Source organism: Trachinotus anak, unplaced genomic scaffold (assembly GCF_046630095.1).
Source record: "Trachinotus anak isolate AG129_WGS33_773 ecotype Australia unplaced genomic scaffold, CSIRO_AGI_Tana_v1 ptg000019l, whole genome shotgun sequence".
In the NCBI taxonomy this organism is placed as follows: Eukaryota; Metazoa; Chordata; class Actinopteri; order Carangiformes; family Carangidae; genus Trachinotus; species Trachinotus anak.
Window position 1 is genome coordinate 22,570,691 of NW_027273870.1, and position 127,506 is coordinate 22,698,196.

The 127,506-nt window shown below is 40.5% G+C and overlaps 1 protein-coding gene across 5 annotated transcripts; it reads left to right on the plus strand.

Moving 5' to 3' along the window:
- Positions 1-44,978: 44,978 nt before the first annotated feature.
- On the plus strand, positions 44,979-120,311 carry fat1a (FAT atypical cadherin 1a). Of its 5 annotated transcripts, XR_011694430.1 has the most exons (30): positions 47,062-47,218; positions 48,781-52,070; positions 64,050-64,364; positions 76,224-76,285; positions 81,510-81,839; positions 82,561-82,777; positions 84,691-84,830; positions 91,365-91,640; positions 91,876-92,086; positions 93,272-97,345; positions 97,987-98,183; positions 98,317-98,470; positions 99,821-100,054; positions 103,885-104,271; positions 105,046-105,260; positions 106,584-106,721; positions 106,916-107,059; positions 108,514-108,711; positions 109,418-110,023; positions 110,386-110,608; positions 110,705-110,836; positions 110,930-111,087; positions 111,853-112,321; positions 112,868-113,021; positions 113,461-113,571; positions 113,697-114,340; positions 115,397-115,534; positions 115,830-115,892; positions 117,398-117,433; positions 118,624-118,720. XR_011694430.1 is itself a non-coding variant. In XM_071504805.1 (29 exons), the coding sequence occupies exons 2-29, from the start codon at positions 48,809-48,811 to the stop codon at positions 119,301-119,303; spliced, it is 13,905 nt and encodes a 4,634-aa protein (XP_071360906.1). In that variant the 5' UTR covers positions 44,979-45,375; positions 48,781-48,808; the 3' UTR covers positions 119,304-120,311. The 5 variants fall into 5 exon arrangements, 4 of the variants coding, with proteins under 4 accessions (XP_071360906.1, XP_071360904.1, XP_071360908.1 ...); XM_071504805.1 differs by lacking the exons at positions 47,062-47,218; positions 115,830-115,892 and adding an exon at positions 44,979-45,375 and having other exon boundaries at positions 118,624-120,311; XM_071504803.1 differs by lacking the exon at positions 115,830-115,892 and having other exon boundaries at positions 118,624-120,311.
- The last annotated feature ends 7,195 nt before the right edge of the window (positions 120,312-127,506 follow it).

Below are 127,506 nucleotides of genomic sequence, written 5' to 3' on the forward strand. Positions count from 1 at the left end.
GACACTGTTAAGATCCAGGAAAGATTGTGGTGGTTAGATATCAGGAGCAATGACTCGACTGCCGACCTGGACTGTTCTCTGGACGGGCTGATTTAGTAAACTATTATATCCGGAGCTTGAGCCAAAGGTCGACCTTTTTTAATAACACCATTCAGTCTTCAGTGCCACAGACTTCCCTTGTGAGTTTCACTTACCTTTTTAGAGATGGATGTTTAGAGCAGCATATTCATCCTCACTGAATAAATCCTTCAGATGTCAACACACTCAAGGACAGGGATTCCCTGAAGTTATGACCCATCTGTCTTCTGAAGTAATGTTTGTAGCTCTCCTGAGATTAACTGCCAGCGTTTTCCCAATACACAGCAGACTTGTAATTTAGACATAAAAAAAAAAAAAAATCTGTACATTGTGTGGAGAAAAAGCCATTAAAGATTTGTTTGAAAATTTTCCTCTACTGACAGGCACTGAAGTGACACTTAAAGTGTGAATGTTTGAGATAAATGTCTCTAGGTAATAGATACATTAGATCTTTTTATGCTGCAATAAAATGTAGTTGTTAACTCTTCATTTTATAAGGGATGCAAAAAGTTTATATTTAGACGATAGATTTATATATTTTAGGTTGAACCCCTTTACACACACACACACACACACACACACACACACAAAATAAATTAAAAGCTACTTTACTGTAACCCTTCCAGCTCCAATTACCTTTTAGGAAACAATCTGTCTCTGAAGAGAAACACAACTTAGAAAATTATTGTAGTGATGAAAAATGAGTGAGATAACCTGTTAGCAGTTACTCTAAATGTGTGAGCTACAAATAATGTTTTAATACCTGATTTTCCTCCATTTTAATTTCAAAATAGATGGCTTTTTTTTTTTCAATGAGATCAATGTGTCCTAACTGGAAACAGGTCCGTGGTTGACTCAGACACATTTATTACCAAAAGCTGTTTGTTCCTGAGTCCTGTTGCCTTTTTCACATCTATGCTGGTGAGCTGTGGTAGTTGCCTGCAGACAGAACATAATCCAGGTCAAACAAACACAGGAGGAAAACAAAATGAATCACTGCTGCAGTCACACAGCTGAGGATGGTGGAGTGCGATCTTTTCTTCACAATGTAACTACCACCCATGAGGGTGCAGGTCGTTGAAATGTTGAGTTCATTCGATGGACTGCTGCTGAGAGGTGTTTTCATTGGCAAGATTCCTGTTACCTTACATGCACATTGTCCTGCAGACAATTTGTCGGGGAATTCTTTTTAATCTGCACTGCCATGTAAACATAGTATGAATGTGATTTAAGACTTTGTAATGACGTGGTATGTAGGCAACTCATTATCAACATCGTGTGGCACATGTAGCTAAGTTGTTTATGTAGAGTTCTGATTAAATCGTTCAAGATTATATCGTCTTCTTGTTCAAACTACGGAGCTTTTGCAGGACTGATGGCATTTGCTGTGTGATAGTCAGCCCTTGAATAAGAAAGCCACCTGTCTGTCTTTCTGACCTTGACTGAGCTGAGCAGTCTTCTTGAATCCCTCTGGGCTTTACGGCCTCCATAATGCGAGGTGATGATGACACTCACAGACTTTATTGCACCATAAACAACTTCCACTTCTAACATGTCTCCCCAAAGGATGACAGTGTCTTAATCTGAGAACATAAAATGGCTCCAAATTTAGTCAACAAGATCTCACAAACTTTAGAACCTTTAAGTTAATAAAAGTTGTGACATTCAGGAAACACATTCAAAAATCATAAAAGCTTGCCAACTTAGAGTTTGATAGCAGTCAAAGACATAGCACCCTGTCAAAGTTTTAGTTGTGATTTTGCTGTCTGAAGTGACTCTCTGAAGTGACAAGGGCCTGAACTAAGCTGAATAAGTTCATCACAAATAACCAATTAAAGACTGTAGTGTTATCAAAAGTGCTGAGCGCAATACACAGACGGATCAATGTCTGATCCTGGGGTAGCTTGTAAGTGAACATCCCACGCTTCAGGTTGAATAACACCATTTTATTAGTCACTCAAGTAGTAAGTCATTCAAAATTTTATTGAACTGGTCTCAATGTCAATGACGATGTCAGTGTGACTTTAGTGGGTCACCAACCTTATCATAGCTACTTCCTTGCATTATCTTTGGAAAACTTGATTTAGAAAGTGTTTGGTAAGTTTTGGCACGTCAATTATTAGTACCCCTGAAAAAAGTTTGTAGTTAAATCCTATGCAAAAGAAAAAATCAGGTAAAATAAGTAATGTGATGGGAATTTTTTTATATTGTTGTGTTTATATTGTATTGCCTTGGGTCTTTTGAAAGAATATGTCATATAAAAAATAAAACACTTGTCTTGTGGTTTTCTTTTATCCAACAAGTCATTGAACTTGAACAACCATACTGAACAATTGTCCCCACCATCTGATTCAGCTATAGTGTCTCTTTGTTGTCATGGGTACAATAATAAATACAGAGTTAAGCTTCTGAAACAGAAAAAAATTGTTTAGGTTCACACACAAAAACTATTTAGATTTAGGAAAATCCTTTACATTTTAGTTGTAGTTTTGATGACCTTCGTCATGGTTACAATGATAAACAGACACTACAGGCTGAACAGTCATAGATAAAAGACATGATGTTGACAACTGGTTTCAAACAGGAAACAAACTGTGCTCTCTTGCATCAAAGCCCTGTGTTTTATTGACCCAACCATTTACCCCCTCTGCTTCTTTACATGGACTTTGTCACTTGATATACTACATCAGCTGACTTCTTCCTTTGTTCCTGTCATAATTGCCACACAATTACAGCAAGGTTGCATAACAATAAAACATAACTATGGGTGGTAACATGCTGCTGGCATCTGTGATTTAAAGGCTCACTTTTTATAGAAGGACAGTCTTGTTTTATCCTTGTTAAAAACTTCAGAGATGATCATGTATTTATCCTCCTCCGTCTTTGATCAAGTATGTTCCATGAAAGCTTAAATGTTTTTGGAGTGAACACTTGTGATCAGATGGATTTGTTTATATGTGAGGATGTTAATGGGGAAGTGCAGAATGGCCAATTACAAGAGTGATTAAAATATCTCCTTACTTATCAGGACTGTGTTTTTTAACTCTGTAATTTATGTGGAGAAAAAAAAGGTAAATTTAATTAAATTTGACTTAACTCTGTGTCTTGGCATATTTTCAAAGGGATATTTAAATTTTTCTTGTTCTTTTCTTACTCTTTCCCAATGGAAAATTGAATTCTGTCAAACACATTTTTCTTCCATTCACAGTCCCATCACACCTGGTTGGCCAAAGGCCCCCTACAAAAAGCCAGAATGCTGAATTCATTCTTAAGTGGCTCTATATCTGAACCATTATGTTGACCATAATACACTTCTTGGATGAGGGCTCTGTACTCGGGAATGGATGGATGGCCAGAGCAGAAGCCAAATGGACACAGAGCCAAATTGTCTCTGGTGCTTTGGAGAGAGAAAGGCAGCATTGTTGTTCACTCTCGCCTCTCCCGGTGTGAGGCTCTGGGCTTGTTCCACGGGTAGATGCTGTGCTTTTCTCCTCACACTCAGCTATGGTGGAGAGCTTAAATAAAGAAATACAAGCAGGAATTTTTTTCCTTAAGAAAAAAAAATCCTTTCCTGCATCTAGATTTTGCATTGAAGAAAATTAAACCTTCCAGAGGGGTTACTGCAACCATTCCCCATTATTTGAACATGAATGAGCTTCATCTCCTGTTATACAGCCATGTCAACAATTTTTGAAAGGTTTATGTTGAAGGTTAAGAATACTCCAATACTAGTATGAATGTTAATTGTATTTAATAAAATCCTATTTTTATATTATGCTACACGACTATACTCACCATTTTGATCTCAAGGCAGAAAGTACTTAAGCAACAAACCTTGTGTTATCACAGACAAAATTCAATACCTCTGTAACCTTGTGCTGAAAATTTGTAGACAATTTACATCCATTCAAGTAACTGAAATGACATCACTTGAACCAAAATTGCAAAGGCGTGAATAGAGGTAACCTCTGATATAATCTGGACAGTGCAGTGCATTCAAATAATGCACTTATAAATCCCCCTGTCAGGGAAAGACAAGGTCATTTGAATAGTACCTTTCAAACACAGGCAGCTGACAGTCCTATACATAAGGAATGCACTAGAACAGCGTTTAAAAACACAAAATCATTAATTGAAATAAAAAAGTCTAAATATGATATCGTAGCAGGAGGGCTGCCAGCATTAATCTGTTCAAAGTTCTTCTGATAATGATGATGATGCCGAGATTGTTTGCTAACCAGCAGGTAAATCATTCCCTTAACTACAGCAGCAGCACAGTGGCAAATGAGGACTGTGAGATGTTGGCAACCACTCATTTGCAACTGAAGGGCAGAATAATACTTATAGCTCAAATAATTCAGGTTGTAGTGGATGTGTTTGCTTTACCTGTTACTCTATAAGGTCAAGAGTGAACTTAAGATGTCAGCTTTTAATCAAACCATCTTTAATCCATAAAGTGGTACAAGGAAGAAAACTAAGAAATCTTAACATCTGCAGTCCCTTGACTACTGGGCAAATTCCAGTAACTGAATGAGCCTTATCAGTTTTTATTAGCCAAGTACGCAAGCACACAAACAATGTGTCTTGGTGTTTGCTCCATAAATTGAGGAATAAGAAACAGGGCTGCCATCTGCGGTGCCATCTTCTTATGGTGAGATTGTTGTAAACTGCTGTTTCCAAGGTCAACGATGAATTTTGTCTCATTATGTAACATCTGACATGTGATATGTCAGGTGATCGAAAGCTCTTTGTGGTGAGATTGTTCTTGCTAATTTTTAATTGATCAAAGAAAAATGATGAGATGAACGAATATGATAAATGAAAATCTGTTGCATAACATAATTGTGATTGGGCTGGTGCAAATGTTTTTCATGTCATTTGCATTTATAGAATTCACCATTCATCATGAATGACACAGCGCTGCAACATATGAGAGGTGACAATTAAGTTGCTATACATTTAAATCCCTCCATAAACAGAGAAACTTATACTCACCCATTAGCCTTCACTCAGCAAAGTCATTAACAACACTGTTCAAGTCCAAGTTCTTGCCTCAGTGCTTCTTTATTGAGAGTGTAGCCAATCCAGCTAACGTTAGCCTCCTGCTGTACGTCAAGATTGTTAGCATTCAATGAACTTGAAGCATGCTGAGTAAAAACTAATCTAATGTTGCGAGTTCAGCAGTAAACTCCCCCTGTTCTCTTCTATCCTTCCTCTTCTGAGCGCCACTTTTTTGTTTGGATTTGCTAAACATTTTGCTGCTAACTATATCGTCCATTAGCTTAAGATGGTCGCTTCTTGCTTAAAGGTTGAGAAAAAAACAGACATCCACTCACATAAGTTACATTGACAGGAAGCGAGCTCATTGGTCAAATTAGGATTTCCCAGCAGGCCTTACATCATAACTTTTGGGAAGATGGTCACGAAATGAAATAAGTGGTGGGTGGAAATGATAATGATTGTGGAAATAATGAATAGTAAAAGTGGAAACAATTTTTAATGAAACATTCAGTTTGGGAAAAGTTCAATAAGGGCAATAAAAATATAAAAGACTCAAAACCCTGAGTTTGATGGGCCCCTGACAGCCACTGGGCCCTTGTGCGGAGAGCCTGCTCCACCGTGGTTTTGTCACTGATGAAAATATCTGTTCAGCTAATTAAATCTTCTCAATCAATTAGTACCAGAGATCAAGAAAATCAATCTGACCATATCCTTGGACCAAGTCGCTCTAATTACTGACCACATGTGGCCCATGTGCCGCCAGTTGAAGACCCTGGGACAGGCTCTAGCCTCCTCTCACTGACCTAGGCCAGATGGTAAAATAATGTTGGTAAATAATTCTTGATTTATCAACATTTGCTAATTAGCACTTACTGGGGGGGTTAGCAGGTATTGATCACAAAACAAAGTATTAGACAAAATAAAATGTTGACCTGATGACGGTGCCAGTGCATCACAAAAGTTACTGAAGTTCATGCAGAAGAGAATGAATTCATCTTTAAAGGCAATCCATGCAATAGTTGTTGAGGCATTTTACTCAAAACAACAAATGTCAATATCATGGTTGTGCTAGAGGAAAAGTCAGGGAACATCAAAGTGAGTAGGATTCATCCTCTGGTTGCCATGGATGTCTGAATTTCACTGTAACCTGTCAAATAGCTGTTTAGATACTTCACTCTGGACCTTGGTCCAACATCGTCATCAATGGAGCCATGTCACTAACATGGCTAAAAACCTCATTATAGGGTAACATTTATGGTAGACCAGCCTTTATGGTCGAAACTCCCACTCAACACAGATCAAAACTCTGTGTAAGGTGACAGTTCTTTAAGCAGCGATCCGTGAGACTGATCTAATGGTCTGCAGGCTGGGATGGAGCAGCAGGACCTTCTGGGTGCTTTGTGACCTGAACATGTCTTCCTGGTTATCTGTCAAAGGGGTTTGCTGAACTATTTACATTCAGCTATCATCATTCATCACCCGCAAGCTTTTCTGCAATCCATATTTGTTTGACACCTTTGCATTTATTCTCTGTAGATGAAATCAAATTTTAATCTATTCTGTTGACGCTGTTCCTAATTTTGGATGATGGAAATCATAAATTGGCCACACTGCTAAAATATAGCTGACCCAGAAAGTGATAGAAAATAGAGATATTAACAAATAGGTCTTGCAGCAGTTTGTTATTAAAACAAAGAAAAGCATTTTTCCTTCCATTTGAATTCCTCTCCATTAAATACATCTGACTGCAGGACAGAAAAGGCCATTCACTTACCTGTTGTGTTTTAATTTTCTCCAACACCATGTTATTTCAAGAAACACTATGACCTTTATGTGGGTCTATGCATTGAACACAATTACTGGCATTACCAGAAGGAAAATATATCAAATGATGTAGTGGGAACATGTTCATACATGGAAGCTGGCATTTGAGTGAACAGAAAGGGGCGTAGAAATGACTTTACATTGTTTAGTAATGTCATGTGACTTTAAAAGAAGATAGAAGAAAGGCAACATACTCTTGCTCAACCCATGTAAGTTAATATGTTCCAAAACCCACTGTGCACTGCCTTCCGAGCACTGAACAGCAGAGGGACTCGTGTTGATTAGCTGGTGAAGGAAGTGGAGCATTTAGTGGCTAAAGAGCCACATTTTCCCCTCGGGAGTTGGTGGAGACCAAAAACAGAGGTAAAAAAGCCAGGTGGCCAGAAATACTGGTCTGATGATGTTGCTCTGTGTCTGTAGAATTTGGAAATAAGCAACTGTTTACTAACTTATTTGCCATATCAATACAAAAGGTGGTAATATGTAATTGTTTTGTTAACAGCTTGCTTCCCAAATATTCTCTTATTGCAGGTTTAAGTAACATACTCCAAAGGCTGTATTTAAACTGTATCTGAACCTAAAACACTGCACACATATAATTGATTGAAACATGTTGGTCGTTCTTATACTGACTTGCTTTTGTTTTACTTATTGAAAATGTAACCTACTCATTGTCCCCTATAAACTGAGTATCTTACACTGTGGTATTGCCATTTATACTTGAATTCTTCCACACAGACACAAGTATTTTAACTTTTCCCCAACAGATTAAAACTTTAATACTTGTGTTAAAGTTGTGGAGTATATGTTTACCTTTGCTGGCCTCTAGTTTTCACTCATGACTGTCCCGCTCTCCTTTCAGTTTAAGTATAAACTGATGGTATAATGGCATACTAACATTAAATAAACAGATAACAAGATCAGAAACTGGTGTAGAGGGTGTAGGTAGGTTATGTGGATCGCTGGCTTCACATTAAAGTAAAGCTTCAGTTTGTGATTCAGGAAAGTAAGAATTTGTGCAAATAAGCAGCACTGTTTAACTCACACATCTGAGGGTCACAGGAATCCTGTGGAAACCTGCACTGTAAAGTGTAGGGTGAGTCAACAACAAGCTAACTCACGTTTCAGTAACTTTCATTTATCACGCACACACAGTTTCCTTTGCTGTTTATCCTCACTTTCAAAGGAGCACGGGCAAAGGAGTTATTACATACTGAAAACACTGAGGGCTGTACCACTCTATAGATTCTTTTAGGCCTAAATAGGTCTAGACATGTCACTGTTGCAATAATGATGTCCTTGCTTCATAATTTGTAGTATCCCTGTGCCTGGACACAAAACAAGCAATCTCAAAGGGCTGCTGGCCAGAAAACTATGATGAATATTGCATAGTGTGGCTGGAGAGGCCTTTTAGGGGGTAATTGTTCTAGCAAAACAGCAAACACGTCTGCATAAGTCTGAGACATCCAATGCCCGTTTAAAGTATTCAGAGCATGCAAAGCCCGTCGCTAATGCATTAATAATTATCTCACTTCACACAGTTTTTACTGTCTCAATTTGCTGTGCAGTAATGTAGAATTTCCAACCTTGCTGTCTCTTAAACAAAGCAAACCTTAATTTGTATTTTACTCACTGATGCTGCATAAATGTATGCTGCAGCTGATAAGTAGGTATTAATGAATAATTGTCTTCTGTTGTTGTCTTTTGTTTTGTTGCTGTCCTTTTTGAAGTAACTGTTGGAGGAAAATCGTGCTCAAACACGTACAACAGTGGTAACATTTTTTCAGTGATAGTCAATGTCATTGTGTCAATGTCACAACTCAAGAAGAAATCCAGCAACCAAAAAAACACAATGTTTCACAAATTACAATATAAAATTAGTATAATTTGGTTAACAACAATAGGTCAACAGCCACAGAGAACTTTCAAACTTCATGCTGAACTTTTACTGTGACATGTCCACCCAGAGGGATCATTAGATTTGTTGATACTATAATAAACCTGACAGTTCTGTGCTATTGCAACAAAGATGTACAGTATAGCTACGAAGAGCTCTCTTGGTATCGAGCATAAAAACATACTGGAGTGGAATGTGAGTCATCTGTGTTAAGTACAGTACAAATTTCTCAGAAAATGACCCACAAGGGTATAAATCAGTGGGGCTGTCAGTGTGTTCTGCACCAGCCTATTCCTGCCTCCTCTCCAGAGCTCCTGCTCACCAGCACTACACTGCAGGGATCCGAACAGACAGACAGGTCTTGGGGGGAAACACGTTGCAGGGTACCTGTGATACACAGTGGTGCTTACATTGAGATGGCGGACAGCTTGAAATCTCCAGTGTGTATCAAAATTTTCTGTGTAATGTGAATAGATTATATATTGTTCAGACACAGCTCAAATGTTTCAAATACAGACAAGGGAGAAGTTTACGGAATAAAGGGGAAACATAATTCTGTTCAACAGAAAGTGAAAATATTCTTCAATTATTAACTACCTATTTAACAATTACATAGCACAATAATACTTACAGTACTTACAGGGCAACAAAACAGTGTTGATGTTGCAATGAATAGTTAAGGCATCATTCTGTATTTTAAAAATATGTCATTACAAATAGTGCTACATGATGAAGTTGTCAAATAGAGAGTGATTCCAACTGAGAGACCCTTTTAGTGATGGGACACCACCATCAGAAGTGAAAATGTGGGAGGATGGAGCACCCTGGTATCCTTGGTTGAACCACACTACCACATCAGCTACCACAATGTCCCTGATTCAATTCCAGCCATTGACCTTTATTACATGTCTATGCACTCTTTTTCCCCTTTCTCCTAATTCTGCTGCTCTACTGACATCTATCCAAAACAAAGGAAGAAAGGGAGAAGGATAAATTGTGGGTTTTCAAACTGCAAGCTGAAGGGGCCCTCTTTTAACCTACTCTGCAGTAGTACCACCTACTGCTGCTATTCGTCCTGAAGAGTCAAAAATAATAATTTAATTTGTGGATTTAAAAAATAACCCTAGAAATGGACCTTGAGTTACATTTATTTGTCAAACTGCAATTTTCAAGGTCAAGAAGGACATTTCATGCTTAAAATCTGCATGTTCTTCCATTGGCTTCCAATGCTTTAAATGTACACTATGAGAGTGTTTATTCCCAGTTTGGGAACCAAAGCTCCAGTTATCGCTGTGTTCATTATCTTTTCAAATACACAAAGGAATTAATGAGTTTTGTTTAAGACGCCAAGCTGTTAACAAATTCAGATTGTTAGGCTGGCACCAGTGGCTAATCTCAAATAAGTTTTTAAGGGGCACACAGTATTTTGCTCAGTTTATATGAGGTTTTTCTTGTCAACACTACTATAATATCTGCTTGTTTAATTAACATATAGTTCTTCTGCATTTTCAAACTGCTGAACTTAGACACTTTTAGCCCTTTTTAAACAGGTTTCCTGCACAAGTTGACATGAGAGCACGTTTATTTGGGAGAGCTGGATGGATTCTGGTAACCCCCCTCCACGGCACAAACACAGCCAAGAGTGCCCTAGAGTCACCTCCTTGTTAATTAACACATGGAGAAGGAGCCATCTCCCCTGACTGCCACTCTCAAAATAGTCTCCTGCCAAAAGCAGCTGCAGGTGGGCCAACCAATGAGCACAAACAAATCCTGCCTTTGTAGGTTACATTAATTGCATCCCACTCGAACAGAGCATACTAACACCAGGTGCTGCAACCAGATGGGTGCGTAATGCCACCTCGCAGCCGCGGCTTCACACCAAAACTCGGGAACGCTCTTGGTCATAATTATTTGTCACTCACTTTGGATCAAGAGAAATTTTTGCCTGTGGCAGGGTGGCAGGAGGAGCTGAGGTGAGGCCACCGCTCAGATAAAAGCAATTGCAGCCCATTTATACTTATTTCTTTTTTCTTTTTTTTTCCTGTAGTGAGAGGGCTGCTGATTTATGTAACATGATGTAGAGGGGGGTAGGTGCAATAAGCTGTAGCTTCAGCCTACACCCTTTCGGCTGGTTTGTTTTTGTTTGGGTTTTTTTTTGTGTGTGTTTTTATATGTGTATGGACTGAAAATAAAATTGAATTGAAAAAAAAAAGAAGTTATGTAAAAGATTTAACTTGACATGGTCTGTTCTGTCTGTATTACCTCTTCCAACAGTTTACTAAACCTTGTCTGTCTCCTGTGTGTTTGACCTCAAGGTCATGTCTCATTTTTGATCTGGTGCTATGAAAGATGCCCTCCCCCCCTTCACATTGCTCCCATGATGACCACTGATGCAGTAAATCTCTTGCTCGGGGAGTCCCCAGAACAGAGCCGGCCAGTCTGCGGGGCTGTAAGAGGGGAGTGCACGGAGAGGACTCGCAGTGGAAGGTTTCTATCACTGCACAGTCAGTTCTTATCGTTTCTCCCTTTGATGAGAAGAGAGTGGGGAAAGATAATGTCTGAAGGTCAGCTCTCAGCACCGAGCGGGAAGCTGATAAGGACTGAAAGTATACTGAGTAAAAGAAACCCTCCGGTCCTGACCAACGACCAACAACTATACCCCAGGAAAAAAAAGAGAAAAAAAAAGAGAGACAGCAAGGCTTTTTTGAACACAGCGGTACACAGAAGTTAAAGATAAAGAGTACTGAGTAAGATGTCCACTATTTGAGGAGTGTGTAATCACTTTTCATCTTTTTCTCCTTAAAGTTGAAATGAATTTCTCCTCGCTTTAGCAGAACCTCTCTGGGTGGGCATTTCCCATGCCAGTGGTTTAGTGTGGAGTTCGTCCTACAAGAGTCAAGCTAGTGTTAGTTGTCTCCCTTTTATTGGTGTAATGTTTCAGTTTGACTTTAGATTGTGCAGGACTGTACTTCGGTGTTTACTGTTGAGTATGATTGCAATAAACAGATACTTTAAAGTTATGTAAATTTTCCACATTAATATGTAAAAAAACAAATAGCCTTATGTTATATATTTTTTGGAGTTGTGGATTGACATTATTCCAAAACTTTTAATCATGGTAATGGTCCTTTTCATTTAGTTGCCTCTCAACGACATCATATCCCCTATGTGCATGTGTCGGTGTTGTGGTTGCCTGCCAGAAGCTTAAAGTTGATCCAGTTTTAAGTCGCATTTTAAGATACACTTTTTACACCTTGGTCATTTTCAACTATATATTTTAACCAGATGGATTTAGTCATTGTTTTTTATCAGAGAAAAAAGCCAAGCAGACCTCTGTAGATAATTCAGGTCCAGGTAAAAACCTCCTGAATGACTGACACTGAAGAAATCCAAACTGAGAGAAGCTTATGGCAATGGTGTTGAAGACAACAACTCCCATGATCCCACGCTATTTCATGACGTCACCCAATGCCGTCTTTTGTTATTGTTTTGATTGAGCGGCAGAAGTTACATATTGTGTGTTTAAAGCTTTTACTTTAGTATTTGGTTTGTGCCTAGATATTCAAGTCTTCATTTTCATATAAAGTAAGTGAAACATTTTCCCCCTAAAAATACTGTTTTACTGTTTTCGCTTTAAATTCATCACATGTAGATGATGATTGCTATCCCATAATCTGTAGACACTTTCTTCTCTGTAACACAACACATGGCCAAAAGGCCTCTCAGGCACTCTACTGCAGGCACTCTCCACTGCCAAAGTGAGAGCAAATCTGTGAAAACACTACATGCCAGTGCCTACTGACCAGGAACAGTGACCCCACTCAGAGAGTAATATTTAGGCAGCTGCTCAGAGTTCCCACAGTCAGAGTGGGACTGATGAACAATGATGCAGTCTGTTTTCTTAAGTTTATCAATATTTTAGTTATCTAAATTTTGGAAAAAATATTGTATTGCCTTTGCAATTGTTTGCCAAGAGTTACAGGTCCAAGGCATTGTCAAATACATAATCAAATTCCTCTCTTCTTTAAAATATCTTGAGCCTACACACATTGACAAATCCACCAGAACCAATCAGTTGTTCTAAATAAAATAAACCAGTTATTCAGAGCATTGTGTCCATATTCAAAGATGTGGGCTGTTCTCCAGTGATAACAGATAGTGGAGGAATAATATTATCTCTCTCCTTTTGTATTTGAATTTAAATGTATTTGAATCACAATGGAATGTACAATATTCCATTTCTAAAAGATATAAAGAACACTTCAAAACACTGGGATTTATGTGTGTTAGCCATGTCTAATTTATGCACACATCTCAATGAATTGCTGATTTTTTTTTTTTAATGGGTAATGCTTCAATCCATCTGTCACTCACTTCTGTATTTGCAATAGCACATTTCTATCAATCATGCCTTTTCTTTCTTTTTACAGTGCCTACAGTGCCTCAAATGCTTTCAAGCCAGACAAATGTGGATTTAATTACGCTCATGTTATCATATTTCTTTTCATGTCGTCTGTGAGTCTCTATTTTCATTGCAGCCGTAGCCCCTCCGCTGTGGGGGCTAATGATGATGGACCAAGTTCCCACAGAGAAAACCTTAGAGCTATTCCAAGAAATTCTCGCCAGTGTTAATACTAAAGTAAGAGCTATAACGACCAATATTAGGAGCCAGTTCCCACCAGGGCTCCTGATACAACAGTTCATGGACCCATCTGATGTTTTGGAGTCCGAAGATGTCACCTAAAGACTTTTCTTTCAACCCCCCCCCAAAAAAAAACATACTCAGTGCCAACTTGCCAACAAGTGAACTGATCATTCATTTTGGGTTCAGGACACACAGGCCATTGCCCCTGTGAGCAAGCAAGCACAGTGTGCGCTTTTATTGAGAGGTTTAAGTAATTAAATACACACTGTATGTTGCTTATTATCATTATGACCCAAGGCTAAGTGAAGTAACAATTTTTTAATATTACAAAAATCGCCTCTGGAAATGTTTTATGAGGAAGGAAACCCATTCAACACCTCGGTGATACAAACACTGAGTCTTGGTGAGTAACTCAGAATGTTCACGTAACTTTTGTCTGTAATTTAGAAACTCCACAGGGAACCTTTAACACGTGCAAGTAGTTACCTTGAGAATCTCTGCAGCATTGCTCTGCATTTTCCTTCCTCTCAAATCAAGATTTATATCATGAGCAGCTGTTCATCAATACCGCTGCGCTTTAAGCTTGGCCTTTTTGGGGATCATTATTCAACTAAATATGGTCACAGTGTATCCACCAGCCATATTTGATCTTCACTGTAATCAGCTCAGTCTTTATCCAATGCCATAAAGACAGAAGGGTCCTTTTTGTCTTTCAGACATGAATATATTACACAGTCAGTGTCAAGGTGTAACATCCCAGGCATAATAAGCAGAAAGGATGATGTCAGAGGATGAATTTGGGTTGTGCAGTATTACATTGAGCTGACCATTTTATAGTCACTATCAAATGGCATTATGAGAGCATCTTGCTTGCACAAAATTATGATGACTAAGCATAAAATATAACAAAGTAAAACCTTGAGCAATCATTGCACTGCAATAAAGATAGTGAACACACTATGCTTTTCAAATTTTGAAGAACTTTACAAAAATGAAATGTAAATGTGAGTATTATGACATGAATTTGCTACCAAAACCAAAAAATATATAGTTCTTCGTCATTGTTAACAGCCCATTGAAATACTATGGTAGTTATTTCTTTGCCTTTTTAGACAAACTATGAAAAGAATTTATTTAGTTATTTATTCCTGTGTATTTAGATAAAAACCATTTAAACACATTGCATATTCGTATATTACAGTGCATATATGTTGTCCACTATCATGGTAATTTCCATTGCAAATTATATTTTAAGTACATTTGCCCCTTCTTGATTCAGATTTTGATAAAATTTTTGTTGCGTGTGTGTGTGTGTGTGTGTGTGTGGGCAACAGTGGTCATACCTTGGAAAAGGAAGTTGATATTTAACCAACAGTAAAATTTCACAGGTAAAATTCAGGGCAGGAAACAGCCAGCTATCTGTAAGGGAATCAGGGCAGCGTCTGCTTTCTAACCAGGCAGCCAGTTTATTATAAGCTGGATGCTAGAGTGAACAACAGAGTAGGAAATACAAAATACCAGCACTTTGACAGACTGAAGGAGATAAATGAAAAAGAAGAGTTACTGTGAACAAGAGAGCCAGATAATACCTTATCTCACTGCGGTCAAGGGTGCTTGCACCACAAAGTCTGACACTGCAAATAATCCCAGTTGGTAACTCTTTAAAGTTTCAACTCTTATCCGGGAAACTTTATAATTCCCCTTCAGTCTATTTTCTTTTATTTACATAGACATTCTTAAAACTGACCTTGCAGTTTTTGCAGGGCGATGTGTGATGAAATTGGAATTGATTTTATTGATCTGAGGTCCATATGCATCTGACTTTCACTCTGCTGCGGTTACTATGAACTATGCTGCTGATTTAAACTGCAGAACTTTTTGCAAGTAATGATCATAATATTGATCTACTGATGAGCACGAGGCCTCCAATAATTGAAGAGTCCGACATTAACATTTCACCAGACTGATACAGCATGCAGTCCTAGCGTTGCATCAGGAAATGGCAGAGCAACATTAATTTGTTCATCCTTATGAAAGGTGGTGGCATCGCATGTGGGTTGTGCAGTTATGTTGGCCAGCTGTAACAACTGCAACAGTATGCAACTGTAACATTAGACAAACATTGTCTTATCTATTGTTCCTGCATGCAGCCTGTAGCTTGGAAGTATCTGACGGCCTTTTTTCTTTCTTTGTTTTTCTTTTTTTACATTCAGAAGATTGAAAAAAAAAATTTATGTAATTCTTGTGAGAGGCTGCAGCAACAGTCGCATTGTGATCCTTCTAAGATTCACAATGTTGGTGATGTGATTTTTTTTAAAAACCCAAATTTATGACTTATAACAACAATTTCAAAAATGTTTAATTTTCCTTTTATACAATATCTGCACTATGACAACTATGGTATGGTTAAGGTCAGGGAAGGCATGTGGGAAACAGTGTGGTCGTAGTTAATAAACAAGCAAATGGTAAATGTGGGTTTTTGATTGGATGCAACGGCTGCAGGAGAGTCAGCCACACTACATGTCGATCCACCACCCTTATTCTCCACCATGCTACACTGAGGGAGCACCGCTCTCTCTGCATTGGTGATGCACAATGGCACTGAGCATAAATAATGGTGAGGTGTGGGGTGCAGGGCTGCAACACTTCCAACACAGACAGGCGGCTGTTTTCAGTGGCACAAATTCACATGTCAAAGTAAAAGGTGGATTTAATTCACTGCTGATATCAAATCAATTATTGACCGATGTGCGAATACCACTGTGATCAAATCTGGTCAGACTTGAGAAGCTGCTAAGTTGGAACCCACACTTAAGGAGGGACACCCACAGAAGATTTACACACTGAGTCAAAAGGTCAAGTTAGTCTTGGGGGAAGTGTCAATGAATGAGGGCATCCCAATTGCAATGTTCTATGGACAATTTATCCATCTGTAATGAGTGTTAAATGAGTCAGGAGTAATGACAATCCCACTTTACTGAAGAGCCATTCTTTATCTTGTACAGTACTTACGGCTCCTTGAGTTCAAATGAATGTGCAGCCTATATTCTGCCCAGCTGTTCTTCTGCATTATTAAGGAAAACTGGGGGAAAAAATCACTAAATAAGGAACAAATAAGTTTTTGTCTCTAATTAAACTGTGTTCAGCTCTGAGATGAGGGAGCTGCATGTCACTGACGTTCAATAGATCTGGGGGAGCCATGTTTTTCCCTGAATATTCTTTGAGATGACAACCACTCAATCAAAAGTGTGTATGTGGATTCTGCAACACAGAACTGATTGAATGTGAGATTTTCTAAAATTAGAAATTCTTTTTTTTTTTCTATTAAAGTGAATATTTTAGATTTTAACATGGCCATCATTTCTCATTACATCTTTGCTTCACTGTCTTCAGGAATATTTCACAATTCAATTCAATCTGTCAGTTCATCTGCCTGTCTGCCCCTCCCCAAACAATTTGCATGTCCTCACACCCACACACTCACTTTTTTCCCACCAGAGAGGAGATATGAGATGAAGATCACATAGAAGAGGCTCTCTGCGCCCCCTCATCCCTAATATCAGCCTGCTCTGTCTCAACTTGATTCAAGTAGTCGCTGGCTGGCAGTGAGGAAATTTTCTCTGAGACTGGGCTGATGCCAGAGACGCTCTGTGGTGGTGGTTCGGTTTTCAAGTTTCCCCACAGCAGCCCATTAGGTCATACATTTATTACTCATGACAGGCCAGGGAGGAGAGGAGAGATGGGAAGAGATGAAGAATACAAAAGTTAAAATTTCTTCAGAGGGTAGAATAGAAACGCAAACACACTTTCCTTCTTACCTGGTCCATTTTCCATGTTTCCCTACTGTAAATTTGATCAGTCTCATATTCCATTTAGCAGTTTAGATGAGAAATTAAATGGGATGTGGTTCAGGTGAGTAAAGGGGTTAGATAAAGTTAGGGAAAGATCACATCTTAGCAAGATCAGTTTTACACCTGCCTCAGTTGAATTTTTTTTTTTTTTTTTTTTTATGGTTACTTGGGAGCAACGTAACAAACTGCATCAATATAGTAGAACCTTAAGAAATCACATCCGGCAGACATTAGCATTCATCTGGAGTCATGTTTCAATCGACTTGATGAATATAAGTCATAGTTTTACTCTCCTTTTGGCTCTGTATTTGCTCTCCACCAACTCCCGAGGGAAATATCTTTAGTTGCTAAATGTTCCATTATTTTCACCAGCTAGTCGCTAACTTTGTGTCTACGCTCTTCAGTGCAGGACATTTAGTCGATGTTTAGGGCTCTGAGGGTACATCACTAACAACATTAATCATGTTACATAGTTGTTTTGATAAATTGTTAATATGAACTAATAATTAGCTTTGAGGTATTATTAGTCTTTAGTGTTTGATGATAGTTTACAAGGCTAGAATGGAGGCAACCCATTCAGCTCATTATTTTTAATTATCCTTGCTTTTATTTCTTTCTTCATTACACTTGGCCTTCGCCAATGCCTGTGTCAGCAACTGTTGATGCTGCCAATAATATGCCATTAATGCTTTCATTAATGCAGTCAAAGCAGAGGCCTCTGTCTGTTGAAGTAACAGACCTGGTCCCTCAACCTTTGGTGGAAAATATCATAGTTCATAACGAACGAGTACAGCAGACATGACAATAAAGTAAGGTTTGCCACCTTTTAACTGAACAGTGGAGCTGAAAAATGTTAAGTGAATTTATTTTGTTATTATAAGATAAATCTCTTACAGCCTATATTACTGGCTTGGTAATGCAACCCAAGTAATGAGCAGTTGGCTTTAACAAGGCTGGTGAGTAAAATTCTAATTTTACAGCACACGCATTTTCATTTCTCATGCACACGGAAATGAAAGTGGGTACATGAACACTGCACATGAGTTGCAGAAGAGATTAAAGCACCACTTTTTTTTTTGAAGATGATATGAAGTGATTCCCATAGGTCTCCCTCCCCACTTCCAGCAGCAATGTGCAAGAGTTGACTATGATAAATGCTGAACACACCAGAGATTATAGAGTAGTCACTTTAATGATAAGTAGTGTTTTTGCTCAAATATATTTTCGGTCTATTTCCTCAGAGCCTGACCTTATTTATTAGCAACTAAATGGAGTGCGAAAATCTGCCAGTGAATCACTTATTTCAGCTATTGTCATGGAGTGACCTGCGTCACACACTCTGCTGGGACCCTGATCTCAAGGTGGATCATCCACACGGGTTTCTGGACACGCGGCAACACTATTCCATTAATGGTCGCTCGTGTCTGACACAGGTCAAGGACTCAGTTGAAAAGCAACTGTCACCTTAGACTATTGTCTGGGAGTATTTACAACACTGGGAGGATATCGCAGGTCACATTGATCTATCTGCAAAGACCCATGAAAATGAGTCCATTTTTATACAGTAACCTACATGGCAATTTAAGCTCAGCGCAAGTGATAAATCCCACTTCTGGATTTGTATGGTTTGACATTGCCACATTTTATAGAAATGATAAAGCCTAAGAATTTTTTCTTTGTTATGCAGGTGTATGATTTCAAATGACTTTTCACAGCACATGATGGATAATGGCATTTTGTGTGTTTGTGTGTGAGTGTTTTGCCAGTTTTGAATTTGTCCTCTGTTAGGACAGATGCAACTGTATTGTGGCACCAATGGTTTCTTGTGGATGCAGTTCATAAATTGGCCATTTGATATGCCATTCTGGACCTGGAACAGTCCTGAATGTGATTGGAGGCAAAGGGGAAATGTAAAGAACTCATTAGGTTTAAATCCAGGGCAGGGAGCAAGGGAGAGAAGATGAGGAAAAGAGAAGGAGAAAGTGGAAGGGGAAACGGGAGGGGTAGATTTTATAGTTTGCCTATGACAGGAAAAATTATCCATGAGGGAGTCGCAAAAGAGGCAAATTTCCAGAGGGGAGAGAGAGATGATTATGTTAAATGATAGACAGCTGCAGGGGTTGGATGAGCCGAGATGATAAACGATACATAATCTGAGGCACATGAAAATCATGGAGCCGAATGACTGACAGATAGGCCAATTGGTGGCCGATGAGTGGGGAAGGCAGGCTACAAGTCATGACTAAGTCAGAGTCCATCATTACAGTTCCCAATTTATTTGTCAGAGATAAATCTGTGTGCACAGTTTGATAGACAGAGTGGGCTGTGTGCAGCACTGGGAGTGGATAGAGATGGAGTGTATCACTCTGTACTATCCACACAGGAGTCTAGTTCAGAGGTCTGCCTTGGATAAATTGTGATGGTAACTTTTTTCTTTATTGGCCTGTGGTTGTTTTATAGCTGAAGTGCATAAATAACATCACTTTTACTCCTTGACTGCTTTTAAGACATGCATAATAATAATAATACTAATGAATAAAGCTCAGATATACAAAATTATAAACACAGACTACTTTTAGTGATGGATTACCTTTTTTGAGCCATGTAATACAGTAAGTGAATGCTATTACAAGGACAGAATAACACTAAACATTTCGCAGTCAAGGGATTAATGGAAGCACTTCAGGGTTGATGTGCCTTTATTAACAATGTGGCTCTAAATGTTTTTCCTATTAAACGGACCTGGCCAACACAAAGTGTGTGAGAATGGAGTGTGCACTTCCATGCTCTTCTCTTGGATTTAACCACTGAACATCTGTACTTAACAATTTCATCTAATTTGTAATGCACTTCATATCAATCATGCAGTGCAGCGATATGAAGTACTCACATGCTCTACATAGGGGGTGAACACAATAGCAATTTACGCAATATAATATTAATATTATCCAGTAGTAGTAGTAGTAGTAGTAGTAGTAGTAGTAGTAGTAGTAGTAGTAGTAGTAGTAGTAGTAGTAGTAGTAGTAGTAGTAGTAGTAGTAGTATTGCAAGGCTGTTATATTTTTTCATTATGTCTATCCATTGTGTGTTTTAATTTTCCGTGCCACTGTATAGCTAATATAATATATTATATACTGTAAGTACAGTCTAAGTTGATCTTAGTATATTTTGCTATTTTCAGGATGTTGTATCAGACTAACTGCGTTGTTGACATGAAAGATGTTGCCAGTATGGATGTGTGCATGAGATGTGCAACTGTCTCAGAAGAGCTGATCTAAGATTCTTGAGTCTAATTCTATTTTCACTGGCTTCCACAACATAGTGTAGAGTTTCTGACCTCTTGTTGCTCCATGGAATGATTTTTGTACCAGTGGAAAATATTTTGTTTCACCCACACAAGTGACGCAATAATTTCTACCAATGGTGTCACACTGTTCCACTGATCTACAGGTGTTGGTAATACACCAAGAAATGCAGCAATACACCAACAAAGAAAGTGAAGAAGAGGCTTAGCAAAAAACAAAATACTGGATTTAAAATACTTTCTGAATGTTTTATGAGGAAGAAAATTCATTCAACACATTTGATAGAGCTCAAGGGTACACACAATGCATTTTGGTGAGTAACACCCAATGCAAACATAACTTTTTTTTTTTTTTTTTGTTGGCAAGAAAACTCCTGAGGGCACCTGTAACTTATACTTTTTAATTCACTGTTCCCTAAGCACAGCATCTGTGGCTGAATGACGGTCTAACCTTTCAACTGATGCTCCATAAAAGCCTTCACTTTGTATAAAATATGTGGTCATGTGACTCCATAAACCCACAGTAAACACACCACAAAAGCTAAAAAAGGAAAACAGAATAAATAAATATATAAAAACATTAGAAATTCCTAATATCCTAACTGTGTCCTAAAATCTTTTATATAAATAAATTAAATTAATTTAAATTAAATAAATCCTTGATTATAAATGTCATCCTATCAATTACCATTTATTTTCTGATTCACACATGAAATGCTGCTTTAATCCACTTAATTTAAACATGTTTAGACACATGTACTGTGAATTCACATTTAAAAGAGCACAGTATTTCCTCAGACTCGCAAAGCCATAATAACCAAGGAATGTTACTTGTTCATTAAGCGCAATGGAATTACGCGTAATGAGCTTTAATGGATGCTAACAAACATAAAATATAACATCTTCCTTCATTTGGAAAATATGTTTTTACTACGCATGTTTATTTCTCTTGCTATGCATTTACCCCTCCTTCTGGCATTATCACCTTTGAAATTGGTTGAGAGCTCCACCTTTTAATGATACATGTAAAGTGACAAATTATAACACAGCCTTGAGAAAATACCTGCAGGAAAAACAACACACATTTTAAATATGACGGACCATACTAGAGCTGGACATACCCAACACATGGTCAAATGAGGTGAATGTAAATGGATTTGTTCAGTTGGAATAGGCATTTTCTGCTACAGCTCCACTCTGTAGTTAAGTCTCATGCAATCTGTGTATTTGTACATAAGAAAATTGCTTAGTAAAGTTTTAACCCTTTGCTTGGTGTCGAAACAGCTGTGATCACCGCTGTACAAACAAAACAGGCAGTTCATTCCAAGTCATTAATCAAGGAACGCCCATGGCAGCAGCATCATATATCATTCCCCATAAAACACACTTCCTGGTTAGTTAGTCAGTAACTACTAGGCCAGAGATTAGAGCTTGTATGAACATCATTTGACTTTTAAACTTTAAGGTGTAACTCATAGTATTGGTGATATCAGAACATTTAACAGGGATGTGGCAGTATGGATGTTCTGTGTGTAACATCTCAAACAGCAAAAAAAAAAAAGAAAATTCCATTGTGAGTCTGATAAAAAGCCTTTTGCCTCAAAGAGTAATTGCCTCACCTTCTCCAAACGTTCCTGCCCAAAAGGTGAGGCCCGATTCTTATCAGAGAAGAGCGGAAACTCTGAAGCTTTTCTTACGGGTGGCTTGTACTGTATTTGATTCCTCTGGAAGGAGTAAATGAGCTGTGAAGGTGAGGCAAGAAAAGAGAGGGACTGACACCTTTCTGACCGTGGAAATGTGTTTACACTAAATCCCCCCCCCCTTACATAAGTCAGCAGCTGGGTAGTCCACATAATACACACACATACACACACACACACACACACACACAGACACACACACCTTCCCCGCAGATGGCGACTTCATTATTCCGGAGGAGAAACAAGCCTTTGTTTAGAACACAAGCACAGCCAATTCAGACTACAGTGGAGGACTGGCAGTCAGTTTCCAGCAGTGCATGAACTCAGTGTGCGCCATGTGATCTGCCCTTTGTGACAGTCTACTGTAAGTTAAAGATGTGATCAGAAGGAGACTGAATTATCATAGTTTAGCACTTCATAGCGACCTTTCACAATATTCTCCTCTTGCATTTGTGTGTGTTTATTTAAAAAAATAAAATAAAATTATACTGTTTTAAATATGAGTTTATGTATTTGTGTGTTTTCCTATTTCACTGTCTATCTGCAGCTCTGTAGTGTATGGCTGACAGTCCCTTGGCAGGTGGAACAGCTTGCTGCTCTGGGATTCTGCTCAGATGTTGTTAACCGCAAATCTGTGCCTACAAGCAAGAAACAGCAAGAAAATAGATTCTTCCCCCATTCTGCACACTGGGGTACAGAGTACTGTTGTCTGCAAAGCCTGTGACCAGAGAGACCATATTTTATTGCAGCCAGACAGATTCTATTGCAGTACCTCAGTACAGCCAAGCATAAATGTAAATACATGATGCACAGAAGATATACAGTGCCTTGTAAGAATTTTTAAAGAGACATGAGTGTAGCTTAGAAATGTCATGTTTCAAGTGTAAAATAGATGTATGTTCTATGGAATAAATTAACCTCTATATAATTTCTGAGAGGTTTTTATGCTCGAAGGAAGCATTGGTGTGATAAAAATCTGTGATAAGAATAAGACGAATCTCTCAAAAATAAGGCAAAATACGAACTAAGGTTTCAAATTCATTGAAAACTTTATTTGAAAACATAATAAAACAAAATATAAAAATCACAGAAGGGGCTGGTGAGCTCAAGAAAACATCAAAGCTTAAAAAAAGAGGAAAGAAAGAACCAAAAACTTAATGTTTATCATGCAATGTTGTGTGCATGTTTTCATCATTTTCCCACCTTCCGCCTTTTGCATGTATTAATACCTTGCAGCCCCCTCTGTGACCCTGCACAGGACTGAGCAGGTGAAGAAAATAAACAGATGAATAATGTTATCCCCATCTCAGCATACACATAATCACTCAAATTCACCCTAGGCATGACAAGGCAAGACGAAGCAAGTTTATTTATGTAGCAAAAGGGTAATTCAGAACAATCATTAAATTAAGCATATAAGGATAGGGAACATTTTAAAAGACATGGAAAGGATCAAAACAAAAATAAATTGAAGCAACTGCCTGGATGTAAGCACAGGGTGGATAAAATGAATACTTATGGTTCAGCTCAGTCACCGGCAGTAAAGAACACACTTCTTTTTTTTTTTTTTATCTAGATTTAAAGGAAGTCAAAATTGGGGCAAGTCTTCATATCTTTTCGCAGTGTGTCCCAGCTCTGTGGATCTGTAATTAAATGCTGCTTCTCCATGTTTACTTTGAACCCTGGGAACCGTTAGCCCTGCAGATCTAAGATGTACTAGACAGTCAGAGATGTGTTTTGGTTAAAACAACTGAGAGATTTAGAGACGGGAAGCCAGTGTAAAGACCTGAGAATAGGTGTGATGTATTTTGTTTCCTTCGTCTGTGTAAGGGTCCTCGAAGCAGCATTCTGGATGAGCTGAAGATGACTGTGAGTTCCTATGGGGAGACCTGAAAAAAGACTGTTATAGTGGTTCAACTTTCTGGAAACAAAAACTTTCTCTAAAGTTATACCTGGATATGAAACATCAGATTTTTACTATGATAAACTTAGTTGTTTGCTGGTTTCTAATGACAGCGAGTCAAGGTGAAAACTTTGTCTCCTTTTTTTGGAACATGCAATCTTTGGTTTCCTTTGTGGAAAAAAATATGGGGATATAACTGTATTGTGACAAAATTTGCATGATATGGCACAATGGAAACATTTCAATGTAAAATAGAAGAGGCCCAAGGAGTGGGCCATGGGGAACGCCACGTGTCATATTCGTTCGTTCAGATACTTTGTTCCAAATTAAACAAAGCACAGCTAACTGCTCTGCAGCTATGTAAACACATGGAAAGAATGTGTCCACAAACAACCCATGTAAATGTACTTGCAATTGGTGTTTGTTTGGTCTGTTATGTCAATCCGGGAATAAATGTCTGACAGGAGCCCACAGGTCTTTGGGTAATGGCACTCTTCACCAAAACCTCCCTTAAGTGAGCAATGAATCACAGAGGAGGGAACTGTAAATGGCTTTGTAAAACAGGCTGGAATACAGATGTGACATTCACAGATAACATCAATATGGCAGTCTCTCCCATATGTATTAGAGCGGTGACAATGAAGGACAGAGACATCTGCCTTTTTCTGCCTCATTAAATCATACTAAGTTAAATGAATGGGTGGATGGATGGATGGATTAATTGGTTGATGATAGATGAATTGATGAATGACACACTGGTGGATGGATGGATGGATGGATGGATGGATGGATGGATGGATGATGGATGGACAGATTGATAAATGGATGGATGGGAGGATAAATGCACTGGTGGATGGATAGATGATGAACGAATGCACAGACAGATGCATTATTGGATGTTTGATTAAAGATGGATATACAAACATATGAATGGATGGACTGATGAATGGATGGCTACATGCACAGACAAGTGTATGAATGACTGGATGAATAACTGGATGAACGACTAACAGTCAGACACAGACAGATGGATGGATGAATTGATGAAGTATTTTTCCCTTGTCTCAGTGAGAGACAGGCATCAATTACAGTGACTTATTAAGAGTCATATTGAAAACAATAAGGATGCAGTGACACGGGTGTGTGTGTGTGTGTGTGTGTGTGTGTGGTTGTTGCCCCCTGAGAACCATTGTATCTTAACAAACCTCCTTTCTCTTCTTCAGAGGCAAACAAGTGATTATGCAGCTAACTAAGCTTCCAGGCAGGACGAAGAGGAGTCTCTGAGGATGTGTGTCTCACCACACAGAGCAAAGCTTTGTGGTTTCAACACAAACACACACCACACAAATGTGAGAGGCCTTTCTGTATAATAAAACAACCTACCGGCTGTGAGAAGATGGCCACACACATTTCTCCGATCACATTATTTTAAAGATATGCTGGCACATTTCTGTATAATACTGAGTGGTTTCATTCCAACACGCCTGTATTAATACCCACACTAAAAACTGTAGCATTCAACAGTATTCATGTTTTGGTTAAGCATATCATGGGTTGCTATTCAAAGAAAATGAATCCTATGCAAATCTTTCCAGGATGCATGTTCCAGTAGTTCAACTTGTGTGGATTATGTAGGAGTTAAGGCTTGTATTTTCTTTTGGTAAATTCCAGTGTGGGCCTGTGTGTTTTTGTCCAATGCTTCACACTAACTAGTGCAGTGTGGATGCTGTGTGTTCAATGGTCCAATGGAAGTGCAGATGCAGAGAGGTCACCAGCGATGCCCTCTGATTGTTTTTCGCACTCCTTTGCTGCATACACATGCCAACAAGCCGTGCCAGCTGCTATCTGCCACGGTTGCTCCGGGGATTTTGTGTGTGCGTGCGTGTGTGTCTGTGAGTGTGTTATGTGTTATTAATGTACGTGTTATATATTAAAGGTAAACAACTGTTCGATAGATTTTAGCTCAATATTTAAAAAATTTAAAAACAGATTTATAATTCCAGAAGAGTACCAGTTTTAACAGTGTCAGTTTCAGGTGTCTGCGACTGCGTGTGTATCTGAGACAACACATAAATCCCCTCAACCTAATTGGCCGCTTTACAAAAGGAAATTGGATTGTATTGAGAACTGTTGGCAAAAGTAGCTGTTTAAACAACTTCAGCAAATATCACACAGCAATATTTACGTTTGTCTTGTCGGGGTTTTTTGGCTTAAGTGTTTATTTTCTAGATTTGCAGCAACAAATATGTAATATGTTTTTACACTAATCCTAACTAATAATTGTTAATGTTGTAAGGCAGCCAGCCAGTTCTGGGGTTGACTTGTGTATTTCCAAGTTGTCGAAGTCAGCTCACACATTTGGACTGTTCTTTGATGTTTTGCCTTGCAGCTGTGATTCTATGATCCACATGACTCAACTAGCGCCATGATTCACTACATATTTATAAGTGGAACATACACATCTTTTTGATACATTGATACTTATGTCCTGTGATGTTTGCTGTTGGAAGCACTAAAAGTAATTTGTACCTTGGGTGAAAAGTGAAACTTTTTAGTATGTGCGCCTCCTTTTGAGCGTAAGTACAAGAACTCGGGACAGGATGAAAGGAGATGTTTGTAGGGTCCCCTTTCTTTAATAAAATAACACTACTAAAATTTTAGCACTGTAAGCCCTCTCCACTTTTTTAATGCCAAGAATCATCTCCCTGTCTTTAAATCAGACTCTGACACTTATCTCCTCTGAGGACCTTAAAGGCCAAGCCTGGCAATCTTTCATATTTTTCTTTTTGGCAACAAATTCTGTTGAAAGACCAGAGCCAACAACACATCGGTCCTAGTAATAAATATTATCAGTGTAGTCGAGGCTGGATGTACAGTAGCTTTTTTCCACTGTGCCATAGTCCTCCACTGTTGTCCAATCTTGAAACCATATTACCCACATGTTTACTAAATGACAATGAACATGGGTACTGTAGTATATTTTGACCAACTTGTGTGTTTGGCCACTGATGTATGTTTATTCAATAGTGAAACTAACAAAGTGACCATTTTCTCCTGTATGAATGTCATTTGTTTAAAACTATAGTGCCCAACCTCTTTGAAAAGTGAAACTATATATTTGTGACTTGTTTCTCCAGTGGAAAACAACTGGGCTTTGGGCTGGTGCCCACAGACAACTCACGCAACTTTTTTCACTTAGAACAGTGTTGATTTTGGTCTTTGCACAAATGTCCTGTGATTGTCGAGAACCACTTTCTGTGTGCAAATTGCAACCAGATACGGATTTTGTTTTAGATAAGAAACTTTTTTTCTTATCACAATAATGAATTCAGAGGATTGAGCAGTCTTGGCAGATGTATGCATACTTTTGGTTGATGTTCATGGTCACAGTTGCTCAAGTTTTCATTTTTCCCGAAAGAATTAACAATGAAAAACCAGCAAAGCTGGATGTTGGTTGTGACTATGAATTTCCATATTAATTAACCAGACAGTGACTGTTCATGCATACTTAGTATGATATCGTGATCGATACCCTGTTCTTGCCATGCACATGGGAGTTGAATGTGATTCTGATTGCCCAGATTGAGAATCAGTATTTCTTCCCATGATGCACATCATCCTCTGCCACCACCACAAACTTTTACTCTGCAGCAGGGGCTACTGCCTTCTGCTATAAAGCACCAAGGCTAATTTTCTGTGTCTGCACCACACTTTAAGATCAAGCCTATCGGGATGCATTGTAAAATAATGGCCCAAAGCAAAGTCCAGGTCTGGAATCAGGCAAGTCAGAATGCCCGTGCTGATAATAGTATAACTGTGGGATATTCAAGATTATAGTGATCACATACACATGTAGGTGGCCACGAGCAGTGCAGTTACAGCTGTAATCAAGTGCAATGGGGTGTAACATCACGGCCATTGCCATGCCTTAGTGTAATACAGTTTTTATGTGGGAGTTACCAATAGCCAGTGCTTCATTTTCTTTCATATAGCCTGCAGCGTCTGTGTCATATCACTGACCACTCTATGACTGTTCCACACACACACACACACACACACATATACAAATACAGACATCACACATACATGCTGAACAGCTGTCTTATGGCTTCACACTCCCTCCAGACTTGTAGATGATGGATGTGAGCAGAATGTACCCTTATTTAGAAGGCAAATAACATTCCCAATGTGAGAAAAGCTGACATTTTCAGTATCTTAACTCAGATCTTTTCATGTTTTTCAATGTGATGCCGGCTTCGCTTTGAAGATACGTTACAAGTACAGCCGAAACAAAAATCTTGGTGCTTTTACATAGTTTGTGAGAAGGTGAGCACTATCTATAGTTTATCTGTCTGTTTGAGCAGTACTCTGCCATCGACCCTCCTCTATGCTTTTATATCTCAAGCCCAATTTCACTGTTTTGACTTCTTATTTCCATAACCAAGGAGGGTAAAATTAAAACGTCATGCCACATAGATGCAAACACTCTGCTTAGGGGAAAATGTGTTAATGAGACATTTTCTGACTACTGACAGAAGAGACCCCAGATGTTTCTCTACATGAATCATAGAGGATTTTGCATGTTTATTCTCATTAGTCTGTCTTCACTATGTGGCTAACAGAGTAGAAACTCAGGTCTGAGGACAGTGGCCTTATCTCAGCATGACGTGTGGAGTCAAATTTCATCAAATTTTACAGACATTGCATTTTAAATATATATATATATACATATACAATATATACTATATATATATATATACATTTTATATATATATATACTAAAAAATTTGACTGGTAAAGTGATATATATATATATATATCACTTTACCAGTCAAATTTTTTAGTCATATTTTGAAACAATGGCTTCCTGTTTCTTGCTGGCAACTATTGATTTTGGCAACTGAAATGTCGCTGACTGTCTTTAGCTGTTTAGCTCTGACTAGCTGGCTAACTCTGTGTGTTGGTCGATGATGACTCAAAATGACTCATTTTAAAACAAGAGCTCTGCAAAAGGGTCTTAAATATGCACATGATGGCTTCATACATATATTTCATGCTCAAAGACTAAAGCCAACGCTAATATCCAAGGCAAAAAGTCTGGATTCTCCTGCTGACAATACATGCAGCAAGAAGACATGGGGGAAAGGAGCAGCATTATTCTTGTATTGCGAGGTAGCGAGGAGCAGCTCCCAAGCACCAGGTACATACTGAACATTGTCACTGTCCTGAGTGGGGTTTTTTTCCACTGTAAACTGTAACCCCACAAAAACATTTGGTAATGATATGCTAACTCTTGACTTTGGAAGTAATGGTGCATTCCATTTGAACTGGAAAGTCCGACTCAGAAAGTCAGGGGATCCTCATCAACCCAGACCACAAAATCCAAGACTGCTGCTCTGCACATCAACAGAAGTGAAAGCTGTAGTAATATATTGTGTATTACCACATCTGGCTTATTTGTTTCATTACATCAGTCATACATACAGTCATGTCCAACTTCTATCTGAGGACATGTATTCGCAAAATACAGTGTGACGTATTATCAGCTGGTATTGCTTCCAATAACAACAACAAGCAAGCAAAAATAATAACAACCCAGCACTTCTGGCCCATCTGTTATCCTCCACTATTGACTGACAGCCGGACGATTTTTTTGTGTATGTGCCAGACTTGGTCCAGATGTGGAAGTAGCATCTGACAATCATGCTCCCGGCCAGATTCGGGGTGTGGAACCAGGCATATACGGGGCCAGAAGAAAACAAGCATGTGGCCCAAGTATGGGCTGGATATGTTTTGCTATCTGGGAAGAGTCTGACTTGTTGTACCAGAGTCCAACTCAGGTGTGACGTCATTTCCAGCTCGGACATTCAACTTCCAGGGTAAATGGAACAGAGTTAATCATTAGGTCACCACTGTAGGTAGAAGGCTAAGCTAGTTGGACATGCTACGATTTGCAGCTTATGCTTGATAGAGACACCCTGTTTCTAATTTTCCACATTCTGTGGTTTTGATTTTGGAAAGACTAAAGAAATGACAGCAGTGAGACTAAGTATCTCTCTAATTAGGGTCCCATTCGCACCCATACAGCGTGCAGAGAAATTCTGACAGGCCTGTCATGCCTACTTGCGGTTGCTAAGCTATGACAATCTCTGTTCAGTGGAGAGGTCAAGGCGTCAGTTAGACAGGAGCCTACATAAAATCTGTATTAATGAGACATTACACAAGACACATTTTATTTCTATTTTAACCCTATGTAACGTATGGGCATACTATATTTTTGATCACTATTACTACTCTTTTAATGTTGCTATGACTATTAGTTGTGATTGTAGTAGTAATAGTGGTGGAGGAATTAAAAAGCTTTTTTCTGATTGTAAGGCAGACAGCCTGGTATTTTTACTACGCCACACTGTTGCCTTGCTCTATACATGGCCTACGCTATTAGCATGTTTGTTAGTGGTTCAGTTGTTAATGTAAACTAACAAGCTGAGTGAGTTGATGTCACTGTATTCTCCAAAGGATAGATAAAAGCAGCTGATCAAGGAGAGCAGAGAGCAGAGATCACATTAGAATGAATTGCTAATTAATTAGGTCTATTTGTCATTGCCACAAATGTGCTGTGGGACTGCACAGAATCTGTACTTGTTGATTCTGGTAGCTGCAGCTGCGGGGGTATCAGATTTCCCCGGAGTGTCCGTGAGGCGCAGGCGGGCTGAGAAAAGAGTGAGCGTCTGGTGGCTGAGGCGCAGACAGACGCGGCCTGCTGACCTTTGAGCCAGTTGCTGATTCTGCGGGTGGTGGCATGAGGGTAAATAATGGTGACGTGCCTGTCACCTCAGGGTACAACTGCTCGGAAGTTTGGGGGGAAGGGAAGCTGTCATAAATTCACCAGGGGCCAGATTGGGTGGTCTACTGCCTCAACTGAGGGGCATTTCCCTTTAGCTGTAAAGGAAGGCTAATGAACTAAATGCAGTGGCAGGAAGAGCAGTTTCATCATATCTTTCATCATTAAAAATGCTTTGGCATTTTGCTGAGGCATTAGCAAGTGGAGTGTCTGCTTAGAGTGCAATGGCCACCAGGGAACCCAAATCAACAAATTAAACATGTTCTGTTCTCTTTTTTGTCATGATTTAAAACTCAGCAAATTAATATATTTTTATTGACACTAAATCAAATCACTGGGCAATATGAAAGGGGTTGCTTTTAGTGATGGACAAAGATAAATGTCAATTTGCTGTGCAGGTTTATGGAGCTTTTTTACCTCTTCACTCATTGCTTTGCTTTTACTGTATCCTTGGGTCACAGTGTTCTCTACAAACCTTTTCCAGCAGCAGCAGGCAGCTGTTTTTAACAAGCAAGCTGGCAACTGTCTGGTAAAGGAAGCCGGCTATTTAAGCAACCTAAAACATCAGTCTTAGGTAAAATTAATTACAATAATAATTAAAATAAAAAGATATTTCCTCCATATAAGAACTCTTCTGGATTTTCGGCATTGTAAGTTCATATACTATGAGAAACATCTGCATCCTATCAAACTGAAGAAAACACTAGTTGGTAAGTGTAAGACCACCAAAGTGATAGCACAAGAGGAAAAAGAAGAACTGAATATTGAAGATATTGAACTATGGCTTCCAAAGATGAATGCCTAATTCTAATTCACAAAATCAATTCAGCTGGTTTGTTTCCCTCCACGTCTAAAATGATATGCCAGCACCAAAATACTACTTAGCTCTTTAAGAGATCAATAGAAAATAAAAGCCTGACAAAGATTTACAGTGGAAGCAACATCTTCAGAATAAATGAGTTGGAGGAAACAAAGGAAGTGTGCACCTTCTGTTCACAGACACGGTCAATACATGTGAAATATATAAGTTGCTGGTGACAATATAATTGTATTGTAGCAATTTTGTACTGCAAGCAAACAGCAGCAATTTTTCTTTTCTTGGTGGAAATAGAAAGTTGTAATTTCAGATTGTTATCATCTGTATAGTTGAATTGGAGACTCTAACTGTTTGTTTGTTTTTTCTCCATAGATAAAACTCAGACACCATTTAGCTGTAATCGTGATAAACCTTGACAAGGAAATCCAGTTTTAGAGATAAACCGTGTAAAAAGCACGTTACTGGTGTAAAGTAGATCACAGTTTAGCTTTTCTACTCATTAAGTGGCCAGTGGGCTACTACAGTATATCACTGATTAAACAGCAGATAAGCTCACCTTTAAAGGTTACTCTTATTTCTCCTAATAGCTGCCATGCTGACAGATAAATGTGTACAGGCCATAAAGAAAAAAAATGGTTTTAGGACATTTTCACATTTGTTGTTCATAAGTCCTAAAAAAGAAATGCTTTCCCCGAGGTTGCCTCTAAAATGTTTTTATTTCAGTTGTGACCTTCAAGATCTTCATTCAGTCAAACCCTAGTTTTGATATTCCCATTCTACTCTGCATTTTTGCAGTATTGGCCGTTTAATGTATTTAGAGTCTGTCATTCCTCTCTGTATAGCAGTTTTTATTATTAGTGTCTGGATTCATATTACCTACACACAAAGGATACACAGGAAATGATGCATGTATGTCATCCATTGTTACTGTTTGTAACTTTATCTAAGTCACGCCACCCTCAGTGTTAATTTTCACTCTCCTATAGCCAGAGGTGGAACCTGTATTGAACAGCACTTACTGTTACCACCAATAACCCCAACAGCCACCTAAGGATTTTTGAAAGAATGTGATAAATACATTTTATGAAATAGTCAGGAGGATAGTTCCCAAATGAATCCTATGCCGCACATTTAAATGTGTTATTTTTAGAGGGAACCTTAATAAAGGAACATAACAACATATGGCCAAGCATAATGCCCAGATGTCACAGCAGAAGCGTTGCCCTCCCCTTGACTTGTAGGTCACAACATCAGCATCTGTGAAATGAATAAATGTATAAATGTATATGCATTTTTTTATTTTATTATTATTTCTTGCACATGTCTCACTATGAACCTGCGAGCCTCGGTCCTCGGCTTGTGTTAATGACACGCCTTGATGCCCGAGCCCCGGCCATTCACACAATGAAAAAAGACAAAGGGCATAAACATGCCAGAGATTTTAAAAGGTTGAAGAGCGGACTGCGTGTTTCACTAGCCAAGGGCGATTTTCAGGGTGGAACTAAATGAATGATGATGATAATAACATCCCAGGTCACCCTTGCAGTGGTGTGAAATATTTTTTGGCCCTTTCTAATGTATTTTTGATTCTCCAGTATCAGCCATGTCCAAAGGCTCTCCAGTCACTCCTGCCCAGTTTGCTGTAAAATGTCAGTCTGTGATGAAATGAAGAAATGAAATATTCACTTCAATTTCACTAACTTTGCAAGGGCCCTGCAATTTTCATGATTTCCTTACTGCATATGAAAAAATAGTCATATTATTCTTTATCAATATTTTAACTTCCATGCTGATTATCTTTCAGGCTTCTTGTAAAAAGATACAGATTCACATGGTGCACACATTTTTTTATATATTATTCCCTCAGGCGGAACACATAGACATTACTCTATTGTGTACTAATGACCATATGGATGGAATAAAAGCCATTTGTTAATTCTGACAATTTCATAACACACAACTGCAATGATTCAGTGCTGCACTACATTACATTAGCTCTACATTATCCCAGTATAAAGACGACTTCTTGTCTCCCTCCTCAAGGTCCGGATCTCCTCAGTTTGTCTTCAGTCCCAGAGGAGTTGGGAGATAACTTGGCCTGATCAAAGAATTTGAATGAATCATTCTGTAGTCTGTGGGCCTTTAGCTCCGGGGAGAGTCACAGCCTGATTGGATTTTCCACTTTCAGGAGCAATCCTCTGTAATGTCACTGACACCTCACTAAAGCAACACTGTCATAGTCAGTTATCTGGTTCAATATTCTCCTATTGGCGTTTTCCTGTCTGCAAGGAGCAGGGGGTATACCAAGAAAATGGGACAAGTGAGGGAATATTCCCCTTGTTATTTCCAGCCGGCAAGAATGGGAGGGGAAAAAAATTGTGTTTTGTTGCATTGACAGAAATACAAAGCAGCAGGGAGTTGACTGTAACAGCATTTTGATACAGGTAGCATTACAGAGCACCAAAACAATTCTGTTAGATATGCTTGCACAACAGCACTTCATCAATTTTGCTTAAACTTAACATGTAGGCTTATTGACTCTGATGGGAGCTCGCAGTCAGTTCAGGCAGCTGTTTGTGTGTTTGTGTATCCATATCAGTGCATAATAGTGAACTGTATGTGTTGCATTTGTTAAGGAAGGAACATAAATCATGAAATTTTGACAAACCCTCTCTTTAAGGAAGTGGTTTAGGTAAAAAATGGACAGACTTCACTTCCTTTGTGTTGTTCCAAAGTACAGATGGTATAAAAATAGTCCAATTTTCCCCTCTTGCATTTATTCACCTGAAATGTGCTGCAAGCTTAAAATAGTAGATGAAAGCTTTCGTTGAGATTAGTCACGGCAGCCTGTCAATTCTACTTATGTTACTTTGTCATTTTCCCTCTCAGTTGGAATTCTCCCTGATCATCATATATGAATATCTGATCCCTTATGAAAATATTGGAATTAGCTATCTCAGAAGGCTAAATTTCATTTGTGTAGCTCCGAGATAAAATCTTATACTGTTAATCTGTCTTTTTGTCATTTGTCTTTTTCTCAGGTGTACTTTTTTTTAGTCTAGTTTTTAATTTCTCCGTGAACATCTGACGTTTGATAAAGAACGTCAAAACTGAAACCTTTCTTCAGTTTTATACACACCAAACTGTGTGACTGTGGTGCTTACGTCAAAGTAACACAACAAAACCGTTAAACATATTTGAGTAATTCAACATCAACATCATTTTGTCTGATTCACTGAAAGAAATCAGGGATTAGGAGTGGTTTAATGTATTTTCAGTAATTACTTTTTAGTAAAGTGAGTAATATGTAATGATTGGTTGACATGCACAAAACTACTTAAGGCAGGCATTGATTCTTGGAGTCTCAAATACTTTTTCTCACTGTTACACATCTACCATAAACACTATGTGTAACAGGCTCCATTTTAACTTGCAGAATTCTTTCTGACATTTCCTGACATCATAAAGACCAGCCTGCCCTGGCAGTTTCAAGAAATGAGCACAGTTTCTTAAAATGCTAACCTCCCCTGTAGATAATAGAGCGGTGGAGAGTAAAGCTGCAGGGTGAGGTCAGGTTGACAGATGGTTTATATGAGCTCGCATTCTTACTGAATTCAATGAAGTTTTTCGATGTGAGCGAAATTTTCATTTTAACAGAACCTGACCTCTTCTTACAAAGTTGCTTAATCTATGAATACGGATGAAATATTGCATTTATTTCATGATACTGATGCATAAATGAGCAAGACTTTGTGTTAAAGGTGTGTTATCTTTACACACTTGTCCACAACATTTGTTGTACGTTTCAGGGTTTGCGCTTGTTGCTCTAACTCTTTTGAGACTGCTGTGTTTCACTGACAGTGCTGTTCCTGGACTCTGGGAATTGCCACTGTACAGAACAGCCTGTTCCCAGGTGCAGTCATATCAAGGCTTGCACAGGACAGCAATGTTTGAACACCCTAATCCTCAGCCTTCATTCTTCCCAAACTTCAATAGCTGCCGCTGCTGCCACTTCCCCCACAACAACTGCCCCGCTAATGTTTTGCACACAAACCCAAAGAGGTCCCGGGCTGCAAGGAGCATTCGTTAGACCTTCAAAGGGAAGCCGAACCTGCCTGATGATAAAACACTGTTTTGACCCATCTCTTTGAAGAGTGTTACAATACATGAGCTGTACCAAAAACCTGAGCACACATGCACTGTACAAACCCACTCATCCACGCGTATACACACACACTCACATGGGCGAACAAACAAAATGACACAGGCAAAAGATGGATAGCAGGAGCGAGTACAGTCCTTTTTGCAGCAGCCTGCACATCAATCCAAAAAAGAAAGGGCAGCTTCTCACCCTATCAGTAGGGTCTGTTGACCTTTTTAAATGAGTGAAAGATACGCTAAGGTAAAGTAAACAGTGGTTTGTTTGCAGCATCATGGCAAGCTGTATTGATCCCTGTTCTCAGAAAAGGTCATGCTCTTGAGAGGTGATTGTTATTAGATAAGCAAAAACTAAAAACAACAAAAAAAACAGACAGTGAACTTTTCAGCTTTGCGAGTGTAAAGCTGGACAATGGCATTTAATCGTATTAGCTACATATTATTTCAGCACTGGAAGTTTATTTTCATTTCATTCACATTGTTGTGTTATGTACACCTCTCGCTTGGCTTTGACTGGACATTTGTGCTGAATCAGCAATATGGCTGTGTGTGGTGGGTCATTAGCTAATGAGGACCAGTTTAATGTCTGCTAAATAGCTAATGAGTGCAATCCGAAGGAAGGCAGCCAGAAAACGATGGATGTACTTTCAGCAGCCCAGTCCTCATGTGATCCATAATGCTTTATGGTCCTCTTGGTGATCAGGTCAGCCTTTCATTGTTAATTTAGTGGGGAATTTGGACATTTGAAGTTGGTCGGGTAGTTCCACAAAAACAACTATATCTATCATTGTCCGCACATCATTTCTTTTTGTCTTTTCTTAAGCACCTTTCTAGATCAAATGTCACAAAGTGCTTCACATTAAAAATAAAATAATGAAAAAGCAAGTACATAACTAGATAGGAAATCGTTCAGTAGCCACAAAGAGCAATTTGATGCACTTAACTTAGGCGACTAATAGCTCATTTTAACTTCTAACATCGCGCTTGTGACGATTACTGTCTCATTAAGAAGATATTATGGGATATGTGCTGAGGTGTGTTTGCGCTGAATGGCAGGCTTATTGCTTGCTTGTCCCATTTCAAAATGTGAATATTCAGGCTTTTAACAACTGCCAAGATCACAACAAGCAAATCAAAGACAACTCCAGACTTCAAAACATCTGTTCAGAAAGTAGCATGTGACATGACAGATGCAATATCTCTGTTTTTCTAATGGGTATGACATGAAATGTATTCTGATGCCAGATGTGAACAGCTGTCTCTCTCAACTGGATCTGAACACAACCTGGATACACAACATAAGAGGGCCTCAAAAACCATCATCTTAATCCAAAGACTCCTGCATTTTGCTTGAAGGTACCTATATATGAGGATGATGGATCACCCCTACATTTCTACATGGCATTATTCAGTATAAGAAGCATACAGTATGTAAAACATGAGCATCACCCGAGCTACTACTCTTATGCTGATGAGGGATAGTTTTGATAATAAGTCCATCAAATCAGCTTAATATTTTGGCAGCTTTAGCAGTTCCAATGTTTGAAACTCTATTTTTTTTCTATCCCCTCAAAAAAAATTCTCAGCTGGATTACTGAGCAAACCTGCTCAAAAGGCGACAAGCCCATTCTGCAACAAGTCAAAATGTCAGCAAGTATTGTGTGTGATGTCATTCTTTGAGGGGCAAGGGTGGAAAATTGTGTATCAGAAATAACCCTGAGCACTACATGCAGACACATTTTACCCCATTATATTTAAGTGAATGACAGACAGAAGAAAGGGCTTTCACTCCTGAGAACGGGGTGATTTATTGTTTCAGGGGCTCTTTCTTCTTTTTTAATGTTTACGTGTTGAATATTGATTTAGATAAAAGATGACATGATAATGACCCTCTGCGCTGCGGTTTGGGTGTGTTTGCCACTTGCTCATCTCTCCATGCTGTCATGAGTTCACCAGACTGCCACGAAGAGAGAAAGAAGCCCATCAAACATTGATGAATGCCACTCTCCGCCTGCTGCTCCACTGATTTGCATCTCTGTCCTGGCACTGATTTCCAGCTCTGAGTCTTGCAGAAGGGACTAAAACATGCAAATGCACGTCAATTAAACTCGGCAGCTTTGGAGCCAGCTCGTTTATGTGATGTGTTACACATTTTAAAGCGCACAAGCATTACATACAGAGGAATATATTGCCTTATTATAATGACAGCACTGTTAGGGCCACCAGCAGAGCCCTCTCTCAACATGTCCTGAGGGCAGATTATTTGCCACCAAAGCACTTTGCTATTTTCCTGCTGAGAGTCTGTGGAGAGAGGAGGCAGAACTCACAGTGTCAGTTTCATGCATATGATGCACCATGAGAATACATCTTTCATGGCCCTAGAATGTTAATAACTCTGGGGAACATGATGCAGGCATGAAACAATGTGTCTGAATGTCATTCTGAAAACCTGATCAACAAACAACCACATCTAAATAACTGAATAACCACTGAATTGACCATTCGCTAAGCCACACAGCCTTAGCTCCTGTTGCTTTTTTAAACAGTGGATCCTTGATTTCACAGATCACACAGTCAGGCAATATTTCTTCCTAGCTAAAACGAAAGTAGTACTAGCATAACTCTCTTTGGATGCTTCACTTCAAGAAAAATATGGTTGAGAAAGCAACACGGAGGTGATGATGAGATATATGAGATATATGCTTTACTGTGCTACATACAAATGCTAATGCTAAATGCTAATACTCTGATATAGTAGCACCCAGAACTGTAATGGGTAAAGACGATGTTCAAATCCAAATGAGGCATTTTCTTACATAACATAGCTCTGCCTCCTCGGTCTTGGAGGGATTGTTGGGTTAGATTTAAGCTAGTTAGTTAGCATGCTAACGTTTGCTGCTTACTTCCCAATACCTCCTTTCTTGTTTGTGATCCAAAGCTTGACAGGCCTGCCATACCAAGTTACTGTTGCTGTTAAGTTATGACTGGGCAATTGCTGGAGGGGGTGGTTTATTTACCAGTGGTAAATTTAGCATAAAAGTGATCCATGGTTTTGGGTTACCTGTGACAAAGAACTGGTGATTCACAGACTTCAGCAACAAGACACCAATAATTACATAAGTTTAATTTGTACCCCCTGTGAAAAGGGATATGGTGCGAACACAGTGGTTTGTCTGTTTGCCACAGATGTGATTGCACAAAATATTGTCCTTAGGCAAGAACCGAGCACCCATCGTGTGCTGTGACTGTGCCAAGGCCCTACACACGTTATTCCAGCGCTAGTCACACAAATGTTCTCTGTTTTGTACACAAGACAGGGAGCAAGAGAGTACGAGCGAAACTTTGGTCCTTTTAGGTTCTTTTATTCTCTCCCAGGAGTGATTCGACATCCCCCAGATCTGAGGATTAGAAAGCAGCGTGAGGGCCCCAGGGCATTGCCTAAGCTGTCTAAATCTGAGACGCGATATGGCTCCTATTAGATAAGCAAATGTGTCTGTAAATACATGAATACCAGGAGACTGTGATTGGCTTGTGTTCGTATAAAGAATGCAACTGAAGACTGAGGCGGTGTCTTGTGGAGCTTGAATGAATCCGCTGTGAAGTACTTAATGGTCTTGTTTTATTTGCAATTTTCTATTTTCTGAGCACTAGTTTGTTCAAGCGAAAATGTGGGCAGGGTGACAGTGAAAGGCAACATCATCCTCAGGGGTTCAAAGCACTCCCAATCCTCTGTATCACTGCCTTAAAGCCCTGAGCTGTAAATGAACATACAGCATCGCGAGCCGGTTGTTTTGAGTGGATTGTTGACATGTGAAACTGTCCTTGTAAAGCAGAATATTTCTGACTTGGGCATCTGTTTCTCGCTGATACATACAAATTCACAACTTTTATAGCAATGAGAAATTATCTGGGCTCTCCCAGGGTGGGAGATGAGTAATGTGTGTTAACATAAAGTGGAGCGCCGCATCATTTTAATGTGCAACAACAAAAAGATGGAGGTTTCTCTACTAACACGAGCCTCCATTACAAGGCTTTACTAATCCATCCATGCAAATCCATGCCCAAAATGCGCCTTTTGTGTATAATCCCGACACAATTTCTGTGGGATTAGGATTTAGCAAAAAAAATGACTGGAATACAGTACATCAAAAATATCAGTCAGTGTTGTGCTCAGTTTGTTGTTTATCCCCGACCGCCTTTATATATTACATCACATCAAAGAGCTGGCCACTCATAAGATGAACAAGGTCTGCTTAAGAAACATTTTCTGTACGTTGATGTGCTTCTTATATGTGACAATGACATATAATGTGCAAAACCAAAGAGTTAGTCTGTATGTAAAAGCTGATTAAATCACTTTATTCCATATCATAACAATTTATTCTGCTTCAATCTAGCTTTGCGCCTTGAGTGACACCACTCAGACTGCACTGCATCTGGTAAGTAGTCATGATATGTTTAGTACACTTCAAAGATATTATCTCCCGAAGTCCCCTACTCCACCAGCCAATCAGCACTTCAGAGTCCAGACTCTCTGGAGTGAAGGAGCTGAGGTGATTTGACTGAGAGAAAAAAAAGATGTTTCAATGCATCTGAGCTACATGATAAAACAAGACCTGTAACTACACTGCCTATTATAAGCTTAATGGAATCGGGCATTTTGGGAATTAAGCTTATTCACTTTCTTCCCAAGAGTTCCATGTGAAAATGTATCCCACTTTTTCATTTATCCATTAAATATGAAGCTGCAGTCAGGAGCCGGTTAGCTTAGCTTAGCACAGAGCCTGGTAACAAGGGGAAACAGCCAGCCTGGCTCTGTCAGAAGGTTAAAAAAAACTGCTCTAAAGCCCAGTAATTAACACAAATTGTTGTTTTTACTCTTAAGTCCTTGTATGAATATACAATGACATTAATTATGCCTATTGTTTGTAGTTTTATTGTAGCTTGTAGTTTTATTCTATGCTGTTGTTTTTTGGATGCTAAAAATAAATAGATCATTAGCTTTGACTCATAAACAACAAATGTTTCAGCTTCTAATAGCCAGTGCTGCAGTGGCTGGTCATTTACCCTAGAAAATTGAAAGAAATCCCAAGGAACATAGTGTATTTTTCCCGCAAAGGTCCATGAAATAAATGCAGAATGAGAGACTGCATTGAGCTACAGAAGCTAATAGAACAGAGGTGAGCCTGGGCATGATGCAAGACTTCGGCTCTCTATAAATGATCATCATTGCCTCTCTGTTCTTGGGTGACTAGGTGGACTTTGTTCTTGGGGCTAATAAGGAATATAGCCTGTTTACAATACATTTTGAATGCACTTCTGTGATCCACCTGGGGTCATCTCCGTGGATAGCCACCTTATCTGGATTATGGACCAGTAAATAACAAGAGAGCTTCAAAATGCAACACAGTCAGAGTCAAATATAGTTTATAAGCAGGAAAAAAAAGGAGGTAATTGATTTAACTGAGGATACAGTATAGGTTTTCATGATAGCCTTGCATGCAGAGAGAAGCGCCCTAATCCATTTCACACATTTTAATTTTTCACTTGCATGCTCTCTTAAAGTTACAACACGGATAAATAATGCAGTAATGTTAACTCCCAAAACAGGTTGCTCCAGATATAGCGCAGTGTATTCTTGTGTCATTTTTTGGGGGGTAATTACGGAAGCTCCTACAACTAAGGGGCTTTGCTAAGATAATCTCCTGCTTTGCTTGAGGCAGCTGAAGACTTTATTTTCAGAGCACAGCAGTTTGTCTCCAGCTGCAGGGGAAATGTAAATTGTTTATTATTTTTTCCCATAAATTTTTTGTGTTATTTTCTTAAAAAAAAAAAATCCCCATACCAAAATAGCGTCAGGTACATTGTTGACAAAATAAAGCTTAGTATAATGCCCAAAATCTCAGTATTTGTCTAATGTGTTCATTTTGTAATGATATATTCTGTTTTGGGTTTTTTTCACAGAGGGTCAGTGACATCAGCTCAGAGCGGGTCAGTGTCCTCACTTGAGGACACTTCAGGCAGGTAGATATTGAATTATTCTAATCTCTCTTACAGTCAAGCTCTGCCTCAGGAATCAGATTCTACACAGATTGGGTGGTGGGAGAAACAGATACCTGGGTGCTCTATTGCTGCAGGCGCACTACAAATCATCTGTATCTTTTCCAGATCTCTATCCAGTTTCGAGTTGCAGAGGAACCTACAGCTTAAGACATTAGTCACGGGGAAAGGAGAAGTAACTCACTCAGCATGCCGGTCCATGCCTGTTCCTAACATCTCTCAACAACATGAAGACAATCTGTAGCGGATTAGTATGATTTTAAGAGGAAATCAAGCCTGCAGTGTGTTACATGGGAGAAAACATGCAGCATTCTGTAGAGCCTAACATAAGGAGGCATCTAGACTGAACACTGAAATGTGGTGCCTTTCACACTATAGTTTGGCACAGGGTGCAGAGACTGATTGGGCAGCCATGAAGCTATCACACTGAATTCAGAGAGACATAAAAAAAAAAAAGAAAATTAGTCTCCAGAAAAAGATGCAAAATGTTAGTCCTCTGCAGTGTTGTAAAAAAATGGAATGAATTACTTTCATTGCTCAGCAGAGTTTCGTCCAAGATAACGTGAAACAACTAAATCCCCCATTCACCCACAGAGATAACCTGTAATACACTCAGAAATTGAAAACAAGATGTTATAGCTATAAGCAGCCAGTGTAGTATGGAGATTACCAACCATCGACAGCCACCTTAATATTAGCATCACTCCCTAAGTCCTCTACTCACAGTGAAGCTACAGCATTCGCACACCCTGCAACTCCAGCAAAACTGTTGAAGTAACAGGGTTGATGAAGTAACTAATGTGATTACAGGAATTCTAATTCTGTTTCTCTCTGTGGAGTTTTGCTTCTCTGGGTTGCATGTAGTCAGAGGTGCATTAGAGTTGCCTGGATACATTCACTTGGTTGTTTCTTTTATATTTGTATGTAGTTTCTTCGTTTTCATCTCCGTTTCAAACTCTGACAGGAGTTGGATTTACCAGTGAACTTGCTTGACAAAAAGAAACATTGTGAAAACTTGAAATTTTAAGTCAATATTTTGAGCTAGGCCACTTAACGTCAATTCTAAAGTATTAAGCTTTGAGTTTTTTCCAATTATCTCAATGAATTTACAGTAGACTGAGCACATAGACGAGTTGTTTTGTCCTTTTGTTCACATGAAGACTGCAACACTCCTTTCCAGAGGAGATGCTCAGAAATTTTCAGAAAGCTGCACGGCTGACGTGTAGAAAGGGAACACGGTTTTTAGCTCGCGTTGCCGTTGTTGTTAGCCTACTAGAACTGGTAGTAACTTTTTTCAGGCTTCTGATTGGCCAAGCATGGCTTTACTGTTAAGGCTATATGGTATCATAGTGTAACTATAAGAATATAAGTGTTTTTACAGTGCAGGACTACACAATGTCTTGTTTTGAGATTTGAGAGGTGTGTGTGATGGTTCCTCTCTAAGCCTCTGTGACCTTCAGTTAACCATAACACCCTTCTCTGCATAGGTTTGCATAGATCTTTATGTTTATCTTCAGAGAAGCATAATTCCTGTTTTAGAAGTGAGTTCCTGCCCATCACTGCTCCTTCTGTACCTCCTGACTTTACGTTTACATATAATTCTCTCTTTGCAGTTGATTTAACTTGTTATTAAGGGGCTGGAAGAGTTCCCCAGTGTAAACACTATACATCTATAAGGTCTATAAGGCTCTAGGACCTGACCCCCAGCAGCCAGGACTGCAAACACTTGGTGAGATCAAAGCAGTGGAACCAGCCCTGGGCATCACCTGACCTGAATTCAATTAAAGCTTTACAAGCAGATCAGAGGAGAGGCTAAGAGAGAGAAAAAAGCAGTTCCAGATACCTAACATTGTCCAAGACAAAACCGAGCTCGAGATAGAGAGGAGAGAGAGAGAGAGAGAGAGAGAGAGAGACATGAAACACAACACACTTGCCCTCTGACACACAAGCTGAGTCTTTCGCTCCCTCCTTCCTTCCCTCCTGCACACTCTCATACACACACACAAACACACACACACACACACACCAAGCCCATAGGTCTCGTTCGTTTACTCAGCCTTTGGGCAAATGTGACTTTAATGAGCCAGTGCTGAATGGACATTAGGCAGAGATTCTCACGCTGGACCGCTGGCTGCAGCAGCCCTCTCTGCTGTGGCATTTTTTGGCAGCCACTTCACAGCGCGGTGTCGAGTTTAGTTGTTAACCACATGTTGGAAGAGCTGAATGAGGACATTTGCTTCTCTGATTTTTAAGTGCATTTACTGCTCACTGTTCAGACTGGGTGGTGGTGTCATAAAGGTTGCAAGAACAACATTTTTTTTTTTTTCAACATAGAGAATAAGTTGAAAAAATAATTATTTTTTAAATAAATAGATAAATAAAACAAAATAAAAATGTTGTGTGGCGGCTGCTTATGTTGTGGACAGAATAAACACAGTGGGTAGCACACTGAGCTGTTTGAATGCAAGGCATGAAGAGAGGAATCTGTGACGTCAGAGCTGTCTCTTTCAGTCTGAAGGCTTCTGATCCTGGGTGCCGTCAAGGAGATCTGATATGCTCCTGCTCCCAAACTTTATGGGCTTTCCTATGACATTCAAGTGCTTTTTGTACAGAAAATAATTAAAAAAAAATGACCCTGTCCAAAAATGCTTTGATGGCTATATTAAAGAAATACATCAATCTGGTGGAGGAAAATCTACATCTACAATTCACGCTTTAATTCATTCATTAGACTATGTGAGATTTATTCAAAGGTTATCAAAGCAGAAAGCCAAAATAAAAAAAAAAACATACACGCTGCAAATCAAAGGCATCACTTTCTCCATCAGTTGTTGGTGTGACTTCCTTTCTCTCCGCCCACTCAGTAGCTCTGTCACTTTCCTGCACTGGAGAAGTGTAGACCAGTAAATCACGACTTTGCCATTTCTTTAGTATTTTTCCTCTTCTTGCGCGCTGCTATCAGGACTGCGATAATTCCCGATATCACCTGAAGGCAGCAACAGTACTATGCAACTCCACCTGAACCGCTGTGGAGGAGAGGAGCGAGGCAAAGCGTAGCCTACAGCTCTACTGTATCAAGCCACCACCATGTGTGATGCCTCTGAGGCTCTGAGCGGATCGGGACACAAGGCTCCGAGACTGTGAGAGACCGGGGAGGAATGAACTGACGGATTCACACCAACAGAAGCCGAACTGATCTTAGAGATGCTCGCAAAAAGCATTCACCTAAAACTGCCAAGATTTATGTGAAGGGGAAGTTTGGAGCGGCCGACGGCGATCATCCAGCTGGTCTGGTGAGTAGCACTGAGTGAAATGAGAAGACAGGGACTCATGGTTTTGTTTCTAAAGGGGGTCAAAAAGGAGACTTAAAACTTTGTGCTCAAGTCAAAGGATCCTTTAGGGGGACGTTAAAAAGTGGGGGTTTCTGTGTGACTTGTGCCAAAAAAAAAAAAAAAACCCAAATGCACAAATACGCACGGTTAGCGCACTCACGCAGGCAGGAGCAGCACAAGTTGACAAGTTGTCAAGCTGCATGCAGCACAGGCTTTCTGCAGGCGCACCAGCTGGATCACTGCAGCCCGGGCAAGAGCAGGGAGACAGCGCCATCAATCGCATAGCAGCCACACTCCTGAGTGCCTGTGGAGGGAAGGTATTGCAGCTTTGGGCTGAGGAGCAGTCAGGATGACTGTGTGAGGAGGAGGAGGAGGAGGAGGAGGAGGAGGAGGAAGGGGCTTGATGGGATCAGATGCCTTGATGGCGACTGTACCTCCATCATCAGTCACCCTGCGCTAATGCCAAAACACAGACCCAGGCACGCACTGCTGGGCGCTATATTTCCTCCCTTAACCCAGGCTATTAAAAATACAATAGCGCTGGTAAGAATAATGAGAAGAGGATAATCCCAAGATTATTTATGTTATTTATGTATATTATATTATTATTAATTGTTGTTATAACACATAAAATGCAGCAACACACGCGAGGAACTTTGCATTTGCAAGTAATATGAACTGATTCATCATCATCAGTGATGCCCTGAGCTGCGGTTTCCTTTGCGGAACAGAGTTAATCCACCTTTTTTTGTGTTGACAACAACATTTTGATGTGAATTCATGGGTCTTTTTTTTTTTTTTTTTTTTCCTGCATGGCGACATTAAATTAGTCGATGTTATTAAAATGTTTGTTTGCTCATCGCCAGGCGGATGTCATGCTAAACTGAACTTTTAAAAAGAATGTCTTGATTTTTTTTTTTCCCCACCACAAAATAACCTCCTGAGGACACGGTAGTTTGTGCTGCAGATGGAGAGGTGAATATTGGATTAAGATTAGTCCCGAGGTTTTGCCCTTTGTAAGGATATCTCACCTGGCCTAACCTCAAGAGGACCTTGTTGAGGATTGTTTTAATTTGGGATTATTGTAATGATGAGCTAAGATTAATGAAACACACGAAACTGGACTACAAGGCCTATATGATAAAAGGTCATATCAGGGAGTGAAGTAGGCTATAGTCTAAAGTTAGATCTCCTGAATGTGACCGATTTGAGCAAAATAGTAATATTTTTCAGATACACCCGTAATCAATTTCCCTTTGGGAGTGAATGGGGGTTTGAAAGTTAGAGTAACAAATTATTTCAGTAAAATTATGACCATAATAATGAGTAAGCTGCCTTGAGGCTATAGGTGAAGTGGTGGTTGCTAGACTAAAACTCATCTAGATTTAGCTGAGCACAGCCCTTTGGCCATTTTCAGTGTTTTACTCACATATATATATATATATATATATATATATATATATATATATATATATATATATATATATATATATATATATACTGTGGTCAGTCACTATATATCAAAGTGGCCTGGTCCTGGGTTCAGGCAGAGCGGAGAGGTTTTATCCTGCTGCCAGCCGGTAAGTAGATCCGGACGTGCGCAGCGCGGAGAGATACCAGGCAGCTCCAGTGTGGGAGAGAGAGGGAGGCAGCGAAGGGAGAGAGAGAGAGAGAGAGAGAGGCTGCCTGGTGGTGGTAGTCGGAGTAACGGAGAGGAGAGAAGTCCATGTACTACCATGCCGAGATTTGGACTATATAAACTACATGCAAAACCTCCAAACCTATGAGATTAATAATAGAAAAGGTACGTGAGTTCTTGTTTATGCTCTGTTTTTTTTTTTTCTCCAGTCAGCGACGGTTAGCTCCGCATCTGTGTAACGTGTGAAAAAAAGTTGAGAGAGGTTAGGTCGGCTATTGTGAGCCGCCGCTGCTTTCTCTGCCTCTCCGGAGAAGTTTAGCCTCAACAAAGCTAAAGGTTCAACGTGGTTTTCGCTGAGACAGGAGCTTGTATATCTGTGACTCGATCAGACAGTGGTTTATGCATTGCTTTGAATCATGTTGAGTGGTTTTTTTCCTCTTTTTTTAAGCCAACGGCTGCCATCGTCTATTGAAGTGAATGGCTGTAGTTGGGGGATGGGGGCAGAAATGAAATAGTCTGGAAGCCCCTAACTTATTTCCTTGAAACATTCAACTTTTTCCTTGTATAAAAACTGGCTACTGGCGAGAGGTTGCAGAGAATTTTTTTTTGCAAATGCGCAGTGTTTTTTTTTTTTTTTTTTTGTGATATGTGTGAAAATAGGCTACAAGTTTTCGTTAAAGTTTGAATTTTTACAATGGTCCTCCATAAGCAGATGGTTCTTTTGTACCTGCAGGCGATAGTTTCGGATTGAAGGTGATTTGAGCTCGACTCTGTCACTTATTAACCCCACACGAAGCACTGATAACTAAACTCTGGTCGGGTCATTGTGGCACGCCAAAAGTAAATAATGTGGCTTTTATATACAGCGCTCCAGCGCAGACATAGCAACGTCTTGCTTTTATTTGTCTTTGTGCGGACTCCCACGCAGAGCCGAGTCGTTGTAAAGCGGCTGTAAACGAATGAATCTGTAATTTTAAAGCAGTTTCCTACTCATCTCCCCTGTGGCTTTAACCATGATTGTAGCTCGATGAGATTGCAGAGAGCAGTCTTGTGTTTGATTTAACTCGGCACATTTTTCTCTGTGCTGCTGCTGGTATCACCGGTAAAAGAAAAAAAAAAGAGTCCAGTATCGTTGTTAAGTTGTTACATTGCATAGTTGTTGCTCCATGTGTAGACGTGATTTAATTGTTAAGTCTTCCGTGGTTGATCAGAATTGCAAAAATGATGGCATTTCCATGCAAGGGAAAAAGAAAGCAGCCCTCATTGTGCACAGTGTTAGGTAGAAAATATTTTTTTTGCATTTTGCAAAAAAGCTGTTTTTTTTTCCTCTGAGCTCTTTAAGCTGATGTTTGGATAAATGAGGTTCTGCTGTTATGAAATGCACATATTGGCATATGGCATTGTGCAGACATGGGGGCAGTGCAGGCTTACACCTTGTCACCTGACTGGCTGCTCTGCCTCATCTTTTCCACATGGAGCCTATTAAGCCATTTATCATCCCAACCATCACTTGTCCTGACATTTCAAACCTTAAAAAGTGCACGATGAAGAAAGAAGTAAGGTTTTTGGTATTTAGGTTTATCTTACCAGGTTGCCTACATAGGGAATGAGAGGATTGCATGTAGGTATTTGCTTAAGATGTTGTAATTACAGTTAATTACTAATTTTTGTGTGATTACAACATTAAGTGTTGTAACATTAACAATCATAATTTTGTTTCTTTTCAGGTGGTTCTGTGAAGATCACGGTACGATAATGGGGAAGCACTTGGTTTCACTGCTTGTGCTGCTCCTGCAGCTCCTCTGTGGCTGCGCAGGGAACCAAAGGATGGCAAGGGCTGCCTCCATGCAATTCACCCACTCTGTTTACAATGCCACCATATATGAGAACTCTGCTGCTAAGACTTATTTAGAGAGTCACACCAAGATGGGGATCTATATCACAGATCCAGCCTGGGAGATACGGTACAAAATCATCTCTGGAGACAATGAGAACTTATTCAAGGCTGAGGACTACCTACTGGGAGATTTCAGTTTTTTGCGAATAAGGACCAAAGGAGGCAGCACTGCCATTCTGAATCGGGAGGTTAAAGACCACTACATGCTGACTGTTAAAGCTTCAGAGAGGAGCACCAATTTAGAGTGTCGCACTAGAGTGAAGGTGCAGGTACTGGACACCAACGATCTGAGGCCTCTCTTCTCCCCAACATCCTACAGCATCTCTCTGCCAGAGAACACAGCCATACGCACAAGTGTGGCCAGGGTCACGGCAACTGATGCAGATATCGGTACGAATGGAGAATACTACTACAGTTTCAGAGAGTGGACGGACATGTTTGCAGTTCATCCAACAAGCGGTGTGGTGACACTGACTGGCAAACTAGACTACTCTGAGACGAAGCTGTATGAGTTGGAGATCCTTGCAGTGGACAGAGGGATGAAGCTGTACGGCAGTAGTGGCTTCAGCAGCATGGCCAAACTTACAGTGAGGGTGGAGCAGGCCAATGAGCATGCACCTGTAATCACTGCAGTCACCTTGGCCCCCTCTGATACAGACCATGACCCTACCTACGCTATTGTGACAGTGGAGGACAATGACCAGGGACCAAATGGAGAGATAGCGTCATTGAGTATTGTCGCTGGCGACCCTCTTCAGCAGTTTAAGGCTGTAAGAAGCAGCCCTGGGAGCAAAGAGTACAAGATAAAGGCAGTTAAAGATGTTGACTGGGACAGCCAGCCTTTTGGATACAACCTTACCCTACAGGCCAAGGACAAAGGCAGCCCCCCTCAATTTTCATCTGCGAAATTGGTACATGTTACTTCTGCACAGTTCAAAGTGGGCCCTCCTACATTTGAAAAGGCAGTTTACAGAGTCAATCTGAGTGAATTTTCCCCTCTTCATACACCTGTCACTATGGTAACAGCTGTGCCAAAATATCCACAGCTAAAATATGCTTTCAGACACAAATCTGACAAGAACAGATTTACAATCAATCCAGATACTGGCCTAATCAGCACTACCGGACCAATCAATGCTGATTTTGCCCCCCGATTTGAGCTAGACGTGATTACCAGTGACAAAAAAGCGGTAACAAAAGTGATCATTGATGTGATTGATGTGAATAACAATGCACCTGAGTTCCAGCAGACATCTTACAAGGCCATTGTTGATGAGAATGTACCCATAGGGACCAGTGTGGTAACGGTTAAAGCCACTGATCTAGACAGAGGTGAGAATGGCTATGTGACCTACAGCATTACCAATCTGAGCCCTCAACCATTTGTCATCGACTACTTCTCTGGTGTCATCAGTACCTCAGAGGTCCTAGATTATGAGCTCATGCCCAGGATTTACAGTCTCAAAGTCAGGGCATCAGATTGGGGATCCCCCTTCCGGAGAGAGGTGGAGGCTTCAGTCACCATAACATTAAATAACCTGAATGACAATAAGCCCCTGTTTGAAAGTGTGGACTGTGAAGTGACTGTGCCGAGAGACCACGGCGTAGGAGAGCAGATAACAACAGTGTCTGCCATAGATGCTGATGAACTGCAGCTTGTACGGTACCATATTAAAGCTGGGAACGATCTTGATCTGTTTGAACTGAACCCAAACTCTGGCATGCTCTCACTGAAGCACACGCTGAGCGAGGGAGAGGCAGCTAAAGTGTCCTTTCATAGTTTACAAATCATCGCAACTGACGGCGAACACGAGACTCGGCCCATGATCATGAACATAACTGTCATCACGGCCCGAAAGCCTGTCCAGTTAAAGTGTGTTGAAACTGGTGTCGCCACCATGTTGGCTGAAAAGCTACTTCAGGGGAGCAAAATCCATACTCAGACTGAGCCAGATGACAACTTTATGGACATTCACTCAGTCAACCGATACACTCCTCAGTTTGCAGAATCGTTCCCCACTGTTATTGAAGTTAAAGAGGACCTCCCTGTTGGGGCCCGGATTGTCCATTTAAGTGCCACAGACCCAGATAGTGGCTTTAATGGGAAACTAGTATATGTTATCTCAGGAGGAGACACAGAAAGCCGCTTCATAGTAGACATGGAAACCGGGTGGCTGCTGGTTTATTCTCCTCTTGACAGGGAAACAACAGACCATTATACCCTTAACATTACAGTTTATGATCTTGGCATACCACAGAAATCCTCATCACGTCTCTTGGATGTTAAGATCCTAGATGCCAACGATAATAGTCCTCAATTTTTGAAAGATTCTTATTCAGTTGAAATAAGCGAGAGCACACCTGTTGGGACGGAAATTATCCAGGTGGATTCGACGGACAAAGATCAAGGAGATAATGGAGTGGTCAAGTATTCGATTTTGGGAGGCACAGATCAATTTGCAATCAATGAAGAGACCGGTGTAGTAACTGTGACAAAGCCGCTGGATCGTGAGCTCCATCTAGTTTTTATCTTGAAGATCGCAGCACGTGACCAGTCAGTGAACGAGCCTCAGCTGGTGTCCACGGTGCCACTTAAGATCACCTTGGAAGATGTGAACGATAATCCACCTAAATTTGTCCCACCCAATTACCGCGTGAAAGTGAGGGAAGACCTTCCCATCGGTACTGTAATTATGTGGCTGGAGGCCCACGACCCTGATATTGGACCCTCCAGTCAGGTACGATACAGCCTTATTGATAATGGAGACGGGAATTTTGAAGTAGACAAACTCAGCGGCGCTGTGCGGATTGTGCAAAACCTAGACTATGAGACAAAACAGGTATACAACCTAACAGCCAAGGCTAAAGACAAAGGGAAGCCCATATCCTTGTCATCAACCTGCTTCATTGAGGTGGATGTGGTGGATGTGAATGAGAATCTGTACAGACCTTTATTCCGATCATTTGTGGAGAAGGGATTTATAAAAGAGGATGCACTTGTTGGGACTTCAGTGATGACTGTAACAGCCGAGGATGAAGACAATGGACAAGATGGAGAGATTCGATACTCCATACGAGATGGATCTGGCCTGGGGATATTTACCATTGATGAGGAAACTGGTGAGTCTCTTTTATCACTGTCACTGTAGAGCTATGTGAAGCTTGTGTTTTAATTTCTGAAAAAGATGTGCATCAGCTTAAAACAATTTGCACAAGGAAAGTTTTATGCAGCTATAGATTACTTAGTCATGTCACGCTGTGGAACAAAGAGGTAAGGGAGTCTTCCAGGACACAGAGGGTAAGGTTCCTGATTCCAGTCATTTTTCTTCTTAGGGAGAATTGAAGGCAGGAACAGATGGACCAGCTGTCTCTCAGACCTGTGTGGACATTCTTGACTAGTTGTTGTGGCGCTTTGAAGATTTAGAATGATTTCACCCTCTCTTTTCCCCAGTTATGCCCTCACTGTGTAAATACTCACTCCCCTATAAAACAGATTAAATTTGGAAAATGGTCCAGTCTGTTTGACCCAAGGATACGATATTCTAATGGCATTTAAAACATAGTTTTTAGAACAGCATATTTGTAATATTGTACTGACGGCAAGGACTTGCTTGTGGGTTCCTTATTTATATTGCTGAAATATGTTAATGCTTGTTCAGCTGCCCAGAAAGATTTTAACAGCTGACTCAAATTAGCTCAAAATAAGCAGTCTGGAATTTCAGGAGTTCCTACCCAAAAACCCAGCAATCACCTGATTTGGATGTTTTGGACTTGGCTTGCTGCCTTCTTTTTTTTTTTTTAACTTGGTAACTACATTCTTGGATGGCTTAATGTGACTTTTTCCCTATTTGAAATTAGAATTCTCTCTGCACTGTATATGTTTAATGTCTAAACTAAAACAGTGAAACTTATTGCATGATACATTGATTTCTCTTTGCACATTTAGCCTCAAAGGTTCATATTGACATAAAAAAGCTGGAAGTCTGCTGCTGACTTTTACAAAAGTGGTTTAGATTGATAAAGTTTCATGTTTATTAAGAATCAGATATATGAGAATGGTTCAGTAAGTTGACAGGAAACCTCCACAGTGAACCTGCTGTGAAATATTTCACTCTGTGTGGTAAAATTAGCATGAGATGAGCCTATATGAAGGATCCGTTCTCCAGGGCTCTAGTGATGCTTTTGTGATTGTTTCTCTGGTAGTGCTTGCACATCTGATTAGGAATAGGATTTTGTTTTATCAACAGAGATCTCAGGATATTTAAAGATTGAGCTAGTGATTGTAGTGATGCCTTCTTGTAAGAATTCCAAGTGCTGTTGTGCGCTGTTTTATTTCAGGTTGAATTTTGCAAGTAATAGTGTACATTTAAGATGGAATGCAGTACTACAGCATTGGATGGATCCATATGCAGGCCAGCAACTGGCCTCCATGTTTTAACTCAAAATTCTGTGTAGTGTATGGATTCAGGGAGTCTGGTCTGATCGTCTACTTAATCCCACAGGCCTATATTAAGTGATTATCAGGAGGTGCAATGATAGGATTGTCCTGGGTTGGGTCCTGTTATTATAGATTACATCTGAGGTCAGTAGACAACTAAATACAGCCAAGGTGGTAATGCCCCTCCTATGATTTCACTAGATGAAGGGTGTGGTTTGTTAGGCTACCATATGCATTTAGAATATTATGCCTTTAAAAGGAAAATATAAGCTTGGGTGCACACCCTGCTGTATATTCAGTTCTGCAGCTGCATGTTGTGAATCTTAACCAGAATGTTTTAAAAATGGTTTAAAATTAGAAAACAAATGAAAAAGTGGTATAAGGAAAAATGCCAAGAGCCACGCACCTTCAGTTATGGAATTTGCTTTTCCAGAGTGGGAAGGAGCGAGGAAACACTGCTCGAGTCATTTCTTGTTTGACTTGATTCTTGTAATCCTAAACTTTTGCACATGTGTTGGTTAATAGTACAAAAGTCAATTGCACAGTCTTAATCTGTGTTGTAGTGTTTTGTTTGCTCTATCACCACAATATAAATCATTATTCTTTCAGCTATTCCTTTTATAGTGGCATCCACAATAACACTGAAACAGCAATACTACTTTGTGGGTAACTAAGTGTTGCTGTGGAAAGCATTGCACTCTGTGGTCGCTGATGCAAGAGGACAGACGAGTGATTCTCGTGGAGTAGGTGTATCTAACAAATCTGAGCGTATGATATATTTGAGAACATGCAAACCATGTGCCGAACAAAGACATTATTTGTGTGTTTGTGAGACGTAGTGATTAAATTTAAAAGTAGTGTCTGTGATTGCTGTTTATTGAATGCCACCCTGTTCTCATTTTCACTGATTTCAAGTCAAAGAAAATCTTTAATGTTTACTTCTCCAGATATGGCTCCTTTTCGGTCAGACTGTTCAGGGAGTCCATGACAACTGTTTGCCCAGACATTCTCTGTGTTATTAAAAGCGCTGTGGTCACTGGCTCGGTGCCACCTTCATTTAAACTTATCAAGATTCTTTTCTGGGCCCCTTCCCATGCAGACCAAATTTACCATTTCTCACTTTAATCAGAAGATCTGCTAATAGTTAGGCGATTTTTGACAGATAAGGAAGTAATGAAACTGAACTTTGATACACTAAAAGCTTTCCAAGTTCTTATTTATAACACATTAGCCAACTTAGAATTTCATCTTTAACAGCATGTCCAGCAATGCTGTTTCACCATCAGTTTTTAGCCCTGGTTTATTCAACAAACTTTTTAGAAATGCACATTGTATAGTTTATGAGAAATGTAACACTAGCAACTAGTGTACAAAATCTGTGAGGGTCCGTTTTGGTTCGTGTGACTTCATTTGGCATCAGCTCCACATGTCTGTGAGGGTCATTGCCGACCCCTGTATGGATGTCCATATGCAACCCAAGATCTGTGCAGATTTTGTACATAGCCGGTGAGCTGACTGCACATGCTCCACATAACAAAATGGATTCTTGTTTTGAAGAGAGGTTGTCCGAGGAGATTTATATGAATTTAATTTGAAACAATACAAAGACGGCCAAATGGTGTTGAACTCCTGGACCTATTCTTCTATTCTTATTAAGTGGTTGCACATTATATTTTCTCTTTTTGCCTTCGTCCTGTTCTCTTGTTCTACTTCTTGATCCAAATTCAAAACAGCACTGGATACTATAGGGTCAGTAGTGAAGAAAGTTGTAAGGATTATAGCTCCTTGTGCAGGGCTCACAATTTGAATGCACCAAAGGGGTAAGATCAGTAAAATAATTAAAAGAAAAGAAAGATATATAAACACTACCAACAGTTGCAGTAGTATTCAGGTGAAGAATACATGAACCCATCTGAGGTCAGCTTCCACTGCAAGTTGAAACAGACTTGCAATAAAACAAAGCTTATCACGATGAACCTAAGCAAGTCTTCATGCGTCAAGCTACACCTGGCTGATGTTGAACATGACACACCTTGCACCAGGCAAAAATCAACAGGCGAGGGCGTTTTTATTGCCAATGAGTAACCATTTTTTAATGTCCTGTTGTCTAGAATGACTAAGCCAGTCTGTAGATAAGGAAGTGGAGCCTTAATCAATCAAAAGCACAGGTAGACAATTACAGGAACATGGGAACGTCAAAGAGAAAGGGGAAAGCGCCCCCTCCACATGAGGCCCTTTTCAGCACTTTTAAATAAAACACTGGGAGACTTCATCTCATTCTGTATCTTGATGAAAAATGTCTTGGGGGTCTGAACTGAAGGATTTGGGACCGTGAGGTTACCAGCGGTCCTTCTAGACAAGATAGCAAAACTTCTGAAAGATCTGGAGTTAAAAATGTCTGTAGTCCAAGACCACCATGAAATTAGTCAGTGACCACAAGTTTGTTGCATAGTTCACGGGACAGGGAGGGATGATGGGCTCTGGTTGATTCAAGGTAATGGTAGAGTAAAGGTACACTGCTACATCCATGTACATTAGGTACAGCATGCTGTAATATAAATGTTAGGCCATATCACACAATTCCTTTGTGAATATCAAATAACATAATGAAATAATGAAGTTGTGCGTCTTAATGTGGAGGGAAAGAGTAACTCAAAGCTATATTGCCATGGAGGTGATGGTATGGAGCTAGAAACATCTGTGTTCAAAGCAAGTTGTGTCTCGACTTGAAGTGAAATTATCCAGTATACAAAGTGACCAGAGCAGAATGTGTTCAGTCTAGATGAGACCCAGATGCTGATTGTGTAATGTATGCATTGCCCTTTCTTGTTGGATAATACATGCATTGCCCTTTCACTTGAGGCTGTTTGCAGCCTGTGCTGCAAAAGCGCTCTTTGTGAAAGCAAATGAAACAGTTTGATGCATAATGGCAAAATCCTGTTTTTTTATTTCCACAAAAACTGCTGGTCACACTTTTCTTGTTAAAGTAAACAGACTCTCTACACTAATGAAAAGATGTATGTTTTTATTTGTTTATGGTCAGTCTGCTGGCATCAGAGATAGTTTGGTAAAGCTGAGAAACTTCTGCCCTCTGTCCCTAATTTTCTGCTGTATGTTATATAGTATATATGTCTATATGTTTTAGATGAAAGCGGGACTGCAAAGTGGCACATGATTCCAAATAGTCTTTGCTTGAGTGCTGTTACTGTGGAGACGGGACCAGGAATGTGCAGCGGGACAAAGTTGATTGTAGGTTGCTAAATGAAAAACACACTTTCCCTAGTTAAAAGTATGTTGTCCTCTCAGTCCATTAAATCTTTTTAAAGAAACTTGAGGCTGCCTTGTGCAGAGGACGTGCTTCGTTGTGTGTTAATTCATGTCATGCTAACACTCATGAATTAGATCTCTACTTTCTATTTATGTTGATGCACTGTGGATAGCCTTGCAGGTATCACATTTTTAAAACTGTCTTTCACAGTGGGCACCTAGGAACATTCAGAACTCCATAAGTATATTTGCTTATTTAATAAAATACAGTGCTTAAGATCCAATTTCATTATTAGTTTGTTATCATTTAATACTTCCAGGTAATGGTGCTAAACAGTCAGCAGTGTGTAGCATGTAGTAATACAAACAGCTGTAATGTTTTGAAAACATTAGCATCTTCCCAACAGACACATCTAAGCATCTGCACCTGGGGCCCTGTCTGCTAAAGTATGGCAGAGATATAAAAGATGCTGACATGCTTTTGTGCTTTTATTCAAATTACAGAATCAATTGCAGGCATTTATAACCAGTTTCATGCTGTGTGATATTTAATATTTGCCTGTGTGATATTTGATATTTGCTTGTCTGTCAACCCATAATTTTATGGCCATGTTGGCTGATATTTATTTTTTTCATTTGTGAATTTAAAAAACATAATTTTTATGAATCAAGTAATTTAAACATAGCTTACTACTAACTAACTGAAGGAGATGGATTCAATGACATCACTGTCTTTACAATATGATATAGTGAGTATAGATCCAGTGACTACACCTCTCATTCAATAAATATTTTTGCATTTGGGGAAATTCTCTGATTCACTTTCTTGTTGAGAGTTTGATGAGAGGAGTGATACTGCTCTCATTTCTGTATGACAAATATGAATCTTCTTCCAGCAGCTGGTTAGCGATAGCTTACCATTAAGACTGGAAATGGGGAAACAGCTGGTAGACAATTTTGTTATCATGCTATCTTTTTTTCCTTTGTCTTATGCTAAGCTAAGCCTACTGGCTGATGGCTGTAGCTTCATATTTAGCGTATAGACATATAAATATTTTCATCTAACTCTTGGCATGAAAGCCAATAAGCACACTTACTAAAATATCAAACAATTTCTTAAAATACCACCATTTCAAAGTTAATGAATGTTTTTTTGTGGTTGTTTTGTTGTGACTATTAAAAGGGAACTGCAGTCATGCATTAAAATGACTGGCTGCACAGGTGGGAAGCCAGCAGGGGATCATGGCTGGGAGAGAGAGTGTGAATGTTTTCTCACATTATGCTGTCCTGGAGAAATTGTGTGCTGTTAGCTTAAGGTCTACATTCCCTTTAGGTCAGCTGAGGTTATTATATACAATGGAAATATAGATTAATAGCATACATATAGATGTAAATGTAGAGCTACAGTGTTGATAGACAGAAAAAATATTTAGAGGGGTGCAGATAAAGACATGAATGGAAATGGACCTCGTGTTTCTCTCATTGTTATCAGAGGCACAGGCAGAGAGTACTAGGAGGACTAGAAGGTACATTAACTGCTCCTAAGTAATGCTGTGATATTGAAATAAGGAGTATTGCTCTGAGGCCTGTTCAAAGGGCTCTGAAATAACACTGTTCCCAGTAACAATGGAAGCTTTGTATTGTCAGCTAAGTCCCAAAAGCTATCTCAACTGGAATTAATAGGCAAAACTTTTTTTTTTAAAACATAGAAAGAAAACCCTATTCAGTCATGCATTGCAGACATACAACAACTGCATCAAAGGAATTCTTCACTTTCTTTCCAATGCTCACTTGGCTCACAAATAAATTGTTTTCATGTTTTCATTGGGTGTGAGTTTTTCATTGTGGCTAAAGAAATTCTGAATTCATTATCAGTAATTGTTGCGAAATGGTTTTATACGCCACTATAAAGCATACAAACAAAAAAAACCATAGTATTATACTGATATACACAGCACCAGTGTTCTCCATCATTAGGCTGGTGAAATGATGGAGCTTGACTTAAGTACCATTTTCCCTTAAGCCAGCAGTTGACAGCCATTTTTCTTCGAGTGGTGACTGTATGCGGCGTGCACAGTGATGCATGAAGTGGAAATGGCTCACTGGCTCAATAGGCTGTAATTGTTTGTCCAGGGTATCGAATACATGTTTTTTCTGATATAGACACGGTTTTTGTGACACCATTATCTTTATGATTATCTGTGACACCTATCCTAATGTATTATGACCCCTGTGTGCCCCTCAAACAAAATACAGGAATTCATGTTAATCAGCAAGTGATGGTGCTTATTGTAAGCCTATTCATAGCAGTAGATGTAGAGTGCTTTATGCATTACTAAATATTTACAACCACTGATAGCATAGCTAACTGAATTTACTGACAAAGCTAACATTAGCTTGCTAATAGATAAACCATTTAGACTGCAGGAGAAAAAATTATAGACTATTGTTGACCCATCTGAATTGAGATAAATACATAATGAAATGCTGTCATAAAGGTTATAATCTGGGAATTTTTTTAGTATTTTATTTTATGAAAATAACACAAGATATCTCAAAAAACAAAACTTTATGTCATTAATATGTTTTACTAAATTATTAGCATAGTCAAATATTTCACATTCATGCTAAACTGCACAAATACTACAGATTCTGAAGCAAACATTATAAACAGCAAACAGATATAAATAAAAGAAATATCTACATTTACAAAGGACAGGCAGTTAAGTTTAGTTTATTGTTTCCCCCCTAAAAGTATGATTTTGGGAGGTTATGCTAGCTTGTGATATAACTTCCAGTTCACTTAGTTGATTGCTTTTGATTGGATACAGATGTTTATTTGCATCTGACTTAAAGACATTACAAAACGCTTAACAAGGGAAGACATTTTTTAAGTTTTAACAGAGCAACCTGGTTTTGTTAATTGCTAATCTGAACCCTAGTAAATAGTTACTTTATACTTATATACTATATACTTATTATACTTACTTAGTAATGCACTTATGAATAACTAATGCGGCCCGATCCAGATGCATTGTTCTCAAATGCAAACAAAAAAGATTTCTCTTTGAATTTAAGAACAAACAATAGTTCTAGTTACTAAATGTTTTAAGGGCTTTTTTGCCCACATATTGCAATGAAATGATGAAATACATACAACAACAAAACATGTTTTTGCCCTGGGCTATACTTTTAATCTGTTCATTTTTCAAAGGTTGCAGACAATGGTACCGACAGGCTTAATGTCTTTGAAACATAGATGTCTGCTGCACTTGGTGCTGGGAACTTTGGGATGATGCGATATTAAGTTGCTGGGTAACAGAAAGCTTAGTTTAGGACCTTTCCTATTACACTAGGCCCTACAAGTGGTGGTGGAATTTGAAGCATTTTGCCAGGCCTGTGGAAAGAGTAGAGGGGGGGCACTGAGAAAGTTTATGTAAGCATGTGAGCTAGAGGCCTGAGAAGGCTAAGGAATGTGGGGTAGGGGTGAGTGGAATTAACAAAGGTAGTTCAAAGCAAGTCCCCAACTTTTCAGCCCTACAATGAACAAGGACGTTTGGGTAGATGTTCAATGTTGGTTAACTGTTGATTGTCAAATGCAAGTGTCCACAGTCACGTCAGAAATGTGAAAATCAGCACAAGAGACAAACTGGATTTCATGATTTTGTATTGATTGCAAATACAATATTTAGCACACTACTTCGTTACACTGGACAACTTGTTTGAAGCAGTGAACACTTTCACACAGCTTTGCCAAAGCAGATTTCACCCTCTTCAAACTGTGTCTTACTATGACAAGTTGTTATAGAATGAACTCATTGTGTCTCTGCACAGTTTGTTGATTTAAGTACACTTAAAGGTAAAAAAAACCTGCTGGCCTTGATAGCTCAAAATCCGATGGCTGTCTGAAGATTCCACCTCACTGCCACTGTGCTCAAGTAACTTTGAAGAACAAAGCCAGAGGGAAAGAAAAGAGCAGGGGAAAAAAAGCGGAAAGCAAATCTGGCAGAGGCTGTTGCACAGTCTGTTTTTTTTTTCTTGTGGCCTGAGGGCAAGTTTTGCTTCTGCCTTACTGGGTAGGCTAGGTATATGGGATGGGTGTGGCAACTAAATTCTTCAGATTCATCTTCCATGTGCTTTGTTAGAAACTATTCACCCAAGGGCCAGGGCAGATACCTTTTCCTTTAATGTGCCCTGAGGTCAAGTTGGTCTGTTTTTTGCGATCTCTTCGGAGATAAATATGAACAAGAACTGACTTTTAGTTTGAAAAGGCAAAGGTATGGATGGTAACATCCCTCGTGCAGCTGTAGTTGTATTCGTGCTGTAACTTTTGTAGCTTTTACATGTGAAACTATCTCCTCTCTGCTGATAGACACAAGGCGAAGGACTGTGAACAAAAAGCATGACCCTGGTGAAAGTGGAATTGTTCCGCTATGCCTGTGTCTGCCAGTCAAATAGATGAGCACTCAAGAATGGGCATCTCCTTGGAAAAAGCATGAAAGATCCCGTTTATCTCTTCTTTTCTCTGGTACTTTGTCTTATTTGCACGTGTGCATGTGCACACATGACCACCTGTGCTTTACTGTAACTCCTCCCCTTACTCTGAGCATTTTCAGCTTCTCGTTCATCTTAACCACTCTCTATGAAATGTCCCCTTCTCCACTAATTCCCTCTCCCTCTCTTATTCTTGTATCCTTCAGTTTAGATATCCTGCTCAGGATATTTCATGTAATGATTTTCATTTCTTATCTGGGTTTAACATTTGCAATTTCCTGCACACGTTTTCTTCAAGTAGCAATCTTTATTATCTGCTAAAAGTTTTCAGCTTAAGTGTTGTCACAAATAAATCATTACTGTGTTATTTAATTTCTAAACAATTTCAACCAAATTATCATGTTACATCTGTTAATCTTATTATCTGACGTCTCTGAATGTTTGGTTATGTTTCTCTCTCATTAGCTTGCTCAGACAGAGCCATCTAATTTGCACTCTTGATAAATTTGGCCCATGTTGTTTTTGCCATGGGACTCCTGGCTTTAGGGATCGTGAAGGAGCTACCTATTTTCCCTTGCCTGACTACTCTTCTTATTACATGCCTCAAGATAAGTTGAGAGAGCTGTAATGATGACTAATGACAAGAGAGAATCCCAGGCCGCAAATGCAGGGACGCCAAAGTAAAGCGGGGCAAGAGAATAAATTAGCTGCACCCCCCACTCTACCCCACTCCCCTCCTGTGTAAAATGTGAGATTTTTGTGACAAGTCATTTGGCGTGTTATCTATCTCTTTTTTTGAGAAATCTTTCATTACCGGAGGCAAGAGGTTTGGCTTCTCTCAGTTACGCTCCTTCATCGCAATTCATCAAGTTACAGTGTGTGAACAAAGACAGCAGCAGCAAAGAGATAGTCTATGTAAACTATTCGAACCTTTGAAATGTGTCCTCATGTGTATGGTTTTCTTGAGGCTCCTTATCTGGGCCAGCAGTGACTGGAAGAGTGCCATAGATTCATTGTAGGAAATGGACAACACCCATACCCGGTGATGATATGGGTGTGCTTATACCATGATTCACTTTTATTAGTTTCAGATAACAATACAGTCACAACTATAAATTTCTATTGCAATAATCAAAGTTATACAGCTATCGCAAATAACACAGATATGAGAATGGCCGCTATTAGAAAGGTTGTCAATGTTTCCATTGTCTAGAAGATATCAGTGTGTTTATTTTCGCCCACCACAACCATATAATTCATGCTTGTTGAAATAATCAGACCTCACATGTGCAAGTTTTCCAAATAACATACTGTTGCTCCATTATCATCAGCTCCTTCCTCATTTTTATGCGGTACTTTTGCCCTCTGAGGACCTTGCCTTTTGTTTTATCCCTACTATTCTTTCAGTATATTTAATTTGCTAAAGAAGCAAAAGACTGGAACAGTGAAACTGTCATTCAGTTTGTGTCTTGTCACACTAAAACCTGATATGAGTGAAAGAACAATCAACTTAACTGCTATATTATGACAGTCACTTCCCTCTGAATAAATAGATTTCCCCCATGTTATACTATGTTATGTTTAATGTGATTGTCAGAAACAGGTCATATGAAAAGATGTGTTTGCTATCTGAAGTTCAGCCACATAAGACAAGAAAAATATGAGAATTTGATGATGAGAGTTAATGAAAACTGATGTAAATGATCTCATTAGTTAGATTTGTCACTAGAGCCTTTCCTCTGTCACATCAAAACTGTCAACACAACAACTGTTTGTTTATAGAAACATTTGTTTCACATCAGCTTTAGCATAGAAACAGAAAGAAATGGGCCTTAGGTTCCAGCCATGACAAAATAATTCAGAAGATTTTGGCCAGTTTAGATCTATCAACTAGGTTATGCTGATTCCAGTTGAATGTTATCTGGTCAAATGTTAAATGACAATAGCAGTAATTTAGTTACCACCTCAGTCTTGCTATAACTCAATTATTAGTGTGCATATGAACATACTTTTCACAAAGTAACAGATAGACATGCACACAGATTCTCTCCCCCAAACAGAAATACCTACCACTGGTTAAACATACGCAAACAAGCACACTTATCCCTCTCCTACGATCCACATGTACCTGCTGAGCACCTGGTGAGTGCTCGTAAGTGGGGTCGGGCGGAGATGAAAAGCACTAAAGCAACTTCACTGTCAGCTTTTCCTCAGAAAGAGCAGTGAGGGCATTTACACTCCCAGTCAGTTTCAGCCGTTTAAACATCTAAACTAGTGTTGACAGATGCTGTAATTGCTGCATTACTTTAGTCAAGCAGGTCACTGACCAAGTAATTTACATGTCCAGCATTGCTGTTAGAAGCAATTACATACCATTTCTATGTCATTAAAATGCACTTTATTGATTCGAAACCTAGACCTGTGCAATTTGTTGCATGGGATTAACAGAATTCTTTGGCTTAATTCTCAGTCCTAGATTGTCATATATCCCCTTAGGTCTTCCAAATTGCTGAATCCACCCATCCTCCACTCTTCCATTTAACCTTCGTCAACTTAGAGGACTCACGTTTCTGAAAGCTCTTTGTTTGCTCAGCTGAAGCCTATAGCCCCCAAATGGCAGTAAAAAAAACGCCCCTGCCAGTGAATGTAAACAGGAGAGTGCAGTTGCCAGTATAGCACCTTGACTTGTTTCAGTGGATGAGCCTGCAACCAATCTCTACATCTGCCTGTTCATGGGCAGCTTTTATACAAGCTTCTGTTCTCCTCATGGCTAGAGAGTGATTTCAGAGATCTCTGACTGCAGATAGTAATGTGAGACTCAGGGCATGTGTCACACATAAAAATGTTCCCTGACATGATGCAGACTGAAGAGTTTGTTTATGTCTTTTCTTGTCTCTTAGGTATCATTCGAACACAGGAACTGCTCGATCACGAGACAACACCTCACTACTGGCTCACAGTCTACGCCATGGATCGTGGCGTGGTGCCGCTCTCTGCCTTCGTCGAGGTCTACATTGAAGTGCAGGACGTCAACGACAACGCGCCACAAACCTCAGAACCTGTCTACTACCCCTCTGTTATGGAGAACTCCCCTAAAGATGTGTCTATCATCAAGATAAACGCCGTTGATCCAGATGACAAGGGCAGTGATAAACTCACCTACAGGATCACAAGTGGCAATCCCCAGGGTTTCTTTGCCATTAACGCCAAGACAGGTAAGATTGCTGTAACTGCTAGTGCAGTTCATGTCACTGTAAATTGCCTCTTCAGAACAGGAAGTCCCTGCTCTGAGCCTTGAGCTTATATTTTATTCCAGGGCAAATGCCAATCTCAAATGTGGCTGCTAGCTTGAGAGTATACAGTTTATCTTACCAAGTCCAAATGAATAAACATGAACAACAAAAGCTTATTATGCTGTCCTATATCATGACAGTGACATCTCATGATTTTCCCTTTCATGGAAATCAATTTACGTCAATTTAGGTCAGCCAGGGATCAGTGGAGATATCCTGACTGACTGATGGATGTAAATGTTAATGTTTAAGCCTGAAATTCCTCATATATTTTCCTCATTTAAGCCATCAACTACTTTAAAGGTCATAAAGTGGTGAACAAGATTGTTCCACATATTAAATTATCCTTTGAGACTTGGGGCTAGGTTTAGAGATATTGTGTTGTGTATGGCTGACGAGGTGGTGGTGGTGGGCTTCTGCGAGGTTCCTCTTTCCTTTCTTGTGAAAAGGAAGAGCAGTGTGAACATAATATTTTAACCCAGGACAGGAGTGGGTTGAGCCTGCAGGGGTTTTTCCACTCAAACACTCTAAAGTGCGCTCTCATATGCGTACTCTGGAAATGGTGTGATGATTAATATTTCATTGGCTTCTTTTAAAGTTGCTGGAGTGGGCTATGTTTAGTTAAACAGCAGAAAAAAATACTTGTAATGCAAAGTGAAGCTCCATGTACAGACAGCTGTAGTTTGCAAATTTACAAATTTATCCTCGTCAAATGCTGGATTGACTGTGATTGTGCCGGAGAGTTAGTTCTACATTTGAGTTGTTAAGTGTACTTCACTGATGATCCATTATCAAAACATAAAAGAAATCAAGGACACGAGTTGGTGTGAAATTAAATGACTTGACAAACATAGATCACAGGAGCAAAATGAGATCCTTAAACTCTGTATCTGCCTCTTGAAGCTCCAATTACTGAAATTGTTTTTCTCTCTTACCTAGCTTACACACAGGTCTCTTATTGCTTTGAATGCAAGTGCTCATTAAATTGCAATGAGGAAAGGGTAGTGAAGCAGTTGCTCCAATTTGTCCTCCCTGATGTGTGTGGTCCTGTTTCCCGAGGTAGTCACATCAACAAACTGGAGTTATTTTTGTTGGGAGTGGCAATGTGAATTTTCTGACCAAATAAGGATTCATCATGTAGCATGGCTCCCAAACAAGCGTCCGAGTTATGCTGGGCTCTTCCCAAAGGACAGGAAAAGAATGAAAAAAGAATGATAAAGAAAAGGGGAAACCTTAGGTATGTGAACACATAAGGTTGGTGTTGTGTCTGCACGCATGACAAGATCAGCGTATGTATGCTGATAACAAGTCTGGGATGCTGAAGAAGGAACGTTCTGGGAAATTGAATATTTATGTTCCAGCAGAGCAGTCATACTTAACACTGTTTTAATGATGCAGACAGAGCCTAAGCTGTGGAGAAAAGAATCTTTGCAATCATTTGTGTCTTCAACATATATTATTGTTTTTCACCCCTCTGTGAGCAAGTAACCTGTGATAATATGGAAACAGAGCTGGAAATGAATGTTTACACTGAAGCAGCTGCCTTTAAACTGAACAGCCTTCATTTTGCAACGAGACTATATTTATCTCCTTTCCCACAAAAGGTCGGCCTTCTATTTTGATGAGTTCTTTGTAAAATATTCCATCATAAATACCCATGGTAAACTTACAGTACATCACTTATTCAGAAGTTGAATCAAGTCCTCTTAGCCCACATATCTGAAGTAAATATTTCCTACTCCCAGGATTACAGAGTATTTATGAAGCTTATGGCCAAGCCCACTGTGGGTTAGAAACTCTTTAACAGTAGAATCAGCTGTATCTGTATGTGTCAGAAGAGCTCTCTGAAAAAACAAAAACAAACTGGTAGTACAGAGGACACTGAAGCACGAGGATAAGACCCATTCATGCATATCAAAGCATGCTAAAACTTTTATAAGTGGGACACCAGAGCCCCTCGCGTCAGGTTCAACAAAGAGTGGTTTGGACAATGAAAACTTCATTAAATCACTGCTCTGATGCTTGGTTTTTTTTTTTTTTTGGTCTTTATTTTTAAAGTTTGTGGCAGCGAGTGGAGGTAGAGAAGCAGGTGGGGAGAGAAAAGAGTGAGCGAGGTTTAGCTGACTACAAGAGGAAACAGCGATTTATGAAGAGGGCCAGTTAAAAAGGCAGCAACATTCATAATTAGACAGCTTTTTCCTAAGAACTGGGATTAATTTCATTTATGTAAATCTGTGGTACGAAACAAGGTTTAACAAGGCTGATATATATCCACATTATCAACTCAATATGACATTTGCCCGCATATTACAGGTTTTTGAAAATGTTTAAATTTACAACATGTGAGTCGCTGTAATTACATGTTCTAAAATTGCACTGGAAGCATAGGCCGTGTTTTGGCGTATCTACAAAGCTCTGCAAAGGGGTGGGAAAAGGGAAAAGACGTTAAGGCCTATGTTTTGTGTGTGGGTTTGGAACTTCATAAGCATGTGTCCCAAGCTAACTAGCTAGCCTTCTATCATTGGCTATGGCCTTGTGCTGCTTTCCAAGTAACCTGTCAAGCTTCAAACAAATATGAAGGCTCTGCTTGACGCAGAGGGGGTGTTGGTTGCCCTTTTTTCCGCACGGACCCACGGAGGCTCACTAAAGCCCCAGGATGAATGGCTTAAGCCTACTGTATTTCTGCCAAGTAAACAAGTCCCGCTGTTTTGACTGTTCTGACTTTAGTTTGTCATTAATGTGCAAGGCCAGCTCTTCTCTCTAGCAGACAGTATAACAATCCCAATGCCTGAGACCTCAGGATGTAACGGCTTGATATAGCCTTGCTTTTAAAGGGATTGAGAAAGAGAGAGAAAAAGGGAGGCAGATCTGTACGGGGTGGGAATTGCGCCAGTCAGATGGATTTGAATTATGTGTTGGAAATCAGTATGAGATCAGTGAATTTGAATAATGCTGCTCAGGTCTGAAATTTTTAAGAGATGAACCAGTGCTGAGTTGTGTGGTGGCACAGATCTCATCCCACCCACAGACATGACCACAGTTGTGTCAGGCTCCTTCATGCGCCTTCATTTGGCGGTTAAGGAGAATTGCATTTCCCGGATAAAGACTCGTACACTGGTTGCCAACAGGTCACAGCAGGATATGAGGCAGATAAATTACTGTATGTGATGTGCTGCGTAAAATGTCCCTTGGTTGTATTGTAGCGTAGCCAAAGGTTGTTTATTACTTAGGTGTAAATTTAGAAAAAGCATGGTTTGTCCACACACACACACACACACACACACACACCTCTCGAGACAGTCAGCCCACTAGCTGTCTAGTTTTATTTTCTCTTTATAAAAGAGTTGTCAGCACTCTGAGCTAGTTCATCTGAGGTTGTTGACACGAGTTGCCCACCTTTTCTGTGGGAGAGCGAGCTGTGTTCATTACCCGGTGAATCACTCCCTCTCTCTTTTCCATGAAATGCTTCTACTGTGCTATGACTTAGTGGACTTTGAACAGCGCTCTTATGCCAGAACATGCAAGTGTTAGGATAGGGCAACCAAGCAGAACATGTAGTCAGAACACACACACACATACAGGAAGTTTTTCATATCTTAGCCAAGGATTGAGAGCTGGAGCAAAGATCACTATGATAGCTATCTTATCTTGCTCATTATTCTACTTCCTGCTGTACCAATTCTACCTCTCTGTGTATAGTATTAGTACTTTATAAAGCTTCTCTAATTGCCCCAGTTTTGTCAATTGACTTTTTAGAGCAAATTATCATTAGTCTGTGTTGACCTGACACATGAGATTTCTGCCTGGAGCGCCTAATGCCTGTTGAAATCTCCACCGTATAATAAAGGCGCCATCTGTATTCGTCACCAGACAATGGTGTAGTAACACCTGACAAGAACATGCCTTTAATAGGATATGGCTGTCTATACCTGATTGTGTTTGCCCTTTAATGGCCGCTTTCATTCCAGTGGTTTAACCCAAATTAAGAAAGATACACCCAAGTGAATTCCTACAGTGTACTGAACAATTTTAGCCTGTCCCTTTTCTTCACCTTAAGAAAATGTCATCGTCATCAATTGAAAAGAGGAAAAAGTCACTGTCATCGATTCAAAAGGAATGTAATGGGTAATGCTTTGGCGAGCTTGGATACCTTTGAGAGCTTTTATGTTCCGTTGCATTCCCGGGATTGAATGAAAAGGTAAGGGAAAACAGCCACTGGAATTTGCAGCTGCAAATCATCCACTTTTCGTGGTGCTCATATCAACTTTCAGTGACGCCTTCTCTATTTGGAAGTGAAAACACACACACTGGTGTTATCAGTGGTTTACAAAAGGCCCAACGACTATCAGGGGAAGTGAGATAGGAAATGGATACTTCCAACAACTTCTTGATGTTTCCGGTGATTTGGGGGCCGAACAATTGTCTCAGCTCCCCAAAGAGACTGTGAGAAGAAAATGTGGAAAACCAAAAAAAATGCATATTTTCCTCTTAAAACTGCAAAGAGTGGTCATGGTGGCGAAGTTGGCCAAGATTCAGTTTAAGCATAGTATCTGTGAAACAAATTCAAGCTGGCATGATACATGTGGCATTTATTCTCTATTCAAAGAGTAAAGAAGGCCGCGTCCTGCCACATCTTGGCTTTGTGGGTGTATGACCGTTGTGATTTCATTCAATCACAACTGATTTCTATGAATATTATCTTGGAGAAAATCCACCCAAAAATTCAGTGTAAAGATTTTTCTGACACTCCTTCCAACCGGGAGGGGTCAGAAATAAAGATTAATTCATCTCTCAGCCAGAGCTGAATGATATTAGTTTGACATTGAAAATTGTGATATGGGTCATGATTTTAGTGGGAATGATAATTTTTACTTTTAAATTTTACTGAAAAAAATATTAAAATGAAATAAAAATAAACATTGTTTTTGCTGGGGTCTGTACCAAACAAGCATGTTCCTTTTTGTCTGGAGATTACAATTTGTAGGCCGGGGTGTTTCTGTAGCACCACGAATATTTTTGATAAATTGTTCAGCTCTGCTCTCAACTTCATCAAAACACAACTCTGATTTATTCAGTGCACAGTGAAACAAATAAATGTGCCACTGCCAATCCATTATGTGCCAGTTGACCAACCTCATGACTTAAAAGCAAGCAAAATTAGGCTTGATCTAGAATGTATGTTCATTCTGTGTAAAATGAAGCATGGTAACCATGACAACCATCAGTGTCATCCACACAAATCCAGTGACGCATTTTAATTAGGCTTTTGACTGCTTGATTTTCTGGTCGTATTTTGAAAAACGGTGTTTACAGAAGCTATTGACACATCTCTCACAACATGACTGCACGGCCTCATTGTCACAGTTACAAGAGACTGAGTGAGGTAAACTGAAGCGAACATGCAGTCAGACAGCTGAGCAGATTAAACACTTACGATCACTTCACTGTGAAGTTACAATGTGCAGTGTTGCAGTGTTTTACTTTGAATCTCTTATCGCTTTAAATGTTCCTTCTCAAGGGTTAATGTGGAAGTGCTCTGAGACACCTGTGTTTAATGGACCAGGTCGTGCTTGATGGCGCACGTCAAAATGCGATTAGGGTGTTCGCTCCTACTCCAGTGAACCATACAAACACTTTTGACATGGAAGGTGTGAAAGTGCCTTGAAAAAATGAACAGTTCAAAGCTGCAACTGGTAGACCATCTGCAAATCTGACGGCAGCAATACATTTCACTGTAGCTGCGTTATGTGGACCCTCTACTTCATTCTACATTCAGCCTGGGTGATGAACAAAATGTAATATCTCGACAGAGTCCAGCCCAAATATCGTGTTATATGATATTATCGGTCGCGGGGAATATAATATAAAATAATATAACATTTACTTCTGGAAGCCTGGTGAGATAGTGATTATGCCCATGGCTGGTTGGTGAACTGCTGTAACTGGCAATCTAACTGCTAACATGCTAGACAGACCGTAACATCCTTCTTTTAGTTGATTGCAACAGCTTCAAACTTCTCAAAACGCATTTCTGTTTTCTTTACTTTGTCATTTTCTCCCTTCTAACATTTAGTTCATCATGTCATACAGCAAAGAGTGTCTCAGCAAGTTCAATTCAATTCAATTCAATTTTCAATTCAATTTTATTTGTATAGCGCCAAATCATAATATACATTATCTCAAGGCACTTTACAGGGTAAGGTCAAGACCATACTTTGTAACAGAGAAAAACCCAACAGTTCCCACAACGAGCAAGCGCTTGGCGACAGGGGGGAGGAAAAACTCCCTTTTAACAGGAAGAAACCTCCAACAGAACTGGGCTCAGGGTGGGCGGCCGTCTGCCTTGACCGGTTGGGTTTAGGAGAAGATAAAAAGAGGGGTGGGGGGAGGAGAGAGGAGAGAAGAGAGAGAGAGACCAGGAACAGCTGTGTAGGTAATGGTGTTATCAAGTGAGTCTAGCAGTCGCAGTGATCGTGATGAACTGATTTTGCCACAAAATGCATTCACAAATTTAAATGCTGGTGTTTGTAAAAAAAAAACAAAACAAAACATTTGCTAAAGAACTTCATCACCAAACTGAAATGTGTTTGTCCATGCGAGTTCTACAAGTCTTTACTAAGGAATACATTTTGTATTAATTATCTGCTTTTCCTGAACTCAGGAATTCAGCTCTCATCATTTTTCCATTCATCAGCGAGCATCTGATTTGCTGAGGGTGAACAGTCTAATTGGCCTTTCAGATTTATTCATCAGACAAGGCACAACAATGGGACTTAGCAGATTTTACACGTCTATGAATTTGACAGATGTCAAATGATCAGTGTGAAATCCACTAAATGAGGGAACCAGAAAATCATTAAATCAGGCTATTGTCTTAGAATCTACACACCAGTCAGTACGTATGAAAACCTAATCATCCTCCAGCAACCTCAGCATTTCTGATATTTCTGTAATGCCTTGTCTTAAATACCTCCCAGATTTAATGTGTACTTAACACAATTTACAGAGGTCAGAGCTACCAGTAAGCACTATGGTGCCTCAGCTGCTCCACAGCTTCCAAACATCCCATCCATTTACACAACACCACATAACATTCACTTTCACAAGCACATGGGAACAGGAATCCCCTATAGCCCCGGCTCTTCCATGACGTGTTTGTCTTTTCAGATTACAAATAAGCCTTGCAGCTGTGAGGTGCTGAGATATCTCAATCCTAATGTAAACAATGCCTTTTTACCCATTTTTACAAAGTGTAGGTCGATATGACTGTGTTTGCATTAGCTTATGTGGCCTCTCTTTGTTGCATTTGTCAAATTCTCTGTTTTTGGATGACAGGAAAGGATACTCACTGGAGGAGACTGAAATGAGACTTTTAAATGGCATTTGCATGGCATAAAGGGACAAACAGCTCCCACTTTGAAGTACCTATCCATTCTTAAACTCCCACAGTCCTTTTGGATTTTGGTGTCCCCCAGTTTGCGTCTTACAGTATCGATGGCACCGTGACCAGTGAAAACAGATACTGTTTGTAATGATGTTTTAAGCTCAAGTGGCAGACTCTTAAATCTTAATGAAGCTGAGAATATTGCTGCTATTGCTGAATGTTTGTTTAGGTTCCAACATAGGGTATCGGGATAAGAACGGTTGTAGTCTGCATTCTTTATTTTTGTTGAAATGATGAATTGTCATAGCTTACTGTTACAGCTCAATAATTTCCAAATGCGCAGTAAGTCCAAACCACTGCAGACACTCAGGACATAACCCGATTGTCTGGAGTCACAGCTAAATGTGTGTCACAGAAATATGTGTGCCCCTCTCAAGACTGCTAATCACAGCATTAATGCCCGGATATGAACCAGCCCAACAATGCGCTGGACTCCTCAACTCCCTCCAGGCCTCCATTTTGGAGCAGTGGTTGTAGCACTCAAGGACATGGTTGAGAGTGCCACTGCCGCTTTGCTGTTGTTTTTCTCCCCCTCTCAAAACAGCATGGCTATAATTACTGTCGGCTCAGCTCAGCCCACGCCTGAGGATGGCTTTTGTGTGTGTGTGTGTGTGTGTGTGTGTGTGTGTGTGTGTGTGTGTGTGTGTGTGTGTTGTGACGAAAACTGTGGGTTGGAAGAGCAGTCTTCTTTGGTGAGCTCTGGCTCACCAACCAATAATTTTACAGTTCCTTAACGTTTAGGTAGAGAGAGAGAGGTATGCACCTTCATTGACTGGAACAGCAAAGTCTTGCATATAAAAGGATGGTTCCTGGTGAGCATGGGACCTCGCAGGACGAGTTTAAATAGATTCTAGTTTTTGCAAGTTAAGATTTTTTTTTTGCTTCTCCGAAAGTAATATTAGCACTTGGACATTGGAGTGGGAGGCAAGTCCCGTGGTTAGAGATCTGGCAGCGTGCTGGCAGCGCGTCGGACAGAAATGGAACAGAAGCAAACAAAAAGCACTTAATCCACAGCAGCACATGCATCAAAATAATCATCCACAGATGCAGATGCAACACATTTTTTGCATTTTCAGATGTTTGACTCTCATCTCAGACATCTCTACATCTTGAGGTTTCATGCACCATCAAATTTCTAAAATACTTGAAGTTTAAAAATGTGAGGGAGCACCAAAATTATGCTTGTGGTTCAAACTATTTCACCATAAAGCCATGCCCCAAAACCGCTGAGCTGACGATTATAGAACTGGAATGATTAGTGATTGAATCTATCCGTTAAATCGGCAACTAATTTGATACATTTTAAAATATAATTTTATTATGGATAAATGCTGAACATAACTTCTCAAATTTCTTCGTCTTATGTGATAGTAAGTCTCCACATCAGGCTTTAGGAAACATTTCTTAGACCTTGCAATGAATCCATAAATTGAGAAAATATTTTCAACATTAATTGATAATGAGAATAATGATTAGGTACAGCTGTAAACTACTCTTCAGACTACACTTAATGTGACTGAAAACAGGAACCTGAGACAAACTGAAGGATTAAAAGCAGTTGCACATTATATGCTGCATTTGAGATGTGTATTCAGAGTACACATGCGGGCAGGAGTCTTTGCCACCCTGCTGTGAGAAGGTTGGCACCCCAATGTTGCCTACAGCACAACTGTATCTGGAAGGAGTCCTTAACAAACACCTTCCTGATTGTGTCACTCTGGACGATGACATTTCAGCAGGATATAGTTCCTGAAATCTAAGCTTGCACTCTACCGGAGGGTTGCTGGAGATTTAGATGTCACCACTTTTTCACTTCAGCTGCTAACCACAATGAAATAAAGACCAAATAACTTTTCAGTTATAGCTATAGCTAGCTCATTTTCTCAACACAATTCCCATCCCTGTTTATGGCTGGAGGTGGCGGTGCTAATTTGTGTGTCAAGTGGAGAAATAGAGAGAGAGAGGGAGAGATTACACCTGAACCAAAATATGATTATTGGAAAGTGTGTGTACCCAGAAGCAAAAGGCAAACAGTAATGTTCTGTCAGTCATTAACTCATCTGTGTAGCCACTGTTGCAGCATCAAGGTGTAAATTATGTTTGTGAAAAGGGACTTTCCCCACAAGGCAGAACTGAAATTAAATTTCTATTCTCCAGAGTGGGCTTTGGATAAAGGCCAGTCGTTTTGTGATTTCATTGCTTCTGCTAATGTTCTATCTGTTGCCATTAACTGTTTACATTGAACACTCTGTATGTGTTATGATACCTAGCCAAGCTTTGATTAGGTGGCTGATTTTCAGAGAAATTACAAATCAGAGGCCTACACTCAGTGTGGTTAATGTTGTCATCTGTATTCTGCTCTATAATACATGTACAGGGAGAAGAGTTACCTAACATGGCACACAGGGGAGCTTAAAAACATTACCATCCATCAGCTCCAGCCTTGCTAAAGCACATGAATAATTAGTCAGCAGGGTCTGTTTTGATGTGACACAGCAGAACTATTAGCTTTGATGGTAATATTCTGCAGCTCGCTCACTTCATGTAACCCACGCAGATCCTTCGCTAACTTTTCACCAGACGTCGTGCAACATGGCAGAGAGGAATTCCTGCCGGTCGTATTAATTTACTAAGTTTAACTTGTGTCAGTGTTGAGACCCCTTTCTCCACAAAGTGAGGAGGTGTGTGTAACAGTTGTGGGAAAGGGGGGTTGGGGGGGTAGAGGCAGGTTTTCTCCTTGTGTTAATTAGGGTTTGTCATTCATATTTACCCTCAGTGGGTGCTATTTTATATTAGTGTGAAATTAACATTTAATTTGTTGCCCATCAGTATGTAACCATGTTAGGTTAGCAGAGCAAGTTTATGTCTGCAGGAAATGTTTGGTCCTCTTTATTTTTTCTCACCAAATCTCAGTAGACCTTTATCTTTGCAGCTCTCTGTGAAGATTAAATAAAGCTTTAAAGAAGGAGATGATATAAAAAAAAAGAGGGGGGATGGGGGCTGTGAAAGCACCTCACTCATATGCCTCTATAGCAGTGCTGAGCGAGGGCTATTTCAGGACCTGTAAGTTGTGGCCTGCTATTCTTGTTGCAGGCGCATGTGCCATTGATGGGTTTGGGTTTCGGAAATCCTTTGCTCTATGCTAATCAGGAGCTGTGTGGCAAGCACACAGCTCTAGTGCGGTTGAAGCTGGCATGTCTGCACTCGGTGTCTCTGCAAAGTTGCAATTACTCTATCCTTCCCTCATTTTCTTCTCTTTTCTTCCCTTGTTTGTGAATTTGATGCAAAATGGAATTAGCCAGGAACTCGAGCTTGTTTTATTTTTACTTTTTTCAAAGCCCAGCTCAACAAAGTCCCCTCTTGGTAACTGATGTCACACGACATCAATCCTCCTACTTTAAATGAATGATAGAGTTCAAACAGACCCTAGAAATACTTCAACAAGCAGAAGAATCTTTTCTGAAGTGTCCTTTCCTCTGTTTGAAAAAGTGCTCAGGACTTCGGGCGACATCTGACGGGCTGTTTATTTACTCAGCTTGTGGAAGAACTAAAAGAAGGGTGTCAAGGCTTTGCTGCTGTTTGGGCTTGATTTGCAGACCTTTGTGATATTTCACATATGTAAGGCACTGTGGTGGTCTGTCTGGCAACTGGATTGACAAAAAAAAAGGGAAGACCTACAGGGATAGCACTTCCCCAGATGGAGACTCTTAACTCATGGGTGACTGATGAGATATCCAGCAGGGTTCAGTTTATGTCACCTAACAGTGAGTGGGAGTGTTTTTCTTTATTAATCACATATTATTTCTGCCCTTTTACACTCACCCAGCGTTTGTTGAAAGTGCTGGTTTGGTGTTTTTTTTTTTATTAAAGAAAAGAAGACATCAAAAGCTGGTGAATTATTTTTCTCCAGCACGTAGCTGAGTGATACTGTCTTTCTGAGGCCGGTACTCATATCAACATTTAACATAACATATCTTTGATATTTCTCTACTGCAATTTCTTTTTACTTATTGGTCGACATGTACTACCACATATATTTCAACATGGCCTGTTTATATAATGGGCAATGATGAATTGCAATGAAAATTTTCAGTGATTATCCAAAGCGACTTACAGAAAGGGGAACAATCAAGGTTAAAAAGGGAATAATCAAGGTTAAGGTTAAGGTAGTGATAGTTATGGTTGTGGTTTTATGATTGCTGATATACACAATAAAAAATGTGTGTCAAACTGATGTTGCTTTATATAATGAATTCTATATCTATGCTTTATATAATCAATACAATTAATTCTATGTATTTATAGTTAATTTTGTTATTATTGTTTGTCTTCAACAGGTCTGGTGACAACTACTTCAAGGAAACTGGACAGAGAGCAGCAAGACGAGCACATTCTTGAGGTGAGCTTTATGTTTTGCCAGCTTTTCAAGCCTAGAGAAAAGAAAATGGAGACAGGTCAATGTGAGCCTTTATTTATGTGAAAATGATAATCAGAAAGCTTCAAGGTCAACTTGTTTAGTTTGACATTTCAAAAAGGAGACTCTCTGTTTTTCAACTTTAGTTTTTTTCTACTGACTTTGGCTGAGTGCCACATGTTGCCAACTAAAGCAAGTCTTCTTGTCTATGCAAGAAGTGTCCTTTTCAGAATAATTTCTCCTTGTACTGATTTCCGCATGGGGTAGGAGGGAGAGGTGGGAGGCATGTGGGAGATCCCGGTGACTGTTCCTTTGTTCTTTCCCACTGTTCCGTCTCGTGGATGGAACAAGCTGGGACAGGAAACTGCTGTCAAACCAACAGGCCAATGTCTAAACTTGTGGGTTTTAATTGCGCTCGGCTCTGTTCTCTCCTGATGCTTTCCTCCCCCTCTCTCTCTCTCCACAGAACCATAGCTTGATAATAGGCGTTTTAATTGTGTTTCCGGTGCTGACAGGGAGCAGATTGGACGCCTTTTAATTATTGTTAGAAGTTACACAATTCAGTGATCACTGGGTGACGGTTAATGCTTGTGCATCTGGTGCCAGAGCAGTGTTGTATTTCATACTTTGATTGTACATTGCACTGCGCTAATGTTATTAGAGGACTGAGAGAAAATGATAGGGACTAAGGGAATAAGGGAAGACTGTTCTAAAAGAGTAACATTTAGCTGATGAATGATACTGAAAAACAAAAAAAAATCACAATAAAATCTTCAGGTCTTTGCCTTTTGAAGTAGTGAAGACTATTTGATATTAGGGTCAGAAAAAGGTTCCTATGCAAACCTGAAGCGCCTCCATATAGTGGTTTACTGTAAACGTAGAATTGCTGCTTTCAACATGTGGTTGAAAGCTGTTGAATTACTAGGTTGGAATTAGTGTCTGATGCAAAGTACTTGTATAAAAAAAATAAATAAAAAAAAATAAAAAAAGAAGAAGAAGAAAGCAAATTCATGAATGTTGTTCATTTGTCTCATTTGACAAAACGCCTCCAGACAGACATTTAATAACCACATTAAACACTCAGCTCAAACTCTCTCACTTTAATGCTACACCCCTATTCTCTTCATGCTAATATTCCCGCTTTCCTTTGTGATGTTTATTACTAGAGCTTACAATGACTAACTAGATGCTGTATTTTCAGTGCACAAAGAACTGCAATTTTCCAGGAAAATAACTAATTAAAAGTTTCTCTTAGAGATTCTCAGTTGAGAATAGGAGTTAGGTGGATAATTTTAAAACAAGTAACATTTGACCTAAATAGGTAGAAAGTGGCTGTGTGAACACAGCCTGAGAAGAGATAGTTAGTAACTATGGCTACTTAAGAAGTTTTTGTGTGCTGGTCAGTGGTTATTGGGAATCCAGCAGGAAGTGATTTATTGGGCTATATATTCATAGAGCAGCACAGACCCCTAAACCCTACAATTCCCACAACCCCCTCCAACACACACACACACACACACACGCATGCACAAATCAGTGTATCTTTAGAGCAGTTAATGAAGGGTTAATCGTGACTCAGGAGAATACATGTGTGCGCACATGCCTTTGTGTGTGGACTGGGTGCTGATCAAATCAAATTGCAGTCTAAAGTAGTGTTGAAGTTTTTGTGCTAGCTTGTTGTAGAAGAAGAAACGAAACATGTGGGGCCATGTGGAACATGTGGAGCAATTAGGGTGGGGGCTGTGTCAGCATTGTTTGCACCAAATGCCAAGAGGAGGTGGAGGGAGGATAGGGGGCTTCAGCTTTTATGATGAGATAGATGGGGGTTGGTAGTCGTCGTGTGCCTGTGGGTGAAAGAGAGAGAAAAAGAGCTAAAGGCAGAAAGGCAGTGGGGGAATTTGAGAAAAGGCAAAGCTGCTCTTGATGGTCTGTGTGGGCTCTAGCGGCAGGATAAGAGGCCGCCGTCCCAGGAAGGAGGGGGGTGGGTAAATAGCAAAAGTGGGACATGCCAGGACATGCTGTGGATTTAGGCCTGGGACTGTAGGGAACACAGAACACACTATAATGGAAAAGCAGAGGTGAATGGGCTGTTCACATCTGTTGTCTGGAGCCGATCGCAGCATGCAGTTGGCAGAGTACACTCTGAACAGGTTGCTTGTCTGGCCTATTTGAATAGCATATTAGATCCTACCCAGGCCTTTTTTTTCTGATTAATCACTGAAAAATCTGCATCAAAAGTTTTCAGGACCCGGTGTGACGTCTTTAGATGTGTTTCTTTATAAAGCCAGAGAGAGTACACACAGGAGGTAAACTACAATTCCCCTTCAGGCATTCCTGTTTGAGTTTCCATTACTGTTCTGTAGAACTGCATGGAGCGGGCAAATTAGACTGACGACAGTTTAAAAAGCAATGGCAGCATTTGAAATGCAATCTAATAGTTATTACTGCAGACGTTAGCACCTACTCTCCAATGCATGTTTAATGGTGATAGAAAAAAGAGCAAGTTGCACTATTTAAGTTGAGCAGTATGTCAACAGCTGGTGTGGAACTTCAGCTTCCACCATTAAGGTAAAGCACAATATACATAATGCAATTTTCACTTTACGTAGTAATTAACTTACAAAATCATACACACTTTATCCTGACTCCCAGGTTATTTGATTCAACACTAAATGCATTATAACCACATTACTTACATATGGTCTGTCAGATAAAGCTAAAAGTTTTGCAGTAGTGAGTCAGAGCATAATGGGTTGTCTCACTTTCTCAGTTTGCTGTCTCACAGCGGTGCTGTGCTGATGCAAGGAGACACGCTCCCTCTGGTGTAGCTTCTCTGCCTTTTGTGCAGTTTGCCTAATTATCAGACAAAGGCTTTTGATGAAAATGTTCCAAGGAGCAGCACGTGGTGATGGATAACTGTGTAGCTGTAGTGTGCATGCACACACTCACACACATTGCAGTTTTTAGTGATTAGGAACTGTGCTGGGACATGGTTTGGACACGTTTTTAAAAAGAATCATTTTTGTTATATGTCTCCTTACATAAAGAGAGGTAACAGACTCTATACCTGTGTGAATGAGGCTAAAAAGCTCATGTGAAAACAGTGGAAATCTTGATTACAAAGCGCAGGATGGGCACCAATGCATCCTCCCTGGGAGAGACATTCACGCTCAGGTTTCTTGTCATTCCATTTAATTAATTCTGCTCATGTGAGTAGCATGGACAGCTGCAGACACTGTGAGAAAAACAAAAACACATTATTTTAGTAAGTGAAACTATGGTACCAAATGGTGTGTGCCTGGCCCTGGACTCCTGACTGTTTTAGTGAAGCACTTAGCAGATGGTTTTAAATGACTGTGACATTTGTCCTGCTCTTCTGGAGTTTTTTTTTTATCTGCAGTATTTTGCCACTAGAAATGCTCACATCTCTGCCAGTGCTCAGACGCACAACCTTTTAGCCCATCCTTCAGGGACTATATGAAAATTGTGTTTGTTTCGTTCAGCGTGTGGCTCTTTGCTTTTGATTAAACTCCTCAAACTGTACACTCAAATGTCCAAAGACACTGCGATGTTAAAACGTGGCACAAAGCATCAACATGCCACCAGTAACATTTGAGGTCAAGACTTAAATTACAGCTCCAATAATGATGCAGTTGTACAACACTTTCTTTTACACTGAGTACTTCTGGGGTTTAAAAAAATCTTCAGATGAGGGCAGTAAGTCTTAATGTTTATTAGCAGTGCAAGGTCTTTTTTGCCACTGTGACACAGCAGCAGAGTCAGTGCAGTTGGTGCTAACAGTGTGAAGAGGTGCAGCTTATTAAAAATAACTAGCTCTGGTTGGTTGTTTGCATACCAGCTATCATGATCACAATAAAACATATTAAACATTATTTCAGATTAGGAAAATTTCAGATGAAACGATTCATGTTTCCCTGTAACTCCACAGGGGCAACAGAGAGTCAAGAATGACAATAACAAAACTGATATTCAAACTGATATTTTTATATTAGTTCATTGCTTAAGTGACTGACTGTTGAATGCTAATTACATTGCTAATGAATATAAGCTGACACTGAAACTTTGGGTGCTTCACAACGTGTAACTTTATGCATAAATTTACACCGGGCCAAAACTCCTAAGAATCCTGAGATATCATTTTCAAGTTATTGCAAGAATCTGGATCATATCTTGAGCATGTCTGGAGATTTTTTGATATGACATCTTACAATTTTGTGATTGGAGCATGTCCAGATTTCATCATATATGGGTTATACTTTGAAATATCTGTGCAACTACATTTCTGGATTCTGGGATATTTTGCACAGCATTAGATTATTAAATCATTATCATTTGGCTAAAAAAGGGCCCAAGAGTCTGAAAGGCCCAGAGCTGCTGTGCTACTGCATACAACCCAGACAAAAGTGGTTTGAACCAAGGACTGAAATTGCTGCAGTTAAGGTTGTGCACAATTCCTCATGGAGGTCTGAAAATACTGTACACACAATCCAATTTAATCTTGTATTTCTCTGCTGGAGAATCTGCCTCAGAAGACTCAGAGATTTGTATTTATAGTTCAGAATAAGTCCCTTTGTATGGCATCAAGACATTTTTTGTCAAAGAAGTTCATCATTCTGTAGAGATTTGATTTTTAGGTTTAAAAAAAAAAAAAAGACAAAGACAACAAGTCTGCAGCAATAGAACAGTGTATAGCAGCCTGTTAGTGATGTGTATTTGTTTTGTTAAGTAAAGAATGTTTATTAGAAAAGACCCCCTGAGTAACTCTCAGAGGGAATTTGCCTTTAATTTTCGCTGCCAGTTAACTTGCTGAAAAAGAAGAAGAATGAAAGCATGTTGAAGGGAAAATGCATGCTTCCCCTTTTCATCTCGTCGTTGATTCACTTTAGGCTTTGCAATGATGAATATATAACTGAGTGTCTTGATCTTTACAAATTCCCAGGATAGTTTTGTGAAATGTTTAGTGATGTTGCTGGCATTTTTCCCTGCCTCCTGTTCCACAACTCTTAACATTGTAACTGTCGAAAGGATTCGGGTCTTAACTGCATCTGTATCTGAAATAATGTTGTGAGTTAAAATGATAAGAGATATTGAATGTGATAATATCGTGGATTCTAGATATTATTGTGACAACTTGCCTTTGAGTCCATATACTTCTTGGTCCGAAGTCTTTATTCTTTATTCTTCTCAGATCACCATCACTGACCACGGCGTTCCCGCTAAATCCACCACTGTCCGCGTCATTGTCCAAGTCCTTGACGAGAATGACAACAGGCCGTTGTTCTTGGAGAAGATCTACAAGATCCAACTCCCTGAGCGCGAGAGGCCAGAGAGAGAGAGAGCCATGAAGAGAGACCCAGTGTATCGGGTCATTGCATCAGACCGTGATGAGGGGCCTAACGCTGAAATCTCCTACAGCATCGAGGAGGGAGACGAACATGGCAAGTTCTTTATCGAGCCCAAGACTGGCCTGGTGTCATCCAAGAAGTTCTCCTCTGCTGGAGAATACGACATTCTTACAGTAAGTATCTTACTTTAGCTATGGTTGTATTTCTGTGTTTCCTTGGTTATCAAGAGCCAGATTTATCAGTCATTAATGTGACACTTCACTTTGGTTGTTGTGTCAATCTTTTTTTAGGGATTAGACTGTGCGTTAAACATGTGAAAATGAATGTTATCTGCCAGTCTTCCACCTGTGAGGCAAAAGAAGCAGAAGAATTTACTTCTAGGTCAGTTATCTCAGCTGGCTGTCAAAACTGCAGTGATACACTTAGCGGTGATACCTGAAGTGATTTTATCCAGATTCATGTGTAAAGGTTGTGTCTCTTGCTGCAAGAAGACACTGCTCTCCACAGTTTACAGTAATTTAAGTCCTGACAAAAGGTGAAATCATAAAAGACCTTGGCACAAAAGGTGTTTTGTTATTCTGAATACAAGGTTTTGTTGCCATGTGGACAGCTCAGAGTACGGAAATGCTTTTACGAATGAAACACAACCCATTCTGTGGATTTGTGCCACAAACCAGTTGTCCTGTTAATGCATACACTGTGCTTAAAACTGAATGTGGTTTATTGCTGTATTTGTAATGTAGTATTTGTGCTATCAAGCTACATAACCCAACTTACCTGTATATTTACTTCTGAAAAAATTCAGTCCGCTAGAGAGCTGTACAGAAACCCAGTTGCAACCAAAATGTTGTGTAACACTGTGTAACATGGTCTTTCATTCTCTGCCTCTCTCAGATTAAAGCCGTTGACAATGGACGTCCTCAGAAATCCTCCACTTGTCGTTTGCACATTGAGTGGATTCCCAAACCAGAAGTGCCAGCCGATGCTGCTCCCCTCGTTTTTGAGGAGTCCCCCTTCACGTTTTCTGTGATGGAAAGCGACCCTGTGGCGCACATGGTGGGCGTCGTCGCCACAGAATCCTCTGATGTTCCTGTGTGGTTTGAAATCACAGGTATTGCCTCGTTTGTGTTCCTCTGCCTTTATGTGTATGCATGCATACTGTAGAAAGGCTCTGTGTCATAGAAATGGTTTTTAGATAGAAAAACTCTCACACTTGAGGACTAACCTAGTGTTTCTGTGTGAAATGGCTGGAAAATATGGTAATTAAAAAAAAAACAAAAAACAGTAATTTAGAAGACAAATATGTTTTATTGCAGAGTAAGAGTTTAATATTTTTTGACATAGCACTGAGAAGTGAGGTTTTCTGGTAGAAATCTGACTTCCTGTCATGTTTGCTGCCAAAGTCAAAATGCTGTAGCTTCACATTTTGTCAGAATTTGTTTTACCGTAGAGAAAATGGCCATAGAAGTGTACAACTTTATGAAAACAGTCTATGAAGTTCCCACAGGGAGAGAAAAAGATATGACAAGTATAAGCCCAAAAAAAAAAAGATAGCCATGGGTAGCTTTAACTAAAGCTAAAATTAAATTTACTCACTGTTTTTCCCTGGCTATAATCTGTTATTTAAAAATATCCATTTTGATAAACCAGCTTCTTAGTAATTGAGTTTTTTTCTGATATATTTTGCATAACTTCATCAGGCTTCAAACATGATGGAGAGAAAAAAAAAAAACACAGAAATTCAGCTAAAGCTAACTAGAGCAGCAGTGAGTATGAAGTAGCAACAGATTAGCAGTAATTTCCATCTCAGTTTTTCACTAGAGTGTGGTTAAGATACCTCAAAACCACATATTTGAACGTATTAAATTGTTTTGTATGAATTTTTGATTCAATACACTGTAAATATTAGTAGTAGACACTTGCAAAATAGACCTTTTATCCGTTTACACTGTAAATAGTCAAATAAAGTTTATTTTCTTAAAGCCTAGATCTGTTTCCAGTGAAAATTATTAAAAAGGCAGAGTGCAGTATCATTTGCATTTTTTGCTGTCTACCTGAGCAGAACAGCTTGGAACAGTACGTCAAAAACAATCAATATCATTCCAGCTTTTGTGTAAGGAGAGACCATATATTTTGTTACAGTTTGAATTGGCAACTATGTTTTGAAGTGCTACTTATTTTATCCTCTCTTGAATGTGTGTGTGTGTGTGTGTGTGTGTGTTTTTTTTACTTATGCTAAGCACTATTTGCATGAGAAGACTTCAATTGACTCCTTTCAGAAATGCTTACCTCTTCTCCCTTCCTCCCAGCCATTCCTCCCTCTAATCAATGTCTGACTGACACGTCTCTTTTCTTCTCTTCTCTCTTTTCTGTGATCTGCTACTGCTTTCCTCTTTTCTCTGGAATGTTCTGTTTGGTTGGATTTTTGCAAGACGGCATAGAGGATACTGAGATGTTTTACATCCTTCAGATGGCTTGTGACCACAACTGTACAGCAGAAGGTAGCTGCTGGGATCTCCTAATAGGCTGTGGTGTATTAAGAGATCATCTTGCATTGTCTGTTGGTGCTGCCTGTTGTGGTGATGTGGTTGAATTGTGTTGTGTAACTGGACTGATGTTGTGCCACATTGTTCCCCTGATGTCTAATCTCTCATTTCCTTGTGTGAATTAGAGCTCTATTTTATATCCACTGTTGATTATTATAATTAAATTATAAAGTAAGTAATTTTATACAGTGTGTACTGTACACACAGTATGGGTGTTAGAGTTAGCTGTATAAATACCTATTGTGTTAATAATGTTTAGATAAACAACAAGTCTATACTGATAATTAAAGACATCAACATTAATGTATCTGTTCATTTTTATCTACGACATCAGCACAGCAGGAAATTGATGTTTCTATGTCCATCTCAGCACCTCCATTCAGTGTTTGTGTAACCTTGGTACATGCACACAACTAAGTGATGATTTGTCACTAATCTCTCATTCTTCCTTGTTTTTACAAAAAAAAAAAATCCACAGGTGGTAATTATGACAGCCGCTTTGACGTGGGCAAGGCCAGTGGAACCTTGATTGTAGCTCGGCCCCTGGACACCGAGCAGAAATCAAATTACAACCTGACGGTGGAAGCCACAGATGGGACACGAACTGTCAGCACCCAGGTAATTGAAACACTAATGAAATGGTTGAAAGCTGATGAGGCAGTTGTCATGGTTCTGTTTTTCTCATGTGAGAGATATCAGGAAGAAAGGGAAGGGAATGGTAATGAGTGAAGCAGTGGCCAAACTGTCCTGTTTGTTGGGGTATGTTTATGTTGTGAAGCTGTCATTGTTGTCCACTGGTCAGAATAGTAAATAGTGCTGCATAGGTCTCATTACATCCGTGCATGACCTGACTTCTAACCGTACAATGCTCCCTTGAAAAAAATGGACAGACAATACAACAACATGGGATAAGATATACTGCTGTGAGGCTTCGCTTTATGAAGAGCTCGTCCTATATTGTCTGGTGCTGCCTGTGTGGTGTGGTTGAATTGTGTTTTACCAGTAGATTTTTTCATCTTGACGAGAGTTAGATGAGAAGATGGACAACACCATGTCTTTGATAAATGTAAGGCTACAACCAGCAGCTGGTTAGCTTAGCTTAGCTTAAAGACCGGAAAGACGGAAAAACAGCTGGTAATAAAATCCACCTCCCAGCACCTCTTAAGATCACTGACGCATTAGATTTCATTTGTTAAATCTGTACAATAGCCAAAATGGAAAAAGGTTATGGTTTTATAAGGGTTATGTGCAGGATTATTTTTGGCCGGGAGCAGTGACTTCCTGGAGCTGTTGCTGGTTGCCTGGCAACCTTACGGCAACAGCAAGATTCAAAGAATGTAGAGGTGCTGGTAGGTGGATTTTTCACTTTCTGACAGAACCAGGCTGTTTCCCCCTGTTTTTAGTGTTTGTACTAAGCTGAACTAATCATACCCTGGCTTTTAGAGTCATACAGACGGATATCAAGGAAGAAAATTAGCATATACCCTAAATTAATGAATGAATTTTCAAACCGTGATGTGGCAGTTAGTATTCCAGTTAGTCTTCCGCTGCTGTGATGATGGTGCCGTCTGGCCAGAGTGTTTTTTTTTTTTTTACAGTGTGCATTCTTGAGCCCGCCCAACTCTTCCACTCTGCTGTGTCAATCGCTGAACCTGTAAACCTTCTCTTACTTCTCACTAAGAGGAACAGATTGCCTTGCTCTTTTGTGAATGGACTCTAAACGACTAAATGTATTGCACTCTCCAGATGTAAAACCACACTCATGGTTCAGTCTGTAAACTGTGTAATCAACTGAGAAGATGCTTAAATGCAGAAGAAAATGAAAAAGGTAATTGGCACTGTAAACCATATGTGAGCCATTTTGATGAATATTAAAAATGGCTTCCAAAAAACCTCTGAAGCACTTCCATACTTGCATTTTAATATATTAATATGCTAATTTAATCCCACTTGCATATGTCTAGCTCCCCAGCTGATAGCGAAGCTGAACAGCCATGATAAAGGCTTTTAAGCATGCAAATTGTCTTAAGTTTTTGTTCAGATGGTCATGCCTTGTCCATGAGATTTTGAACATTTTCACATGGTAGTTTGGGTCATATGGGATGGCAGTGTTCAAAATGTTTTGTCCTTTGTCCTCAAAGGGGAGCGTCAGAGAACTGTAGCTGGAAAGGAATCTATTTGTTGTCACTCCGTATGAATAAAGCCTTTCATCATCTGGCTGCTGTGCTCCACTGAGCCTTGGATGAAGCGCCGCCTTCACTGGCATTTTGCAGCTCATCCGCAGAAGCAGCAAGTCCTTTAGTTTAGTGCAGAACCTTAAAAACAGCCACAGAGTACCCATTTTCTCAGCCATGATTTCCTCTGCCGTCTTAAAGCACTTTCTTAAAAGCCCTGGCAACAAACAATTGAAGAGCCTCTCAACAACGTGGCCTGCAGTGACATTTGAAGTCGAATTATCAGATTCAAAGGCTAATTTGTATAGAGGCTAGCTATGTTAGCAACCCTTTCACATAATAGGCACTGATTTAATTTACTGGTCATACAAAAAAACTAACAAAAAACAGAATTTCCTAATGGACTTCCAAACTTACTTTGATTTTAGTTTCTTTACTTTGCTTGCAGCATGACTATCATTTTCAGGCTTCTCAAAACAAACTTTGAAACTGTATTACATGCGATGATGTTGTGAAATTCTATTCAGTCACATTTACACGTATTTCACTACTACTTTGACATACTACTCACTACTAACAGAAGCAGTGTGGCGTGAAAGAATATCAGAAAACTGGATGTCCAGCAGCCTGTGATTTATTTAAATTGGGAAACCTTGGCAGTAAATGTTGATGGATTTTCAGAACCTACACTTGTTGAAATCTTCCTGTTTGAATTCCTTAACTACAAGCCATCACAGCTCTGTTGACCCTTAACTTGAACCTTTAGCCTCGAGAAATAGGTCAGAGAACACTCACTCTTACAGTATATCAGATGAAGCTTATTGCCAACAACAGTTCAGCCTTTTTCATTGCCTGAATTTTGAATGTGCATATTTTTGTGTACAATATTAGTGCTGTGACTGATGGGCCCTCTTGCAGATGAGTGCTAGAGTGTAAGATATTGTATACCCAGCTGACCACTGTAGGTCAGCTGTTTTCTGTTGAGGGAACGGATTTACTGAATTTGTATGCTCCATAAACCACACTTATGTAGGCCAGCTGTCTGAGATATGCTGAGAGCCCAATGGGTGACTGAAAGAGGCACACAGCACTAGCAGAGACTATAGCAAGTACCCAGATTTGGTTACCTAGAGATAAATACATCCCTGAAAACGAACAATTATTGTTAGCCCAGTTTTCCACCCAAAAGCATTGTGAAACATCACTAACTTGTGTTGGCCTCAGTGGCTTTCATATTTTGAAGATCAGCATTTCAGTAAGGTAACAAAGCATGCAAAGTTTAGAGCAGTATCTAGCCTTCATATTTGAACCCGCATAGCTACATATTTGATACTTCACATATAGCACTAGTTGGTTGGCTTGCACATTATTGCACAGTATGTCTGGGACAACCTTGCATGTCCTGAGGATTCAGAATACAGCCTAGTTTGACATGTTTCAGGAAAGCCATCTGAGTGTTGAGGCTACCAACTTCTTTTTCCGATAACACTGGTCATCGATAGTATTTGCTCTGTTAGCGGGGAGTTTAACAGAAACTGTTAACACACCTCTTGCTGGCGAGTGCATACTTGTTGTAGTGGTATGTAACTAATAGTTTTTGAAAAGGTTGTGTGAAATCACACTGAATTAATTTGTGTTAATTTACCTCTTGATGTAGGTTTACTCTTTTGCTATTGAAGCCAAAAGTAACATTAACCCCTTTGTTTGTTAATCAGCCTGATTGTATAGTATTAAGATTAACCATCAAAACTTGATCAAACAAAAAATTTTATCATCTGTAAATTATCATATAAAAGAAAAGAATATGTTGAGTGATCAGTTTTGCTTGTGTCTATGCTCGCAGCACAAATGATTCAATTTCAATGCAAACAAGTCATTAATTGTTTATTATTGTGTATGGATTTGTTTTCTTTGGGGACAGTGTGTTGTTTACCTTTAAAAGAAGTCATTCAGAGTTTCACTGCAGATTAGATCTCCTCGATCACACACATGCAGAGCACCTCGTGAAAGCTCAAAGTTGGACTTGTCTATTCCTCAAATCAAAGTCATGTGGATGCTTTGCTGCCGGACAGGCTGGCCTATTTTCTCTCTCCCTGGAATGTTTTTTTTTTTTTCTTTTTGGTTCTCTCTCTCCCTTTTTTGTCTTTCTTTCTGATTTTCTCCCTCTCTGGTTTTCAAAAATCTCCACATTCATTGGCCAGGCATGCAGGGATGATGATTATTCTGTTAGGCTAGAATAAAGCGCAAACAAGAGTGCTGGACCTCTGTGGGTAGTGTGCTGTGTTAATCCTGTTTTGGGAACATGTTCGAGTGCTCGGTGCCAATGCCCTGCCTTTGCCCAGAACCTGCCACCTGGCAGGGGGGCTTCCTCTCCTACGCATGGCACAGGAGGACAATGAGCACAATAAGAACTCCCATGTGTCCTGTTCAGGATAACACACAAAAGGTGTTTAATTATTCAGGTGCTATTCTATTTGTGGTCTCTTAAGCAGACTTTTGTGCTTAAATTTCTTTTATTTTCAAATGACAGTGACAAAGTGAGGGGTGAAAATTGAGAATTATTTTACAGCCAGCCATCCTGCGAGTCCAGCGGTCATATCAGTCTGAGGGACTCTGTTCTGTGGGAGGTCTATGGTCAACAGTCGGCCTTTCTGTTGTGCGCTTTCCATTTGACCATTGTAGCTCTATGAAGGCGTCTCTGAAGGATCAGCTGATGTAGACAAGGGGTGCCGCATTCCAGCTCGGGCACCTCATAGTCAGGAGCTGCGCCAACAAGGCAGCCTCGGCATGCAGCCCAGACTCCCTTCCCCCATCTCCAGCTATATGACATCCTCCCTTGGCCGTGCAGAAGTACCTCAAGCTGTTCTGCTCACAATCTGTTCCTGGTCTCCCGTTTCTCATGTTATCTCAGTCCACATTACAAAGACTCTCTTTATGTCTCACTCCAAAGTTCACCTCATATGTATATGTTCTCTTGCTTTCATTATGATGGCTGACTATTATATGTAGGTCTGTTTTCTCCTGGACTTTCTTTATATATTTATTTTATTCTCAGCCAGATCTTTTGTTTGTGTGTTTCTTTCATTTTCACCTGCAACCTGTGTTTTCTAAATTTGACAACTTCCCTTAGCTTTCTTTGTTTTTTTCACTCTCATTTCTCTTTCTTACTCTTATCTCACAGCACCTTTTTTTTCCTTTAGTATCTCCATCTGTCACATCTGTGTCTCAGTCCCAATCTTGTTCCTCCTCAGCATTCCCAGAGGAAGCCTTATACAAAGACTACAGAGTTTTCTTCTACACCAGCATTTTTGCTGTAGCCAGGCTGTATCATGCTGCTTTGTGATGTTTGGGGGCAAAGTTCCTTTGAAGTGTTGTAGAGCCTCTTTGCAAAGGGAAAGGCAAGTTTGTGTGGATGTGGGGGTTGGATGGGGGAGCCGCTGAATAGCCTTTTGTGTGCTTTCTAAACCTACTATGAAATAGTACATTATGGATAGATGTGGATACTACTGACCGGGTTCCATTTCTTTCTGCTTCTTGACAACACTATCAGTCCTCGCCACCTTACTCACTATTCACAAGACATGTTATCTGACACTGGCCAGATTGAGACACACTGGACAGGCTCTTTGTGTGGATGTGTGTGTGAAAGAGCACATTTTATGCAGCTGTGCATGTGTGTGTGTGTGTGTGCATGCACATGTATCTGTGTGTGTAAAAGGTGGTTTGTGAGACATCAGGGATCTGGTGCTATATGATGTCTGGCATGACATGAGAAGACATGCTTGGAATGAGATGGATTCTCAGGCTTCAGAGGGTGGAACATGCACTCGAGGCTCAATTACGTACGTTTTTTTCAGGGTTAATCTCTCATTAGAAAAGTGTATTTATTTTACATCACACATTCTGATTAGCGGTGGGCCGTGGGTTGCTCATGACACATGACTTGCGGCAAACAGCCAGCTTACGGCACTGACAGACAGCATGCAGCCCAGCGCTCCCCCTGCAAGATGACATCTGTGAGCCTCAGCAGCGTTGCCAGCATCACAGCACACAGCAGATTGTAAATGTTATCAGTCCTGTCAGGTTGAGTCTATATTTGTCTCTGATATAGACTCACAGTGCTCAACAAACTGTATTATGACAAAAAACAACAGCGGGCAGTTGTGTCGACCATAGATCTGACAAATCCTGGTCAGCTAGTGAGCTGTCAACCGGTCAGAGCTTTTGTGACTATTGTCCCCTTCAGTCTTCCTGCACTATACAGCTCGGCTTCTGACTGTTTCCTTACGGGACATCACCCCCTGGTGTCTGGTATGCAGGTGTCTAATCTGGGCTGATCCCTTTGTTCCCCATGTTTGGCAACGGTAGAAGCCCCTCGCTGGTCTGGGAAGCAGAGATGGCATTCCAGCAGCTCCCCATAATCCTCTGTCGGAAGTCCAGTAGACGAGTGGCTGGTGTTGATAAAACATGCTCCCAGTGGAATTTTACAGTTTGGGGATGTTAGATTCTTTGTTGTGTGTGGGGAAAAGAGCATGGCACTTTCTGCTTTCCAAAGCAAGAAGCAGCAATGTGGAGAAATTTGTTTTATGCATTTGAGTTAGTGAATACATCAGCAGACTATTTAATCTACAAAACAGCATCACTAAGACATATTGAACCGTATTAGATTATTTCTCTTTCCACAGTTGTTGTGATTTTGTTTAGATGCATTGAGGTTATTCATTGATTTTGTAAACCTAACCCTAACCCTTAGAGAAACCTAACCCAGCTTGAGCATCACTGCTGTAGAATAACACTCATCAAAGTACACAGTAACTTGTAACGCTGGATTGATTTTGACTAATTTATTCATCCAGTTACCCTCTGGAACATGACAGTTCTTAGTACTCAATGAAAAAATTAGAAAAATAAATTCATATGCATGATTGAAGTCAGTTTTTAAAAAAACTGTGTTCTACAATTTATTTTTCTCCTATAGGTGCTTATCCGTGTCATTGACACAAACAACCACCGGCCACAGTTCTCCCAGCAGGCGTACGTTGTGAATGTCCCTGAAGACACACCAGCAGGGAGCGAGGTCATGCAGATCAGCGCTGTGGACAGAGATGAGAAGAACAAACTGACCTTTACGCTCCTGAGCAGCACCGATCCGTTCAGCCTGCGGAAGTTCCGACTGGACCCGGGAACAGGCACCTTGTACACTGCTGAGCGACTGGACCATGAGACGATGCATCACCACATCCTCACCGTCATGGTATGAATCAATGAAAACAGACAGTTTCACAGTTGTTGGTTCTTGCATAGAATTGTTTGCCTCATTAGAAAATGCAACATCCTTAAAATTAAGTTTGTTTCAATGCTTTTCAAAATATGAGTAGTTTGTTGCATTATGATGTTAATATTCAGGAAGGAATTATCCCTTGAGGGCTCTCACACTCTTGCCTCTCTGTTCTTATTCCTCTGTCTCTTTCTACATTTCTCTTCTCTAGGTTCGAGACCAGGACATCCCAGTAAAGAGGAACCTTGTGCGTGTTATCGTCAATGTGGATGACACCAATGACAATGCACCCTGGTTCATAGGCACACCTTACTCTGGTCGTGTGTTTGAATCCGCTGCTGTAGGCTCAGCTGTGCTCCAGGTCACAGCTCTAGACAAAGACAAGGGCCAAAACGCAGAGATTGTCTACAGCATCGAATCAGGTAAACATACACACATTTGCTGTGCCACTGCGGGGAGCCACAGTTTCCCTTATTTCTCACAGCTGAAAGCTTTCATTGTAAAGTAATGCAAATGAAATCAGCTTGTAAAAAATGTATGAGTCATCTTGAGTCCTGCTGCCCACTGCATCTTGATCATGAATGGAATACTTTACAAAAACTAGGGGAATATTGAAGACTTTGTCTGGAGGATCTCCAAATACGTGGGAGATGGGCAGACCCCTCCCCTCAGAATTTCCCACAGTGGCTTTCTCCTACAGTAAGCTGTTATATGAGAACAAGAAACATGTGGTGATTAGCTTGTTGTTTGAATACATGCATATTTGAAATTCGAAGTTCTGTTGAGATGCTATTTTGCCTCATATAGGGTATTATTTAATAATGCTGCATATAAAGTGCTCCACTATAAATACTTTAATTGCCAAATACTTTATGACAAAAAAATAACTGAACAATACATACTGCTCTATCTCTGTGTTTGCTGTCAATCTCACCTGTTGCTTCTGCCCATGCTGGCACTCCCACAGCAACATGTTGGCTGCTGTCCTCCTCCTCTCACTCTCTTCATTAGCTACAGCTATTCCTTCCTGACCCTTTCTTACTGCTTCGGATGCCACAGCACCGGTTGATGCCTGGAAATATTCGAAACAAATTAATTGGGTAGCTAATCACACTGGTCGGACTGTTAAGCTTTCCCACATGTTTTTTCTTAAATTTCTAGTTACTCTAATTTGCTTATACCTCTGGTCCAGACTGTCTTTGCGCCTCCTCAGGATGAGACTCCCTTTTGAGTCTTTGAAAATATTTTCCAATATTCATCTGGATTGAGGGAGCTAATGTTCAGCATCAAGTTAAATACTTAACATTAACATTATCCACTTGCATAAGCAGTTTCATTCTCTCTAGAGGGAGAGAGAAAGAGGTGGGGGAACAGGGAGAGGCTGAGAAAATTAGTGCCCTGCGCTCAGCTCTGCAGTGAAATAAGATTTCACCCATTTGAAATAGTAAAAAATGTAGAAAATCAATATCATTGTTACTGGCTGCCACAAATAAATCAGTGTATGGGAAACACTGGTTCTGCATTAGTTAGTATCACAGGTCAGGATGAAAAAGATTTCTAGTACAGCCACATTAACATATTATTCTTTTGTCTTCTTTGTCTTACAGGAAATGTTGCAAACTCATTTGCCATCGATCCTGTTCTTGGGACAATTACAGTAGCCAAAGAGCTTGATCGCAGCAGCAAGACCATGTTTGAACTGACTGTTAAAGCATCTGATAATGGAACACCTCCACTGTCAACCACAGCCACTATAAACATTGTCGTAACAGTTTCTGATAATGCAGCACCCAGATTCACTGAAAAGGAGTTCTCAGCAGAAGTCAGTGAATCTGCCCACCCGGGAACTTTCGTGAGCTTGGTCACAGCTGTCAGCCAGTCGTCCGTTTTCTATCAAATAAAAGGTGGCAACATCAACAGCGCCTTTGATATAAACCCAAACTCTGGAGTGGTTGTGACTCAGAGAGCTTTAGATTATGAGACCACCTCTCAATACAAGCTCATCATACAGGGCACCAACATGGCTGGAATTTCCAGCAACACAACACTCCAGATTCATCTAAAGGATGAAAATGACAATGCTCCAGTCTTTCTCCAGAGGGAATTCAAAGGAGTAATCAGCGAGTCTGCTCCCATCAACAGTGTTGTTCTGACCTATGAAAACTCTCCTTTCGTCATTCGCGCCTCTGATGCTGATTGTGACCGAAATGCCATGCTCATCTATCAAATTGTTGAACCTTTTGCACACAACTATTTCGCCATTGATTCAAGCACTGGAGCCATCAGAACTACAACAACTTTGGATTATGAACAGAGGAGTGTATTCCGCTTCACAGTCCAAGTCCATGACCTAGGAATGCCACACCTGTTTGCAGAGACAGCAGCTAACGTGACCATTGAAGTAATTGATGTTAATGACTGTTCACCAGTTTTTAGCCAAGAAACGTATGAGACAACTGTCATAGTGCCAACATACAAAGGCGTGGAAGTCATTAAAATGAACGCGACAGATGACGACTCTGAGCCTAACTCCAAACTTCTCTTCTCCATCTCTGAGGGTAACATTGGTGATAAATTCAAGATGGATCCAATCACAGGCATAATCTCTGTTCAAAATGTCACACAATTGAGGAGCCGATATGAATTGAAGGTTAGGGTGTCAGATGGTAGATTTGTGGCTGTTGCTACAGTCAAGATAAATGTAAGGGAAAACAAGGAGAGCAAGCTTAAATTCACTAGGGAGTCCTACAAAGCCCGCGTGAAAGAAAACTCGTCCGAGAAGAAAACACTAGCAGTCATTGCTGCTGTTGGTAACCAAGTGAACGAGCCTTTGTTCTATAAAATTTTGAATCCTGACAGCAGGTTTGAAATCAGCCTCACATCTGGAGTAATCTCTACCACTGGGATTCCATTTGATCGGGAGGCACAGGACACATTTGATATCATTGTTGAGGTCACTGGAGAGGACAAATCTGAAGATATGGCTCATGTTTTAGTGACTGTGACTGTGGAAGATGTGAATGACAATAAACCTATGTTTGTCAACCTTCCCTATCATGCCCTAGTCCAGATGGACGCAGATGAAGGCCAGGTCATCCGACAGGTCACAGCAGTGGACAAGGACATGGGTTCAAATGCAGATATTCTTTATCACCTGAAAGAACATCAGGAACATTTTCAAATTAGCCCCTCTGGGGAAATTTCCCTCAAAAAGAAATTTGAGAAGGAGTCACTCAACACAGACTTTGTCATCGTTGTCATGGCAAAAGATAATGGAGAACCAGCACTCTCAGCTGAAGTAGAAGTGCCTATAACCGTGGTGAACAGAGCAATGCCTGTGTTTGAGAGGCCTTTTTACAGCATTGAAATCCCTGAAAACATTCAGTTACACACACCCGTGCTTCATGTACAGGCCAATGATTCTGAGAGCCCTCGTATCGTGTACACCATCTCTGAGGGAGATCCTTTCAAACAGTTCTCAATTGATTTCAACACAGGTGTTATTCACGTGATTCAGCCTTTGGACTTTGAGACACATCCTGCTTATAAGTTAAATGTAAGAGCCACAGACTCTCTGACTGGAGCACACTCAGAGGTGTTCGTTGATATCATACTGGAAGATGTAAACGACAACGTCCCTATGTTCCTGTCAAAGACCTACTATGCCAATATTTCTGAGGCCTCCGTCATTGGTACATCAGTTTTGCAGGTTGATGCCAAAGATGCTGATACTGGTAATAACCAGGAAGTATTCTTTCAGCTTGTTGAAGAAAAGGGGAAAAGCTCAGATTATTTCACCATCGATCGAGACACTGGACGAATCTCTACAGCTCAAATACTTGATCATGAGGAGATCCAGCAGCACAAGTTGAGAGTGCGTGTTGTGGACGGAGGTGTTCCAGCCCTCTCCACTGATGTTATTGTGACAATAGACATCACCGACCTAAATGACAATGCTCCAATATTTACAGAGCACACTTACAAAACCACTATCAGTGAACTGGCCCCACGTGGACACTTCATCACCCAAGTCCAAGCATCTGATGCTGACAGTTCAGACTCCAATAAGTTGGAGTTCTCAATTATATCTGGAAATGAAGATCAGAACTTTGCCATAGACAAGCACACAGGTGCCATCAGCATTTCCAACCACCGGAGGCCGCATATGCAGCCTCTTTACAACCTCAATGTATCAGCCTCTGATGGTGTATTCAGAAGCTCAGCCCTTGTCATGGTCACAGTTATTGGTGCCAACTTCCACAACCCCACCTTCTCTCAGGTGGATTATGTGGTAGAGCTTGTTGAAAACTCACCTGTTGGTACCTTGGTAGCAGAAGCAAAGGCAACAGATGACGATGAAGGCATTTATGGTCAAATAACATACCAGATTGTCAATGACTTTGCAAAAGACAAGTTCTCTGTCAATGACAAGGGAGAGATTTTCACTCTAGAGAGCCTTGATCGTGAGAACAACGTTGAAAAGGTGATTCCTATTTCTCTCATAGCTAAAGATGGTGGTGGAAAAGTAGGCTTTTGTATTGTCAATGTTATTCTCACAGATGTCAATGACAATGCCCCACAATTCAGAGCAGCTGAGTATAAAGCCACTATTGCGTCAGATGTCCCAAGGGGAACCTCTGTGGTTAAAATTGCTGCTTCAGACATGGATGAGGGAAGCAATGCTGACATCGAGTATTCAATTGAAGCAGATGTTGAAAACGTGGAGGAGAACTTTAAAATCCACCCAACCTCTGGGGTTATTGAAACCAAAGAGAGTCTCATTGGACTTGAAAATGAGCTCTATGCATTCTTTGTGAGGGCAAAGGACACCGGGAACCCATCCAAACATTCAGTTGTACAGGTTTACATCAGGATTGTCGCACCAGAGACCCCAATTCCCAAATTTGCCGAACCACATTACCGTTACACAATTGCCGAAGACCTTCCCATTGGCACAGAAATTGATGTGATTCAGGCAGAGAGCGAGCAACCAGTCATCTACAGCCTTGTGAGGGGCAACACTCCCGAGAGCAATGAAGATGAGGTGTTTGTTGTAGACAGAGACAGTGGAGCCTTGAAACTTCAGAAGAGCCTCGACCATGAGACTACCAAATGGTACCAACTCACTTTGCTTGCCCAGACCAAACATGAGAACTACGACATAGTTGCATCTGTAATTATAAATATCCAAGTGAAAGACCTTAACGACAACAAGCCTGTCTTTGAGTCAGACCCTTACGAGGCTGTCATTGTGGAAAACCTGCCAAGTGGGTCTCAAGTGATCCAAGTCAAAGCCACCGACCAAGACTCTGGAACCAACGGCCATGTCGTTTACAGCCTGGACCCCAAGCAGAACTTGCAGGAGATCTCGGAGCTGTTTGCTGTTAATAGTGAAACTGGATGGGTGACCACCTTAAAAGAGCTAGACCGCGAAAAAATGAACAAATACACAATTGTTGTCTTGGCCACAGACCAAGGGGATAAAGTCCAACATGTTACTGGCACCAAAGTGGAAGTAACAGTTGCTGATGTGAATGACAATCCACCCCGCTTCACTGCCGAGATCTACAAAGGCACAGTGAGTGAAGATGACCCTCCCCCCAGCGGGGTGATTGCTATCCTCAGCACCATGGATGATGATTCTGAGGACATCAATAAACAAGTGAACTACTTCATCACAGGTGGGCGTTTATTATTTTGCAAAACACATAATTAGTAAGCCCAGAGAGTTTACTCCCTACTCCTTTGTGTAACAGTTTTTCATAAACAGAGCTTAGGGGGAGATTATCCGTTTATGCCACTTAATATGATGATAATATCTCATCTGTGAAACATTACACAGTCCTATTATCTCTTAGGAGTCTGAGTTATTGCCTAATCTGGCCAAGCTCTAGGCAAATATTTAGGTCATCATAATACAGAAATGTATAATTATCTGAATAATGCTTTGAAATAGACTGAGGGAAAAATATTTCCTCTGGTGCTAATTAGCAAGTGTGAATAACTTTGCCAAGTCTGGAAATATGAAGAGGAATCAGGAACCAGCACTATCATTAGTCCATGTACATTTTTCAACATTCTGCAGTTTTTCGTTTGAAGGATTGCTTGTGTACCAAACATGTTTGATTCAAAAGTAACGATTTGCTTTGTGAAGTAGTGCTGCACACTCCAGTGATGATTTCAGTTATTATTAATTGATATTTAGTGGAATGGAGTTTCAAATTGAGGGCATATCCTTATCCATATGTCCTTAAAGACACTGCTTCATGCTTAGGAGTTGATGATCAGTCTGAAGTGGTATATTCTTTTTTACACCAAACAGGAGGGGACCCGCTTGGCCAATTTGCCATCGAACACATTCAGAATGAATGGAAGGTCTCTGTCAGGAAGCCCTTGGATCGTGAAGAGAGGGACAATTATCTCCTTAACATTACTGCCAGTGATGGCATCTTCACTGCCAAAGCCATCGTGGAGGTCAAGGTGCTGGACGCCAATGACAACAGCCCTGTATGCGAAAAGGTACGCTCATTTTTTTCCCCAGTTGTGTTGTAATTTCAGCAGTTAATTTCAGTTTGCTGTACCTTCTTCTTCTAAGTATTCACTTTGATTTTTTCCTCTCTTCCATTTTCCTCTTACTCTATCCGTCCTTCAGTCTCTATACAGTGAGAGCGTCCCAGAGGACTCCCCTGCCGGCAGGCTTATCTTGCAGGTCTCTGCCACAGATGCTGACATTCGTTCAAACGCCCAAATCTCTTATGAGCTCCAGGGAGTTGGATCAGAATTGTTCATCATTGACTCTGATACAGGTGTGTATCTGTGTGTGTACAAGTATTGTGTGATGTTTTGTGGTCAGTGTAAAATCATGATCGAAAATACTAATATGTAAAATATTTTTTATTTTATTCATTTGTCTTTTCTTTCTTTCTGAATCCATCTGTGTCCACAGCCATTGTGTTAGATTTTACGCCAGCTGTGTTGCAGGTTATTCTGAATTTCAGGGAGCAGTGTGTGGGACATGTGTGTTAAAGTCTTTCATCACTCATGGCCCTCTGCTTCGAGCCACAAAATAAAAAAGGCAACTCAGCATGACAGCAGTGTTACATTTTATACTCTGCAAAATGTTAGTGTTTTTATATTTGTGCCTGTGTGTGTGTGTGTATGTGTGTGTGAATCATTATCAGCCATGAAGGAGGCCAGCAAGTTTTATTTTGCCCAGTTGTTATTTACTTATTCATTTTTTAAATAGAAGAAGAACGATCTCCTGCAGGGCAACTGAAAGACCCACAGTGGCGCAAAAATACAGAGTCTTAACACTTCAATTAAATTGCTGCTATACTTGCCTCCAAATAATTCTGAGAAAACTTCTAAATCATGCAGCCCAGCTGGTTGCTGGGATGAAAAAAGAAAGAAGAGAAAAGGAAAGAGAAACAGTACCAATTAATCACCACCAACCTATTTTTATAAGAAGTTCAAAGTAAAATCATTAAAGGACAGAATGAAGTAAACCAGTAGATTTTAACAGCAATATAACACATCTTTATTGCGCATAATCCCTGAGTAACAGTAAAATCCAGCCCTGATATGCTAAAAGACTGACACCAAGGCAACAATGCCATCCAGCTGTCTTTGGACAACACTCAGTGTTGAGTCTCCAGCAGCAGAGCTACTGTTATGGAGAGGGAATGGTTTTTTTCTCAGTTCAGACAAGTAGAATTATTGCAGATGAGGACCGCCAAGAGGCTCTGGAGTTTTCCAGAGAGGCTGTGGTAATGTTGGCTGCTGCACTTCCAAGCTGATCTTAGCTGCCAACAGTGATGTTTTCCTTCATCACCCCACTCTCTTTGCCTTTCTCTCCCTCACTGATTCAATTACTTATTTATTCCTCTCTTTTCTCTCTCTTGAAAGCCATTTGTTGTTTAGATGCTTCTGACTTGGATAAGAGACAGTAGACAAGGGGGTTACAGTGCTATAGAGAATATATGTTTTGTTCTCTTATATACAAACTTAGTCTCTTGATTAGTGGCACAGATTGTATGTTTGTCTATGAAGGGAATGACTTTGATGTTGTTCTTTTTTTATACCAAATGATCCTTCCACTCCCAGAAGAGTGTATGTCTCTGTGTATTTTGTTCAAAACAGTTGTGTCTCACCTCCAGGGGAGCTGAAGACCTCACAGCCTCTGGACCGAGAGGAGCAAGACGAGCACAGGTTCAAAATGCGGGCTGTAGACGGAGGAGGGCGGTACTGTGAAGCTGACATCCACATCACTGTGGAAGACTTCAACGACAACCCGCCGCAGTTCTCATCCGACCCCTACACTTTTACAGTGTTTGAGAACACAGAGACGGGCACATATGTGGCAAAACTGCAGGCAAGCGACATCGACACTGGTAAGCAAGTTTATTCTCAGGCACAATTTTTCCACGTCCTTGTAGTACGACCTTGTACAAAATAAATCAGTCTGTTATCTAAAAACATTTAGTAGTAGGCAAAGTGAATCCAACTATAATAAAACTACTATAATGCATTCAGTTTAGTTCATTCTGAGGGCATTATTAACTGGAAAATCTTTGTTTCTCATGTACAGTCATTAAAGTTTAAAAGGAAACAAATTTGTTAATCATATTATCAAAGTAAACATCAGCAAACAACCAGTTAAAGAATCAGACTGAAACATTCAGCTGAAACACATATTTAAATATAGCTGATTACCTGTGGACAGAGGAGTTTGAAGCAAACATTGCAGGACAAGCAGTTGACAGTTTGCTATCCCCTGCCCCTGTTGCTATACTTGCATTGCGCACATGCAGTTTACAGTGATAACGGGGGCAGATTTCCAGCTTGAAATCCATAGTAATTTTTGAAACAGTGGGCCTTTACTTCAGAGAGTGGTAGACTAAAGCGGGCTTTGGATTTCTACACGGAAAGTGGTGTTTTCTGCTCACTTTTAATGTTTCTAGCTGACTTCTTTAAAACGGTAACCCATGCATAAATAATTCCCAGGCAAGAAGTCAGCTTCCTCATCAGTTGATTATCATTTAGAATACATGGCTCATCAGCTCTTGTGACATTTGTTTTGAAAAGTGTATAAAAGAACACCACCCTCCAATATCTTTATATACGGGTATTGTCCTTACTACGGCCCCAAACATCTAAAGGTATGGAGAAGTCCAAGACTTGACAGACCTGCCTTGCATTATATAGTTCCTAAATTATGATTGAACAATTGCAGTTTTGGGGAGGAGGTTTAGTGAACAATCAGTTAGACAGAAAATTCCATGAAATATTATATCACGTATATTGTTAAAACAGTTAAAAATGTAATGTTCAAAATTTTTGTTAGAATGTCATACAAGAGATCAAATCTGTTTACTGCTCATTATTTCTTTCTGTTTGTAAAATGATGATCATTATGATATGTTTCTTAAAATCTTGATTGTAATGTCATTTTTCCTGTTTGGAGGGCTCTTTTTTTAATACTTTTAAATTCTAGCTGCTGTAATATTACTGCCACAGTGCACTGAATCAATAATAAAGTATCAGAGCTACGTTTTAGATAAACTGTAGAGACAGAGCTCTCAGGTAAATCGGTTTCCATTCAGTTTTAGTTTCTGCTGAGGCAATAGAAAGTTAATTATGAGGCAATAAGCTCACAAATGTCTGTACATTATATTTAAAATGCAATTAACGGGCATCCTAATGCATTACTCAAAGTCACGATAAAGTAGCAGGTACTTACAGTTCAAGAATACTTTAAAAAAGGGTTTTTAGCATCATGGCGTATTGTCTGCATATGTGTCTTGGCTCAATGCTGACTAACAATGCCCAGGTTATTATCTTCCCATTATGCAACTGCATTACTCTAAATGGCAAGAGGGAGGGATAACAAATGTGGAATTTCATGAATGATAAACCCCTCAAATTAAAAGCTCCATTACACTCTAATGAAATTCTTCTCTCTTCAAGCTGAATTCTCAAAAGGGACGATTGCAATTTTCCATTTGCCTGGTGCAAAGCCACAGGGCCTCATATTTATCTCAGGCGTCTTCACCTTTCAGCAAAGCATTGCCAAGCACTGAGAGGTTTACATGCGGGTAAGGCTGAGAACTTAAAACTGTGCAGTTTAACAGTCATTTAAACTCCTCGAGACTTAATCCAGGAAGCTATTGGACCTGCCACTCCAGACTGCACTACACCTTCTAGCTTGAAGAACCATTTCAGCCCTCTCTTTCTGTTTCCCTTTTTCTGGTCCCTCATTTTGGATGGACTGACAGCTTGACATAATGAAAGGAATGCCAGAATTAGGTCCCTCAGAGAGAAACATTAAATGGTGAAAGGAAAGAGCTGGTATTAAGACATTTCTTCCCCGAGGCTCTGCCTGCACAAAAAGCTTCACATTTTGAAAATCAAGGATAAGGGTACTTGAAGAAAGGGTGGAGAAAAAAGGTGCTCCCTGTAGTTTAGCCAGGAGCAATAATTATTTAGAGTAACACTGAGTGGAAACCGGAGGAATTGATTAGTATTTGTCTCACACACGGTATTGCACACATTGAGAGTTCTTTTTTTGTGTGTCTGTCTAATATTTTTTGATTTAGGTGCAAGCTTTAAGCACAACTGGCAAGTCCCACACAGACATGCAGTGTGTACAAGAAGAATAGACGCTGTAGCTTTGACCCAGTTCACTCAGGCTCTAGTCAACTGTCTTGCAGCCAACCGTCAAAATGCAATGCCTAATGTAACCCTTCTCCTAAGAGAGAAGAGCTGCTTTATCTTGCATCGATATTTGACTCTGCATGTCTCTGTGCGGACTCGTTCTTGGCACTAGTTGCTGTGTGCCACCGCCTCTGCGATCCGCTTGCCCATTTGGCTGGAAGACGTTTGATAGTTACCCACATTGCTGCTCCTCAGTTCAGCCTGCTGCTACAATCTCTGAGAGGCAGCACTTATCAGTGTGGAATGGTTATGAACCAGACAGACAATCAGACCCAGACTGGTGCCCTTGATCTGTGATAAACTAAAGTTATGCGAGTACACATTCCTTCTTTAATTCTGCTCTGACCTTTATCACTCTGCCCGGATCTATCTGTCTCCCTTCGTCCTCTGCACTGCCTTGCTGTTGTTGTTTTCTTCACTGGAGTTTTCATGCTGCTCCATTGTACAGGAATTGGACAAATTTCCTGCTTTGTCCACTTTGCAGTGCCAAGCTTCTTCTTGACAGTCTGGCATCCAACTGAAGCTAATGCAAAAGATGTCTCGAAAGTACAGCTGTCCACAAAATGAAATATGAGATCAGTTAGCAGTTAGTCTGCACTCAATAAATGTTCTGTAACGCACTCTTTCTAAAAAAAAAAAGCAAAAATGCACATCATAAGGTTTAACAGGCAAATGTGATGTATTACCAGATAAAAACTCCAAGATATTGAGTTTTCTCATATATGACAAAGAAGTTAGCGATTAATTTCCTGTCAATCCACTAATCACTCCAGCTTCAATGTAACTATTAAATGATTCAGGCGTGAGCATACAATCGTAAACATGTATCAGGTGATATAGCCAACCATAATTCAACGCAATTCTCTTAACAGTTCTCCATCATTAAGCAGTTGTCACAAGAATGATCAAACCAGATTAAAGTGATGGGAACCCGTATAAGCAGAGTTACCCACGGTAGTCTCTCCAGTACGATAATGAGATCCACGGAGGATTGTGGGGGGGGGCGACTTACCTGATGAATGGGAATATAATAGCGTATTTCAAATGGAGGCCACCTGCAGAAAGGCATTATGATTATTATTGTGATCTGTCTCTGTCTTGTTGCTGGGAGCGTCTTGCTAGTGGGAGGACATGAGTTATGAGGATGGCATGGATTAGACGTTTACAGCTCCCGTTTATCAGAGGCCGTGTGAAAGATGGATGCTTCGGAGTGAGAATAGAGGATGACGATTTTAATCAGTCTAGAATCAATACATCAATATAAGTATCAATACGCTTGTTTTAAAGGAACATTTCTGTTGATGTGGCCATCAGTCTTATTGGTGATGATAACATTTTACAGTTTATTTGTTTGGATGTGGGTGGTGGTAGGTTCAGCAACAGGAGGGGTCAGACACTCAGGTTGTGAGAGGTATCACATCATAACTAACAGGAATGTTTGCCAAAATGCAATAAAAAGATTCATGTCACACAAAAAAAACCCTAAATTGCCTTTCTTTCATTCCAGGTCTTAACAGTGACATCCTCTACTCATTAGTCAACTCTGCTGATGGATATTTCTCAATTGACGAGCACACTGGTGTAATAAGCCTGGACCGCCCCCTGGACCGTGAGGTGCAGTCAGTGTATGAGCTGAAAGCCCGTGCCAGTGACCAGGGTTCGCCACGTCTCTCCTCGCTGTGCCAGGTGGTGATCTCTGTCCTGGACATCAACGACAATCCACCAGTGTTTGAGCACCGTGAATACACAGCCACCGTGTCTGAGGACGTGGCGGTTGGCACACAGGTGCTCAGAGTGCAGGCAGCCAGCCGCGACACGGAGGCTAACGGAGAGATCTCTTACAGCATCATCAGTGGGAATGAGCATGGCATGTTCAGTGTGGACCCACAGACTGGTATGTGGTAGCATGAAATACATTACTTTAATTGCTCTCACTACTACTTCTGGTGCAGTTACATTTTACAATGAATTCTAAAACCTTAAATTTAAGTTTAATAAATGTAACAAATTCTGATCTGTTATCACCACCGGGCTGAATATCTAGAGCCACGTCACGTATACCTCATTACATTGTTGTATGCATTCCTGTCTCATAACTGATCATGGCATTCTGCTAAAAGCTGATGGGGAGTAAAACGGCAGTATCCCAGTAACCCTTAGCCTCTGTGTGGACATTTGCAAACGAAAACTGCAAATAAAAATCACTGCAAACCTTGTTCAGCCCTCACTGAACTTTACTTGAAATTCAAAAGCAACAGACAGGACTGTGATTGGCTCACTGCATCGCTGTAGCAATGCACCAAAGAAAAGGATAGGATACTGGTCTGTTGTCCAGCTGCAAGTAGTAATGCTACTTAAAGCAGCTGAGCTGAGCATAACTTTTGAATTTCAAATGAGAGCTAGTGATGGATGACGATTTGACTCATGGTTTGTGTTGCATTTCAGCTTAAAATGTTTGCATATAGTGTTATAAACTAGTTGACAAAAGTTATGACAGGAGCAAAAGGGGAATGACTTATAGAAGGTTACCCCTCTGTAAAATTCCTGCATACATAATAAGCAGTTTTTTGTGTATATGCTGTTGTATCATGGTGGTATTTCGCATCTTGTAATGTGACACCAGCACACTCTGTCCCTTCCTGACTTTCTCCTGTCTCTTTGTCCTCAGGTGACATCTTTGTGATTGAGCCGTTGGACTATGAGGTCTCCCATGAATACTACATCACCATAGAGGCTACAGATGGTGGCTCACCACCGCTCAGCGACATGGCCACTGTGAACATCAACCTGACTGATGTCAATGACAACAGACCTGTCTTCAGCCAGGACGTCTACACGGCCGTTGTCAGCGAGGACTCAGAGCTGGGAAAAACTGTGATGGCGGTAAGAATATACATGCTTTGTTTACATAAAGAAGGTGTTTGAATAGCCCATAATTAAAAGAAATACTATAAAAGTGCATCCAGGGTGAGAGATATTTTTAATCTCTTTCCGCCAGCTAAATCTGTTGGTTCGTTCACTTTCTCACTCAGTCGTTCATCTACTCGCTCACAGCCTCTCTCCTCCATCCATTACTCACTGAACACACTATCACATATCTGCACCTGTGGCAAATCACCATCTGGTGGCCCAGCTAAATTAGGACCAATGCTCTTCATGCTCACTGCACCCCTGTTCTCGAGCATTATCTGACACACATGCTCAAACAGTTTAATTAAAAGGCATTTGACTCATTAAGCCTTTATGCAAGATAAGGCGCTTTCTACCTTTTGCATGTTAAATTTTCACTCCATCTATTCCTGTCTACCTCCGCTGCTCACCTCTCCTCCTACCCCATAAAGAGCATTGCTTATGGTCATTTATCTGTGTCTAATGTACCTGAATATAAATTATCGATCATGAAATTAGATTTTAATACCCACCATTGTCTCATAGTTGTAAATCTTCACTGTCTGATGATTTCCCCAGGGATTCCTTTCAATATGTGATGGTTGGTGGGTTTTGAGATTGTGTGTGTTTCTGTGGAGGTGTGTGGAGGAGTGTGAACAGGAGGAAAAGGTCATATGTATCTGTATGATGTTGCCTTAGTAGGGTTTCAACTAACCATTATTTTGATTATCAGCTGATTATTCTCTCTATAACTGTATTAGTTATTTTGTTCATAAAATGTTTGAAAATACTGAAAAAAAATCTCAGAGTCCATGGGGAGGCTTCAAAAACAGAAATTCTGAGACATTGGAGAAACCAGAATATTCAGCATTTTTGGTAGTGCTTTAAAGCTAAAAAAAAGTATTTCTCTCAAAAAATAAATATTCATAAATAAAGAATTATCAAAGGATAAGTTCATAAAAAAACATCCGTAGTTATTATTTAATAAGAGTTCAACACTCAAAAATCTGTTTGATTTGCTTCATTAGGACTGTGTGGGTGTTTTAAACAACTCACCAACAGTCTTCAGATTTCAATTCAGATGTTGCTGAATCCTGATTGGTGCAGTGAGGTGTATGACCTCACATTTTTCCAATGAATCCCACCCACTTGAAAAATGATTGCAGAAACTTGAAGCTGATTGAAAAATTTGGTTTTTAGGGCCTTAAACATATAAGTTAGCATAAGATATACAAGCAAAGGTATTAAATTGCAGTTTAAAGGCCTTATCAAAGATTATTGATTGATTGTTGTTTTGATCGTTTGATTGATTTGAAGGTGATGGCTGAGGATCTTGACGGGCCTTCTTATGATCGCATACGGTTCTCCATTGTGGACGGTAACCAAGGCAGCCCCTTCACCATCGATCCGGTCAGAGGAGAGCTCAAAGTTGCTCGCCAGCTGGACAGAGAGAGAGTAAGAGAAACAGCAGATACAATGCTGACTGTACACATAGACTTTAATTCACCGAGGAACTAATTGCACTCTATGCAGAATCCAATCAGAGTTATGTCAGGCCTAATAGGGAAGCTTGTTTACGGAACTCCACTGCATTATTGCTTAGAAAAGCAGCTTTGCCTGTGTATGGTAATTCTCTCTCTGGCTCCCAGACTTCAGGATACACTCTGACGGTGGTAGCCTCAGACAACGGGGTACCGCCACTTTCAAGCAGCGCCATGATCAACATCGACATCTCAGACGTCAATGACAACCCGCCTCTTTTCTCCCAGTCCAACTACAGCCTCATCATCCAGGTAAGGGGGGGGGGGGTCGGTGTGGGGAAGATGAAAATGAGGTAGAATGAAAGGAAGAAAGAGAGGGGGGAGGTGCTGGGGGGATTGGGGTGGACACAAAGAGAGGGATTAACAGGGAGGAATAATGGGAGACTGTGCGACTAGAATGTCAAGAAGCAAGTAGGAGGATGGAGCAGTAACAGAGGTAAGGAGAGGGAGAGTGAGGGAATTGAGAGACAAAGGCTGCATCTTAAGTATGAGAATGCAGATTAAGTATTTATCTGAAGATTTGAAGCTGATAATGGATGGTTGACTGGAGTAAAGGGAAAACGTGTGAGGATGAGAAGAATGAAAGGGGATGCACTTGTATTCTTGTTTGGGATTTAAAAAAAAAGGAACAAATAATAATTCCAAAGGCAGGAGGGAGGGTGATTCATTTCCAATTTCCCTGTCTTTAGAAAACTGAAAAAGTAATTTAAGAGATACTCTAAGGAGGCACAGTACACGGTGCAAACAGCTCAAGCACTTCACGATGAAACATTGTTTTGCTTGTGAAAAAAATCCTGACTGGCTTTATTTTACTCACTGTGGAAACTGTGATCAAAGCGAAGCACAAAATCACACTAAAACAGAACAGGAAAAAAAAAAAACACACGGGGCCTACACATACTACCAGGAATATCAGGAGAGCTTTGAGTCATGACTTGAAAGAGTCAACAGAGGGGACAGATCTGAAGCTCATTCATGCACAGAAAAGCAAGAGACAAGGACTTAACTGTGAAACAGACTCATCACAAGCCTGGCCACAACATCATGGAACAGCTGTTAGACAAGCACAAGTGCCAAACACAGTGAGAGAACATCAGCTCTGTATGGGAGGACTCAGTTATGGAAGTTGCTATGAGTTGACAGAAACTGGATTTTACAAGTGCAAAATGCAAAGTCGAAGAAAGTATTTGGCAGATTAGACATTTGACCCGATGGTGGGACTATATGAAAAGTTCAACGATTACCAGAGTTATTCCAATTCATCTCACTCAGAGCCACAAATGTCAGCTTCTCACTGGTGCCAGAGGAGAAACCAGGGGTCACCAAAGTCATTAGGATTCATCATGTGGAAACCATAAATATCTGTAAGATTTTGTGCCAATCCATTTAAAAGACCTTGAGTTAAAACTTGGTTCTGCTGCTGATGTTGGGCGAAAAGTCACGGATTGAAAGTAAATAGGATTTTTCCTCTGAAGAACATGTATTTTTGTGCAAAATATACATTACATACCAACATCTGCTGCTAAAGAGCTTTGCTTTTCTGGCTTGAAGAAAAAAGGTCTCAGCAGATATCTGATGAAGAGAGATTCAGACAATCACTGTTGCAACAGTGGGTGCACAGCTTAACTCTTAACATGACAGAACTGAATAGCTTCATGACAACCACCCACTCTCACCACCAAACTCTCCCCTCTTGTATCCCACAGGAGAATCGACCGAAAGGCACAAGTGTTCTTCAGCTCACCGTAACTGATCGGGACGCTTCCCACAACGGCCCACCTTTCACCTTTGCCATCGTGGATGGGAACGAGGGCGACGCTTTCCACATCAACCAGCAGGGAGCTCTAGTAGCCATGGGGGCGCTGAATAGGAAAAGTAAAGAGCACTACCTACTTCAAGCACAGGTGAGTCACACCACCCAGGAGAAGCCAGAGTTGAGAGGTTGTATTGATTTAACCGTCAAGCCACAGCAACCTGATGTATTTGTCCTCCCTCTTTTCCCTCTCTGTACTTTTTCTGTCATCCTTACTCACTTGCCATCTCTTCTTCTTTTTTCCTCTCAAACGAGTCAGTGTTCGTCTGTGCGTCTCCATCTTTTAATCCCTCTAAATATATTTTCAGTGTAGCTTTTAGCCTTCATATAAAAGGCGGAATTGAAACAGGCAATAAAACAAAACGGCTGCATCAGAGTGCACCTCATATTAGAAGCATGAATAAAAGACATTTGCTATGAGTTGGCACGATTATGTGCGTTGCTGGGTGTTGATGTGTCACCTTAGAGGAAAGAACAGAGGGAAAAAAAAGAGTGGGCAGATGGGATATGAGATCTAAATGTGAAGTCTTGTTACACACTAGATGCACACTCATACTTGAGTCATAATTGCGTTTTTTTTTTTTTTCTTACAGAACCAATGACCATCCATGTGACAGTGTGGATGTTAAAGTGCACGATGTGTAGATGTTTAAATGGCTTTAATATCTAATGATGACAGTATGTAGATGCTGTCAGCAGTGGAAGAGCTTGATTGCCCTCTGCTGATGGAAAAATTAATGCAGATAAAAACTTGCATGATTTCCTCATGAATGTATCTCCTTCTCTTTTCTCATTAGGTGTCAGACAGTGGCAAACCTCCGCTCTTTTCCACAGCCTTCATCAGCGTGCGTATCATCGAGGAGAGTGTCTACCCTCCTGCCATTCTCCCTCTGGACATTTTCATCTCCACTGCTGGCGATGAATACTCCGGAGGAGTCCTGGGCAAGATCCACGCCACTGACCAAGACATCTACGACACTCTCACCTACAGCCTCGCTCCTTCATCCTCCTCCTCCTCCTCGTCCACAGATGAGGGTGGTGCCATGTTTTCAGTTTCCGCCTCTGATGGTAAAGTTATCGCCCTGAGGCCGCTGGATGTGGGTCACTACCCACTCAATGTGACAGTGACTGATGGGCGCTTCACCACAGCTGCTGATGTCACCGTGCATGTTCGCCAAGCAGCTCATCAGGCCCTGGACAACTCCATCGCTGTGCGCTTTGCAAATATCGCGCCTGAGGAGTTTATCGGGGACTACTGGCGTAACTTCCAGCGGGCACTGAGGAACATCGCTGGAGTAAGGAGGAGTGAGGTGCAGTTAGTGAGTCTGCAGCCTTCTGAGCAAGGAGATCTGGACGTGCTGCTGACTCTAGAGAGATCTGGAAGCCCCTACCAGTCTCAGGAGGTAAAACCAACCACAATTAGCACAATTAGCTCAACCAACAGCCCAAAACTCAAAAATATTCAGTTTACAATTAAGAACCAAAACATCTTGAACACTGTTGGTCATTTGTACTAATTTTATTCACAGTGTTTTGCCGGATGATGTGTGTGTGTGGCTCAAAGTAGTTTCTGATTCATTTTATGCGAATTGACTGTTTCAGTTTATCCATGAATATTAGGAATGTTTTTGCTTTATTAATGACTCCAGCCATTAATCAGTTATAAACAATGCTGTGGATTCATTTCCTGTTGATTGACGTATCCATTGATGGAGCACTTATCTCGGCACTGCTCTTCACTGAGTCTTTTGGTCTTCATCCTCAGGTTGTGTTCCGTAAGCTGAACTCCTCTGCGGCTGTCATCGAGGAGATGACGGGGGTCCGGATCATACGGGTGGTGCAGAAGCTGTGTGCCGGGCTGGACTGCCCGCTACGCTTCTGTGATGAGGTCATCTCCTTGGATAAAACCGCCATGTCCACTTACAGCACGGCTCGCATCAGCTTCGTTACACCACACCACCAGAGGACTGCAACCTGCCAGTGTGACGGTAGACTGATTACACCTGATATTCACACAAACACACACACACACATTTATTGTCTGTTTGAACTTCCATTCTGAGTGGATCTATTTTGGTACTTAGGTGGCAGATGTCCCGTACTGAACAACCTGTGTGAGAGCAGCCCCTGCCCTGAGGGGATGGAGTGTGTGGCAGATCCTAGAGAGAACATGTACAGCTGTGTGTGTCCGGAGGGCAAAAAGGGCAAATGCTCTGGTAAGACCACCCACCTGTTGATCCGTGTCCCTAGATATATTTGTCCTTTGCATTTAAAAAAAAAAAAAAAAAATGTCTGTCACTTCATGTCAGATGGCCACTCACTGACGTTCAGCGGCAGCGGCTATGTGAAGTATCATCTGATGGAGAATGAAAACAAGGAGCTGATGAAACTGTCTCTGAGGCTCAGGACCTTCTCCAGCCATGCTACTGTCATGTATGCTAAAGGAACGGACTACAGCATCCTCGAGGTGTGTGTCTGTGTGTGTGTGTGTGCAAACCAGCCGTAATCATACATTTATTTCTTCAGCCTCTTTGAAACTGACTCGATGACCTTGCTTATCATAATGAAGTCTAGACGCACTGACCCCCTCTGCATTTCTTAGGCCATCTCTGTATTACCACCCAGCATTTCCATATCAGAAAGGCTTAATAAAACACACAACCAATCCACCTTCCTTGAGACCACCCAGCCATGTGTGAACCAGCTATCTAATGCTGAAGGGTTCAAAAAGCCATTATAAAACTCCCCTCACATGAGGGACTATGGGAATGTGGTGGTGGGTTGACAAACTCACACACAGGAGCTATTTTAGTATTGGGAGGGAAACAGAAAGCAGTTTTCCACACATTCCTTTTAGAGTCTGTCTGGAACTGCAGTCTGCACGCCAGACTTGAGACTGAAACCTGGCCGGCCAGCAGGCAGTTATTGTTTATCAGACAACCGTGTTGGGCTTTTAATGTCTACTGTTAATTATTAGTTATTTATTTTACAGGAGTGGAGTGAAATTATGCTGTTGTAGAAAGCTGTTGTTCTCCTGTAAAGCTGGTGTAGTATTATTAATAAAAAAATCAGCTGGGTGTACACTGCGTTCTCTGATAGGGCATGACCTATAACAGTGTCATACATTGATTTCTAACAGTGACTTGATTTGATTACAAGTTCTTGTGGAGTGTTAATCAAGTCTGATACACACTGACGTTCTAACTCTTGTAATTTTCTGCCTCTACAATAGATTGTGAACGGCCGGCTGCAGTACAAGTTCGACTGTGGCAGTGGCCCCGGCCTCGTGTCGGTCCACAGCGCTCAGGTTAACGACGGGGAGTGGCACACTGTCTCACTCGAGGTAGACGGTAACTATGCGAAGCTGGTGTTGGACAGAGTGCACGCGGCCTCAGGCACAGCGCCGGGCACCCTGCGTACCCTCAACCTTGACAACAGTATTTACTTTGGCGGTCACGTACGCCAGCATGCCTCCTCTCGCCTCGGACGCAGCCTGCCTGTCACCAATGGGCTCCGCGGCTGCATGGAGGCCATCACCCTGAATGGCCAGGAGCTGCCTCTCAACACCAAAGCTCACCGCGCCCACGCTGTGCTGGAGGACATCGTGGACGTGGCTCCAGGCTGTGCACTCGCACCTGCTGAGAGTTGTTCCAGCAACCCCTGCACCAACGGAGGGAGCTGCACCTCGCTGCCTAATGGAGGTACATAATGTCCTGCTCAGCTCATTGCACTCACTCAGATTTTCACCGAAGCCACTTCATTTGAATTTCCAGTTCTCCTTTTTTGTATACTGCTCCGCTTGAGTACTTGTACATTTTCTTAGGTCTGGAGGAGATTAAGTGGAATTTTAATTTTCTGTTACTTGCAAACAGACATAGCATAAATTCTCAAATGTACCTTTTTGAAGCGGTGAATGGGGCGTCTACTGAAGATGGACAGCCAGAGGCAGGATAATTAATATGAAGAACATGTTTTCTCATGTGTTCCTGTGCTGTTAATGCAAAAACAACACTTCACATTAAAATCCTGAGAGCAGTCCGGGAGGCATCCCCAAAACATCTGCAGGATGTGCCAAGTTTCACTAACATCAGATTAATTACAAAAAGGTTTCACAACAGTGACAGGCAACACAGACACAGCTTTCCGTTCCAAAAAGGCTTTTGTTTTCATTCAGAAATGGACGCTTACTCAGTATTACGGGTCTTCACTTTGCCTTTTTCTTCTCCTTCTTCTTCTTCATACCACAGGCTACTTCTGTAAGTGTCCTGCCTCTTTCATGGGCACCCACTGTGAGATTGCCATAAGCCCTTGTGCCTCCAACCCCTGCCTGTACGGAGGCACCTGTGTCCCTCGTGCCGACGACTTCTACTGCCAGTGCAGAGGGCAGTACTCTGGACAGAGGTATCACAACTTTTACCTTTTGGTCTTGATTGAAAATAGAAAAAGTGAACATTGTTTACAAACATGCAGCCTTGATGTGATGTTGGTCGAGGGATTTTGCACGTGTGTGTGTCATAATGATGACATCATAAAAAAATTAAATTACCAGTATGCTCAATAGCAGTCAGTGAATTTTAATACTGAAAGGAATACTCACTTGTAATATTTAATATTGAATAGTAATTGAGGTCGAAACCTGAGAAGCATTCCTCTGTAATTTGTAATTTTTGTAATTATGTCTTTATTAATGTGCACAGTGTTCAGGTTAGCAGTCCGGGAGGCATCAACATAAAACCAACACTTTCTCACAAATTCATCCCTGAATACAAATACAAAGACTCTGTATAAGACATCTCAGCAGTTTCTTTTGGTTGCTCATGAAATCTTATTTTGAATTCAGGTGCCAGCTGGGGCCGTACTGCAGAGACAACCCCTGTAAAAACAGTGGAAAGTGTATTGACAGTCTGGATGGTCCAGTGTGTGAGTGTGAATTAGGATTCCAGGGAGACAGGTTTGTCCATTTTGAGATTAAATTCATGAACCACTTCATGATTTAATATTTCCAACCTGTCAAGAGTGTTTTCTTGCAACAGTAGTGTGGAATATACACTCACCTAAATCCCGTGTTTTGTCCAGGTGCCTGAGTGATGTTGATGAGTGCATCAAGAACCCCTGTACCAACGGAGGCCAGTGCCAGAACACGTACGGCTCCTACAAGTGTAACTGCTCGCGGGGCTACAGCGGGCAGATGTGTGAACTCCGCATGGACGTTCGCAATGAATTCGTCTCCACCTCCTGGAACATCGGCCTGGAGGAGGTGATTGGCATTGTGGTGTTTGTCTCCAGCATCTTCATCCTCGTCCTCCTCTTCATCATCATCCGAAAGAAGGCCTGTCGCAGGAAGTCCAAGACCAGCAGTGATGACAAACATCCCGGAGGTTCAAACATGCCTCACTCCTTCCTTCAGAGACCTTACTTTGACGCCAAACTCAACAAGAACATCTACTCCGACATCCCGCCTCAGGTCCCCGTGCGGCCCATCTCCTACACTCCCAGCATTCCGAGCGACTCACGAAACAACCTGGACAGGAACTCATTCGAGGGCTCAGCCATCCCAGAGCATCCCGAGTTCAGCACCTTCAACCCAGACTCTGTGCACGGTCACCGCAAGACTGTGGCAGTGTGCAGCGTAGCACCCAATCTCCCCCCACCCCCTCCCTCCAACTCAGTCTCAGACAGCGACTCCATCCAGAAGCCAAACTGGGACTATGATTATGACAGTAAGTTTGCCTCTAGGTTCACGTTCCTGTGCCTTATTGATCAACAGGATGTAACAGGAAGGAGGTGCATTGAGTTCTAAATAACTATTGTTACGAATTTTTTTGCATTTAAGGTATTTAAACTTATGTATACCTTATTTAAGGCATTAAACACCGTACAGAGGACTGTACAGAGCATGTGCACTTACTGTCTTCAGCATATGCAGCACTAGGACAAGATAATTCAAAAAACATCCGTGACTTTCAGTGGAATCCTGTCATGACGATATTTTGTTAATTCTGGGTAACATTTTATTTTGGTCTGTAATTCTCCATAATTTTCTTTGAGGTTTCCTGTGAAGGACGAATTAATTTGATACTAATTATAGAGAAAATAGAGACAGTATTAAATGGGTACACTTCCAGTTACAATTATTTGCTAATTTAACCTGTTAATGTTTCTACAGGCAGGCAAACAATTCAGCCTATACTGTTGGGACAATAAAGTTTCTAAAAATAAATAATGAATGAATATTTACTTTAAATGGGGCTGTTCTTTTAGGGAAATTCCCCTGGAAGTCTGAAAGTGCTTATAAGCTCAACACAACTAACTAAAGTCTATTTTAAATAATTAAAACAACAGAACTCTGCCTTTATTTTCTCTAAATTGCTCCAAATTATGCAGTTCTTTCCAGGAAGCTTGTTGAGAATTGTTAAAAAAGATTATGGACTCTTAAAATAAAGTGCTGCCCAAGTTAATTCCAAATTAAAGGAAATGATTGAGGTTTTGCATGTCTTCCAGTGTGCTTCACTGTTTTGCATGAGGCACAGTTCATTACATAAATTTGATAATATTATAAAAAGACAGAACCAGACCATTATGTTATAATCAACCTGAGACATGGGCATGTTTAAACTAGATTTTCAACAGTTTAAATGTAGAAATATCCCATAAAAATGGAAAGGTAGCAAAGTTTGTTGCACATGTCTATACTCTTATCATAATAGACATTGCTATGTCCTCCACAGGGCGTTTTTATATTTTACACTAAAATTGTACTGTGCTTTCTCTCCTAGCTAAAGTGGTGGACCTGGACCCGTGCCTGACCAAGAAGCCTGTAGAGGACAGTGCCTGTCACCCCTACAACACCAGGGGCAGCATGTCTGAGGTCCAGTCCCTCAGCTCCTTCCAGTCAGAGTCCTGTGATGATAACGGTATGCTGCCATTCAGCATGTTAAATCTGTCCCTCCTAGTGAACGGAGAAAAACTGAACAAGACAGCAGAGTTTGAAAAACACTGTACAGATACACGTAGGAAATGTCATTTTGCACTTGTGATGAGTTATTGTCTTTTCTTCTTTGGTCTGATCAGCCTGCACAATTTTTGCAGCAGTTACCTTTGTTGATTTAAATGCTAACGCTCTTTCTTTGCATGCCCAGAATGGACGGCCCAAATGGTTTCTTTGGGGTCATGTTATCTTTTCTCTTTCTTTTTGCTGCGGGGCTTCAGCTCCCATATGGATCAAATCAGTCCACAGATCCAGAACAAGGTTTTAAATAGGGGGTCCAGCCTGTAAGTCCTCAATCACTACCGGTACAGACGGAAGCAATCACAACAACTTGTACTGTGTAATTCTCCTGGGAATATATATATTTAAAAAAAAGCATTCTGACCCTGGTTTCCATTCAACCAGTCTCAGTTTACCTGAGCTCAGCTTTGACAAAAGGAGTTTGATGACTTACTCAGACAGCAGTTATGTTCTGTTTGAAAATCACTCACAGGCTCACTGACTCTGACAGACATCTGCATTTTCATTTTTTTTTATTTACAAGCATGTTTTTGTTTTTCATTTGTGTGTCTCTGTTCTTTTTCTTCAAAACTTAGCCACAAACGGATGTTTAAAGCAAACATCAAGGAACATATCAGAAGGGTATATATGTATATGTTACGTTCTCCCAGCTCCTCTTCATATCATTCTTATTGCCCTGAGTCATCACTGGGATATCATGATGGGGACTGTGCTGCTCATAAGTCATCAAAACCTGCATCTACACCCTCGAAAAATGAGAAGGAATCTTAAAACAATTTAGAAATGAGATGTGTTGTGAGCAAGAAATTCTATTTCCTCAGTTTGTCTCGCAGACACACAGGCTCTTCTCAGTGTTTAGGGTTGGCAATGCGTTTATATCTCCAGGGAATTTCACTGATTCTTCCATCTGTACTGTCAATGGCACCCCGTAGCATTCAGTATGTTGTTGTTGTGTTATCTTGCACAAACAAAACCAGACCCCCCCTCCTCCCCTCCCCCCACCACCACCACCACCACCACACACACTGTGTCGCCTTCCTTCATTGTCTTGTGCCCAACCATGAAAACCCCCAGACATTCATTGTCAACACAGAAAAGCTGGAAAAAAAAGTGTGTCCAGCAACAAGGACAGCAACATTTATAGGAAGAGTTGCTTGTGCTCCCACCACCATGCTCTCCATATGTGGGTTTTTTTTCTGTCTTTCTTTTTCAATTATCAAAGCATTTGTACTAATGCTAGGTCTCTTCCACCACTCTCCCCTCCCTTACCTCTCACACAAGCCTCCATAGTGACAGTAATCCACCTTGTCAACTCTGCTGTTGACACGGTGGAAGGAGAAGGTACTCTTTCATTGCTTCCATCTGCCAGTAGTTTTGTCCTTGGTGTTGGGATGTGAAGTGTAGGTTGTAGAGCTGCCATTATCTTACACTGACAAACCCCACCCAACCCTGACGGGTGCCTTTTTAGATACAACTGCTAATTAATTAAGATATGCAAATACTAAATTTAACAGGCACGGAAGTGTTGCCTACGAGTCTCAGCATTGATCTTGGCTAACTTTTGATAATGCACCTCGAGAGGTCTGTTTAAGAAAATGGCAAACCTGTTGTCCATTAATTAACCTGTCACTCTCTTTATCATTATTTAGTCTTGTGGTGTTTCATTGTCCTCATTTCATTTGTGTTCTTTGCCGATTGTTCCTTACGCTCAGGTTCTAATGTGACTTGTTCTTTCTCTCTTTTCTTCTCCTTCTTGCCTGATATAAAGAGTCTTTTTTGGCTCATGATCTCAAGAACCCAAGAGGTGACTTTTTTCATCTTTGTTTGCCTGATGTACACTGGTGTTACCCCGATCCCACCCTTTAACTCTTAACCACTAACCCTGAAGCTTAGTACTTGGAGAGGGTTAAACCTCCACACTAAGGCAAAGCTGGTGCGACACTAAGAGCTTTCTGCATCAGTGGCCTCACACGGTGTTACATCTGCCCTTGTAAGGTTATTTATTTCCCCTGAAACATTCCCATGCATGGCTTTGATGTGGTGACACCGTCAGAGAAAATGTTAATCCAAGTGTCATGTGATCAGAGGTTATGCTCAGTAACTAACTGGAGGTATTCTCAGTCATGTGTGTTTGTATGTGTGTGTTATGAGTTTGTCACAGGATTTACAGTAACTTTTTTCAAAAGATTTCAATTCACTGTTTGTTAAAAAGGTTTATTTAACCTCAAAGTTTCATCATATTTTTCTTTAAATATGTGTTTGGAGGGAAGAGCTACTCTGCCATGAAGACACAGTGAAATGAAAACTAAAAGTCTTCAGCTTCAGTAGTAGTGCGACGTATTTCTGAGTGAATCAGAAAATGTATTCGAGGTTTAATTACGAGAGAGATTTAAACGAAATCCTAAAGGACCGATGGGATTGATCTGGAGCCGTAATGAGATACAGAGCCATAGAGGACTGTGGGATCTCGCCCACATCTGCCTCACACGTGTTGTTAGATCAAACCATTTTGCCAACTGATATCCCAAACACACAACAGAGACCCAAGATACTATTCTGCTAGCTCCTTTGACCCATGAGCAAGGGGTTAACTCATCACCCCAAATTATATTTGACTGGATACATCCACGTCTCCTTCCCTGAGGTCAAGATGAGTCATTAAAAATATTTTAATATTTTACTGAAATAGAAATAGAAAAAGAAATACTCTAGTAAAAGTAACAGGGAGAGTTTTTTTGTTTTTTTTATTTCACTGTCTTTGAGTTTGTGAATGTGTCTGCAGTGTGTTAAAAAGTCTCTCACAAAGTGGTGTGAAGTTCAGTGTGTATTAATGAACGAGGCAGTGTGTCGGTGTGATGTTGTTGTACTGTGTTCCCCTTGCATGGTGTGGGTTTTTAACATTAACATGATGGCATTTGGTGAATATTAATAACCAGATGTGATGCATTGAGCTTTGGTACAGAAGACTTATGTGTGGCTGCTCTTCTCAAACAGGATATCACTGGGACACATCTGATTGGATGCCAAGTGTTCAACTTCCTGGAATCCAGGAGTTTCCACAGTATGAGGTTGTGGAGTCGCCTGCCCCTCTGTACAGTGACCCTAATGCCATCGACACCGACTATTATCCCGGCGGCTTTGACATAGAGAGCGACTTCCCTCCGCCACCAGAAGACTTCCCTGCCAACGACGACCTGCCGCCACCACCTCTCCCAGAATATGGCGACCGCTGTGACACGATGCGGCCGCTGGGCAGAGACTTGGACCCGTCTGCTGCTGGCCCAGGCGGCTCGGGTGGGGTCCGCCAGCGCCCGGCCCTGCCCCAGCTCTACAGCCTTAACCAGTACCTGCCGCAGCACTCCTACCCAAGTGACGGGGGTGACACCGAGGGCCAAGGGGCTACTTCCACCTCAGCCAACACCACCCCTGCTTCTACCTTGGGCACCAGTGGCTACAGAGGGGGTTACCCTTTAGGTTGTAGTCGGGACTTTGACTCCTCAGCTCTGGACAACATGTCCATGTCTCTGTACACGTCCACAGCCTCTTGCTCGGACATGTCGGCGTGCTGCGAGGAGTCCGAGGTGATGATAAGCGACTACGAAAGCGGCGATGAGGGCCACTTTGAGCGGCTGGCCATCCCGGCGCTGGACTCCCAGCAGCACACTGAAGTCTGACACTGGATCCAAACAAAAGTGCCTGAACCCACAGCTACACCTTATGTTAGCCCCTCACACACACCACCCACACTAAACACGCACAGTATGTGGACACACAAAACAACACCACACACACACACACACACACACACACACACACATCTACACACATACACACCTACACATACACACACATACATGTTCACACACAATGAATTGAGTCAAAACACAGGGGTTGTTGAGACTGGTTGTGAAGGCCAATCGGCTGAGAAGATCTGAAGACGTTATGGGAGAGACTCTGTAGCATCTTTGTGTCTGCTCAGTCCAACTCCTGCCCCTTTGAGTTGGCTGTGTCATTGCTTTAAGTAACAGTCATCTCACACAGGAAGTGGATTGTCTGAAGGATCAACATTTCAATGTACAACAGGAAGAGCATCATGGAAAAAAAAAAGAATATTTCACCACGTCTTTGTTTCTATAAATAAATCCAAGCAAAATGTTTTTATACAATTCCTTATTTTCAATGTAAATTTAAATGTACAGTTTTGATTTCAAAGTTTACTAGGTTTTGTAGATATTCTATGCTTTTATTTTCAAAAAAAGAGTTAAATGGTGTGACATTATCAGCCTTACTGTGCTTACATTCACAAAAAAAGAAGTGTTTAAAAAAAAGAGAGAAGAAGCGTGGCTTTCCCGCACAGTGTACTCGTAAAGTTTATCGTCTCCTGCTCATTTCAAAAAGGGTCTTCAGTGAACGACTTCATATTCTTGTGTTGTTGTTTTTTTTTTTGTTTGTTTGTTTTTTTTTTTATTTCTTTGTTTGTAAATTTTGACTTTGGAACCTCTTTATTTTTCCACCAAGAAAATGGGACCCAATATATTTATAGTGCAGAGTTATCCATGGACACGTGACTTTTTCAGGTGTCTGTGTGTGTGTGAGCAATGCTATGGTCTTGTTAAGGTTTTTATTGAATACTGCCACAAGCTCACGCTTTCCTACTGGCAATAAATTATTCCTAAAAAATATTTCTCCTGTCTCTGTGTGCATTTATTTCCAAAGCATGTTTATGAATAGAAAGTGGTGAGTAGTAATTTTGTTACAACACGTGACTTTTGAGTGGTTTGAAACGCTGTAGTATTTCCCAGCTTGAACCTTTAACCTATGATTTCTGTTGTGCTGCACTTTTACAATTAGTTGATTAACAGAAAATTTAACTGCTGCAGTTTTGTTCTTGAGAATGATCATATTCACCATTTACATCTTGTATAACAGTTAGGAAATGTGATGGCTATTTTCTGTTTTATAGATCAACAATTTATAGATACAGAAATAGCTGATGTTTTATAGACCAAACAATGAATTGACTATTTGAGAAAATCATCGGCAGACTGACTGAAGGCTGCTCCAGTAAAATGCATGTGATCTTTAGTTTTAATATTTGACTCTGACTTATATAGCTTTGGGCTAAGCTGATACAGAAACATACAACACTAGGCAGCGTGGAATAAGATGACATTTGCAGTCATGAAGCTCCAGTATTGAGGGGGAAGCAAAACAGGAAATTACACCATGTTAAAAAAAATATATATATGTTAAAATCATGAACTCCCCAGCACATCTTGTTTCAGGCCTCTGTAAAGTCTGGCAGTTTCATATCACCTCCCTCCTCTGACTCCCTGCGGCGGCTTGTATCAATAAAACCTCGTTGTCTCACACAGGGCTGATAAACTAACATGACCCTGATACCTCCAGGCCGGGTCCACCACCACTAAAGTCACTCTGTTTTCTCACTGTTGGGCTCTGTGCACTGTGCTGACCTGGCTGTGGTTCCAAACAGGACTGACTGTTCTTCCTCCTGGGCTCTGTCATGGAAGAATGACCTTTTGACCTTCAGTCAGGACAGAGGAGTCAATCCCAGTCTGCTGTTATAGGCTGACTACTGTCAAGACATATCTCTCCTCAATCTCACTCTAATGAATCATATCATGTCATTAATATAACTGCCCGTCTGCACGATAGTGGTGCCTATTATACCACAGGGTTGCAGAGTTTGTCCACAGTGGGGTGGTTACCTCTTTATAATGAGGAAAACTAAGGAACTAGTGGGTTTTATAGCCATATTAACTAATGAATTGAGACTTAAATAACCAATTTTGTGACAACTGATGTTGTGCAGCACAACTTGCTGTGTCTTTTTATTAGGGTTAGGGAAGATCTCTCCAATTATCTGAGGAGTACATTTTTAATGCGATTACATTGCACTCACATAAATGGCAGTGGGCTCTGCTGTCTTGTTGGATTTCAAATTGTACACATACAGTAGTTAACTTAATAAGAGCTGCAGACTTAATGGATCATTGTAGTGGAAGAACCCATTATAACATTCATAACTGCAGAACCGATGGCTTATTATACAGTGAGGAACTCAAGACCCTTTATTAGTGGATTACTTAAGTTAAAATAAGCCATCACTGCAGTTATAAATGTCATTAATAAAGGATCACCGATTTCTCAGTTTCTAATAATCTTTTAAGTGTGCAGTTTCAAATTCAAAGGAATAGTTCCACATTTTGGAAGCATGCTTATTCACTATCTTGCCTAGAGCTCATATCTCTCGAGTAAATATGCAGTTAAAGCCAGACTACCGTTAGCTTAACTTAGTTTAAAGATTGGAAAATAGTGAGGAAGACTTTGGCACATTACCCAAATAAAATGATGAATTATCATTTTGATAGAGCTCTGTTTCTAAGTTTTGCTATATGACCAATGTTAGCATTAAAAATATTCACTTACCAGTCTTGACAAGGGCTTCAGCTATTGTTGCATTTACAAGACATCAGGTTATAATACACCCAATGAGAAGCACTACTTCTTCAGGGTAATCTGAATGCTACAGTGACTCAGTATTGCAAAGTGACGACCGAGCCAGAGTTAGCTGATTAGTATGCTAACTTAAGTGCAAGAAAATAACAGATAGAAATTGAGGCTAAACAAGAGAGTTGTCAATCAAGTTTGATGCTAAACTCGCAATGTTTCTTCTAGACTGGTAAGTAAACTACTCTTAATGCTAATGTTGGCTATGTAGCAACAGCAAAACTTGCAGGGAGGTCCTTTAAAGCGTATGAATGCTTTATGCTCGTGCCTCACTCACTGTTGACAACTGAACTCCTCTGGCTTCAACATTACCCGTCAGTCCTCAAGCATCAAAGTGCAGATGAATACATTCCTTGTTGAAACAGTCGGCTTCAAACGCCACCTGTTCATTTATCGTCCACCTCTATGCATTTTTCACCCTGAGAGGAGGCTCTAACAAAGACCCATTAGTTTCAGAGCAGGAATCAGAGCAGGAATGGACAATTCTTTCTCAGCTGGCTTGCAGAAAAAGCGCTCAGGGTCCTAAACTCTAACAGAGGTGGGTAATCGAACCACCACTAATTGCAGCCACTCGTGTGCTGCTTAATGTCATGCTTGATGGATCCAATTAACTCTGGAAATGGCACCAGGTGTTTCCATTAAATAAATTAAGACTTTCATACCTTTTAATGCATTATTCATAGAAAGGAATCATAAATGCAGTTCTGTGGGAAAGGAGGCGTTCTGCTTCGAGGGTCGTGGTTATTAGCTTTCAGTTGTGGAGGCTGTGAGTCTGTAGTACAACACGACAACCACAAGATGGCTGCAAATGACAGCTCATGAAAGATGGTTTTTGAGAGCCAAGACAGCAGAACAACCCAGCGAGAGATCAGTTTCATCAAATGCTCTCACTCAGTGGATCCTTCGGGCTGGATAAAGTAACACAAATCAGCCAATTCACTGGCCAGTTGGTATGAAAACTGTACTGCACAGTGATAACAAACTCTGCACTAACTCCCCCTCAAGGCTCTAACAGTTATTCTCTCTCTTTTACGCTTGAAGCCAAAAACTCACATTTGTAAGATTAAAAAAAATGTTCTATTTATCCTATATATATGCAATTCATGGTCTGTAATCCAGAGCTTTTGACAGCAAGATTAGTTTTTCATCAACCATGACTCAAGCTATGATTTGCTGTTTGCACAGGAGGTGCGCACAAGCCCGTTTATAAATGCAAACCATGGTTCCTTAGATGATATGCAAATATCAAAAACCTCAAACTTCAAGTCAAGTCAAACAAAAAGTATCTGAGAGAAATGCAGAGAGTGGAAGAAGGTGATTAACTAGAGGCTAACGTGCTGTTTAAAAATGTCTACACAGTAGTGAATGTTGAGGGGGAAAAAAATCGACCTCCTAGGCCTGAAAATCTGCCCAGTCATTCATGAAAAATTGTGCCAAGAGCCCCCCTCAGACCCAGAAATGTCTGATCTATACAGAGAGACTCAGAGCTGTTATTAACATCGACCCACCTCAGCTGCCTGCCCCAAAATTATTCTCCACAGACAATGCAGACAGGGAGTAACGCCTAACTGCTGTGGGAAAACAAAGACACTCGTTGAGGTGGCCTGGTCAAAACAGAAGCAGCGGGCATAGCAATAAGCGAAGATGGCTGCCATGCCAGTCTGAACGGCATTAAACCTTTCAGTAATGACATGTTTCATTCTAACAGAGCTGAGTATTTATTTATAATCAAAAGTTTTGGTAGGAAAGTGTAGCAAGTCATAAAAGTTTTACATGTGATCTTCTTACTTGTCAGTAAAGTTAATACACTTCAGCGTTGTATAATGTCTTTGGAGGAGCTTTGTCAAGTCTGAAAAAATTAACCCAGATGGTGTAATGGTGATGTCATCAGGGGTTTGGGGGGGGGGGGACTTTTTGGGAGACATTAGCTCCTTTCTTTGAGGACAGTCGTCAGTATTCCTCTGTGAATTGAGCACTTTAATTAACTGTCATTGATGATATTAACTATCATCAGCCAGACAGAAATGTCAATGTGCTTCTAATGACAACTCCATTGTTAACTCGAAGTACTGCTTTATTTCTGTTCTAATATAAATAGCTACTATTGAACTTTTAATTAAGTTATTTGATAAAATAAGTTTACAATAGCTAGTTTATTCAAGGTCTATAGCCGCACCCGCAGAAAAGTAAGACTATTAATAGTTAAAAATTAATAAATCTGTTTGACTTCAAACTTCATTTTATGAAAGCATTTTCAATCTTTTAAAGGCCCCCTCTGACAAAAATCAAGTGTTTAACCTTGTTAAGGTGTGTACGATGTTTTAAGCAGTCAACGACATAATGGTGCATATGTCACAAACCTAAGAAACCAATCCTGTCGATTGTGTGGTGGTGGTTTGCATCACAAACATCATAAACAAATAAAACATGCTAACTACGCTAATCGTTCTGACATGTCTGCTAGCCAATTTTGGTGCACAACACATTCCTCATCTGAGTCTGGGTCTGACTGAGGCTCAAAAATGTGGCTGAGTCTCTCCAATGCTTCCTCCTCTAAACGTTTTGATACACCGCTCTTCTTTCCTAGTGCAAGCAGCAACTTTTTACATGGGGAAAACTTTAAACTGTCTTCCAAACACTAAAGCAGAGGCACCAAGTACAGTCTAACTTATACATCATTATGACAGAATTTTATTGATAGATTTTATTTAATGCTTTAAACTTTCACCCTGATGGAAGTGTGAATAGTGAATCACTTAGTCTGTTAGAATAATAATCACAAACACAAAATAAATGCATACCGACAAAATGCGGTCAGTGGCAAATGAATTCTTTAGTTTAACTCTCCGGGAGGTTGATGAATTACATAAACAACAACAACAAAAACTATTTGTCTGGCCCCATTCATGGAAAATAATCAGTTACTGTATTGTTATGTGATTGTGCATAATCGTAAGCTGTGAGAAAACATGTGTGTGTGCATGTGCGTGAGAGAGAGGGAGACACATGCATGCAGAGACCACTGACCCCAATAATCCTCTTTCTCCCAGCGTACACATCTCTTTCCTGGGTGGAGCTCCGCTGTTGTCATGGCAACCGGCTGAGTGGAGGAGGAGGAGAAGGAAGAGGAGGAGGGAACAACGGTAGATAAAAGCAAACACTCTTTCTCTGTGGGATGTAGTGATGACCAGTGAAGCGGCAGAGACATGCCGGAGCTGTGTCGAGACCGCACTCATTACATTACGTCTGTCTCCTCTCCTTCATTTTGCTGACAGCTCTCTCAAATGAGAGATGTGAGCAGAAGTGTGTGTGTGTATGTGTGTGTGTGTGTAGGTAGGGGTGGGTGGGGGGTCCTCTTGGCACCCTCCTGTCCTCATCACGGGTGCATCTGCCCTTTCCCTCCCCCACTCAAAGCACTTCTCTCCCACTCTCCTTTCTCCCCCTTCACCCTTCCCCTTTTTATCCCCCCCCCACACACACACACACAACTTGCAACGGCTCTCCTCCGTAACCTGTTTCTTTGTTTGGTACGATGAAACTATGCCGTGCGTCTTACCCCCAAGTCTCGCTCTGTTCTTTTTTTTTTCCTTTAGTAAATAAAGTGCAGAAGCTCCTTTGAAGGTATTTTCATTCCTCCGTTCCTCTTTTCCTCCTGTTCTCTATCAGTCAGATTCACCTTAAACTCAAACGTACCGCAAAATGTACTTCTGTCTCATCTTTCTTCCTCTGAAGACACAATGTGGCATAAAGCATGTGTTCATAGGTGCATCCCGAGCCAGAGCATTATCTGGTTTATGCTTTAAGACCATTTTAATAAAAGTAAACCCTTGTAGCGACAGCGTGCTTTCCTAAAAGCATGAGAGTCAAAACAAAACGCAGTATTCCCTGCAGATATGTCTCTCTCCCTTTCAGATGCCTTTTCATTACTTGTCTTGGGTCGGGTTACATGTTCCACGCTTGCTCCTCTACCACTGAAATGATTGATTTATAAACTGCTTCAATTATCCATTAGATAAAAAGTCTCATTGCTCTGGATCATTATAGAGGCAGGGCAAACAGTGATGGGATCTGGTGAGGAACAGGAGCTCGATACTGGAAGTCTCAGCTACGGATGTACGGGGGAAATATTTTGGCATATGATTCAAGTTGAATCATTGTTTCTAATAAATCAGTTTATTATTTGGGTTTGTTTGAACTGTGCAGTCACCAACGAGAAGAAATTGAAGTTTTATTTATGTTTTGCTCTAATAGCTAGTTCTTCATGGGATGTGAATTTTTGGTCTGTAAATTGACTGATGCATCATCTCTGTGGGCAGGCACTGAAAATATTTTTTTTTTTTTTTTTTTCTAACATCCCCACAGCCAACACTGTTAGAATCTGTTTAGTCCTATCTGTGATTTCAGCACCACCAATGCCACTTCGTGACTCTGTACTAACTCTGAAATAGGGTGCTGAGATTATACCACTGCACGTTGCGTGAGTTTTGACAGTCTGGTCAGTTTCCATCACTGTGTCTGGACTCAAGACAGAGAAACAGCTAATACTAGCCAAACCCCTTCCTTTCAATAATTTAAAAATGAAAGCACTGGGTGAGAGGGAGCTGCTAATGCCTCAACAGGTTTTGAAATAACATGATAAAACGCACTGATATAAGTGGGCTAAGCTAACTAGCTTCCACTTTCCAAGTAGAATACAAGTTTAATAGAGCGATGGGCCCTCATAAATACTGAATGTTTTTAAGTGATAGATGTCTTCAGTCACTAACTAGACTACATGAGTTTGTTGGGGGGGGGGGGGGGGGGGCAGTACACCACATTGGTCGTTGAGCTGTCAGTGATTCAGCGTGTGTTGAAATAACATGAATGAAAAGTAACGTCTAGTAGAAATCTGTGCTAACATTTGCAGGCTGGGTTAACTAACCTCCATTTTTTTGAGTGGAAGCTACAGAAGCCTCCTAGCTTTTAGATGTAAAAATCTAGTTTATATTTCCTTACACCAAAAGTGAACTGATTAAATAATTATATACTGGTTTGACTTTGCTTGTGCGTTGCAAAGAGTGAAACTGGGCTTCATTTCAGCAGCTAACATTTTGCTGTAAACTATGTGATGCATGCAATAATCATATTTTTTTCATTTCCAGTGAAAAATGGAAATACTTTCCTCATTAAATGCAGGCCTAACTGTTGAATCAATGAGGTAGCTCTAAATGCTCCACTCATTCTGCCGATGCTACCACAGCTTCTTTTATCATCAAGCGAAATTGATATGATTGAACATCAGCAAATGACGCACAAAGACTCAGAATTTCCTTTCCTCTCCTCCCCCTCTCGACCTCCCAGTCCCCA

What these genes read in the sequence shown, in the direction of transcription:
- fat1a (XM_071504805.1), top strand. Translation starts at nt 48,809, where the DNA reads ATGGGGAAGCACTTGGTTTCACTGCTTGTGCTGCTCCTGCAGCTCCTC. An exon ending in CACGAACTGTCAGCACCCAG is followed by an intron (nt 84,831 to 91,364) that starts GTAATTGAAACA and finishes TTTCTCCTATAG; the next exon opens with GTGCTTATCCGTGTCATTGA. An exon ending in CATCATTGACTCTGATACAG is followed by an intron (nt 98,471 to 99,820) that starts GTGTGTATCTGT and finishes TCTCACCTCCAG; the next exon opens with GGGAGCTGAAGACCTCACAG.